At 41.4% G+C, this 144,179-nt stretch overlaps 5 protein-coding genes across 5 annotated transcripts; 2 read left to right on the plus strand and 3 right to left on the minus strand.

Moving 5' to 3' along the window:
- Window positions 1–16,719: 16,719 nt before the first annotated feature.
- Window positions 16,720–21,985, plus strand: tmdd1 (transmembrane and death domain 1; the record flags this gene model as incomplete). The annotated part of the gene is made up of 6 exons (XM_080031683.1): window positions 16,720–16,789; window positions 17,677–17,868; window positions 18,545–18,664; window positions 19,544–19,696; window positions 20,169–20,439; window positions 21,853–21,985. 6 exons carry the CDS (start codon window positions 16,720–16,722, stop codon window positions 21,983–21,985), a joined length of 939 nt encoding a protein of 312 aa, XP_079887809.1.
- Window positions 21,986–29,749: 7,764 nt separating this feature from the next.
- LOC307253713 (solute carrier family 26 member 9-like) lies at window positions 29,750–36,089 on the minus strand (the record flags this gene model as incomplete). Its single annotated transcript, XM_080031849.1, has 20 exons — window positions 29,750–29,854; window positions 29,946–30,005; window positions 30,676–30,812; window positions 31,122–31,176; window positions 31,498–31,734; window positions 32,305–32,448; window positions 32,559–32,651; window positions 32,738–32,807; window positions 32,893–32,999; window positions 33,095–33,190; window positions 33,289–33,366; window positions 33,568–33,681; window positions 33,761–33,908; window positions 34,030–34,112; window positions 34,247–34,399; window positions 34,489–34,653; window positions 34,770–34,945; window positions 35,115–35,225; window positions 35,624–35,763; window positions 35,965–36,089. The coding sequence occupies 20 exons, from the start codon at window positions 36,087–36,089 to the stop codon at window positions 29,843–29,845; spliced, it is 2,304 nt and encodes a 767-aa protein (XP_079887975.1). The 3' UTR covers window positions 29,750–29,842.
- A 1,907-nt stretch (window positions 36,090–37,996) lies between these two features.
- Window positions 37,997–44,322, minus strand: slc48a1a (solute carrier family 48 member 1a). The gene is made up of 3 exons (XM_080030345.1): window positions 43,871–44,322; window positions 40,620–40,787; window positions 37,997–39,320 (listed from the first exon to the last, which is right to left on the minus strand). The coding sequence occupies exons 1-3, from the start codon at window positions 43,998–44,000 to the stop codon at window positions 39,184–39,186; spliced, it is 435 nt and encodes a 144-aa protein (XP_079886471.1). The 5' UTR covers window positions 44,001–44,322; the 3' UTR covers window positions 37,997–39,183.
- A 7,820-nt stretch (window positions 44,323–52,142) lies between these two features.
- Window positions 52,143–76,994, plus strand: rapgef3 (Rap guanine nucleotide exchange factor (GEF) 3). The gene is made up of 27 exons (XM_080031256.1): window positions 52,143–52,277; window positions 56,324–56,368; window positions 64,980–65,086; window positions 65,187–65,308; window positions 65,954–66,131; window positions 67,839–67,923; window positions 68,351–68,411; window positions 69,035–69,111; window positions 69,267–69,413; window positions 69,869–69,975; window positions 71,181–71,269; window positions 71,394–71,509; window positions 71,693–71,836; window positions 72,012–72,091; window positions 72,188–72,218; window positions 72,372–72,447; window positions 72,670–72,807; window positions 73,017–73,114; window positions 73,741–73,866; window positions 74,632–74,813; window positions 75,666–75,756; window positions 75,871–75,921; window positions 76,062–76,149; window positions 76,254–76,318; window positions 76,429–76,483; window positions 76,593–76,664; window positions 76,774–76,994. The coding sequence occupies exons 1-27, from the start codon at window positions 52,194–52,196 to the stop codon at window positions 76,890–76,892; spliced, it is 2,634 nt and encodes an 877-aa protein (XP_079887382.1). The 5' UTR covers window positions 52,143–52,193; the 3' UTR covers window positions 76,893–76,994.
- A 642-nt stretch (window positions 76,995–77,636) lies between these two features.
- On the minus strand, window positions 77,637–115,857 carry itga5 (integrin, alpha 5 (fibronectin receptor, alpha polypeptide)). Its single transcript, XM_080030981.1, has 30 exons — window positions 115,437–115,857; window positions 105,666–105,796; window positions 99,764–99,864; window positions 99,056–99,179; window positions 98,759–98,820; window positions 98,618–98,663; window positions 98,395–98,520; window positions 98,234–98,278; window positions 97,922–97,965; window positions 97,655–97,711; window positions 97,003–97,055; window positions 96,633–96,841; window positions 95,641–95,832; window positions 95,508–95,553; window positions 94,906–95,019; window positions 93,288–93,343; window positions 92,719–92,876; window positions 92,357–92,494; window positions 89,493–89,560; window positions 87,819–87,969; window positions 87,575–87,670; window positions 86,436–86,515; window positions 86,227–86,307; window positions 86,033–86,138; window positions 85,302–85,460; window positions 84,514–84,621; window positions 82,049–82,162; window positions 81,281–81,382; window positions 81,045–81,167; window positions 77,637–80,714 (listed from the first exon to the last, which is right to left on the minus strand). The coding sequence occupies exons 1-30, from the start codon at window positions 115,646–115,648 to the stop codon at window positions 80,631–80,633; spliced, it is 3,186 nt and encodes a 1,061-aa protein (XP_079887107.1). The 5' UTR covers window positions 115,649–115,857; the 3' UTR covers window positions 77,637–80,630.
- Window positions 115,858–144,179: the final 28,322 nt, after the last annotated feature.

The following is a 144,179-nucleotide window of genomic DNA, read 5'->3' on the forward strand; positions in this document are numbered from 1 at the left end:
AGTACGGACTATTGTAAATAATAGATTTGCTAGATTTACTCCAGGGGCTCTATATTAGTAAACCAAATGAAGAATTTGCATCTTCAGATCCTTTATCTACCGTTTTCTTTTTTCTCTTACCAATCTTATCCTTGTTCATACACTTCAAGCCTCTCCATCAATTCCATGTCCAATCTGTTAAAGGCCCTCATATCCACAAATTCCATATGTCACGTTATCTGACCAATTAACGTCCTTATCGTGATCTTTGAACCCATCGATCGTTTTCTGCTGCTCTTTAAATGTAGTGCAACTCAACACCCCCCCCCCCCCCCATCACCACCATTAGCTCCTGTTTGTTTAGGAGAGTAAACATCAGGGTCCAAATATGTCATTGTCAGTCTGATGATCTCTGAATGTCCTCAATTATTTTGTTATATGTAAACATTTATGTATCAGTGTATAGGCGACTGATTGATATCAACTGAACTGTTAACAAATGTCTTTAAAATGATCTGATAAGCTAACCACAAGCTAGTTTGTATGAATTGAAGTGGGGGTGTATTAAAGGTTGAATCAGGGAATTAGAGGGATGCTTCTCAAAATTACTTTGTAAAAATCAGCGAATATCTCCTCACGATCCGCTACCTGGCCGTACTGGTGTTGACACACAGCCTAGGCTCTGTAAACTGGTATACAACTGCAAAATAATGAACAGTGTTTTGATAAGAAACAGCTTGTGTTCAGAATAAAGGTTATTCATTCAACTATTGTTTAAATCAGTACTATAAATGTAGAATGGCTGGATCATTTATCTGACTACTTTGAGAAACATGCATTTATATCCCTTTCACTTTGAACATAGGGCTTGTGGATCAGAATATATAGAATTCAGCCTAATCCATGTCCATTAGGTTATTTTGCCAGTCAAACAAGTACACACCTCGACATATTGGCAGATACATTCTAATGTCAATAGAGATCACTGGGTTGCATTTATCTCACAACATAGACCGGAGTTTGCTCATGTAGAAGGATCTTTGTACAGTAGCTCTGTGGGACATCAGAGGTAGCACAGAGGGCACGGCAGGGTCAGGACTAGCCTGTGTAGGCAGCTATGGACTGGAACAGCAAACTTGTGCCAATGTGTTTTATGTCTAAGTCCAATTCAACTAAAACTCAAGAAGCAGCTCTTGAGGATGAGGAGTTGGCACGTTGTCTGGCTTTACAGCTTACTTACAATTCAAACAAAAAAATCCTCTGCATACCTTGGCTATGGTTCAATGTTGAGCTATGTTGATTATACAACAATCTGTTTTGACATATGGTTAATTAAATTAATTATCAGGCATAAACAATATTTGAACAAATCTGTTAAGCTTCGCTCCCATTCTGCATACAAATTTACTTTATTTTTACTGTGCCTGCCACACATACTTCACAGTTAGACCTGTGCTGAAGCCACTCCAGGTGCCCTTCATTGAAGGATACGGGGGGAAATAGCTTCTCTCTTCCGCTTGCTGATAAGCACACCCGGGCACAGGCGGACCTCCTGAGACCACACTGCTTTTTCTCCACAACACACGAGCACTAGTCTGCCCTGTAGAAGGTCAATGAGAGAGAAATGTTTTCTCAGCCTGTCTGGGGGGACCGGGTTGCCTGGGAGACTCGATGACATGACACCACAGGCCACTAAACTGCACGATTCTATCAAAAATTTAAAATTAAAAAATAAATTATGCATGATCTAGTTTGAAGACAGCAAATCTTTGTTTTTGTTCGTACACTCGAGAACATAAGGTAAACAATGAAAGTAATGTGTGGACCTATGTTAAGTCAAACATACGGCAGAAGAAATTGAAGAAATTCTGCAGATTGCCTCAGGAGTTTGCAGACACTATGGCTTGCTTGCAACTACATTTCACAGGTCAATATTTGCTGGATGGTATAGTATTGGCTTCAGTAAATATAGTGCAGTCCACACACAGAGATCATTCCGGGCTGGGAATAGACCACAGCTGTACAGTATGAAATCTGTTGTGTTCCAGTAATGACACACAACACAAAGCCAGGCGGGTGGTAATAAAGATCCTCTTCCCGCAGAGATACCTCAGACCCCCACACACTCTCTCTCTCACCCTTAATTTATTCCCCGAGGTGCTATGAGTGATTTTGTCTTTTCTTTCCCTTATATTAAACATCGCACACTATTAGCTCTCAATAATCATTTGCTGCAGCCCGGGACACAATGATTTCCCATGACACATAAAAACTGCAATAACGCCAACTCGGTTTTCAGAAATAATATTGCCAACAGTCTTTTTTTATGTGCCTCCCCTCGGCTGGAGAAAATACCTCCGCTTGACTGGCCCACTCTCATATGGAGAAAAGAGATTGCACACAGCATTTGTAACTTTCAGAAGTTACAAAAAAATCTAGTTTCAACATTAAATCCATATCTGGGTTCCAAGAGCAAACAAAACATTTAGGGAGTGAAAATGGGCAACACACAAAGACTGAGATTGAATCAGTGGCTTGGAAAAAAAATACATATAGTGAATATACTATATATATTTTTGCAGAGTATTCTGCAAACAAACCAATATGCATTATGGTTTTCTGAGCTACTATATTCACATCAACATTACGTATTAAGTTTTCAAAAGGAAAATACAGCAGAAAATATTTCATATTGGAATATTGATTGTTTTTGTGTGAACGCATTACTGCTTATGTAAGGCATGTTTAAAGGATTTGAGATACCTAAGGCTGTAATCTCTCCGTTTTTATTTAAATAACAAGGAAACTCAGCTCGAGCTATGGTATGAAATCACAGAGTTGGTTCACATTTTGTTCACAGAGTGTGTCAAGTGTGTATTAGGGTGAGTTAAAGAGCAGAATTAAATTAGATGTCAAAAAAGGAAGAAATAGTTGGAAGTTATTAAACAAGGGAGATTGTTCATTTTACATTTCTCCAGACACACAGTGTGGAGAGACACCACAAATTTCCAATGGTAATCAAATGAAAGTTCGAGTGAGGACTCGGAGTCAGGTTAAAAAATGGTCTAAGCGAGTTTCTCACATTAAATTAGGGAGTAGAAGTACAAATTCCACAGAATGTGTCCAGTGCCCCATCAAGTGATGGAAAGTTATTACGTGCATTTGTTAATACTAAAGTACAATTTCGAGACAGTTTTACTTTACTTGGGAACATTTTTTGCTTATAGTCTAATTCAACTCCCCTACACTTCAGAGGGAAATGTTGTACCTTCTGCTTTACATTATCAATATGGATGTCCTACATAATCATATATAAATCAAAGTGACTGTTTTTCCTGCAGAATTAGTATTCTTTTGACTTTTTAGTACATATTGCTGATAATAGGTTTGGACTTCTTACGCTACTGGGCCTATCACAGTTCAGCATCAACACTGACATATTCCTTCACAGAATACTGCAAAAAATAAATGATATAATAATAATACAGTTGTCTTGCATGCATTAGGATTCTGTCTATTGCCTGAAAACACAGTGGCCTCTTTTGTTAAGCTTGTTCCCCATTGTGCATCCCTCTCTGCTTCAACAGATGGCGCACAAGTGCATTTTCAGCCTCAGAACAAACACTTGAAGATCTCCCTGCAGGTCATCAGTGCAGTTCTGCTGCTTTGATTGTTATTGTCCTTTTGTAACTCACTTTGCTTCATCTTCCAGTGGAACAAATTGTCTACGTCCATGGTGACTCTTCACTTGGTATTTTTCTGATTAAATGACATTGCGGTCATGCTTGCCTAATTCGGGGATCTCGCCTTATCTTTATCAGCATCTAAGCCAGATAAGGGTCAATCGTTTGCCGGTGTTAAAGCTTAACTATCTTGCCAAAATGAGGTTTGAAATCGTGCGCCATTATCGGGGGGCTCCAATCCCATTACCTCCACGGAGATGTGTTGCACTGATGCATTTTGATGGTACTCCCACATAATAGAGAGTCAAGAAGAGAGAGCCTAACTGTTATCTACGCTTGAGGCAGGCAAACCGTATTACCTTTCCATTTCAAAGGAAATCGCAACACTGGATCGGGTTTCACAGGCAGGCAGGCAAGCAAGCAGGTCCACTGACTTAACCAGAGCTGATCACAGAGGACAAGAAGCTTTACAAAGTTGCGGCTCGTGTTGCCCTGTGTCAGCATCGGTTGGGTAGAAAATAAAGGTATCCTCCACTCTTGTCAAATACCTGCAGTAACCTCAGAAGGATTCTCCATGAAGGAATACTTTCAGCATGTAAGGAATGGTGGTGGTGAAAGCAAAACATTCATTTGTGAGTCAGCCCACAGCTTTTTTCTGAGTTTGGTCAAACCAACAGTCTGCCATTTTCGTTTTCCTATTTGAAAGTGGCATGGAATGAGGCTATGTACATAATTCGTCCTCAGAAATATATCAGAGACTTGAATTAACCAATCAGTCCAGCAGCCGATGATGTCATGCGTTTAGATTTCAGTAGAATAAATGGTGTACCTGTATCCTTCCCTTTCCCGTTTATTTATACACACCTGCCCTGCATTCATGATTATTACATGGAATTTGTATAATAACAATTTACTATAATTGGTCATAACTAGGGTCCATATTCAGCTAATGTGTTAAAAAATGACTGTTTATTTTGATTCACTCCAATACATAAACTGTCAAAGTTGGTGCGCTAACGTTGAACGAGTTCATTTGGTAGAAAGTGAACTTTATCCGAGTTTGTCTTTTCTATCCGAGCAAGTTTGCACAGACACTGGGGGAAGTACTATTACTGTGTCTTCTGCAAATAATGCAGCAAGCGGAGGACATGCTCAATCCTGTCGACATTCCACTGCAAGAGACACTTCTGGAAAATTCCTTCCTTCTGAGATGGCAGAAAAGACGAGGGGGGTGGAGAATGCACAATGACACTAAGAAAGACAAAATGTATCCCTTAAATGTTTGACTAAGTATGAAATATACCTTTCATTGTTGGATTATTCCTGACCACCTCCAGTTTTATTCAGTGAAAAGTCTGCGTAGTTCCGATTTAGCTGCAGGTCACAATAGAAATGCAAAACCCCTCCCCGAATCCAAAGGCGGCTCCACACAGGAGACATCAAAATGTCATGAATCTACAAAAGCATCTTGGCGCTGACCAGATAAATTCACATTAATTCCGGCCTCCACAACGATTGAATAAAAAGGCCACGGGATGAATATTTATCACAGATTAGATGGCAGCGCTTTCAATCAAATCCTGCACCCCAGAACACTTTTCTTAGCCACATGTAAAGTAGGAAGTATTCATTCTTGGCTCGGCGTACTTCAGCAGGATAAATAGGCACTTGCGGAGCCATACATCTGCCATACTTGTTGCCCTCTCCTCATCTAAAGAGCTTGGCCTATTGAATAGGAATCAGCATTAGATGTTGATACATTATTTAGTTTCCCAACCTTTGCAACCTAATAAATATGTAAAGCCAGCGGCTGTGTCTATATTTCAAAAGTCAGAAAACTCATTCTGCTCCTCATGTTATATTCAGATAAGCAGAGGCTAGAAAATAACCAATGCCAGATTACAAACTCTCAATTTAGTGCCGGTGACTTCGAGCAATAGAATATTAGTATGACTCCTCTCTGGGCTAAATATCAGCCCTGTGTTTGTCATTCAGGACACTGTTGATGACAAAAACAATATTTTTATTTCTTGGGGATGATTCAATATCCTCACTGTAGTCACTTTAGTTTCCAATGTATCTTTCGTGTTGTGTTCTTTTCAAAGTTGGAGGATATCCACATCAATAAAATGATTGAACGTGAATGTTCTCGTATGCAGGCTAGTATTAACTTTTAGTACCTTGACATGTTACGACATTTCTGAGGAAGATTGCAGGAAGTTTAGCAGTCCAAACATGTCAAGATACTATAACTAAATTCTAGTCTGTAAACAAGAACATACACGTTCATTTATCATGTTATGCTTAATTAACCCTTTAGAAATAAAATTAAATACCACCTTTTTCAGAATTTTTTCTAAAGTAATTTATTTAAATGTTGTTCATCCAAAACCTGAAATACACACTAGCGTGCACACAATTCCCATACACAAATCGGCATGGTGTACTAGTTGCACAAACATTTCCCATCTTACTACACTTTACCATCCAACAGGGACCAAACATTCCTATCAAAATATTTTGATTGAAAACCTGATTACAACAATACGCACCCCCCCTCCCATCACCACCCCATGGGAAACAAACATTACACCCGTTAGTCATGGGGACAGATACATTATTATCACCTAGTCGCTTCTCGAAGTTTGGATCTATAAATAAGGCTTTTCCATCCCTTGTGTAATTTTGTGGTAGTACAACAAACAAACAAACAAGATGGTCCTGGGTTGGTGTGTTGTTCTATAGGAAGCTCCTTGAGAAGAGGATCTTCTTCAAAGAACAAAAACCAAAGAGATCAGTGATAGGTGTTTAAAAAAGAAATTCTAAAACTAGCATACGACTTTTGGACATAACATAAGTCAAATATTCTAAACTGTCTTTATTTTATTTTATTTTATTTTGACTTTGGCATATATTACTTTTTGAATTGTAGACTACTAGTTTACTCAAAAGAACGGTTAGCAAAAACATAAAGTCCTATTGTTCTTTCAAGGATGGACAATTCCCCCAGTAACAGAGATTGAACCTGTTCAAAACATGAGGTTGAAACGCCTTGTTCACTACTTACAATACATATGATTAAATCAATAATGATGATGGATGAATTGAAAACGGCGGTAAAAATGTTATCAAGAAAGAAATGTTCCCCCCTTTTCTAAGGTAGTTATAGAGCATTCAACGTCCACAGAGTATCCATGCTTTTTTTCCTGATGTGGGATCATCTCCTCTTAATAACTGGCTCACCACGAACAATTTGATGTCCCCACTAATGTGCTCTTTCTGGCTTAGCTCGGATAATCCTGTAACTCTGGAAACTGAAAGGTGGAGACTTTGAGGGAAACAGCTCCATAAAGGCTCGGTTCAGTCCTGACACTCTAAAGGCTCAAAGTCAAGGTCCACCACCAATCCTTTAAGAGATTATGGGTTCCATAGTTACAACAGGGGTATTTCTTCATATCATCTGACCTTTACAAAACATCTTTCTCAGGTTTTCAACAGCCTTTTTATTATTTGTTTCTTAACTATTTGGTGTCTAAAAATGTGTGCATAGGTATTTAGAAAATACTAAAATAGTAGGCTATACAAGTAGTTCGGCGCGAGAGTCTTTTTCTTGTAAATTTGTCATTTTCACACCTATGCCTACATAATCAGCCAACAAATGTGGGTTGGCATGATATTTCTCTACTGCTTTATGAGGAAGCCTGGTACCATTTACTGTCTTCTGCGTCTGTTGTGTCAAGCCAGTTGTGAAAAAATGCCTTCAAAATCTCAACTCCTACACATTCTCAGACACAATGTTTTAATTCAATTAAGAAATGAATAGCTAGCTACCACTGCACCACAGTGTCTACCACTTATTACTTAAATCTAACACATATGAGTGTGGAAGTTTGTCTAGTTAACGCACCCAACAGCCCTTGCACGTAAACAGGATTCTGATATAGGGGCCATCAAAGAAATACTGTCTAGTTTACACACACATTTAGTCGCTGATGAAAGTCTATGGATTTTCCATCTTAAAACTAACTTCACCGTGGTGGAGATACATGGAACTATTGAGCTGTATGGCATGGCACCACTCTCTGTAATTTGTTGCCTGCATCCTGCAGAATTTGACCAAATAACCTTTACAAAGAGACAAACCCGCTCAGTGTGCACCCAGTCACACCTTGCTCACTTTTTCAGATGCTTGTTTTGTCTCTGGATTAACTTTTGACTGTTGGGGCCAAGGCATCTAAATTGGCTCTCAGTGACCCCTCTCAGTCCCCATAGACAAGGTATTGACTTTCTGCACCAAGGAACCCAGGCCCTGTGCTCTGGGGTTAGCAGGAAAAAAACAAAGGAAATCAATCCATCTGTGAATTTGGAAAGAAGGATTCAGAAACCACACCTAGTATAACCCTTGCTATATTATATGGAGTGGAGTTGGAAATGCAGGTCTTGGGTTACGACTGAATTGAAGATTGTTCACATTCATGAATGTTTGGGATAAATTAATTCCATAATAGACAGCACAGTTCATTCCCTGATATAGAACATAATCATATACTTCACACTAAAAACACACAGAAGTCCAAATCCTGGCCTTGATTACCATCCAGACCTTTTGGAAGATGACATTCTGGCATTGTGATATTTGACCCAGAGGCTCCATGTCTGTTCTGTGTGTGTGACTATGGCCAGGTTAACAAATGGACTAGCTAATCAAAGGGTGTTGGTCATGTCTGCCTCACCTTTGTCAATAGACGAGTGTTGACCTCTCCACTATGCCTTCTTCCCCCGGTCCCACCTCCCCACCCACACAACACAGTCACAGAAGCCCCCCCATAAACTCCCATTCAAAACAAGCCAGGAGTAATCAGCACCTCTAGCCAGTAGGAATGTCCCCCAGTTTCTATAGAAGTAGAGGCTTTGTGGAAAACCAGAGAGGTATTCGGAACAGAAAAACAAGCCCAGACTCATTCGGCGATGAGGGTGCAGTGCACCATTATAAAAAAAAAAGGGAGTGTTTCGGGAACATTTCTGCAGTGATGGTAGGCTACACTTCTATGTCTTAAGGCAGTTTAACATGTATACAAGAAATAACATTTTGATTAAAAAAAATCTGTGAAAAGTTGTCCCACAGAGAGAACACGCTCTTAGCAGAGAAAATGCTGCAATTTCTGCAAAAATGTGACCACTTAATGCAGCCAAACATAACCAAAAACAAATGCCTCATAGTGCAACTTTATGTGTTTAATTCCCATGGCAACAGGAGTGACGTGTGTTTCTGGATGGATCGGACGCAAGAAAACTGATTGGGTGTCATTGGTGTCGCGTACTGCAGTGAAGATACTGACTAATCATTCACCCTCCAGTAATATTCAGATAAGGAACAATGTTGTGGCGTAACAGAGCGTTTTCAATGGTTCCCGCTGCGTTGCCATCCCTCCACTGTTATTACTGCACGTTTCATTACACAGCGTCAGTGAGAGAAGTACATAAACACAGGGTACTGACAGACCCCCTGTCTCACACATGAATAAGGGAATTATCCAGCTCCCTTCTGCCCCAACACAGTCATTTTGGGATGCAACTTTTGACAGAGGGCTCCATTTGAGAACTATTTCTAACGCTTTTTAAAGCATTTACAATGTGTAGGGAAGATGGCACTCGAGAGCCCATGTCCTCCATCCTAAATCTGTGTTTTAAGAAAAAAGTTTTGCGTGAGGGGAGTTCTATTTTATAGTGGTGGAGGAGACACATTTTACTTAAACTGGCTACCTTTTTATAAAGACAATCAAATGACTGTGCGTAATGTTACTGTCAAGCAATAGTTTTGCACTAATTTAATTACAAATAAACACTAAAATAGTGTTTGAATATTTGTAATATCTAAATGTGAATTTACAGGATTGACTATTCCCAAAAAACGTCACTAGCATGCATACAAATAAGTTATGAGAACACTAACAGAGCTTTTCTGTTCTCCCGGCCAAGTCCCTTCTCCAGTGACAACATAATATAAAAGTGGTTGTAAACGCGAACAGTAAAAACTGAATCCACCACAGAGCTGTCCATTTGTGGTACTGTAGCCCTAAACCCTTTGTGTGTAATCCAATGCAGTCGGCCTCAGAAGGTCAGTGCAGTCTGGGAAGATAGAATATTAAAATATATTCATGTCTTGCAAATATTCAGAGGTAGAGGTAGCCTAAAAAAAAGATTGCATGCGGGATGTTTCACAGCTTGTGTGATTTGTTCTGCTAGGCCTGTAACCAAATCAAAAGAAAAAGGATTGAACCATCCAAAATATCTACTGATTACGTTGGTGAAAGCCAAGCCATACAAGTAAAAGGAATAGAAGAGTCATTGCTAGGGCATGATATGTAAATGCTAAAGCTTCAGGCCAAAACAAAGTATTGGGATGCAAGTTGCAGTGTCAACAGATTAGGGGGAGGCTCAAACGTGTTTATACAGTGAAATAACTTAATATTTCAATCCAGTGAAGTTGACTTAACATATTCATTTACAATACCAGTATGTGTTAAGAAACACAATAACAACTATGGAAGTTCAGATGACAAAGTATTTGCTTATGAACTCTTTAAATTCATCCCTTTAAGTCAAAGAGTTCATTGAAACTGTCTAAAATGGTTACATTTCAAGCATTGTCTGGTCACTTGAATGTAGAAAGATGAAAAGAATTAAATAAAAGAATGTGCAAATATTGGACATCTGGGTATAATTACTTTTCTTGGCTGCTGCCAATAGTGGAAAGTACAAAATCTGATTATGATTTAGACGTTATTTATCATTTTTAGTTTGTTTTTTTACAGTGACAGTGATTCTCAATAAGACTCTAATCACATTGCACCATATTTGTTGAGAGCTCACACAAATCATATTCACACGGGGCCTCTGTTATTTTCCGCGGGAGACACACACTGCCCATTTGTATTCTGGGTGTGACGTCTCGAATCTGCATCCAAATGGGGAATTAAATATTTATGCTGCAAAAATGATGGTGCTCTTCATTGTCAAATAGCTCGAACATAAAAGTGCATTAGAAGGTAGGAGCATTCCTGCCCAGGCAAGTCAGAACAGAATCAGCCAATGGGGCGTCGGAGAGGGGGAGAGAGAGATAGAGAGAAGGGGAGTATCAAGTTAGAGAGAAAACCTCTGGGCGGCCCCAGGCTATGGAGCCTGCAGACCAGCAGGCCGACACCCAAGAATCTCACACAACAAAAAAAAACATTCTAATTGCAATTAATCTCAACAGCCTCTGAAGCTAACAACATAATTTAAAAAATATATATCATATGTTCTGAGTCTCATCTTGTAATGAAGCATGGGAGTATATACACTCAACAAAAATATAAACGCAACACTTTTGTTTTTGCTCCCATTTTTCACGAGATGGACTTAAAGATCTAAAATTCATTCCAGATACACAATTGTACCATTTCTCTCAAACTTTGTTCACAAATCTGTCTAAATGTGTGATAGTGAGCACTTCTGCTTTGCTGAGATAATCCATCCCACCTCACAGGTGTGCCACATCAAGATGCTGATCTGACATCATGATTAGTGCACCGGGGTGCCTTAGACTGTCCACAATAAAAGGCCACTCTGAAATGTGCAGTTTTGTGCAGTTTTGTAGTAACAATATCACTTAGATTAAAGTGTGCTCATAATGCAGCATCTTTATTCTTTACACATTAACAATAAGCAGCTGTGATATGTAACATTAAGTGTGTCATTAGTGAACACTTTTCTGACTCAGTTTTTTTATCCCAACATACTGTAATTTGCATTTTAATATAGATGCAGATTTGATGCAAATTTCTGCAGCGATGGTACACTCCTATGTCTAGCAGCAGTATAGCATTTATCCAGGAAAATACATTTGGATTAAAATAATCAGTTTTTATAGTTTTTATCAATTTGACTGAAAGGCAGGTCAGCACCCTTATACTGTTAGCCTTACCCCTCCTTTTATTTTGACATTTATTTTGTGACCGTGCTAACCCCAATTTGTTGTAATTGTTCTGGTATGCATTTAGTAGAAAGCATGACATGTTACTTGTGCATTATGTCATATATAGGACCCTTTCCCACATATTGGTAATGTTATGTTTTGATCTACTGATCACAGAAGAAATTTGATTTAAATAGAATTGTATAGTTAGTTATAAAATATTAATCTTTGGTGGATCTCAGTTATGTCCCCATTTCACACAATGTGCCATCATCATTGAGGGTTTCTACAAATGTGTTGAAGTTCACATTCCTCACAGTGACGTGTTTGAACGGAGCGCTGCGTGTGCTGCCTTCAGGGGGTGTTGTGCTGAAATGCAACACCTTCTTCTTTAAACAAATCCCTCTGTCCAAAGGGTCAGCACCCACCCAAAAACATCTCTGAATGACTGGGTTTCATAACCACTAATCTTGTCTTGTTAACTCCAGAAAAAGATGGAGGAAGCCTGTTTTTTTTAGAAACTTCAAATCTGACTACACTGTTGACCAACCCTTTCAACTTTGAGCTATGATTCCAATAGCAACCAAAGTTTACAAAACTATTAAATAGTTGTATTATCATTAGGAGATTATTTTCCAGAAAACCTTAATGGATATTAAGAGTATACAACATACACTGCAATCATACAGCCAGATATGATCTGAAGCACAGCCATAAACCAGCAGCAATCACTCCACTAAGCAGAGCTCATTTAACAGGCGAACACACTTTGCAGTCATTCGGTGCTTGATGTTAACATTTGTGCAATATTGTTTTAGTAACATCAATAACATAATGTTGTAAACACAATGGGTTTTTTAATGGATATGAGCTGCTGTTTAACACCAGGGCTTTTGATCTCATCTGAGACAGCTCCACCCAAAACACAGCACACACCTTTGTCAGGGACTTCAAGGAGGCGAGATCAGTTGATACAAACTGACACAAGCTGCCAGTATGGTTAAATCTAGCAGCGAAAAGAGAAAAAGACAATTTATTATGTACTCATTTGCATGAACATTTTAAAGTAAGTCATACTGTTAATTCAGGCAGTTCAGAGCGCGAGGCAAACATGGCCACTCGAGCTTAAAAAATTCTCTTTCACAGCGCGGTTAGTAAGCCAGACACGGGGCATGCCTTGGAGCGGAGTGCTGTTTAGAGGCTCGTTTTTCAGCCTGTCACCTTTTCCAGAGGTCCAAAAGATTACCCCCCCCCCCCACCCCCCCACCCCACCCGAAACAAGTCACACTGTCCACAGCTATCTGGCCCACACAGAAGACAGAGGTAAGGCAGTGTCTGTCTCCAGGGGAACAACAGCTCATAACTCAAAGATATTGGTGTCCTTGTCAATAAAATCACATATAAAGAAGATTGGGCTCAAATGTATGTGCTCTCCAGAGAAATATCCCTCTGTCAGGTGAGGCATGGTGCAGCTCTCTACCTCAAGAATGTATCTGTGCTGTCCCCCTCCCCTGTCCCCCCTAACCCACCCAAACCCTGCTATTGTGAGGGGAAGGAATGCTTTTCAAAAAGTTTGCTCCTTTTCAAAGTGAGGGATGTCGGGTGTCGCCCCATTTTTCATTTAAGGTTGAAAGGGGGATGTATATATATGCTACTTGCAGCTAGAGAACAGAGCTGCAAAGGTTCTTTACTGATAAATGAACGTGTTTGGGTTTTTCATTTGCCAAAAAACAGAGCAAAGTGGAGATTTTACAGTTCAGTTAACTACAATGTTATTCCAAACCATTTAAGATATAATAAAATGTAGATCATAGTGGTTTAGGGCTGAATAGTTCTCAGGAGGTATAATAAAGAGCTAGTTTACCAACTACAAAAGGCAATACTTCTTATTGCCAAAGCTGCAAATTACTATCATTGAGATATTTTTTTATGAAAATGGGTTTGAAGGGCTTCTGAAATGCTTCAGAGATGCTCAGGCCTAATGAAAAAAACAGGGTTTACTCCAGAGAGCTAGGGCAAAAACGAGCAAATTATAGCAGAGACGTGTCAAATAATGAGCACGAAGCCTTTATGAGATGAATATTACATGAAACTCCTCTATTTAATTTATAAGTTTATGCCTTCTTTGTCTTCTCTCCGAGCCTTTGAAGAGGATGAGATGTTGTTTCTGTTAATGAGAGGTTTTAAAAATGGATGATGTTACTAAAACTGTTGTATGGTCACAGTAGAGTGGGGAATTCTACCTTTACTTTCATTGCTGTTTTTAGCCAGTTTTTTTTTCTTTATTCTTGGCAATATAACCAAGCCCCATGGCAGGGTGTGGCAGCTTTTTATGTGTAAAAAAAAAATGGGTGGTCCTACTCAGGTGCTTGAATCTTATTGGACGACGAAGTCCTCTAAAACACCAATACCTGACTCAGGTAAAGAAAAAAGTCAGAGAAGATAGCTAGCACATTGTCAGAAGTACCTTCAGTCCTTCGTGAAGAAGACTACTTTGAGCATTGTTGTTGTTTAATTTGCTTTGCAGAGTCACTGGGGAACTTAAAAGAGCATATAAGGTGAGTAATGCACTTTTTAGCAAGGTAAGGCATTCATCTGTGCACGGAAAAGGCTCAGAATCTAATCTTGAAAATACTTAAGATGTAAATTTGTCTAAAGCTACAAATATAAATCTGTTACAAAACTGCATGTGGTGAATTTATTAAGATGATAAGATCACCTGCAGTAATCATATGCTTGGAAGCAGCATTTGTGTTAAGATTTAGCAGGATTAAAATAGATGTTTTGTTGGGTGAAGGAGGGATAGCAGTTGTGTGGAAAAAATAAGTGTGAGCCTAAGCCCCAAAAAAGCGGGGGAAAGTTTGTCTATTGAGTTAACTTGTGGCATTTACATAATTGTTTCTCTGTAAAAGATGATTAATAAATGTGCACTGTTTCTTTTAAAAATAAAGAATGCAAATTTGAAACAGAAAGTTCCAGGTGTGTGGAGTTAAGAATGTATAGAGTTGGTGTTGTGTTTCCCTAGGAGCGTCACTCGTGCGGTGGACAGATAGCTAGACTGGCCATAGTGGCTTGGAGAAGTGCTATATGGTGGTGGTGGTTGCATCACTAATGTCTAAACAAACTAAATGTCTATTCAGCTATGGGCCTGTAATGACCTGCCAGAACCCAGGATGCCTGAAACCCTGGAGCCACGCAACGAGGCAGGCCTGGTCTCGCTCAGGCTCGGGCTCAAACTTAAACTTTAAGAAAAAAGGGAGAGGCCAACATCCAATTCCTACTGCTGCACTCATTGCCACCCACCTCAACCTCAGAGGCCTTCCCCATAAATCACACAGTCCCACTCGCCTGCTATGTATCGTCAAGTTTAACACTGCAGGTAAAGCTTAAGCTCTCAGTGCTCTTGCTATAAAACACAATTATTATGGTGCATCACTTTGAGAAAAATTAATTTGAATCACAGAGAAAAAAAATCCCAGATAGGAAATGAACAAAGCTGTGTGTATATTTGTGTCATATTTCGGACACTTTCCGCAAGATTATTCCATGTGTTCTATCCTTCATTCCACCGGAGTCTGTATCTGTATGTAACCAGATTTCAGTGGTGTGAAGTGTAAGAGACATGGGGATACGACTTCACAAGCTAATAGTCACAAGTAACTCCATGTGTTCCGTTTCGACTGCATTTTAAAATGTTGGTAACTATATTTTCACATAATGTATACTGTTTATGTGGTATTGTAACATATTGTATGTATTTTCCTGCAACATTACAGTTAAAAAATATATTTTATGCATGGTTCATAAACAAGATACTGTACTGAGTAACTCACTCATATGAATAAATTCCCTGACCTTGTGCCCAGTGTTTTTCTTTGTGAGAACATCTCAAATCATTACAGAGGCATTATACCACCCACACCCATCTTTCCATGATGCTCAGCCCCAGAGCAAGGTTTCTTTTTTTTCCATTAGCCAACATGGCGAATTTGAGACTCAGCCCACACAAACAACCTTTACTGTTTGGCAAATGAAGCTTATTAACAATGTAAAACATGCCCTGACTGTAGCCCACACAGAAAATGCCATTAAAACATGCTTCTCCCTGCTATAGAAAGATGCATCTCAACAACTCTCTGCACTTTCTCTCCAGCAGTGCACTTCAGAGGCAAACACAAACATAGCAGACTTTGGCGTTTCACTTTTTCATAACTCAATATTACAATTTAATTTTTCTAATCCACACTACATGCATTATCCTCTTTGAAATGCCAATGATAACAGCTTCCATACGTGGGCATGGCTTTGTAGTTTTGTAAAGCTGACTGCATGTTTTTTTTTCAAACAGACCTGGTCTGGATAAAGCTTTTAAGTTCAATAGGAATATTAAAAAAACTCAGCGTTGCATCTGGAGATGTGAGGGCACGCCCCATTCACTGCTTTGGTCTGTTTGTTTTTGGCTCCTGGTAATCAATCTCTTTTGAGAGTTTTTTTAAATTATTTTTTTTCAAAGCCAAAGTCAACATTATTGTCAATTTCTGCAATATGTGCCAGACATACAGAGGTGTTGATAATATGTTTCTCTGCAACCCACTGTCGATTTTGTTAACATTTAAAGGCAAATCCAAGCAGTTTAGAGAAACAAGAATTTGAAATGTACGATGTAAAAGGACAGACTAACCATAAGTAAATTAATCTGAAAAGGCACTGATGACCTGAGTAAAGTTAATGTAGTGGAATCTGAACAATTGTCCTTAAGAACAAATAATAATAGTTACGCATGTTAGGCATACTAGTTATGCATGTGTGTAAATTCATAAATATAAACGCTTCAAGTCTCAGTAAATAGCATGAAGTGTTAGCATGGAACTTTAAAAAAAAAAAATGTAATCAATCAGTAAGAAAAATGGAATGCATCCATAAATATATTCTTAATGGCAACTTGTGCATTGTGATTGGCTGGTTCAAAACATACAAAGAATGCTTCTCAAGCAGCTGCACTGTGTACAATAGAGCACATTCTAGATCATTTGAAAGTTTTGAAAATCAACTTCAGATGTTCTTGGCAACGTGTACTGAATCTGTACTACTTCAGCTGACATGAAAGTCTGGATGTTTTGTCCCTTTTTAATCCCTCTGTTTCTGAGTTCAACACTTGGAGAGGACACAGGTGAGAGCGATGTTCCTACAGCAGGTGCAGTTATATCATCTGACAGCATGCTAAAAGGTTTCAACTAAAAGAAAAAAACTCAATAAACTCGCTGATTGCTCGGTGAAACGTTGATAATTCCATTTCTGTTCTCTGCAGCTGAGGAAGGTTAAATATGACAGTTTTCACACTAATCAAGCAGAACTTGCTAATTGCACATGCTGCAGAAATGTTGTGTTAAGTCAGCATTATGCTAATTAACTGACATTTACAGTTTACTGTGTGGCCATGCCCAGTGACGTCGCTAGGCTGTTTTTTTTCGGGGCTAAAGCCCCAGATATCATTTAATTAGCCCCGAATATAATTTTTAATTTTTTTTTTACTTTCTGACGTTCCTTGAACGGCCCTCGTTTAACGCACGAACAGTAAACAGTCAGATCCAAATAGGTAATGTAAGATGACTTGTATTAATTTTACTCTGAAATAACTTGAAAGGAACTTTAGATATCTGGGGATAAGCAGCACAGCAGTAAGGTAGCTATTTAAAGCTATAATAAACTGCCTATTTTGTTTATTTAGGTGAAGCATTATGAAAAAAATGTGCATGCGCAATAAAGTATACAAAAAAAATTGCCGCGCAGCCTTTTCCCTCTTGGGCCAGATGCTTTAGAAACCTAGAAGCGCCCCTGGCCATGCCTTTATGTGAAAGTTAGGTACAAGCTGCGAGCTGATAATAATAATAACTCTAAATTGTAGTAACTGTAACAAACCGAATTTCCCCCCTGGGGATCAGAAAAGTATTTCTGATTCTGATTCTGACAATCCCAAAAGGCTTCTGGCTGAACTGGTGTTTGTCCTGAAGTGTGTACACAACTTGTTTTGATTGAAGTGTGTTGTGTCTGTTTTAGTGGCAGAAGACATCAGCGTTCATCAGCTGGAACGTCTAACAGAGCAGCTGACATCCAGGGAGTGTGAGGAGCTTCTCTCCGCCCTGTCTCACCCTGAGGAGAACATCTTCCAGCAGCTCGATCATCTCTCAAGAGACAAGAATGAACTGGGTCTCAAGCCTCGGGCAAAGAGAGACGCCTCTTCTGCTGAGGGTTAGTTAGTTGGTTAGCACTTGGGACCCCAGAGGTCATAGATGTGTAATATATGCATTAAAATAGGCTATAGGTTGACATTCTTTCAAGTCTATATTAAAACAACACTTACAGTATGCTACTGGGGTGTAACAACCTCGATTTGTAATTTAATTGAAATGACGTCACAATCTCAAGACGCGAAAGTTCCCAAGCTCCTTCCTACCTGTAGCCAATTGTATTTAGCTGCAGTCAAAAAGACACGATGGCAACTGCTGGAACTTCAACCGAACTTGAACCCCCTCCTGCTTCTCTGAAATCACCAGCTTTGTCCATTGCTCATCGTCTCATTTATATTTTCAACACATTATTTAAAATTTGACTGTAGGGTTTTAGTGTAGTACTTTGCAAATAACGAATTATGGTGATTATATCACTCATGACACAATGAAAACTATTGAAATAAGAATACAAAATTTAAATGAGTTATCATGACAAAACCAATGATTCTAGGCTAGACTTAAGCTAAAAAAAAAATTTAAATACCGGTAGTATCAAAATCAAAACGAATCGATGTTTTGGAGAATCTTGAAAAGTCCATTCTGACACCTTTGTGTTCCTGAGCTTGGGGAGTGTGTGTCAGCAGGCTGCCTGTCAGACCCCTGTCTGTCTGACCCATATGTTGTGTGTTCACTAGATAGCGAGGCTGAGTGCAAGACGGCCCTGACGGCCTGGCTGCTGAGGTACGGAGAGCAGACCTACTACGACAGGCTGTCCCGCGCCTTGCAGCATATCGGCAGATCAGACATCGCTATTGGTGAGTGACACATGGAGACGGGAAGAACATGTGTGCCACCAGCAGTACTGAAAAAACTTTGTTTTTAAGTAGAATAATAGAAAAGAATTGTTCACTTTTTATGTAAGGTACAGTGTTGTTGATAGCAGCATATCTCTCGAGCAGACTTCACAGCATGTCCCTTGACAAAAGGAAATTGGAACAAAGCCTTATTTGGGTACACAACGGCGTATTTTCAAAATTTGGTTTATTTCGGTCATGAAGGCCTCCTCACGACTTTGACAACAGTGTGTAATTGCTTCATTACTTTGAGACTGCTTTTAATTGGAACTTTCGAGGTGGCACTTTTTGCACACTGACAGTCTCTGGCATGTGTTGCAGTCCAGTGTAGACCCACACACACACACAGCTCCACAGCCGAGTGGTGTGGGATAGAAGGAGGTGTAAATGATCTGACAGAGGACTCAGTGGAGCTGACACCAGCAATGGAACAAACCATCTGCTCCTTTCATCAGCAGCTTTAGACGAGGGGATGGGTAGAGATGAGTCATAAGGCTGTGTGTGTGTGTGTGTGTGTGTGTGTGTGTGTGTGTGTGTGTGTGTGTGTGTGTGTGTGTGTGTGTGTGTGTGTGTGTGTGTGTGTGTGTGTGTGTGTGTGTGTGTGTGTGTGTGTGTGTGTGTGTGTGTGTGTGTGTGTGTGTGTGTGTGTGTGTGTGTGTGTGTGTTTTTCTTACTCTGAAGTGAGGGACAGCAGTTGCTCTCCTGCCAGAGCTTTGTTTTTCGGGGCAGGGAAACAACAATTAAAATCAAATGTACAATCTTCGATGGGATGAAATACCTACACTTTTGGCTCTTGAGAGAACTTTTTTAGATTGGTTCTGCGCTTGTGTGTTTGTACAGAAGTGGGCAAGAACATCAATCAGGACAAAGCCTTGAGCCTGAAACGCTACGTTGAAGACTATCACAAATATGTCAACTCTTTAAAAGTCCCAGTGGTCCAAACAGGCACAAAGGAACAACAGCACGAAGGCCAGAGGGTCAGGAGAAGGAAAGGTAAAGAAAACATCTTGAGGCTAAAAAGAGTCACATTGTTTTGCTACACTTTGAAATAAAATTAAGAAATGTAGAAGTGAATTTTAGCATACGTGGCAATATTTCAGCCACTAATAGCTTCGGCTATGGATGTCAAAGAGGATATTTTTGGCTTATCCCTCTGGTGACTGTCTGAATGACAAATGATATTATGTTTTCCATGAACCCTGAATCTATTAAGTGTTTAGATGAGATGCCGGATTAGATTTGGTGGCCGTGGGCATGCTTCCAACTCATTACTTCTACTACAACATCAACACACAAACACACTGTATAAGGCGAATTTCCCAAGATGCCTAGAAAATTTCAAAATGTAATTATCACCTGTCTATTTTTTTCATTTTGAGTTATTCAAGTTCAGATTTTGACAGAAATTCTCCCACAGTCCTTTTGAGTGTAATTTTTCTCCTGTGTGTTGTGCTGTGCTGTATAGTGAGGGATCTGTCATGGTCTGACCTGGATCTGATTGTTGAGCGGGCCCCCGTCCCTGTGTACCAGAAGGGGCCGATGGCTGTGGCCCTGCCCCTCTTGTATGGCATCCTGCTGGGCTTTGGAGGAACCTTGCTGGCGGGCGTCTCTGTACTCTTGGTCATCATCCACATATCCAGTAGAAACCAGACCAGCCGTCCACCCAAGGTCACCAGTCGCTCCAGCAGTAAGCTCATGGCTGGAGATGCAATGTTGGAAGATGCAGCTTCTGGAAAGTCAGAGGCAGTTTAAAGGTTAAACTAGAAAAGGATGCCATAAAATGTAAATCAGGGCCAATTTTGAATATGAGCACAACTAGCATACACACATGAATAAAAGGCTAAATAGATTATTCTGTTCAATATTTGTGTTTTTAGATCAATGTCCTTAATGGAATATTTCAAAAGTTAAAATTTTCCAATTTCTATGTCCAAATGATCAGCACAGAAACTCACTATCGCTTCCAGCACACCCAAAGCTAATTATGGACAAATGCGACAAGAATAATTCAGATTAAGTGATTATCCATGCCGTGTACGGCTAGACTGGTATTAAGCGTTATTGTCTTGCCAGTGGGTAGATGACTACTAGTGGTGCGACAGATGCGCTGGAACCGGGCCCTCACACCAAAGGTTGTTCCGGTGTTACTGTGATAGTGGTGCCACTTTCCATTTCTCCCTCCCAGTGACGGCAATGTGCCCGTCTGGCATCGGAGAACAACTAATTATCCAGCCTGGCGCCCGCTTCCCCTGGAGCCTGCCGATACCTCCACAGGCAATCCAGAAAGACTAATAACAATGACAATGCTCGCAGACAATGGAACACTCTTGGTTGTGATGGCAGCTTCTGCCAAGTGACACAAGCCAAATAGAAAAACAGAGAGAGAGCGATATTTCTTTGAATGTGTGAAGTAGCAAGGATTGCTAACAAGCCGAGAGAGCTTCTGAAAAGTAGGTCCAGATAAAGAAACTGGCATTGGCAACAAAATATCATAAAATATTCTAAATTAATATATTGAAATGTGCAAGCTTTGATTAGGAAAAGCATTTGCTGGCAAAGAGTCTATTTCCACATACGTGAACGTTTGATAATAGCAAGCTCATGGAACCGGAGTGCATTCTAGCTTCTTCTTCCCAGGTTATTACGCTATCCATACTTTCGTCTTTGTAATTGAACTAATTACTTCATTACACAAATCTGGTCCAATGTGCTTCAGGAGGAAGACAGCTTGGATTAACAGTTGCACTAATCAGCAATTACAGACAATTACTTCATAAAATCAACAGTCAAACAAATTACTGTGCACAGCAGAACTATGAGCAACGCTATGAAAAGGCCAAAGGGGCATGGATTTGAGTTTTGACTCAGTACCTATATAATTTGCCACTTACTACATGCTCTTTAATATTGTACTATGTTATCTAATTTTTATTTATTTTTTAAATTGGGAGGGGGGGTCAGACTTTTAAAAATAATATAATGTAGAAACCAATTTATGCTATTTGATTTGAATGTGTACATATTTTACACATCAAGTAAAGCCAATACAATGATCAATGAAGAACTATGCTATGTTGTAACAGTCTGTCATTCTCACCGTGTGTCTTGAGGACGACACTGTGTTTCACCTTCATCACTAAACATCCCAGGTGGCCCAGAGCACAACTCTTACAGAACAAAACTTCCTCTGTCCTTCAGTGTTCTCCCCTGCTGGCTGTTAAGATCCTGCAGGTGCTGACTGTGACAGGCTCACCTGCTGCGGGCTCACCTGTGTCTCTGTAACCAGTGGAGAGGAAAGCCAGACGACTGTATGCCTGAATGACTCGCAGAAAACAGCCTGCGCCACATGGGGCCTGCATCATGGTGGTGGTGACACTGCTTAGCATAGCCAAGGTCCCACCAGGAAGCTGCTCTTAGCGGATAAGAAACACTATAAGCACCTCCAGACATTTTGAAGCACACTGCATATTGCTTCAGAAATACACAGACAGTAGTACAGTGCATTGCATAATTTGGTATTCGGTAAAGCAGAACGTGATCATGTGATTGTCTGCAACCCGGTCCTTTAAAATGCATTTACTTTACTTTACGGAGCCCTGGCAATGAGCAGCAGAATGGGCCAACTTTCATTCGGAGCCATTCTAATGCAAAAAGGATGAAGCAATCACAGACGACATGGATGAATAGAGAACGGATCTGACATGAAATTGACATTTACAGCCGAGGCGAAGGCAAACGTGCGAGGGCCACGGTTTCCAGGCATATCCATTCTCATGTAAAATAAGCTTCTCTCTTCTTCTTTTTTCACCCAATGGGTTTTTTTTGGGGTTGTTTAATAGTTTGCGGAGCAGCAGCTTATCAAACTGGATTCTGTCCCTTAGGAGGGCACATCTGTCTCTGCTGTCATTGGCTCAGCACAGCATAAGGTAGTGAAGTGTGTCTGGATAAAAAATGTAGATGGACGGGATGTGATGCGTGTCCCAGACAGACGGGGTGTGTGTGTGTGTGTGTGTGTGTGTGTGTGTGTGTGTGTGTGTGTGTGTGTGTGTGTGTGTGTGTGTGTGTGTGTGTGTGTGTCCTTGATGTGCAGAGGGCTGAGCGTTCTGCACTAAGGCCTCTGGGGTGTGCTTAGTGTCACTAAAGGCTTTAACTCCCCCACCCCCCTCCCCGCCATTTGCTTCATTCATCGGCCACGGAGGTGCTGCAGTCCCCAATCAACCATCACTCTCCCTATAACTCAATATGTATGGATCACGGGCAACAAGATCACAACACCAGCTCTTTTACAATCACTTTTTTTAATGTTTAAATCGCCGCCGCGGCACCAGCTTTCTCAACTTTGTCTTTCATGGTCTCCTTAGGGGAATCTGAGACTTCTTTAAAGTTTTACTGCCAATAAGACAAGAGCAGCTCCGTGGGTTTAGAAGTAAAGCCACAGTGCCATCCTGTGGCCATTGCATGTCATTACAACAGACTTTCGACATAACTTGTGAAATTACAGTTGATAGTTGAGGTTTTACCAATCAAATTATGAGCAATTTTAAATGCTTGCAATGCATCTAATGCAGGTTGTGGTAAAGAGGAACATTAATGGTTTTATCATAGTGATACACAGAGCCTTGCCCACCGCTGCTCTTACATGTAAAGCAATAAAAACAATATAAAGTTTCTGTCAGTTGGGTATTTTTGGTGTAAAAGTAGAAATCTTATTCCTTAGTATTTGGGTAATTACAGCAGGGAAATGGTTACGTACAAATTATACCCGAGCATCTGACTCCAGAATGGATTTTACTGCTTATAGACGGTCATAATGTGGCGCAGTTAGACAGCTGTTTTTAGAGAGTAAAGCACACTGAAACATTAAGCAGTGCTATTGCCACAATAACGGCAAAATGATAAAATGCCAAAGCTGTGAGAGTTATTGAGTCTTGGTTACTTGCACAGGATAAAACCCCATTGCAAATCTCCTCATCATTTTGTATTTTTATTACAGTGAGTTGTGAAAACATGTCTGGGTGTTTTTCACTGCATGTCAAAAGCATTTACCCATTTATACGATATATGTTTAATTAAATCTGATTAACTCAAAATAGAAAGGTAGTTAAAGGCTGATTGATGTGTTGTGTAATATCTGCTGGCCCTACCGTTTAATGCAAAGTCCAAGCAATAGGCTCTGTGTCAATCTTCATGATGAATTTCATTTTGGCTGTAATTTAAAAGAGTTAATAAATGACCACCTTAGTTAAATTCCCTTGAGGGCACAAGATTCATGATTGAGAGGTAAACAATAGCCGGGGAAAGGGCCTTGGATAATGGCTGCCAGGCTTGTCTATCTATTGAGATAAAAGCAGGAGCTTTCTGCTCCGAGCTTCAGACAGGTGTGATTGTTCTGCACTAGAGACAGGGGCCCCCATGGGACACCAGACAACAGGAGAGAACACATCAAACTCGGACTGAACAACGGTGTTTGTGGTGTCAAATTCAAACCCACTTGATTTCTGTATTTGTCCTTGTTTGTAAGCTTTGTGTTTTGAGGTTAATGAATATTATATGGAGAACTAAATGAAGCGCTGTCAAGTATGATGTTTTATGGAATGTTCATTTGCTAATTTTTTTGCATTAATGATTGTGATGATGCATTGTGCAGTTTAAGCATGGGGGTAATTCCACTAATGCATTTGTGGTTAATAGTCTCAGCCTGCTGTGTAAGACAGACATCTGTTGAAAACTCAAGTGTCAGCTGAGCCACATATGACAGTTCAATTCTTCAAGCCTGACATTTATATAGTTTGTCAATGTGTGAAGTTGGAATGGAAGGGAAATGGATTTGTCTTAGAACTGTCTCCTTCAAAAGCCCTGTTTACATACAAGGATGCTTTGTGTGTTGTAGAATAGTTTTAAGGCCTGGAAGTAATAAAGTAAACAAAACTGGGCGCCAGACTTAAAATGAATGTCTTTGAAAGAAAAGTCAATGGGTGAAATTTAAGAAGTTGAAGACAAGTTAAACTGTGTCACCCACGCTACAAAGTTAGTTACCTCATTAGATCGAAAATAACCCGATCAAACTTAGCTTTTTGTAGATCGTATTTCATTTTTGACCTTTTTTTAAAGTCAAAAGAAATCAATCTAATTTTAACTAAATTTGTTCTGTCAAAAACATTTCTGTACACACTTTCATGTGAAAGAAGAAAGAAGAACAATTTTCTTCAAAACTAAAAATTACCATATTTCCCATTACTTATGCAGTCCTTAGTTATTTGCAGGTCTGTTACATAAGTGTAAAGTAGTCCCATTGTACCAAGGTCATAGAGTTAACTACAAGGTATATTTTGGGCAGTTAAAGAAAGGAACAATCAAACCCACCCTTGATGTTTGCTTGGCTTGTAGTTTGGACTTACTCAAGCACTCGTTCTAAATCCGCCAATCTTCTTTGCTGTGCCACGCCCATCTCCTCACAGATGACAGCAATCCTCCGCTGTGCATTAAAGGAGCAGTCAGCTGTTTGTTTTGCCCGGCTGCTTCAGTGTCACTGCAAATCCACAGCTATAGAGGCATCCTGTCAGTGTAGATGGAGATCTTGCCAAATGGATTAAAGACTGGTGCTTTAGAGAAGAAAACAAACTAACAACATGAAACGGGCAATGCTTTTCCTGATATGATCATTAATTCAACAAATATACAACGCAATGGTACAAATCCTGAGTTCTGTTTTACCGAACAGTAGCAAAGCATTTTCCTTATTTGTGTCCTTTTTCCGCACCTGAATTTATTACACAAGATTCTCTAAATTAATGAGGTAATTGTGCACAAACTATCAAATTGTGATTGTGTAATAACGCTCACGACACCCCCGATGACATGTTGCAGAAGCATCCTGTGGCTTCCTCCCATGCTGTAGAGCTTCTAATGAGTTGCCGTGGCGTTGCACCACACTGCGTTGTTTTGAATTGTCTTGTCTAATTTCCCCACAGATCCTGAACGGCTCAGCGAGGGGCCCGCTGTGGTATCTGCAGTCATCACAACAGCACGCTTTATCTACTAAGAAGACAGGAGAGCAAACAGTACCTGCCGCGCACTTTAATGAGTTGATGGCGCGATAAAAACACCTCACTGATGACACTCATTTGCATATCTGCCCAACGAGATAGCCTCAAATCTATCTTTGTCTCGTGTCCATCACAGGGAAGGTCAAATCTGTGTATCCTTTATAAAGCTTTATCTTCTTTTACCAGCTACGGATTACAATACTGTTTATGAAATTCAAGGATGAGACACTGCAGGTAAATAGGGTAAAATGAAGGTATCAAAAATATTTTCCTTGTGAAATGATAGAACTAACTATAAGTTGCTACAGAAAAAAATGAAAAAATGGCCAGCAGGTTGAGCTGTGTTTTCCTTCAGACATAGGGTGGTGGCTTAATTTAACTGTACATGATTAACTATGCTCCAGTAAGAGAGGCAGACTCAATCATTTTATGCCTTAATTAATTACCAGAGAATGTTGCATTGTTGTTGGTGCATTAAATTGCTGTTGAACTACTGGAACGAAACAACATTAATTTTCTCCCAGCTATCAGCGGTCAGATCTGCCCTCCGCAACTCTGTAAACAAACCCTGTCCAAAGACAATTTGCTTGCATTGCACAATCCAAAATGTATGATTCCCTGCCCGCAAACTCGTTTGTTAATGAAGCAGAATAGATCACCCGACATCGGTCTATAAAATGCATATGCAAAGCGCCAATGGCTCAATGTCAAACAGCCATTAAATACATTTGTAAAAGTGGGTTTTGGTCACTCTTTGATTCTCATTCCTTCAGATATGTCTTACCAGCCCACAGCCTATAGGAGCAACAGTCTCTTTTCATAAAACCTGGCATCCTGCCCCTTTATTAACGCACTCCAAATTGAAATCTTGATTGTTTAAAGGTCACAATATGAATATTCTCTCAGGGACACGTCTTCAGGAATGACGGCGAGAGCTAAATGACAATGTCCCACGACTCAAGGAGGAGATAGCCTCTGACACCGCGCAATTAGTCTCAATAGCACCAAACCACTGGGCGTGCAAACAATTTTAATACATAAATCTCTCCGTCGCAAATTTCTAAAAGGGACCTTGTTAATTAAACCATCATGCTCAATGGATGTGCAAGGGGTGTAAAATTAATTTTTATGTGAACTTGCAATTACAGGGATTGAGAAGCTAGTCCATTATAAAACTTATCTCATTTGAAAAAAAGGGCTTAGCTAGACGCATTTCATAATTCAATGTAATCATCATTTGACCTCCGGAATGGATAGGGTTTTTTTTAACCTATAGCTTTACTGATAAGGAATAATTATAAGGAACAATATCAAGAAGGTCAATTAAAACGCAAAATAGGCCAAGGCTTATGTGATAAATTTAGAAAAATGTAAGAATAAATGCGTGATACTGAACGAGCAAGGAGATTTGATAAGACTTCTCAAATGGTTTGCAAGACTCTGCTGGGCGCCTACTCCAGATTTGTGCAGGCAACTCTTAAGCGCCCCTGAGCAAGGCATTGTTATCCAACAACAGCATAAGTGCACTACCCTGACTGACCCTGCAATCTGTGTAAGAATGGACAGAACCAGCAGTGACCCAGTCATAGACATAGGCCTACTCAGTGTGCACAGTTAGGCGTCTCAGCGATATATCTAGGTCTACCAATTCTCTTGGTAGATTGTTAGGGATTCAACATACTTTGCCATTTTTAAACGGAAACTGACAAACTACATATAGTAGGCCTATAGGCTACTGCAATGTTAATCAAAGCAATATGTTTCCAGATTTAGAGTAGGCTACTCTTATTTTGGGGATTTTCAAGATTTGAGTAGCTGCCCTACTGCTCCTCTTATACTGTGGACATTTCTTCTATAACCTCTGTTGCATTGTAGTTTGGCTAGGCTACTTAACTGTGGGGCCTACATCAACAATAACTTAAAGTATTATCATTTAAGTAAAAGTGCACATATGCCTACTTTTGTAAAAAATATGGGCCTTCTCAGATAAAATTAGATAAAGATAATTCAAATGTAGCCTTCCCCTTACTCTTACAACCTCACATGAATTAACCCGAAAAGAGGGCAAAACTCTCAGACTATTGACAATACATAAAAAGCCTTCACACTGACGTAGCCTACCTGGTAGAAAGTTAAGTTTCAGTGCGACACAGAAGCCATGGAGGAGCCTCATGGGCCGGGGGCTTGCTAACATTGTGCTACATGTTAGCCAGACTTCAGCGCACCTGTTGCTCACGCGACGTTGTGGTGGGTGTGTTTGATTTGGGTCACCTCACCTGGCGTGCCGGGCACAGCGGGTGGTGCGTCAAAACCATGGTCAAAACAGTGCATCATCATGACTCCATTTTTAATGTTTTTTTTTTTTTTTTGCCCTGTTACAGATGCTTGACTTGAAATCGTGTGAAAAAATTAGTTTTGATTTAAAAATAGAAATTAAAAAGTAGGCTTCTTAATTAAAAAAATAATTAATACAGGTAATAATAGTACACAAATAAATCTTTGTTACAGTAACAAAGCATGTAAGTCATTGTTTACACCCGTAAGCGAATAGGTCGACTATTTGTCACTTTTCCATTGAACACATTACTAGGCTATGTAGTAGGCCAATGCAGTTGGGACACAATTTATGTTCTTTATTTACCAGGACATACTGCAATGTGAAAAGACATTCAAGTCCACTTTTCTTAAACAGTCAAACATTTAAAGTCAAGAAAATCAGAGAGGCACAATGTCTCATTTACCACAACTCAACGATGGTCAAAACTAATACTGCCTTATCTGAATAATTCATTCATAATTAATTAAATCAGGCTCGAGCAAAGGGGCTTTCACAGATGGTCTGAAAACAATGAGGAGGGGGAAAAAATAGAAGGGTAAGCTGCAGGTGATGATATTAAACAAACACACACACATTAAGTGATGAGAGAATTTCCCAGGGCTTCAAATGAATGCTGATGGCCATAGAAACCTTGTAATCACTTGTGGTGCCAATATGCTGCAGAGGAGCAAGTGTGTGCCAGAATACCTTAGGATGATTTCTTAATAGCTTCATAAATCCATTCATGCATCACTAGCACACCAACACCACTGTCAGCATGCTGCTAGAGTTGACGCCACAGGCCTTTCAGCACCTGCTGCTTCACTAACATTAGATAGTTGGCCCACATTTCTCTTTGTTACAGCCAACAATTACAAGTGCTATTTTTGTTTTTAAAGGTGCAGTGTTTAGTATGTAAGGGCAATTGTATATCAAACTTGGTAGAAATGGAATATAATATGCATAAGTATGTTTATATTAGTGTATAATCGCTTGAAAATAAAAGTTGTTTTTGTTTCCTTAGAATGAGCCTTTTTCTGTCTACATAGGTGCAGGTCAACTTACACAGAGGCCGCCATGTTGCACCGCCATGTTTCTCCAGTAGCGCAGAATGGCCTTATGCATGTGTATATATATAGTTTATAGGCAATCTCAAACTTTCACTACTTGATGCAGCTACATATTCCGATATAACACACTGCCTTTATAACCTTTAACTTTTTTCTACCTTATGGAAAATGATGGAGACTGTGGTCCATAATAGAATTTGCAAAACAACAAAGAAAGGAAACTGCTGATGCAATGTGTATTCCTCCTTTCATTTATGTTTAGCTTTTTCTCAGTGTCTTCGCTCCACGGGGACTTTGCCAGACTGCTCAGCTGGGCTATACCTCACAGCTGTGGCCATGCACTCGCTCAGTTAATTACGAGAGAATACACTTCCGTATGACTGCACAGTCAGCAGGTTCACTCCATAGTGACTGAGGGGTGGGCAGACGGAGCCCCTCTCATTATCTGCTCAGTGCATACTTGTTGTTGTGGTCTTCATGTGCTGGTAAATACTACCACCTTTCAGTTGAGACAAGTACTGATAAATACTGCGGACGACCATAAAGTAAAACATTGACTTAAGATAAATGATAGTCAGCACAAAAATACAACATCAAGCACAGAATGTATTTTGTCAACATTTCAATAAATTACAGTGAAATTAAAGATTATATTTTGTATCTTCGGCATGTGTCTTTCGCTCCTCTTCATTGCAGCAAGCGGGGTTCAAAACATCGCCTGTAAAAGTCAAATTATTCTTAGTGACTTCATGGTGAGTAGTCAGTAGGCATCATTGTGTATCAGCTTGTATTGGCACACTAGTACATACCTGCTCCAGATCCTTCTCCTCATTAATGTTAAAGGCAAGTTCCTGTCTTGCTTGCTCTGCCTGCAGCCATAAAAATGAATGTACATATTTAAGATCAAAAGAGGCACACAGGCAAACACAAACATGACTTTGCTGCCAATGCAACGGTGACAGAGGTACATGAAGATGTAAGAGGCAAGACTTAACAACACTTTAAAGTGATCACACACTAGACAGTTTACATTACTATTAATATGTTGTTGTAGTCACTCAGATTTATTTATTTTTTTGGAGAGGGGAACTGCAGCATTCTGCCTCTGCAGTCTTTGTTGCCAGTTAAGGCTGCTGAGACTGGCGACACATAGAAAACATCCCCCCTTTTTGCTACTTTGTTATCCAAATTTTAAGTGTGTTTTAAATCATACCGAAGACAATGTCTTTCCTGTCAAATGCTTGCAGTAAGAGAAAACAAAATCCAGCACAGAGCATGTAATACGTATCTGGCATGACCTTGGTGTAACTTCTAACTTTGTTTGTTGTGGCACAAAAAAAAACCTTTGTGACATATCTGTGTACCCTTGTTGAACCAGATAAGGTGACAAAAGCTGTGCCAAGGACGGAATGTGATACTCATATACACATACATTCTTCTTCTCTAAATCTATCCCTAACCATAGAGTCTTTGAACAGCCTGTGTTTGTATGTGATGTTATGAAAAGGATTTAATGGTTATTTCATGAGTTTGGCATACCTCCTGGGAGGCTTGTCTCTCTCCAGACGTCTGCTGAGCAAACAGAACGGCGTCATGGACAGAAAGGAAGAGATGACTTCGGGCAATGTTGCCTTCATCGAAAGCTCCTCCGGCCTCCAGCTCCTCATACACCTGGGCTGCAGGCAGCAAGACAACCGATATCACACAAAGACATACACACAGTGAAGCAAGTGATTTAGCCTCTGTATCCATGTGGTATTAAATAAAAATAAAATGGTGGCTACTATTTACCACGTTCATTCGCTTAAAGGTAATCAATCACAATAAATGATGGATCAACTCTTTATCTCACTAGGATAGGTTGTACTCTTTTTATTACTAAAGTCATTCACAGATCTTGTGAGACTTGTAGGTGTCTGTTGCCATTCCAACTGCTCAGCAAAGCAAGCAAGTTTGAAATGTGTTTTATTAATTTAAGAATTTACCTTGAACATTAGCCAAGTAGAGTTTAATGCCCAGCGTAGCGTAGCTTAAGTTCATCTGTGTGGGATATCAAGGACAAAATAAGTTATTAAATGATGTGTTCATCTATTGGTTAATAATAACATGTAATTAAAAAATGTAATGCCTGAAATATCGTACTGTAGGCTAAATCATCGTCATTATTGTTGTTCTATAATTACGGTAAATGGAAACTTTCTCTATAGTCTAAAATAAACTTGTCAGGCTTATAAAGAACCCCAAGTTCTTCATAACGTCTTGAACCTTTTAAGAGTGACGTCACTAAAACATTGAAGTTGAAATGGTCCACTAGCCTATAGAACAACTTGAATCTAGTAGTACTGCAAACAAGCTTACAACCTTTATCAGTACTTTGATGCCCATTAGGTCAACAAAGCAGACCCCTGCCAAGTCGAGGATGAGGGTGTTGAAGGGCATAGGCTGGGACTCCAGTGTCGGTGGCTCTTGTTCAGGCGCCTGCTCACCCAGCTCAATGTCACTGCTGCTGAAGTTTACATAGCTGGTGGGAGGTTCCTGTGTGTTTGCACTGCCGTCATTCATATCAAAGTCATTTTGCAGTTCAAGTGTAGATATGGTCTGAATTTAAGAGGAAATAAGTTTGGGGAAAAAAAGGTCACAGGTTGTTTTTAATGTTTAACTGTGTGAAATACTGATATCAGAGTCACGACCCATAAAATAGCTTTGTATGTGCTAATTAAAGTTGGGGTCAGCAATTCTGGAGAACGCTGGTTGTCAAAATACATGAATATTTCCTCAGAATCAGCTACATGTCCGTACTGTGTTTGCGCTGAAAAATAATCCACTGTTAATGTACAGCCTAGGCTCTGAAAACTGGTGTATAAACAAAGGGTATGCATACAACGGGGGCCAAACATAACAAGCTACGCACTCATTTACAGAGCTTAGGCTGTGTGTTAACACTGGATTTTTCTTTCAGCGCACACACACACACACACACACACACACACACACACACACACACACACACACACACACACACACACACACACACACATTAAGGACAAGTATCAGATTGTGAGAAGATATACACAGATTTTGACAAAAGGTGATTTTGACAACAAGCATTCTCCAGAATCACTGACTCCACCTTTAAAACACAAGCGTTTCACATAAACTTGACCCCACCTGAGCCTTCATAATGGTCAATGACATGCTTTTCCTCTTTCTTGTCTCCTTGTCTTTCTTCTTCTCCTCTTTGGCCTTTTCCTTCTGTTCTTTAGCTAAGAACTTCCTCCTGGCCAGGATCAGTTTGCCAGGGTCCAGCCCTGTCTAGACACAAACGTACCAATGCAAACACCCATGAACTACAACCAACAACACAGTCATTCAAACCTGGCTGACCTTTACTGAGGGCAAAATAGGCCATTTCTTCACTGTACCTTTTTGATGACCCTCTCGCGAAATATTTCAGCATTTGCAAAATAGAGGGGTGAGCAGTAGTCCACTATTTTCACACCTGTTATCGACATGGCCTGTGGAGAACAACACACTTATTGAATATTTCCCTTACATTATGTGTAACGGCACAAAAACACAAACACGTATTTTAGTTTCATACCTTGCTGTACACCTTCGGATTCTTGTAGATATCTGTATCCATAATCTGAACCATTTCCGAGCCATTACGACTATGAGGAACATAGCATTAAAATGAGCAATAGATTAATAAACAATTATATATACAACACAGCATATTTCATGTAATTTACTCACAACTGTGTCTTGAATATCACTACCAGGATGGAAAAGCCCACTCCGACAGCAACCCCATATGGCAAGCTGAGAAAGAACGTGGCCAAGAATGTCACAACCCACACACACTGGAAGAGAAAGAAAAAAAGAATAACATAAGAATATGGAGATGATATAGACATTGCACTGTGCTGAATTATTGCATCTGGGGTTTTTTACTTACGCAGTCCAATTTGCTCTTCTTCCATAAGTAATAGGGATCAGAAAGCTGTAAGAGTGTGTTCTTCAGGTTCACTGCAATCAACGCTCCAAGCACCGACTGGGGAAACCAAAGTCTCATAAGTCACTAATCATGCCTGGATTGTTCTCTTACCTCTACTTAAATTTCTTCATAATAATGAGTTTTTGTCCACTTACTTTTGGAAGGGGATTCAGGTAGGTTCCCAGCACAAGCATTGTAATCATTACCACCAGCATCACACATAGACTGGCAAACTGAAAGGGCAGTAACAGAGCAGCAGTTAGCATTTGTGGGTATTATTTTCTTGTAGTCCATACTTTTTGGGTGGATGTGTCTCCCACAATATATATATTTTTTTTTAAAGCCTTTTTATATTGCACTTCATGAATCACACACAATACTTGGCCTAACACAAAGATACAGTGCCTTGGAGAGCAGCACAGCACAGCATTCACCTGTGATGATCCACCCGCATTATCCACAGCCAGGGTTACAGACAGGGCACAGCAGATGGCATGGATCTTGAAGAAGGAACCCAGGAAATTGCCGGAGCCAAGGGCCAACATTTCCTGTACAAGAACATACACTTACAACATGGAATGAAATATAAACTACAGAGCTAGTGAGGAATAAATAGTTTTTTTTTACCTGGTTGGGATCCACATCGTAGCCATGCTTGGCTGCCAGTGTCCTGCCCACGGCCAAGTTAATGACATACCCCACGATAGCGAGCGAGACCGCTGTGCTCAACATGTCTTCCCACTGACTCACTTTTGGCAGGATTGGTGTTGGGAATCTATATATAGACAATAATATAGACATGAAATACATCTAAGTTGAATAGTGAAAATGAGTTAGTTGCATGCAGTAATGTTAATGCATGAAGCAATTCTAACCGTGCTGTCGTATGCTTTTACCCCAAAGGAATTTCTCCCACTACGTCCATGTGATACTTCTCGGGGAGATGCAGAGGGCCGGAGATGGCTGTGGCCACTACCACCTGGAATAGGGATCAATCACAACTATTGACATTGAAACAGTTTTTTTTTTGAGCAACAGCTCCTAGAAATTAGACAAGAATGAAATAATGCAATATTCTGTCTTTAAAGACATGATAAAGTTGAATTTACTTACAACAACGATCTCTATAGGAATGGGGAAGGGCAGCTTGTGGCGGTAGCGTACGTTCAGCTCCTTCACCACAATCAGGACTATGCCACTGACCAGAGCAAAGACTAAAGACGCTATGTTGGTCTCAGGAAGGCCTTTGAAAATATCTATAAGAGTCTGTGACAAAGTATTAAAATTTCATTTTATTGCCATATAACTACCGATGTATTTTTATGTTATTTTGATCTTATGGAAAAGTCACTTACATATATAGTGGCCAGAGGACCACTGTAAGGTGGCACGTGGATGCCAAAGATGTACTTGAGCACCGAGATGAGGATCATCAATCCTGCCGCGGTCATGAAGCCTCTGATGAAGGATTCTGACAGATAGATGGCTACAAAGCCAAACTGCACCAAGCTCAGGCCAATCTACACAGACATAAGGAGTTATCAGTGTAGGCCTATCATTCAGATTGAACTGCACCTCACGTTTCATTCCAATTTCTCTTGAAAAGGCTGCAGCTTGTAGTGTTATCTATGAATACCTGTATGATTGCAGTTAAACAGGCCAGTGTTCCAGATATTCCCAGGCGAGCTTCGTTCATCGACTCTGTGTCCACCACTGTGGCATTGAGAGTGGCATTGAAATGACTGAAGTCCGACTCGGGGGCCAGCCGAAGACACACCATTCCCACCATTATGCTGAGGACAGCAAACGTTCCTGGGACATAGAAATAAGTGTGTCACATCTATTTATTTTCTTGGCCGTATATACTGCAAACTGTGCAGAGTCAGGCTGAGGAGCGCAGCTGATCTGAAACCGTGCAGCTACACGGCAACTTATCACTGTCATCATAGGCAATGGCTGCAGATAAATCACTGTGATTTACCCGGGACCATCTGGTGAACAGTGCCCATGAAGAAGTACGGGATGAGGGGGAAGAAAGAGGAATAGAGACCGTTGACAGGAGGGAGGCTTGCCAGGAGGGCGAATGCCATGCCTGGAAAGAACAAAAAACACTTCTTTATATTTAACTCTCAAATAAATCATAATAACATAACGAATAGTACAAAAATCTTCTATACTGGAGCCAATGTATATAATGTATATACTGGAGATTCATGTTTTCTTTATGATTCCTTAGACTGAAATGTAATGTGCTTTTAGTAGGTAAGACTATAATGGGCTTTTATCTGATGTACAAGTATCTGTATTGTTATGTTGTTTTCACTTAAGGATGTCTATTATATAATCCTCTATTTAAACAGGTGGTACCACAATTAACAACTATTAACAACAGCAAAGGGACTACCGATGAAAAGCTATACCTCGTTTTTATTTATAACAACTACTATCAGTCAGTGTGTATTGTACAGAGGCATGAGAGGGAGGACTAACCTTGTGGCACCTGTATAGTGCCAGCGCTGACCCCACTGATGACATCAAATAGCAGGTTTTCCTTGACTTTATACTTGGGAAGCCAGCGCAGTATAGGCAGGTGTGTGAATAACAAGCCCTTCAGCCTAGACGCAGAGCATCTGACACAAACAAACAAGACAACATCTTTGATTCTTTTAAGGTTTTCTGCTTGTTACTTTTAAAAAAACATTGTGGTGACTGAAAGCTAACAGGGGGCTTGATGACAACACAAAGAGGTGGATTTTGTGTGATAGGAAGACATGTACTGTATAGCTTATGTTGATTGATGCGGTGAATTTGTTATTTATTTTTTTTCGTACCTGAAGAGATTCTTCACTTTCTCTCCGACGGGGAATTGTCGACTCTTCTTGTCAAACTCTTTGTCAAAGTCGTGGAGGTGGTACGCCGGCCTGTCAGTCACATAACGTGGGCGGTCCGGGAGCATGGCTATAGCATGATGTAATATATTTAGACAATAGTAAATTATCTGTGATCTCAATGTGCAATTTAAGGAATTGCTATCTTATAATTCACCCCGACACAGTAATATTCATCAGTTGAGGTACATAAGTCCTGTTGTCTTGTACTCAGTTTTTATATCTTTAACATTTTCCTTCATTTAGACATTAAACAAGTCATGATAAGATCAATATTATTTTACTTCAATAGCATACTTACATGAAAACATTGATTTAGGATGTTTTCAGACCCTTGACCAGGGACTTTTTTGAAAATCTTCTTAATTATTCAAAACAATCAAATATATATATAAAAATATTTAAATACTCTAAAGGAAAAGTAGCCAATGCCCACATGTGTAAAGCTGTAATCGCGAATTGTATTTGCAAGAAAATAGACCACCAATCTGTGAACTGATTTTCATTTATAACAGAATCTTATTTCATAAACTCTATAGTGGATTAAAAATCATAATATTTATCTGTAGTGAAATAGAAAGTGGCACCAAAAGAAAAGAAGTAGTCACCTCAAATATGAATTTAAGTACATTACTTGAGTAAATGTACACTGATAGAACTGCCCTGCTGCTTGATCTACTTATTAAAAGATTAGGGCAATTTTTTTATGTCAAATTAATATGTAGTTTAGTTGGTAGCGCTAGTCTTTGTATAAACTTCTTGAGCTCCTCCCAATTTGCAATTTAATTGGAACTTAAAAAAACAAAACAAGAGTGTTGTTTGATGTGAGGGTGTGTCTGAGAACATTGGCTGGGATTATGTAAATGCATTTTGTTAATGAAAATATGTCCTTTGAATGAATGCAGATTCATTTCAGAGGTGTACTATATATATATCAACATTATATATAATGTTGATTGATCATGTTATTTGATCATCATATTCATACAGTTGTGGGAACAATGGGATCTTAAGGAATTCAAATACGTATCTTCATATGTATGTGGCATATTTGTAAATCAGGTGCCAGGCTATAATCTAACCTTGAAGGGTGAGGAACCAACCAACAGGTTTATGGGCTGCTAAAATATTTACTCAACACACAGGTATATAATAGCACAAGCAAAGTTCACTGAGTGCATCTTACAGTCTGACCGCTGTAGAATAGATTCGACAAGTCTATCATATTCCATGTTTCGTAAGAAAAGGTTTATAATGTTTGATTTAATATATATATATTTTTTTTTTAATTTAAATTGACAGTCAAACTATTGGTAAAGGCGCAGTGTCTGGAAACTAGCAACTAACTTCAAAAAGCATTAGGCAAAATGTTATTGGTTCCTTGTAAAGAGTTTAGGCAGCAGAGTTAAAGCTCAAGAACAAATACCTGGATGTAAAGGTTGCGTTGCAACAAGTATCTCAACTATTGAACAAAGAAACACCTGTCAAGTTTCATTTTGTTTTACATAATGTTCGGTGATGGTGTTTTATCATTCAGACGACAATATGCATTTGTACATTTTGTTCAGATTAATCTGTAAAAATGATATTTTCTTAATATTATGTGTCCTTATATAAAGATGTCACTGATAAAATAATTGAAAAAAAAGTCTGAAGCAAATCATGAGCTACACTACAGATTTCAATGTCAATATTATTTTTAGAAAGCTCGGATTCTGAATGACTTCCTGTAGAAGTGGGCACTGTACCTTATCGTTGAAGTGCAGCGTCTGCGGGCATTTGGCTCTGCTGTGTGCATTGGGCACCACTTATAGAGCTATGCTAAATAACCTCCTGGGTGGAGCTTACAAAACGTCACAGCTTGAAAAACGGCATTCGCAGGGTTACGGGTACCTATGACTCATGTTAATTGTAGATTAGGGTGTTGCTGCATTTATGTAATATAAAGCAAGGACATGACGAGATGGGATTACCAATAAATGCAACTTTAATGGGTTCAACTTGTATTTACATGTAGTATCCTCACATTCATTCTCTCATAAACACACACAATTGTAACATGTTGTATATGGTAAATGTTAGACATTATCGACAGCTGGAATCGAGCCACTTTAAAAGCCCAGTTTAACTTGACCTACACAATTCATACTTACTGTAAAATAAATGATACATATAGTGTGTTTCAACATTTAAAAAGGATGTGTCAAAAACGACAAGGTATAGAACATGATTTTTTTGGTTTTGTGTGCAAATCAACGGCGTCAATATCAAAGACTAAAGTGCAATTATTCATCAAATCCATTTGTGTTATCTCTCATCTTGTGGGAGGAATGTCAGAATTGTTCTAATTGACTCTTGATAGAAAATAAGCATGTCTCCCCCTGGTGGAACAAACGATAAAAAGCTAAAAATTCAACAGGAATGCTTTTGCTTCCGGTATAGTGATGAGTATGAAGGGAGAAATCGGTTTCTAAAATTGCTTCAATGAATTGAATTGCAATGAAGGGAGTGACTGTTAAAATATATGGGTATTCTTTTGTTCAAAACTGCTAACTATAAAAAACATAATTTAAGGTACAAACACTCAAAACACTCCAACACACACTATCAACCTTGCATTAGCAGTAGAATGGCTTCAGGTAGAAGGTTTTAGTTTTGGTTAGGAGTATTTCAACATTGAGTGTATTTCCACTTTTGTCTCATCAACTAACATTAGCGGTAACACAAGTAGCCTGTAATGACGGGGGATTTCCATTAATGCATTAGCTGTTTTTAAGATTACACAATGCCAAGAAGATTTTTAAAAAATACATGTGAAAAAGCCCCTTCTGCATGTCTCTCCATAAATAGCCTCGAGCAATTCATTCAAAAAGCAGTTCCAGTCTTCAGCGGTTTAGACCTATGCCTATTTATAGGAATATAGTACGTGGGTCTTTAAAAGTAGGAGAACAGGTTATAATACAAATACAGAGCTTGTAAAGTTAGTGTAACAAGTGCAACTCCTTGTGGCAAAAAGTCACATGACTTCTTAAATCTAGCCGTGTCTGTTTTTTCCTCCTCTTTGTTACAAAAGCTATTTTCTTTGACCAGCTCCTTCTGTCCTTCTGGCAGCCTTAAAACCCCTCTCAAAGTCCAACTCGCTCTGTTAAGAACCAGCGCTGGCTAGAAGTCGCTGAGAATGCTGATGTCTGCAAACTCCTGGCGATATCTATAGGAGTATAAAGCCAAGAGGAAGGACCATTTGAGAGTCATGAAGCTCCACACACAGGACAGATAGAGGCTCCGAGGGTCAGTGGGAGCTGTGGGACAGAGACAAAGTAGAATGATGAATGCGTTTATAAAGCATTGGGACAAATGAATCAACCATTTGAGTCAAAAAGCACATGAGTTCTGAAAGCCCCTGTAAACCCAAATCCACTAAATCCTCCTAACTACAGTGGAGGAAGTAAGTATTTCACCCCTCACTGATTTTGTAAGTTTGCCCACTTACAATGAAATGAACGGTCTATTATTTTAATGCTAGGTTTATTTTAACAGTGAAAGACAGAATATCAAAAAGAAAATCCAGAAAATCACATAAAAATAAAAGATATAAATTATTTTGCATTTCATTGAGTGAAATAAGTATTTGATCTCCTATCAAAACTTTGCTTAGTACTTGGTGGAGAAACCCTTGTTGGCAAGTACAGCGGTCAGACGTGTCTTGTAGTTGATGAACAGGTTTGCACACATCTCAGGAGGATATTTGGACCACTCCTCTTAGCAGATCCTCTCCTAATCTTTAAGGTGTCGAGGCTGTCGCCTGAGCTTCAGCTCCCTCCACAGATCTATTGGATTAAGGTCCGGAGACTGGCTAGGCCACTCCATGACCTTAATGTGCTTCTTCTTGAGCCACTCCTTTGTTGTCTTTGCTGTATTTTTAGGGTCATTGACATGCTGGAAGACCCACCCATGACCCATGTTTACGGACCTGGCTGAGAGAAAGAGGTTGTCACCCAGTATTTCATGGTACATCGCCCCATCCATAGTTCCCTCGATGCAGTGAAGTCCACCTGTCCCCTTAGAAGAGAAACACCCCCAAAGCATAATGCTTCAACCTCCATGCTTGACTATGGGGATGGTGTTATTGGGGTCATAGTCAGAATTCCTCTTTCTCCAAGCATGGCGAGTGACTATGATATTAGACCGTTCATTTCTTTGTAAGTGGGCAAACTTACAAAATCGGTGATCAAATACTTATTTCCTCCACTGTATGTAATTTAGGGAGTTAGTTACAAGATGGTAAGCATCTGAAAGGAGTTTATCAGTCCAAATTAAATATATTGTCATTAAAGTTTGATCAACTTCAGAGATTCAGTTTAGATGAGGCGGGCAATGCTCTGGTTCTTATGACACAGTACGAATTTTGAACCAATCACGGCAGTTCTCTACCCAAACGTTCTATACATTTTTATTAACATTTATTTTCAATCAAATGTTTGTAAAAGCTTATTGAGACACCCAACTTTGATAACATGTTGATTTTTTAAAATATTTTAGACCAGGTTTCAAGAGGCTTTCAGAATGAATGTTTTAAATAACAGCAGAGAGAGGATTACATTGATTCTGTGTGATGGCGAGAGTCAGGAAGGTGATGAAGGCGGCCACAGACAGAGCAGAGAAGAGAACACCAACAGTGATGAAGAACTTTAAGCCTTTGAGCCAGGTGCGCCAGAAGTCCTGCAGGTACATGATGTGTGTGACCAGAGCCCACAGAGCCAGCACTCCTGGGGAAAGGGACAAATAAAGACCTGTATTGAGTGCATGTGAAACTACGATTAGAAAGTATAGAGAGACTACAGCCAAATAACTGGAGCAGGGCTCTAGACTGCGACCAAATGCTCAGACAGTGCGAGTTGTTTTTAAAACTAGGGTCACGCGCGCGACCATTATTATTATTTTAGAGAGAGTCATTATTATTATTTTAGAGAGAGAGAGAGAGAGAGAGAGAGAGAGAGAGAGAGAGAGAGAGAGAGAGAGAGAGAGAATAGTCCGCGAGTGATCAGTGGAACGGTCAACAGCGCGGATCACGTGACCTCGCGACTTTTTCCGCTATATTTGACGACTTTCCGCCCAGAGACACATCTTGCGATTTTTTTTTAACCGCGCGCACGAGAGCAGAGTAGCAACGGAGCTGTCTACTCCTCACCGCTGACTGCACTGATAGAAGCCCCCGGCCACCTGCAGCAGCCAGCAGACAGACAGCACTGTGTGCCAGGTGACTTTTGTGAACACGACAATTGTTTTATATGTCCACATTCAATAGGCCACTGCATATCTATTAAACAGCTAACCTTGTAGTTATATGGTAACAAAAAAATTGTGTAAAGTGAGTTTGTAAATATGTAAATAGGCCTAACTAAACTACCTGGTCAGCATTTTTATTAATTTTGCGTCTTTCAGAATAGCATAGGCTATAATGCAAATTAGTTGATAATGTCATCTAGCTCCTACTAGTTACTTTTGGGCCAATAACTAGGCTATTTTCCTTACAGGAGTCAGCAGAGATAGAGTAGGAAAAATCAGAGGGCTTGGACGTAGAAGTGGTTGTGGTGAAAATGGGCAAAAAAAAATCCTTTTCCTAAAGGAATGTCTGAAGAATTTCACATGGTGATGCAAAATCAACAACACAATGAACTGTATCATCTGTTCAGTGTGGTCCAAAACATGCTGGCAATACAATATCAATAGGCCTAATATAGTTAAAATTGTGAAACATTTTAATAGATGCGTTGCAGGTCTATTTAATGTTTGCCCCTACATTTTCTGCTTGCGCCCCTAAAAATTCTGAGTTAGGGGCGCCAGTACTCCTAGTAAAAAAAGGTTAGTCTGGAGCCCTGTGGAGCATCACATAAAATAAAATAAAATCTACTTTCAAATACCGGTTGATACGCAAATGTATGGTGGTCCACATGTTAACATTATTCACTAAATGGTATTAAATGGCACAGTGAATGACTAAAATAAGTGGTGCAGAGGAGGGGGATAAGCTACAAATCTGGTCATATGCACAAGTGTGATCAGTATTACAATATTAAAATCAGCTGACAGAAATTAAGTCTAACAAATTATGAATGCAAATCATGTGATGTGATAATTGTCAGGGTTCCTACAACTTAAGGCACATTAGATTGAAGACTAACATAAAACCCTACATGTCTTCTTAGCATCTGTAAGACTTTTGAAAGATTGATTCAAGACATTTAATAGCAGCAATGCCTTATTTTTTAGATGAATACATTCAAAACCTCTTAGGCCTTTTTAAAGGTCTGCAGGATTCCTGTGTGCAAAAGGATTATGCAGCCTAAATTGTATGCTCCAATACGATGTGAGGAGGTAAAATCCAACACAGTGTTTCCCCTACCATTGAACAGGCCTGGCGGGGCCGCCAGGCCAACGGGACCCCCCGCCAGGCCAACAGCAGCCTAACTTTAAAAAAAATAATAATAATAAAAAAAAAATTATTATCAATTTTTCATTGATTCCGTAATAATAATATGCGAGCGCCTGCGCGGCACTGTCGGTCTACCCCTCGTGTGCGCCTGTCTTTACAACCTCTCGTTTGATCGTCCCATCAGCTGATCTGTGTGTCTGCGCGCAGCGCGATGCGTGTGTGTATTCGGTGCGGGTGCGCACTTGTTAAAACACGGAAGCCAATGAGCAGGAGCATGACTAGCAAGCAAACGTTGATCTAGTGGCGAAAATAAAACCAGCGCCTGCTCTATGGAGATATTAAGGACTCAGTAACAGGGACGTTGAACAGGAAAAAGTGCTGCGCAAAGTTTAGAAAGTTAAAATCGCTACGTCGCCGTGGCAACACAACCAATCTGTATCAACAGCTGAGACAGCGCTGAAAAAAACGGCTTGCACTCGTTTCAGTAAGTTTACAGAAGTGCCACATTGCTACTGCCTTTGACATTCTTCTCAGAAAAGCGTTCATTTATTTTCAAGGGACATATTAATTTATTTATTGTTTTAACTGTCAAGTTATCTTGAAAACAGCAGGCTGTTGTAGGCCTACACGCTTTATTTTTGAATTTTCAATGCTACTTTATTTGTATGTTTTAAATTGAGAAATAGCCTAGATGAAATATAATGGTCGGAATAGGGAATTTGCCTTATGTAGCACACATGTTGATAGGCTAATCATGATGTGTAGCCTATGTTAATTCATTTATTTTCAACAAGGCTATTTGCATTAAAAAAAATAAAGAACATTTTTCAATAGGCTAGCTTCAAGGTGAGGTGATTCAGATTATTCCAGAAATGAGTCTAAACAGGACCTGTCTATATTAGATCTCAGTGTTTATTGTTTTATTGAAATCCATGTGTTTTTCTTCAATAGTTTACGTGGCTTGTGTCTCCAAATTATTACAGAAAATAGTTATAGGCAGGACATATGACAGTTGTTTACAGAGCACAAAATTAATCAGATTTCGCCTCTCAAAGTGCACCAGATTGATGTATTTAACTTTAAAAGGATAAGGTTTTCTTCTGCAGGGGCATGCCCCCAGACCCCTCTAAAAGGTCCATTCTCACCCAGCAGGATCTAAAACTCCTGTGAGAAACACCACATGTACAAACGTACTGAATGTGAAAGTATAACCCTATGCCCTCATTTTTAACAGGCTGTCAAAAGAGGCTCATCCCAAATGGGGTTCGTTTTGGTCAATTTCTTCTAGAAATTTGGTACGCACGCGGCGCGCATACTCTTTATCAGCTCTTACCACCGGGCCTAAAAAAAATTCTAGGGGAAACACTGCAACATATATGACCATATTATAGTTAATATCTGGTGTTGTTGTCATACCTGACAGGCCTCCCATGGCCGCTGTCCATGGTTGTTTATACGCGATATTCCAGACCAAGAAAGCCGAAAATCCAACCAGGGTGCCAAAGGTAGCATAGCCTATGCTAATGTAGACTCTGCTGATTCCCATTGTAAAACACAACCAAACTGTCTGTTTACAGGGGTGAGAGATAATGGCGTATTTTTAAAAACCAGACAGGCATTAAGCTACATCAACAGCTTACCACCGACATTATGTAACTACTATCGCTGATAAAAAGCAACAAGATTAAATCCCCCCACTCGGCTAGACGACAAGTGAGGACGACGTCTGTCAATATTGGCAATCAAATCAATTTAAAAAAGTTAAATAATGGCTAGTTCGGTATGTGTCTTGTATAACACACAAACTCCGATGACATAATTCAGATATCTTGCTAACAAACAGGCAGCAGCAAAACAAGAAGTATTTATCTCCTGATGAACGCCACAAAGATGACAAGTTAAGCTCGAGACAACACACACACCACCGTGGCTCCTCGTTTCTAGCCGATACCGCAACACGTCTTTATGCACAGAAATTCTAAGGTTTTATTGGTCTGTCCGTGTATTTTACTGATATACAACACTGAAGATGTCAAATAGTTGATGTTGCTGTGTTTTAAAATAAAAGTATCTCTTTGTTTTGTTTTTAACAATTTGCCGCAGAGTCACCTATCACTTGTGCATAAAATATCTTTGCACAGAGGAAACCCCCAACTTTTCAACACACCGCCCCCAGTGGAGGAACGAGGAATAGCATCTTAATACCTCATACCAAAACTGTTGTATTGTTGTACTACTAGGTACTACTACTAGCTGTTCTGGCTGTGCGAGACTAATATTATTGTGACTTGGTTTTTGAGATGTACATTGGGTAAGAATACACATTTCTGATTACATGAAGGCCATAAGGACAGCTTACTGTGAAGGCTTTTGTCGTTCAATGTAGTCTAATTTCAGTAGGCTATCTATTGTGTAAATAGTAGCCTATCATAAAATCTACATATTTAGATAATTCTATTATTGCATTATTAATCTTATATATGTATTGTTTTGGGCTGTATATATAAGGCAAATTTAAATTTTTACATATTTATTATTTCTATATATTTCTATTCTAAAATGGGAGCAATAGTAATAAAAAAAATCCCCACAAGGATTAATCAAGTATTTCCGATTCAGGAGGGATAAACACAAATGTTGCACAAGTTCACAATGCTCGTAAGGACGGGCAAAAAATAAATAAACAAGTGTGAGGATTAAAACACACACACATAGAGAGAGAGAGAGAGAGAGAGAGAGAGAGAGAATTGCAATCTGTGCCCTGTGGCTTTCCTGTGGCTGTTATAGCTTTGCTGCCGTCAAAGATGTCACATGGAAACCACAGCGTTTACTTATTGCTGTGAATTGAAAGCAAACTAAATCAGAGACTGTGCAGTTGCTTGTATTCTTTTCTTTTTTTTATATATATACTTTATTGTAGGATCATATAGTATTCTGATGAGTTATTTTTACATTTACATCATCCTACAAACAATTTTTTAAAAGTAAATAAATAAACAAAAACAACAAAATTAATTAATGATAAATAATATATATATATACACACACACATACATATATATATATATATATATATATATATATATATATATATATATATATATATATATATATATATATATATATATATATATATATATATATATATATACATACATACATATATGTACACGTACATCCACATATATGCCTAGGCCAAAATATATTCATCAGTACACACATACTACAAATGAAAAATAAAAATAAAATAAAACACAAAAAAAGAACACAGAAAGTATATATATACACAAGTTAAAACTCTTCCAGCTCTTCACGACTATCTTCAGAATATTAATAATAATAGTTTAATTACAATCCATATATGTTAACCATGTATTCCATCGTATCGAAAACTCAGTTTCTAGGTTTCTAATTCTTTTGGTAATTATTTCCATTTCTAAAATGTTATTTACATTTGACTTCCAGTTTTTAAAAGATGGTGGACTAGGTTTTAGCCAGTTCCTTGTTATCTGTTTAAACGCTGCTATCCTAAGTATCCTAAATAAGTATTTGTCTCTTTCTGATATGAGTTCAGCCTGTGTTACACCTAAAATTAAACATTTTGGTTCAGGTACCTGGTTAATTTGGAAAATTTTCATAATAGAATTTGCAATCAGTTGCCAGAAATTTGTTTCCAATTACATAAAGTATTGTTAATCCATCTATTTTGCCCTTTCAGTTGTGTCATATCTTTTCTATCAATGAATGGTAATGTTTTTATTGAAAATGGAGTTTGTTCCTTTTCTATCGGAAGCCACTTCGCTTTAATATTATCATTAGTCCATTTCATTATGTTATTTATTTGTGTGGCATGAAAATAGGTTTGGAGGTCTGGAAGTGCTAGTCCACCATGTTATTTCGATTTTATTAATGTTTTAAATTTGACCCTTTTCCTTTTGTTATTCCATATAAACTTAGTTATTATGCCATTCCATCTTTTAAAACTTTGGGAAGGAATTGATGTTGGCAGGTTCTGAAAAAGGAAAAGGAATTGTGGGAGTATCATCATTTTAATTGTGTCTACTCTACTAAAAAGAGAGTCCGGTATAGTTTTCCACCTGTTCAGATCCTGTTTGATTTTGTTCTCTAGATTCTGATAATTAACTTTGTGAACTTTACTTAAATCTGTATGGATTATTATTCCTAAATATTTCAGTTTATCTTATCTTATCTTGTATCCTGAATGGTCACTGCATTCTTTTATTGTTTCCATTAGTTCTGGGAGTGAGTATTCAGGGGAAGTAAGATATAAAATAATGTAATCTGCATACAATGCTAATTTATGAGATTCTTGCCCTATAGTTAATCCCTTTATGTTGTCTTGTTGCCTGATTGCTTCAGCAAGAGGTTCCATACACATAGCAAAGATCAACGCTGACATTGTGTTGCTTGTATTCTGATCCTGTCCTCACACAGTTTCTCTCTCTCTCTCTCACACACAAACACACACGCACACACCACACTCAGCCCATGCCCTGGGGCGCTGCCTTCATGACCAATCAGAGTGGGAGATACAGGAAACTGTTTCAAGCAACTCTCCCCACAACTCATCATAACTGCATTGACTGAGAATCATCCTTGCACACGTGAGAAGAACCAAGGCTGAAAACCAAAAAAGCGAAGAATCTTACATGAGTGTGCCAGTGGTAAGTTACTGATCACATTTTATATCTATGGTATGGTTGTATATTTAAGTGTATTTCTTCAAAAGGAATATGGACTGTATGATGTTATGTGGTACGTCATGAAAATGAGATTGTCAGACCAATTATTATGATGCGTCTGAAGAGATTGTATGAGCATTTTTTGATGCAAATACAATGAATGGATGATTTTAAATCACTATTGTTTCAAATATTTCAAGGAAAAGCAAGTCATTATTTTGAATGTTAATAATAAATGTGTTGACATTATTTGTTGTTTGTTGTTAGAACACTTTAGAAAAACTGGGTATTTCACAATATTTAAATGCATTTACTGTAACCACCATAATGTTTTCTTCATGTCTGCTTCCCATGTCTGAGTTCAGTCCTCGTTTGGGGTCAAACGGACATAATATGTCTCACCCTGTCACTGTTAAGTGGCCGGAGAGAGGAAGGAAAAGGTGTGTGTGTGTGTGTCTGTGTGTGTGTCTGTGTGTGTGTCTGTGCGTCTGTGTCTGTGTGTGTGTGTGTGTGCGTGTATGTGTGTGTGTGTGTGTGTGTGTGTGTGTGTGTGTGTGTGTGTGTGTGCGCGTGCCGTGTATGTGTGTGTGTGTGTGTGTGTGTGTGCCACCAGACAGGCACGACAAAGACAGTTGGCAAAGTACACATTCCATGGGCGTAGATGTGTTGCAGGAAATCCCACTCCCATTCCCAAAGGACTTAAATAGAAACACACTGTCACAAAAATAAATAGAGGAGGACAAAGACAGAAACTCAGACACTGACAAAAACAACACCAAAAAAATATTAATCGTTGACTTGTTTTACGAGAAATAAGTCCATAAACGTGAATTCATCTAATCATTTATTTATGAAAAGTATGAGATTTATGAAATTAATATGATTTTAAACTTGTATTTTATAGTGATTTCTTTTGTTGTTATTCAGTGTTTGAGTCTGGAATAGAATATTGAACATCTTTGACTAAAACATTTCAATTAATGTCATATATTGTTACTATGTCATTTGTAAATTTGACTTGAGTTTTTCATGAATTCCACCTCCGCTTCATACAGATTGCAGGGCAGCAAAGTGCTCAGTAGAGGGCAGCATTTGTTATGAAAATGAAGTGAAGCTTAATGCCAGCCAAAGTCAGGTGGTCACTGATGAGTTCAAGGTGCCATTAGTCTAGATTTATTATACTATCTATGGTCTAGATCCAATCTCTCCTGTCAGATGGAGCTTTTCAATAGTCACAATTGTACAGCAGCATTATCCGAAGGGAAAACAAAGGTCACTCAACAATGTGTTAACAAGCTCTCATTTCAATCCCAGGGCCACAAAGCGATAACCCTGCTTGGATTTTAAGGCTTTACTCTTCCGGCTTTACTCGTCAGAACTCAATCCTGAGATTATCCCCATTTACTGTAAAAAGATTGGCCTTTCATTAAAGTAGTTTGCTGCTTTTTAATGTGAATGAATCATGTTGTGTTTTGTTCAAAATTAACATAAATCTTTCGCAAACAGTGGCTTTTCAAATATTGTTTACATAACTATATTATATAAATAAATAAATTTATATTTTAATTTTCAACATATAAATGTCATACATATAAAAAGCACAAAGCAACACGAGAAAAACCACCAAATAAACTAACTAACAACATAAAAACAACATCAACAACAGACAAAAACAACGTCACAGTTATTATTATTTATTCTAAGTGCACTAAAGCCAAGACGATCCCTCATATGCCTCAGATATTATCAAAGAGACGGTGGCAACAATGTGCTCTTTCTTATCGGCCCCATCTATCATGTTTACATTCCCTCGGGAGGTCATGAGAAGCAAAACAGGATTCTTTCACGTTGACATTAGCAATTCAGCGTCATAGAATCCATGTGAGGCTTTTGGAAGAGACATAGCACAGTAAAACTTACCGGCAACACTGTATAACAACTTTTTGTGTGTGTGTGTGTATGCTTTGCTCGCTTACTTTTAATACTGGCTTTTGGGACAGCTGTGACGGGGAGCATCCTTGTGACTCCACGGAATTTTAAACTTGGTAAGAAGTGGTTTTGTGTGGGGGGATTTCTGAGTTAAGTAGCTTCAAAGTACAGGGTGTGCCATATAGCCTTTGTCAGGCAATTAAAGGTGGAGTCAGTGATTCTGGAGAACACTTGTTGCCATCAAATCACTTTCTGCCAAAATCAGCGAATATCTCATCACAATTCGTAACCTGTCTGTACTTATAATCTGCATTGAAAAGAAATCTGGTACATACACAGCCTAGGTTCTGTAAACTGTTATGTAAACAAATGGAGCCCACCATAGCTAGCAATATGCCAGTTTACAGAGCCTGAGCTGTGTATTTACACTGGGTTTTTTCAGAGCACACACAGTATGGACAGGTATCGGATTGTGAGGAGATATTTACAGATTTTGACAAAAAGTGGTTTTGACAACAAGCACTCTCCAGGGAATTCTCTTGAAAGAGAGTTCAGTAGGCTTTGATTCATCATTCACTCACCATGTGCACTAATAAGATAGGGCTGCAAGAAAGAGGCAATGATGTTTAAAACAGAGGTAACATACAAAAGCAACAGGTGCTGGAATTTTAATAACATTCTTCATTAGAGGCAGAACAAAATGCAGGTTTTTCTGTGTGTGTGTGTGTGTGTGTGTGTGTGTGTGTGTGTGTGTGTGTGTGTGTGTGTGTGTGTGTGTGTGTGTGTGTGTGTGTATATGCGCTTGCGTGCGTGTCGTGGAAAGCCAAGGCAAACTGGCCCAGGCTTTTCAGGTCTGGACAGGAAGGGCAGCCCCTGCACTGGAACAATAGCTGGGTTTTAAAACAAGTCTTACGTAACGTGTCCAGCCTGCAGGACGCAGTAGACCATGTTCCACGATAATAACTATAGAGTTGCACGGAAATCAAACTAAATAGAGGGTGCCCCTGTTTGATAGTCTGAAGATTCACATCTCTACGCTTTGCTTTGAAAAATGATCAAAGATTGCACGCGATCATGCATTGCCATGTTTATTTCCTGGCTCTTAAAGATACTAATGATTGCCCTGTTTCTCCCAGTCTACAGAGACACTGTTCAAACCATCATCTCCATGGAAGACTTGGTCAAATCCCTCTGTTTTCCACCGAGGCGTCGCACAGCAGAGCTGGGGGACGTAAGTAGTTTGTTTCTTAGACTAAGTCAATAAAGTAACATTAAAGCTATAGTGCATAACTTCTGTTGCCCCCATGAGGAATTATGAGTAATTACAACAACACGGTTGGTGCATCGACCATGGATTTTATTCCTGCTGCTGTACGTTCAGGTTTTTTCTCAGAAGTAAAATCAACAACTGAAACGTTTCTTGGCCGATCTTGGATTTTTCGCTCCTGCGCAATTGTCAGGGGGTGACACCAGTTTGTAAACGCTGCCATACTGAGAAATACAGAGAGAGTTTTGTGTCAACTCGTTTGGCGATGACTTGTATGTGACCGACATTAATTTATATGAAAAGGTTACACACTATAGCTTTAAGATACTGTACATACATCAGGTCGGACACAGACGAAGTAGAGGCCGCAGCGAGATGGCAATATGCATTCACAGCTTAAACTCGTTACATTACAAGGCGGTTTGGGTTTTGTCCCCAAACTTGGGGTGTGTTTGTAACAGTTTAACGCCTCTGCAAGGGACACACACCCGTGGTCAAACTGAGAAGGGGAACTGAACAAAACCACCAATGAGAGACATAGAGTGCTGTTCTAACAACATTAAGGTCTCTCTGCCCTTGAAGCATGTTTATCTGAACGCCCATGTGCCCACAGACCTGGTCAAGCCAGACAGCTGGACAGCCTGATAAGTGTGTATGCAGAGTTCTGCAGCTCATGTTGGCTGCTCTGAACTATAACTGCACTGAACAAACTAGAACACACAGTACCTGCATCATGGAACCCTGGACCTCCTTTTATTAACCTTGACCTAGGCTTAGTGTCAGGTGCACAGCTCAGCAGGTAGTTTACCAGTCTGTTTTTCATGGTTTTATTGAGATTTTCCAGTGCACAATGTTCTTCAGGTTACGCCAACCTGATGACTTGAATGAATAACATAGTGACTCTAATAACCGTCTGAATGGGGCGTGGAATGATTATGGAAGTTAAGTTCACGTAAACTTGCTTTAGAAGTTGAGTATGATTCAGAGTATAGGAAAAAGAAAAATGTTGAGATAATGGCCATTACAGTAAAGATGGTTGTATGGGGAAAATATACAGACAATGTTTGGTAAATTAAACACTGCATGTACATTTTGGACGGTTTAAAAAAATACATGGCAAGGAAGCAAAATAGACAAAAATCTATACATTGACCACATGTTTCTGCCTGCAGTGTCTTAAACTAAATAAGGAGAAGCTGTGCTTATTTATTTTGATCGTCTATCTATCCTTAAGTTACAGGTCTAGGTTTCGTCACCCTTATAGGCCTACTGCATCCGTCCCATTAGTGAAATCTGTGTTGTTTGAGCATTACATATTCTGTTTACTGAAGCGTTTGAAGGTACAGAACAAAATGTAACCTACACCTGTCCACATACAAAGTGCACCGACGTAAAGTTAGATTAATCATGTAGCCTAGGTCATTAATTAAGCGATAAAAAAATCCCAGTGAAAGAGGAGGCCGTCTGTCTGATGATGACTCCGCATACAGTAGTTCCGTGCCAAAGAGCGCACACACGCACCTCAAGCAGCAGTGCGCGCGCGTGTGTGTGTGTGCTGCGAGGGATGGCTGAGCATTACGCACTTCGTCCTCACTGAGGCATACACGTCCAGCGAGGTAACCCGCCTGGTTTTTTGGATGCGGGGAAATACCTACTCCTGACAGGAATTTCGTGGTCAAAATGTGAGCCGAAACTTTCGCTCTGTTGTGTCGCGGCTGTTGTATTGATGAGCGAGTCGATCTTCTGACTGTGGATAATGTCTGGAGGGGAAGCTGCGGAGTCCGTGTGCAGATTGTTTTCTGACCGGGAAAGTTATCGAGTCGTTTTGATGTGAGACAAGATGCATCTGTTTCGGAGTCACAATTACCAAGTGTTCCCGGACCGCTTCTCAGTGGAAACCCCGACCATACGAGGCGTCAGCTGGGTACGATCACTTTACTGTTTCACTTCAGAGAAATAACTGCATGTACTGTAGTGGTATAGCTCACACAGGAGAGAAGATGAGAGTGATGATGATGATGATGATGACGATACTCACTACTGATCATTATTTTTTGATCAGTATTGTAAGAAGTAATCAGACATTTTACTTCAGTAGCAATGGCAATTATGTTAAAATAAGTAACATAAGTGGAAATGTATTTATGTATTGTATAATAATCGAAATAGTCTTTCAAATGCCACAAGTAAATGTATATAATGTAGAATGAACAATTTCAGAATAATAGATATTCTGACTGTCACTATAATAAGTGATACATGAGTTATACTCAAGTAGAGTTCAAGTATCTAAAAATTGTGCTTACGTACAGTCTCCCAGAGTAAATGTAAACTCAGTTACTTTCTTTTACCGAATCTGATCATCATCCTATGTTCCATAAGCACCACTGTCTTGTATTGACTTGTGCCATCTTAATCTAATAATAAGATTATTTATTTTGTTTATAGCCTAGTGACTTTGCCTTTTCACAATGTAACAATTCTAAGATGTCACTTGCTTTCTGTGAAGGTCTTGAATAAGTCTGAAATCACTGCTAGGGAAGCTGAGAGCTGCTGAAAAGCTGGTATAATCATAATTTGCTCTGTAAATGGCCTTTGATTGAATGTCTTGAGTAATGGTGGCTTACTGTAATAGCCCTAAGAGCCCTAGTTTCTGTTAAAGCGACAGCCACCCTGCAGCGTACAAGGAACATCTTTCTAATACATACTGTGCTCAAACTCAGCAAAACATGACAAAAATGCCAGGAACACCGTTTGTCAAAGGGCAGGTGAAATGTGTCTTATGTAACACTGAGGTTTAGTTGACCTCACTTCCTCTCATCTCCACGACACAGTCTGGGACCCCACAACAGGAATGTGGTATTTCTAGAAAGATTCCACAGTATTTAGCATTTTTCTCTATTGTTTTGGCAGCTCGGGTGTGACACACACACACACACACACACACACACACACACACACACACACACACACACACACGCGCACACACACACACACACACACACACACACACACACACACACACACACACACACACACACACACACACACACACACACACACACACACACACACACACACACACACACACACACACACACACACACACACACACATTTAACAATGCACAAAGTTCTTTTTAAATCTTCCAACTCAGGCTATTAATAGTGTATTGTTTATTGTTCACCGCAGCACTCCTCCAGTTTACAGAAGAGCTTTTAGAAGAATGAACAAAGGTTCGGCGTTTGTCTCCAGGTCACAGGAAGACACTGAAGGCTCTTGGGTTCTAATTTTACTTGACTTTTGAGCATCCAAAGGGTCAAAGACGACTGTAAATCTCCGGAGACTGAGTTCGGAACTTCCTGCTGTTACCAGCTAAACATCAATGTCATACGTTGCACAAAGCAGTGGACAATTATGCCTTTGATCCATGCATGCCAGTTTGACACCTGACAACCCGAGCTAAGTTAGCACGCAACAGAACATATCCTCACTTGTGACAGCAGTAGTTAAAGTCATTGTCACTGCCACGAGGGACCTTGTGTTTACTCTAGGTTATCTATCCCTAACCCATAAATTACATTAGAACACTTATACAGAGATGCCCTCGTCAGGCCAAAAACAAGATTTACACAAAAGTGTAAAGTTCAAGTTGACAGCCTACTAAAAGCACCCAGATCATAAAATGAACAAATGCATTGACGTAACATTACACACATGATTATCTTTTTCTTTGGGACAGTGTTTGTACTAGCAGCACAAGAGCAGCGGAATCTGCCTCAATAACAAGATTAATTGTATACCTGCATACGTCATTTGATTCTTGGTATTAAAGGGGGAGTCAGGGATTCTGGTGAACTATTGATGTCTATATAACTTTTTGACAATAACCTGTCCGAAATGTTTGTGCGCTGAAAAGAAATGCGGTGTTTATACTTAGCCTTGCCTCTGTAAACTGACATGTTGCTTGCTACGGTGGGCCCCTTTGTTTACATAACCTTTGTTTACATACCCGTTTACAATGCCAAGGCTTTGTATTAACCATAGATAGTATATACAACCATTAGTATTAGAATATTATTATTATTATTATTATTATTATTATTATTATTATTATTATTATTATTATTATTATTATTATTATTATTATTATTATTATTATTATTATTATTATTAACACTGGATTCTTTTACCATACACACAGTTTGGACAGGTAGCAGATCCTTAGGAAATATTAAATGATTTTTACAAAAATGTAATTTGACAACAAGCATTTTCCCGACTCAAGTTCAATTCTTTCTCAAAATGTAACGCAGTATCTAATCAGCAAGGTATGAAAGCAGCAGTGAGCACGATTTTGTTAGCACATAGGCATTTGCTAATTCTTTTCCTGAAGGGCATGCGGCCAGATATCTCTTTCAGGGACACAACAGAGCTCAGTTTGCTGTCATCATTAGAAGATGCCGTGGCATCGTCTCCCTGTCCTTGTTGCTCTTGCATAGCAGTGCTCAGACATGAAGACATAGGAGGAACAAAATACTTCACATTCATAAAGGGTTCTTCATTGTGTCAGCCTGTCTAAAGACCTCTGGTTTTTCCAATTTATTTTTTTGTTTACTCTGGGGGCACGTGTCATTTTGATTGAGCCATAGCTGACATGATTTATATTTGTGTATATATAAAAGTATAAAATATCCATATTATATTCGGTCGAAAAATACCTCGGATCCGAAATCCCATTGAGTGGAGTATTCATAAATGTTTTCTCCATCTCCTCACCTACCGTAACAGACTGAGTGTGGGATCTAATGAGTTTTGTTACATAAATCATTTGGCAGTATTCCCCTCAGGCCTTGATCATGTGACGTAGCCGGCTGCACAGCAAGTCAGACAAAAACATGCCACAAAGTCTGTGAGTCACTCAACAGATGTATATCAGTGATGTGCGGACAGCTTCCTGATCGATGCAGACAGTAAACACCATGTGATTACTTGCCAATTCATTTGCAATGCATCATCGCAGCACAAATTCATTTATTCGGTACGTGGGACCAATTCCCATTTAGTTACTGTCTGCAGCATGAGCAATCTAATGCAGAGATAAAGTGAAATGCAGTGGCCATAAATCAGTTTTTCCTTTTATTTTCGTGAGGGGGCCAGACGCAGCACAATGTACCCACAATCTACCCGACCGCAAGAGAAATATTACATCTTATTAATTGCCTCAACAAAAAGCCTTCATGCGTCTCTGTATTCAATTCTCTGAAAGCGATTGCCTCTGGGGATTCACATCGGTAGCTACCAGGGGGGATCATAAAAACATAAAACCCCAGCCAGAAAGAGGAAATACAGCCTGGGCTAAAGTACAGACTTGGGAATGTTGAATATTTGTTCATGGCAGCAGTTTAAAGTAAGGCCTGATATGACTTTTGTAAGGGCAGAGAGTCTCCACAAATGAGATATTATTAAAAGTATGTATCTGTGGCAATGGTGGTAGTGCATTTCAGCTTCTAATGGCTAAGATTTTCAAAAGCCTTTTCATATGAAAGGATAATCTGTATTTAAAAACACCCATTTCACTTATCAAAGCGCGTGGCAGCAGGCTCTGTACTTTCCTTTGCAGATTTCCCTGTATTCTCTTCCTCCCACTACTTTACACTCACACTTGACACCCGCCCGCCCACATAACGGTGGAGACAATGATAACACAGCACAGGTTGAGATCATGTGTTTGTGTTGATCTTCATCCCAATGAAAAAGAAAATACTTATTCGTTCTATCTGTCGGTGCCAGCTTGGCCGGAGCTGTTTATTTGGTGCAACCGAGAGCGAGATTATCATCAAGCGACCAGTCCAGCTAGTTCCTGTGGAATGCCGTTCCACAGAGAGTTATCTGCTTTATTTCAGAGGCTTTCAGATGCAGAAATGGGTCAGTGGTGCTAACGTCACTCTTTTCTTTTTTCCTTTTCAGACTCCGCTGCCCGAGGCCCTGAATTCAAAGGACACTATGAAGCAGGTGTGTATAATGCCAGAGATTGGTGAGCTGGGCTTCGGCTCATCACCTCCACACAATGTCTGTACTGGTGTTTTGACACTCCTGTTGAACATACTGAGACACAATGTCAGAGGGGGAGTTTGATTCAAAACTGTGGGTACGACCCTAAAAAGTTGACTATTCGATTCGAAGGAGCCCAATTTGACTGCCAATCTCACAGTCAAATAGTCGCAAAATGTATTCATGAAACAAGGATGGTTCTATTAAGCCTATATGGAGGTGCAGAATTCTGATTCAACATAGAATAGCTTGGCTTCTCCCAATGAATCATGATACATCGTTTACTGTGGTATAAATATCAGCCCATTAACAACACTGTTTATAAAAATGTGACAATAACTCATGAGCTTTTTATCAAAAATCTCCCGGGTTACTCAGGCCCTGCCGCCCTCTCCATAGTAAAAACAATGGGACAGCCATCAGAAAGCAGTAGTATGGCTGATCATGTGAAGAGTAGAGACCTTCAGTGTGCATTAATAAAACACCATGGTAGTCTTGCAAATGAAAATATGGATCAAAGAGCAGATTTGACAATCAGTCGCTTATAGGCAAGTCTTGACCAATCACGTTCAAGTATATACATTTTAATCTGAGACAGGCCTAGAAAACTGACATTTTCAATACACAACTTTTTTTTTTTTTTTGCTAATTTTTCAGTCATGTGATAGCCCTCGTATTTTTTTTTTTTTAAACCTCCATAAAAATTTCATGATCAGTTTTGTATGCACATGTCGGGATTCTCTACCTTTCTCTATCTCTGTCTAATTAGCTGACCACAACATAAACCCTGGTTGGCATAGCCCTTGAACGTCACTCATTAAACTATCACCAGCCTTGATTTCTCTCTCTCGCTCTCTTTTACTGACCGACCTCTGCTATCATCAGGACTTGCAGTGTTTGCATCCTCTCAAACTGCTGAACTTGTCCTTTTGTTGTTATTATATCCTGCATTGCTGCCCAAGCGGGTCTTAAACAACACATTCCTAGCTAGGCTGTGCAGTCACAAGGAGTCTAAAGGGCACTCCAGGTTCCACAGTTCCTACCCTCCAGGGGCCTCATTTATCAAACTTTGCGTAGGATTTGCGTTAGAAGGTTGCTTTCGTAGGATTTAGGGCAGTGCGTGCGAAAGATATTTTCCGATTTATGAAGCAGTGCGCACTCACGTCCTACGCCTATTTCCCTTTATAAATCACAATCAACTCTAAATGTGGCGCAGCCTTTGCGGGCTTCACGTACCGCCCATATTTACCCATACATAGTCATCGACACGCCCGAATGAATATCATTTACTGAGTGCATGAAGGCGGTAGTGGCAATCGCCGACTGAAAGGGAAATGGAAAAATAAACTCCACACGGTGTGGATCACTGCGGTCACCCCGAAGTAGCCGTTGGAGAAGTGGCGAACAGGGAAAATATAGTTTGGTGGCAGTGTGAGCGTAAAGGCGATAGAGTGCAGCCTGTGGCGATCTCTGTGAACGCTGTGGCCGAAATAAAAAGAAGTGATCCGACATAAAAGTGGACGCAAACAAGTGCATATCCTCACTCACACAACAGTGTTTGTGCCACGAGCGGGGGGCACTGAGACCCCCCATGAGATACAGATTCGGAGAATTCATCCAGGGGCAGTGACGGGCGGCGGAGGGTTAATAATAAACTTCACAGTCCCTTTCAAAACACAATTGCGACGTGCTTAAACACAAAGAAAAACACATAAATAAAACGGACTAAAAGCCGTGAAAAAAATCACAGTAGCCTATGTGATGTACAGTAGGCTTATCATTAGTGTATGAAAAGGTGCACTCCTGTCTGCCTGACTGAGGCATCGAGAACAGCGTCAGTGTAAAAGTAATAGGCTGTATTCCACCTCAATATTATCAGAATTAATTCCACAACATGCAGATAGGTTATTCTTTAATAACTGCAGAGTTTATTCGAACGTTGCTATTTTGTTTTTATTTGCACTCATATGTCTCCGTTTGTAGGCTATTTAAGATCCTAATTCGTTTTGTTTTTGTTGGTATCACTCCATGGAAAAATCGGTCGAGGCATATTAATTGTAAGAATGGCTTTATCCGTTTTGCAAAGGAACTCCCGATGTATGACATGCATGCATGGCTTAATACGATTAATTTTACACAGACACATTCGTTCTCGTACTTCATTCATCTGCCGACTGGAGTCGCCAGTTCTCCTTTCTCCACTTTTTGTCCGTACGCATGGGTTATATTGTGCGTGGAACACCGCACTTCTTCCCGTCAAGTATACTTTTGATAAATCGCAAATGTTGCTTAGTGAGCCACGTACGCACTCTATTGTGCGTACGCACCGTTGATAAATGAGGCCCCAGGTTCCTACCCTGCCAATGCCCTATACCTCACCCAGCCAAGGCCAGTGAGAGAACCTTTAAGTGTGTGACATGTGACCAAAGTGAATCCTGTTTGCATTGAGTTGTTCAGTAGATATTGAGAGAGATCATCTTTCAACCTCAAAAAGAAACTAGAACTGCAAGCAGTTGTGAACGGGGGCCAAGCCTCCCACGCGACTCGGGATCGGGCGTTGTCGTCCGCGGCGCCGGCCCCTCGCTTCACGGAATCCGGAGATGTAAAGTTTTTTAATGTGCGATGTTCGGTGTGGGAGTTATAGCCCCAAACGCGTTTTCTTTGCTTTTTGTGGTTTTGGCGCCCCCTATGGATGACATTCGCAAAACTACGTTAGATAGAAAGATGCAGCTCAATGTACCAAACAAGTGGATGTCAAGTTTTTGAATGTGCGATGTTCGGTTGGGGAGTTATAGCAAAATCAAATTGTCATCCTCTCCATTGTAAAGACACTTTTTTGAATTTTCCCATTTTCCCGCCTAAAGACTTAGAAAATGGCGAAAACAGGCAAAAAAATTGAAAAACTCTTTTTTTTAATAAGTCCGGCCCACATAGAAATTTCTAGCCCATATTTTTTCCATAGGCTCAGGTATGCCCCATGATAGTCTCCCTTCAGTTTCAAGAAAATCCCCCTTTTTTTTTTTTTTAAGGAATTTTCGCGAATCTTTCAAGCGCTACTGTTTGGTCTTCCGATGGTCGTAGAAAAACTATTTGACCCACTTTTGCTCGTGGGAGTCAGGAGAGCGTAATGCTTTTGGTTTCGTCCAAATCGGGCGAAAACTGTAGGAGGAGTATGTTTTGGTGACTGACACAGTTTTTGCGACGTAGAAAAATATCTATCCTATCGCAAATGGGCGTGGCCTATCTCAAAAGATGCAGCTGACTTGTGGGCATCTGTGGATATAAAGGTTTTGACTGTCGGCCTTTCGGTGCGGAAGTTATAGCCCAAAACGCCTTTTCCTTTGTTGTAGCGCCACCTAGTGGCCGGCATGTCTGAATTTTTTTGTATGCTGAGAGACCGGGGGTCTGAACTAGTGATGCAAGTGGCATGTCCCAACCCTTTACGGTTTGGGCTGCAGCACCACTTGTACGTAAGGAATAGGAATAATAATAATAACTAGAACTGCAAGCAGTTGTGAACGGGGGCCAAGCCTCCCACGCGACTCGGGATCGGGCGTCGTCGTCCGCGGCGCCGGCCCCTCGCTTCACGGAATCCGGGGATGTAAAGTTTTTGAATGTGGGATGTTTGGTTTGGGAGTTATAGACCAAAAGGCAAAAGTAATGGCAGAGACAGATGCTCAAGTGTGTTTTTGGCGCCCCCTTTTGGAGCAATTTAAGGAAAAAGTAGAACCAGCCTGAGAACCATAGGACAAACACATGTGTGAAGTTTGGTGTTAATAGGATAAATCGTTTTGGATTTAGGAGCAGTTTGGTTAAAGGTAGCTAATGTGCAAATCTTTAAAGCGCTACCGTTTGGTCTTCCGATGGTCGTAGAAAAATTCTTTACACAACATTTGCTCGTGGGAGTCGGTAGAGCATAATGCTTTTGGTTTCGTCGAAATCGGACAAAAACTGTAGGAGGAGTGTGTTTTGGTGACTGACACAGTTTTTGCGATGTAGCGAAAGAAAATCCCATATGCAAATGGGCGTGGCCTATCTCAAAAGATGCAGCTGACTTGTGGGCATCTGTGGATATAAAGTGTTTGACTGTGGGATGTTCGGTGTGGAAGTTATAGCCCCAAACGCGTTTTCTTTGCTTTTTGTGGTTTTGGCGCCCCCTATGGATGACATTCGCAAAATTACATGAGATAGAAATATGCGGCTCAATGTACCAAAGAAGTGGATGTCAAGTTTGTGAATGTGCGATGTTTGGTTGGGGAGTTATGAGTAAAATCAAATTGTCAACCTCTCCACGTTTTTGAATTTTCCCGCCAAATAGTTCGAAACAGGAAGTGAAAGTGCAAAACTAATTTGTTTAATAAATCCGGCATACATAGGAATTTCTTGCCCATATTTTTTGTATAGACTCAGGTACGCCCCATGATAGTGTCCCTTGAGTTTCAAGAAAATCCCTTTATTTTATTTTTTTAAGGAATTTTCGCAAATCTTTAAAGCGCTACCGTTTGGTCTTCCGATGGTCGTAGAAAAATTATTTGACTTACTTTTGCTCGTGGGAGTCGGTAGAGCATAATGCTTTTGGTTTCGTCCAAATCGGGCGAAAACTGTAGGAGGAGTATGTTTTGGTGACTGACACAGTTTTCGCGATGTAGCGAAAAATGTATATATACGCAAATGGGCGTGGCCTATCTCAAAAGATGCAGCTGACTTGTGGGCATCTGTGGATATAAAGTTTTTGACTGTCGGACTTTCGGTGTGGGAGTTATAGCCCCAAACATGTTTTTTTATTGTTGTAGCGCCACCTAGTGGCTGGCATGTCTGAATTTTTTTGTCTGCGTACCAGGCACGGACCTGGATAAGCCCTGCAAGTGGCATGTCCCAACCCTTTACGGTTTGGGCTGCAGCACCACTTTTACGTAAGGAAAAATAATAATAATAATCCCTACAAGAACAATAGGGTTCCCTGCCCCGCAGGGCTTGGGAACCGCGTTGCTCTGCAAAACGCGGTCCCAGCCCTACTCGGGCTTGGCCCCCTAATAATAATCCCTACAAGATCAATAGGGTTCCCTGCCCCGCAGGGCTTGGGAACCGCGTTGCTCTGCAAAACGCGGTCCCAGCCCTACTCGGGCTTGGCCCCCTAACAATGACTGCAATTTATTTTGTGCTGGCAATAGAAGCACAAAAGAGGATAGAGTAATAGTGTCTGCGGGAGGCAGGTGTTTACAAGCTTCTTTGAGATTTGTTTGGTTGCTTAGTAGCAAGTGTTGGCTCCAGTTTCTAAGAGTCATTAATGAGAATTATACATTCCCATAGCACAGTGTCAAAGACACATTGTTTTTAATAACCTGTGTTTGATTGTGCTCTAACTTTAATAAGCAGAATAAGTAGTTTTCTCCTTTATACATGAACACACTGAAGTTGAATCGACCACACTTAAAGGTGCAGTGTGTGGGAATTGGCATTTTTCAGAACAGACTTGGTAGAAAATGGAATATAATATAGCTGTATATATTTTTCAATACCTTAGAATGAGCGTTTTATATCAACATATGAGAGGGGTAAAGCCGCCGTTTTGCATCGCCATGTTTGTAAAGCACAGAACAGATGAATGTAAAGGCCCTCTGCACCTGTTAGAAGACAAAAAATAAATACTATAGAATAAATAACTAAATACATGTTCACCTCATTACCACATCAAGACTTGAGGCAGCGGTGGATGATGCTATCTTTAGTAACTAGCTTCTTGTCCTTGAAGGCCACGTAGATTTTTAGAAGTTCTCTGAATGTGCAGGGTAGAGGTGGAGCGTTGCTATCTCAAACGTTAAACAATAGATGAAGCCAAAATAACCCTATATTACACTGTACACTGTACCTTTAAACACCCAATTAATAGCTACTGATATTTAATCAAATAAGTTTTTAAGAAATGCACATAGATGAACAACCTGATCAAAGGCCTGGAGAAAAATTTAACCCATATACATTCAATATTGCAGGATGAAAATGGTGCCTTCAGGAGTGTGGTCTTGTGTTTTCTCACACATTAGATAGAAGGGAAAACATCAGTGTTCCATCTGCAGCTGCTTCTCTCACAACACAGCCCACCGAGGTCACAGACAGAGAGAGAGAGAGAGGAACAGAGAAATGTCTCGCCTACATAGGAGACATACAGTGGATAACTGTGCTCATCCTCATTCCACCCCACACCACAAATGCATCGAACCAAAACACAGGCTAACATAACTATAAAAGGCTTATGACCAACGCTTTCAGCCAAGACTAAATTGACGTTAGGAAATGTTTCACGAAATAGATTATGTGTGATTGTGTTGTGATAAAGACAATTACAACCTTTTTCCAACTACATGACTGCATTCACCCCAGTCTGTTGGTTAGTGCATGCCCTGCCAAAGAGTCTTTGAGCAAACTGCATAGGGCTGTAGCACAGCTGTTTTTTAGCTAGCTCTGCAAGAAGTGTTATCTTTAAAGATCATATAAATGAGGCTATTATACTTTACATCAGCAGTCTTTACGCACTATTTAAATACAGCACCTTGCCTGTTAAATGGCCTTAACAGCACAATGGACTCCAGTCATAAAATGGGTTATGACTGCCTGTCCAAACCTTACAGGTGGCCCATACGTCAGTGTCTGTGACTACACAATAGCTAAGTGTGAGCACTGCACTTGGGAAAGGTGTTTGCTCTGTAATTCGACTCGAGTTGGAACAATCATGTGCGGGCAATAGTTCCTAGATAACTGCATTAGATAAACAACGCACAGTCAGCCAAAGACAGACAGCACTTAAAAGAATTACAGAAATAGAAAATGCTTTAATAATTGTCCTGCATGTTTTTACATCATGGGCAAGTTTAGCAGCGAGGGCCCAAGTGAAAAAAATGGCTTTTGATTTGTTTTCCTAAGGACTGGGTTAGGTCATGGAAAAAAAAAATCCTCAAATCAAGTAAATACGTTTTGGAGCTGAAATGCCCTGAGAATGTCCCACGGGAAAAAATAGGCCCCTGGGAAAATGGGTTGACCTCCAGACAACATACCTCCAAGCGGGGCACAGCAGACGCCTCAGGGCACATTTACTCTGGTGACGTGAGGGTCTTGGGAACTGGCTGATTTGGGGATGATAGGTTGAAGTGTGTAGTGCAGTCCGTTCTAGTTTTTGCATCATAGTTTAAACCACTGTGTGAACTTGGACCTAACAAGCAGGTGTCATGGCCCCCAGTCAAGGTGAAAGAGCAAAGGGGCCGGTGGTGTCATGGCCGGTGGGGCCATTGGGTCAGTGAAGGCCAGAAGGCGTTTTCTATCTTCTATAGGAGTTGTAAAAGACTGATAGACAATGGGGGGGAGGCAGTTTCTGACAGTGGCTTCCTCATATCAACACTAAGCTGATTTGCTCATTGTTCAGTTCTTAGTGAATCTCAAGACCACTACCTTATGCACACAGCTTTGCCTTGAGAGGCAATCGAAAGAACAAACAAGCAAGTGTCTAGGTTACTCGTGGAGTCACAAGACTGACCGCAGGAGATGTGAGGGAGTGAGTCAAACAGGGAGGAGCCAAATAAAAAGGTTTACTCATGTCATTCATTCAGATAATAAGTTTGGTTGGGTGGAAGCCTGGTTTGATTTGTTATTTTTTTAATAGAAGTAGAGCGTACTGTAAAGCATGAAAAGGCCTCAAACAAAGCACAGTGTTGGTGTTACATAAGCCTTGCTTCTGCATCAGTGGCTGACAGGTTTTTTTTTGCACCCCCCTCTCTGTAGTCTTTTGGGGTTTCCGACCTGACCTAAATGAGTTGTGTGTATGCGTGTCTGGGGGAGGGGGGGGGAGAAAACAAATGACGTTCAAAGGAAATACATAGAGGGTGGTCGGAAAGTGAAAGTTTGTAGACTAGGGGCTGGGAACTTTCGAGTGAGGTGTGGGAGAGTTTAACACAGCCATTCTTTACACATTCTCACCTCCTTGCGACCCCCCCTCCCCACACACACACACACACACACACACACAAACAAACATTCACACACCACATTACACTCCAACGCCCGCAGAAATCTCCACTCACGCTGCTGCTGTGTGTGGCGTCAAACATGATCTACTTACTGAGTGGAAATAAAATGTACTCCCTCTCTTTTACACACACACACACACACACACACACACACACACACACACACACACACACACACACACACACACACACACACACACACACACACACACACACACACACACACACACACACACACACACACACACACACACACACTTATTTTGCTAACTTCTGTCTTCAGTCAACACACAAGTCGGCTGTTACAGTAAATATGAGAGCCTGTGTAACATATCCTCCTCCTTTATGTACACAGCTCTCTCTCACCCTGTTCCATAACTCCAATTTAAAGGAAGACAAACCACATTAATATTTACGAAAGAAAGTTTAGTTTAGTTTATTTATTTAGCACACATTAACAATTAATGGTGCAAGGAGGGAACGAAGCCCAATGGGCTTGTACAGAGTTCCACCCCTATTAAGACACTAATCTTTTTTTTTTCATATGTTTTAAGTTCCTTTCAGAGCGTGTGGTGAAGGCAGCGAGATCAGTGTACATCTTCATGATCGAGAAAAGCCCTGGTCTGATCCGAGACAGAAAGTACTACCTCAAAACATACAGGTACCCACACTCGTAACATGGAATTCATCCATGTTAGAACATGTAACAATCGCTGCTAATGACATGCTAACTCACATGTTAAATGTCTTCTATTCCACAGACAGTGTTGTTCTGGTAAGGAACTCGTTGATTGGCTGATGAAACAAAACGAGTGTCTGCAATCAAGGAGCCAGGCAGTTGGGATGTGGCAGGTCTTGGTGGACGAAGGGATCCTTGTTCATGGTAAGAGCTAAAGAGCTGGAGTTTGCCCAATTGTGTCGGCTGAAAATGTACAAATTAATCTTTGCATCACACCAGATAGTTAAATATACCAACATCAGTCCTGCAGCCAAAATCAAGGACACATTAACATAGCATTTGGTATTTCTAGGGTGAGGTCACATCATATTTTGGTATTTTCTAATATATTCAGATAATGTTTCGGCTGGAATCGAGAATCTTGAGCAGATAAGTGTTCGAGGGGCATACAATCTGGTGATAGGGCTGCCTGGGGAGGGGGGAGGGGGCATATGCTTTACGATGTGTTTTCATGCAATCAAGTGTGTTCACAAAATGCTTATATACTGGGCTATGCCTTCCTGGAAGAGACCACTTCAATCAGGATATAAATGCTTCCTCATCAAATGAAGGGGCTCACTCAGAATAGATTTGCACGTATTTCCATGTATCTGGTCATTTAGGCATTCAGTAAAGTCACTACACAACAACCACATTCTCCTTAAGGTCATTGTATTTGTTTACTTTTATTATCGGCACCTTCTATTTAACCATCTTATTCTAATGCAATCACAGTTTCTCCAAAAGTCTACACTCTTACTTACAAATGTGTCTTAATTTACGTTTTTCCCCCTCTCTGCCACAATCAAGTGAAACACGAGTTAAACTTCCTGGACAAGGACACCCAGTTCTACCGCTTCCAGGACGCTGAGTGCGGCCTTAACAACACACCCAATGACAGGGACTCGGAGGATGAGCTGCAGGAGGGTCTGTCACTGCTGTCTCAGCTGGGTCCCGATGCTCTGCTCACTATGATTCTACGCAAATGGTCAGTATGTCGGGCCTATATATACACAGTGGAGGAAATAAGTATTTGATCCCTCGCTGATTTTGTAAGTTTGTCCACTTACAATAAAATGAACGGTCTATGATTTTAATGCTAGGTTTATTTTAACAGTGATAGACAGAATATCAAAAAGAAAATCCAGAAAATCACATAAAAAAAAGATAGAAATTATTTTGCATTTCATTGAGTGAAATAAGTATTTGATCCCCTATCAAAACATTGCTTAGTACTTGGTGGAGAAACCCTTGTTGGCAAGTACAGAGGTCAGACGTGTCTTGTAGTTGATGAACAGGTTTGCACACATCTCAGGAGGATATTTGGACCACTCCTCTTTGCAGATCCTCTCCTAATCTTTAAGGTTTCGAGGCTGTCGCTTGGGCTTCAGCTCCCTCCACATATCTATTAGATTAAGGTCCGGAGACTGGCTAGGCCACTCTATGACCTTAATGTGCTTCTTCTTGAGCCACTCCTTTGTTGCCTTTGCTGTATTTTTAGGGTCATCCACAACCCATTTTTACGGATCTGGCTGAGAGAAAGAGGTTGTCACCTAGTATTTCATGGCCCCATCCATATTTACTTTGATGCAGTGAAGTCCACCTGTCCCCTTAGCAGAGAAACACCCCCAAAGCATAATGCTTAAACCTCCATGCTTGACTGTTGGGATGGTGTTCTTGGGGTCATAGTCAGAATTCCTCTTCCTCCAAGCACGGCGAGTGACTCCAAAGAACTTGATTTTGTTCTAATCTGACCACATCACCTTCTCCTAAGCATTCTCTGAGTCGTTCAGGTGCTCATTGGCAAACTTCAGACGGTTCTGTACATGTCCCTTCTTGAGCAGGGGGACCTTACGGGCTGCCAATACAGGATTTCAATCCATTACGGCATAGTGTGTTACCAATGGTTTTCTTGGTGACTGTGGTCCCAGCTGCCTTGGGATCATAAACAAGCTCCACCTGTGTAGATCTGGGCTGATCCCTCACCTTTCTCATGAACATTGATACCCCACGAGGTGAGATCTTGCATGGAGCCTCAGACCGAGGGAGATTGAGGGTCATTTTGTGTTTCTTTCATTTTCGAAAAACAGTTGTCTCCTTCTCACCCACCTTCTCCCAATGGTCTTGTAGTCTATTCCGGCCTTGCGCAGGTCTACAATCTTGTCCCTGATGTCCTTAGACAGCTCTTTGGTCTTGCCTATGATGGAGATGTTGGAGTTTGATTTATTGACTCTGTGGACAGGTGTCTTTTATACAGGTAACAAGTTGAGACAGGTGTGTTTTATACAGGAAACTAGTTGAGATTAAGATTTTTAAAGCACAAGGAATAATCTGTGGGAGCCAGAATTCTTTATGGTTGGTAGGGGATCAAATAATTATTTCACTCAATGAAATGCAAAATTATTTTTATCGTTTTTTTTATGTGATTTTCTGGATTTTCTTTTTGATATTCTGTCTTTCACTGTTAAAATACACCTAGCTTTAAAATTATAAACCGCTCATTTTTTTGTAAGTGGGCAAACTTACAAAATCGGTGAGGGATCAAATACTTATTTCCTCCACTGTAACAATCACGCATTTTTAACCTGTTGTATATCGTAGCATTGTCGGGCTGGTATTTTTCCATTAAGCTTTAGCAACAATTATGTGCATGTGTGGTTGTTAACAACACTTTCCTCAACTTCCCTGTGTTTAGCCCCAGTCAGAGGAGTGATGAGGACCTAGAAGTCATCTACGAGGAACTGCTCCACGTCAAGGCTGCAGCTCATCTCTCCACCTCAGTCAGTCAATATTACTGCTATCTCTCCATATCAATTTCCTGATTATTAAAGCCACTATATGAAGATATAATGTAATATCTCTTTGTTTATAGCTAAGTAAGAGATTCAAAACATTTAGTATTTTAATTGTATTTGCTAGAAGAGCTCCATTTGTATCAATGTTCAAGACTACTGCTCTTTTTGCATGAACAGTATCCACAATGAAGCTATTGACAGTGTACACTAGATAAAGGGAAAATGTGCCGCACTTTTAACGAAAGTTGCCCAATAATATTTCCACCATTTTTGTTCATGTAGTATAATGATAGTAGTTGTTTATAACCAGAAAATCAACCAAACAATGTATCACTGTCCCTTGATACTGTAACTACTCTGGCCAAATGCATTAAAGTCTCATATTTCCTTCCTTGTTCCTTTTCACCCGTAGGTGCGTAAGGAGTTGGCATCGGTGCTGGTCTTTGAATCGCATGACAAGGCCGGAACAGTCTGTAAGAGTGACAACTTTGCAAACGTTTGGGCTTGAGTGCAAGGGAATGGGCTCCATACACAGTTATATCTTGCAGTGGAACCACAATGCTGTACATTGAAACAAAACAACCCCAAAAAAATCCTCCCTTTGAAGCTACAATGCATAATGTTTTCACACAAATGAATGTCGGTCACATTCATGCCATCGGCAAACGAGATGACGTAAAGTTGATTAAGCTTATCAGCTCCACAAAACTCACACTGTATTTCTCAGTATGACACCCTAAATGCGCCTCAAATGTTGTTGTAATTACTCACAATTCCTTTAGGGGGCAACATAAGTTACACACTATAGCTGTAACATCGTTTACCGATCAACACTCCTTTAAGTTATATTATCCCCAATGACCATGTCAACATCCTCATCATCATGATGGATTCACTACTTCAGTGGATGAAATCGGGTCAATGTGTGTCTCTCACTCTGCCCATCTGGTCATTAATAAGGACATCACACATACAGTACATACATAGTAAAGCTCATTGTATAGAGGATCCCTGTAAATGTGATCTTCATGCAAGTCTGATGGTTATTCATGCAGACGTGTTGCCAGTGCTGACTGTGTTTTTCTTTGTTGTGTAGTGTTCAGTCAGGGGGACAAAGGCACTTCCTGGTACATCATCTGGAAGGGCTCTGTCAATGTGATCACACATGGAAAGGTAAACACATTCAGTTGTTGCAGAATTTATAATGATGATAATAAATAATGGTTAATGATAAATCTCAGAATTGACACTCGTGAAATGCATTGTTGCCTTGATGTTGGATGCTAGTATTATATAATGCTGAGAGTACTGTGTCTGTGTGCATAAAGGGCCTGGTAACTACACTGCACGAGGGTGAGGACTTTGGGCAGCTAGCTTTGCTGAACGATGCACCTCGCGCTGCAACTATCATCCTGAGAGAGGACAACTGCCATTTCCTCCGTGTCGATAAACAGGATTTCATACGCATCCTCAAGGTATGACCCATTACTATATGTGCAGCATTACGACTGGAGATGTTTGCCATGCATTCAATGGTGCAGTGTTTAAAGGGAAGTGGCCTTTTTCTGAACATATTTGGTAGAAATGGAATACGATATTCATAAATATGTTAAAAATAAGTTAATAATCACTTTAAATAAAAGTTGTTGTTTATTTTATTACCTCCGTTGAGGCTGACATGTTCACTGCAATGTTTCTACAGTAGCACAGAACTAGCTTGTTGTCATGGAAGGCCACTGTAGCGCCTGTAAATTCTCATTACAGGAGGGGGAGCAACTGAGCGTTAAAGCCTAAATTGATATATGTACCTTTAAGGCAATTTCTGTGACAGCTGCAGGGTTATTTGTCCATTTGCACCACCAATACTGATCCACTAAAATATATGTATTTGACTGGGTTGTCATCCACGCCTGTTTTTCTCCTCATTTAGGATGTTGAAGCTAACACAGTGCGACTTCAAGAGCACGGGAAAACTGTGCTGGTGTTGGAGAAGAGCACGGAGCGGGCAGAGCAGGGAGGAGCAGGGAACACCAGCAAGTGAGAAACTGTGACGCACTCACCTCTCAGACACAAAACCACAGGGGCATCACATGCAGCTTTACAATCATTGACACAATTCACACGGGTGTGGCCAGATACTGTGTCAAGCCAAAAGCTCAAACACTGCCATTGGTCATCATAACAACTGTGACAGAAAGATCCGTATTTAGATCTTTTAGCCAAACGTGGTAAATATCTTATTAATGGGCTGTTATCTGACAGTCAGAAAAGAAATGGACTTCAACCCTGCCTTGTTCAATGACTGGCTATCAGCCTTGAAGGGTTTTAGCAAACATAAAATGGAATTCACATGACGTTGACCTACCCTTTAGCTCACACTTAAGCTGTTTTTACTTTGTTTCTCTCTTTACCTGCACACCTACACATTATACAACTATCTTTCCTCTTATTCTCTCCATTCTACAAAACAACAAAGATTTATTATCTGCAGCCACCAACCAATATTACATTTGGACCGGATGCCAGAGGCTTTCAAATTGAGTGATAAAGGAGTTATGATGTAGATACGGTGTGTGCTGGAAGGCAGCGGATTTCATAGTTCAACAATAAACTTATGATTTGTAATTCAGCCAACAACCTTGTCCACTTATGATTCATGGTATTGCCAACTGGTTTGGTAAACAACAGGACAGGAGTCTGCAGGATACACACAATGATTACGTCAAAGCTTTTTTCTGGTTCTTCTTTTTGGGGGGTTATCAGTCAGCGACTCAGCGTACACACAAACTAATGACACTGTATATGTAAGATTGTTCTCCTATTTTATTTTGTATTGGTTTATTTAACAAACACGCCGCAAGTTATCTATAGTTTGTGTTCAAAGCTAACTAGCAAATGTTAGCCTTTTAACACACACAATTAGCTCAAACAGTTGTAGTGCAGTCTTATAGAGTCACCAGCTCGGCTCTAGACTCTTGTTCCTCGTAGTTCCTGAACTGATGTTATGTAAACCACTTGAAAAGGAATGTAAATTAGCAGTTATTAAAATAGTCGGCTATGTAAGCATGCGGAACACTTATAATAATAGTAACATTATCCCACATTATCTGGGACTAACTGAAACATCAAACAAGAAGCACAATGCTTGACTGCAGAGCAATACAAATATAAATGTTGAGACAAATATTCTGTTCTTTTTTCCCCTCTCTTTCTCTCTCTCTCTTCTGTTGTGCTCGGTGCAGGTACACAGTTATGTCAGGAACACCTGAGAAAATCCTGGAACACCTATTGGAAACAGTCAAGTTGGACTCTAACGGAAATGACGCTATAGGTGGGAGCCTGCAAGCACCTTTTTGCTTTTTTCTTACCCTGTTTTAATGACTAATTGAAAGTGATCTAACTCTGTCAGCTAGATAGTAAAATATTTCTCTTTTTTGATGTTTGTCTGTCTGCAGCACCCTGTGTCAGTGACTTTCTGCTCACCCACAAAGTCTTCATGCCTTCCAGCCAGCTGTGTGCGGCACTACAGCACCAATATCCTTTATACAGTGATGATGATTATGATTATGATGTGGATAATGGGAACGGCTTATGAGAATAGGACTTATGATGTTTGTAGTTTATATAAACAGACCATTTGATTGCTACAAGGACGATATTTTCCACTGAAGGAAAATAACTAGTAATTGTTTCAGATTTATTTGTATTTAAAGTGTTGTATGCTATGGCCCTTAACCGCCATTGCACTTACCAGGCCGAGCTCTCTGAGGGTTCAGATCAGGAGAAGTCTTCCTACATCCTCAACACCAAGCAGAAGGTAGTGAAGCTGATCGGACAGTCGGTGGCGCTGTTCGGCCTTCTGCTGAAAGAAGACCCCAACGCTATGGACTTCATGGAGGTGAGATTTACATTCATGACATACATTTTCACATTCATGATTACTTCTCTGTGTGTTCTGTGTAGTGGGATATTCCAATTGCATTTCAAGAATGAATGGATGAATGAATGAACAAATTAATCACGCAATCAATAATTAGGTTCCCGCCTTTTCGATTCCCATGTCGTTGAAACAGAGTTTGAAGAAGGAGGTGGCAGGGGATTTTCGCCTCCTCAGCGTGCTGAAAGAATTTAGGGAAAGGAGGAGAACAAAAGTGTAAATTGTCTATATTTTCTTACAACATTTAGCTATTTATACAGAAATGAATAAAGCAATCTAACACTTTTTTCAATATTTTGATATCATTTACAGATTGGAGAACGGATTTCAGTCCCTGAGCAGGGTAAGCGTCCGCACGTAGATTATTACGTTTGCAGATGACAGCTGAATATAAATATCAGAGAAACATTTGAATGGGAACACAGTTTTAAATGTCAATGCTGCTGCCATTTGTCAGTTTAATGTCACTGACTTGCTGAGTCACTCTGAAACACAGACCCAGCATTTTGATTGGTTTTCAAACTGTGAGGAGCCAGCAGGGAGGTTACAGCCAATCAGAGCACAGGATAAAGGTGAGGAAGACTTATGCAATCAAATCATTGATACTATATATGTGCATCTATAAACTTAAATAGTTCAATACATTTTTCCCTGCAATATTTTGCAACATAGACGAGTAACTTCACATTAGCTAATGTACAGTATCTGTGGGTGTTGTTTCTAAGTAACATCCATCACCACATTTCATCAATTATTAAATCAGCATATCTTAACATTGTCTCTCCTGTTTGCAGTGCTGTATGAGATCTACAGACCGGACAACAAACCTCTCAATCTGATGCTCCCGGTCAACACATCTGTACAGGACATCATGTCAGCAATAGTCAAACCAGGCGGAGACCACGTCCTGGTCAAAATGAACTCTACAGGAGGTGAGACTTAGATAGTGATGACAAATCTTCTTTCTTTTTTTAGGATAGATATTTTTCATTTAAATTGCAGTTTCCTGTTTAATTGTTAGAACAAAGCACTTTTCTGCAGAGTTGCATATGAATGCTTTTCCCAGTCCAGCCTGAGTCATGGTCACTGATTTTCTATCTTTCATGCTTAAATGACTTTTTGATGTATTAAATGCCCACAGAGAGAGCTCAGTTGAAGCTGGATGCTACTGCGGTCTACACAGCCTTGGGACTCAACGAGAGACTGTTCATCTGCACAAGCAGCCAAGTGGAACAACTGGTGAGGAATAATCGCCCTCCATACCATCTTTTTTTTTGTGAAATAAAGAGGATTTGTCATCACATATAATTATATAATCCATCTCTTGTAAAATTACTATGAAAAACTGGAGACCCCCAGGTAGAATAGCTACTGTTTATTACTATTAAAAAACTAAACCTAACCACTTCAGACATATTTTATATTATGTGCGGTACTTATTATTATTACTGTTAAGGTTCGCGATGGCAGGCAGGCAGGATAATTTATTGTCCTCAAAAAACAGGACTCACCAACAACGACAATAAAGACAGGGAATAAAGAAACACGGACTCAAATACAAGACAGGGTAGGAAACGGGGAACAGCTGAAACACATTAGGAAGGGACCAGTAATCACACAGGAAGGGAAAGTTGACAGGACATGGGGAGAAACAAGACAGACATACCAAAATAAAACAGGAAACACAGGGAACCCACCAAAACAAGACAAGACACAGACAGACCATGACAATTACCCATACAGTTGAGTTGGACGTGGTGGTTTCGTTCAAAGCAATAAACCTGCCCAGAAAGCAATCAAAGCCACACCCCAACACATTTTCTATCGGTTCATTTTCTTTCTTTCACTCTGTTACTCTCTCATAGATTCCCCTGAAGGAGCAGCAAGGTCCAGAGCGAGGAACCAATGACATCCTTGAACAGATGGGCTCTAAAGACATCGCCTATGAACTCACAAATTATGACTGGGAACTGTTCACTGCCATGCATGAGGTACAAACACTTCTGATCAATTTTAGATTGCTACCACGACATATAAACTGAGTGATACTTAATAAAGAGGAAACTGCTCTTCTGGGCAAAGCTCCACTTATCTATAACACAAGTAAAGCCAAAGCCGAAACCCACATTCAAAAACACTTCCTCATTTCAAAGCGTCGGGTATCATCTCTGGGTATCTCTTTTTTGATTAAAAAAGTAATCTATCTGACTGGTCACACTCCTACACACTCACAATCTGACAGCCATTCGATCATTGGTTCTTCCCTTACAACACTTCCTGAAATGATTCACGAGTTTCTGTGGAATATCATGTTAAAGTAAGTGATATGGTCCTTTTAGCCAAAATTCCTGTCAGTGACTGCAGATAGCAGTCCCCTCCCTTGTCCCACCATCACCACCAGATGGATGCGCATCCGTCTTCCGTCTTTGTCAGATAGTGCCGCGATGGAGAGCAGCGTGTCATCGTTCACGGGCACAGAGACCCCGCCTCTTTATAGCGCTCTGTCTCCTGATTGGGTAAAACTAGAGAGATACTCAACATTTTAACTGGCAATTACCGTAAAGCTGAATGACTGGAAGACCTTTGTTATGAACTGTGCATACTGTTTAAGTGATTGCTGTATGAATATAGAGAGATCTAACACTTATATTAACCAAAAATGATCACTTACTTCTCCTTTAATTTAGGCTCTGGTAAGATTTCTGGTTTTCGTTTTACAGTCAGTGGTTGTGACTCATGCGTCCCTGTCTCTCCAGGTTGAACTTGTCTACTACATATTCGGCCGTCACAAATTCCCCGGCTCCATCACGGCTAACCTGGAGCGGCTAGTGCGTCGCTTCAATGAGATGCAGTACTGGGTGGTGACGGAGCTGTGCCTCTGTGAAGACCTGGTCAAACGAGCCGTACTGCTGAAGAAGTTCATAAAGATTGCTGCTGTGTAAGAAGAGTTCGCTATATACAGTAAAACCACGTTAGGCCTATATCGGACGGTCAAGTCCAGATATTACTAAAATATCTCAACAACTATTGGATGGACTGCCATGAAAGGATGTAGCCTTTGTCTCCAGGATGAAGCTTACCAAGGTCATGTGTTAATCCCATAGATAGTAAAATCCCCTAACTTTTCTACCAACACGAAGTTCACATCTTGTTGTTTTTGAGTGTTTGACTGTTTCAACGAGAATTGGATAGTTTGCAATGAAATTTGATTCAGACATTCCAGTTCCGAACAGAAGGAATTGTTATCCCGTTGTGTGGATCCTCTGAGTTTCATTGTAACATCAGTTTTTGATCATAATTTACATTTTATTCAACAGTTTAGTTCACGATCAAACTCCTAGAAAAGGGGGCGCCCTTAGCTCAGTTGGTAGGGCCCCCTCCCCCCCCCCATGGGCCTCGGCCAGCAGCGTACCCGGGTTCGATTCCAGCCCGCGGTCGTCCTCTGCATGTCACTCCCCTCTCTGCCCCATTTCAACTCTGTCTCTACACTATCAATAAAGCATAAAAATGCCAAAAAATATCTTAAAAAAATAAATAATAACTCCTGGAAATGTAACTAAAAATATTCCCATCAACCTCGGCTGTAGGCTTATTTTTCTTAGTAACATGCTAATATGCTTAGTCAACATGTTAGCGTTGTCACTTTGACTATGTTACCATGCTGGTGTCAGCATTTAGCTCGAAGCACTGCCGCTCAAAGTACAGCCTCGCAGAACTGCTAGCGTGGCAACATTCACAGCCCTGTCAGTCAAAAACAGACTATTATGACCTAGTCTCCTCTCTGTCACAGGTTAAAGGAGCAGAAGAATCTCAATTCGTTCTTTGCCGTGATGTTCGGCTTGAGCAACAGCGCAGTGCAGAGGCTGTACAAGACCTGGGAGGTGAGAAACCCCTGGATGTTATGATGATATTTAATGTGTCACCATTTACCAAACAATAACCCTGGTAATGATTCATGTTCATGTTATCAATTTGATTGTTATTGTCTTTCACAGAGAATACCCAGCAAGACAAAACGAATCTACTGTGCATATGAGAGGTTGATGGTAAGTAACTTTGAATGTGCTGTTCTCTCATTAGTTTTCCTACTTCTTAACCTTCAAATGCAGCTTACATTGCTGTATCCCCTGTTCATTTAAACATAAAGTCTTATAATAGTGTTTTGTTTATTATTTTCACCTCTTAGGATCCCTCACGCAACCACAGAGCCTACAGACTGGCTGTGGCTAAACTCAGTCCTCCCTACATCCCCTTCATGCCTCTGCTGCTCAAAGGTAACACACATCAGCAGTGTTGCCTATTACAGCATTGGATGTGAATATCATGTAGAATAGCTCACTAATCAATGATGTGTTTTTCTGTTCCCGTCTATCTCCAGACATGACATTCATCAATGATGGAAATCCGAGCTATGTAGACAAATTGGTCAATTTTGAGAAAATGGTAAGACAAAAAAAATTGTTGTAAACTTGATTGGCGCTATTATTTTTGGCACAAATCTTGTCCACACTGTAACACTGATTTAAAAAAATCTTTTTTCACCATTCTTACAGCGCATGATTGCCAAGACAGTGAACATTGTACGTGGATGCAGAAGTCAGCCCTTTGGTAAGTGCCCAGCAGACTCACAGCAGTTACAAGAGTATGTACCTTGATTCTGGTGATTAATGTAGAATACAGTATAGGGTATAGGTTAACTTCTATTTCTCCTCTGCAGTGCCGTCATCTCCACAGAGAGGCCTGGCAGATCGGATGTTTCTGGAAGGGCCTGCAACTCGCTTATCCACATGTAAGCTACATCCATCTGGCACATTGTAAAGTGTTGTATCCACTTGTAAGATTTACCAAAGTTGATAAATGAGTCGTCCAAAGTTAATTTTTTTAAATTTCTCATCCAGACTCAGACAACCTTCACCCTCTGCGCAACCCCATCAACATCCGCCACTACATTCAGAACCTGAAGGTCATCGACAGCCAGCGCAAGCTAACACAGCTCTCAAGAACATTTGAGAGCTAGGACCTGGACATGTGCACCGCACAGACTTTTAAAAGTGAAGCACAAATATGAACCAGAAAAAAGACTGGCACGGGGTGAACAAACTCCCACAATTGCCCGGATAATAAGGACCTCTGGATATTCACTTTCACTCGAGGATCTTGGACATTTGTTGATATCCTTCCTGCACAGAACAGCATCAAGAGTGAACATGTGCGGTGTGCACAGCAATGACCTCTACTGCTCAACCAGAGAATCCAATTCTCTATCCACGGGACTTGTTGGACGTTTTAAATCCAAAAGGCCTTATAGCACACCACTGTATACACCTTGGTGTGTGTGCCACAGTAGAAACAGATCCGCTTCACAAAAAGAAATGTTACAACATGTACAGTCGAACAATGTATGCCCATATTTGGCGTCATAATTCATTTGTGACATTTTGTATGCTGCTGTTAGTGGAAGGTGGTTCCCACATAAGGGCCATAGGAACACACACACACTATTTGCCATAGCTAATCACTTCAGATTTTTGTGCACTGGTATTTTCACATATAAGTCTCTAATATATTTTTATCACATCACATGTTTGGCAACGAGGCCATTAAACTGACATGCTTATGATTTCATACAATGCTGTTTTATAAATAAATTATTTTCTCAATTATGTCCATTCAATGAAGCCACAATCATGTTGTAAAAAGGGAAATATTTTATTTAAAGTACAAACCATAACAGGTACAAATTGACCTCCAAAGATCCCACCGTCCTCCCCCCCTGACAAAAAAAAAAGTTCTCCCCAATATGGGGTGAGAAAAATTCACAAAAAATCAGTTATCCTTTGTATTCAAAAATCCTCTCATTGTCATAAATATGTACAACTTCTTCGTGGAAGTCCTGGAGAGTGAAAATGGGCTATGAAAAAAAAAGAAAGAAAAGAAAAAAAACACAGTTTCTTCTCCTGATGTAACCGAGAGGAAGTAGTAAAACGATCCACACAATGTCATTATAAATAATGGGTTGAGAATTTTCATACAGACAATGTTAAACGTTTTAAATCAAATACCGAATAGGGATGTGAAGCATTTCACAAACATTAAATCTCTATCCTATTGGAGGGGGCGTGTATGACAAGAGTCTGAAGAGGAAAACAAATGTAAAACATATGGTTAGTGTATTATGGTGTTTGGACAGGTGCAACAGCAGAGCACATAAATTATCAAACTATGTCAACACACCCGAGTTCAACTCAGATACTGAATGTTTCTGGTGTTGGTGTGGCTGTGTGGTATAAAAACTCAGTGAGATCAGAGAAAAAGTGGTCCAGCGATGAAGTGGTGAATGCATCTTAAGTGGAAAAATTGGATTTCAAACTAAATAAAAAGAGTAAAGGTTTCACACATAGTGAGAAGTGAATGTGACAAAAACCTCACAACAAAAAGGATTGACGCAAAGCATTCAGCTTGATCACAAATAGAATATAAAACAAAAGAAAGCACTGTAATATTAAAAAGAGTGAATATAAATATTGCACTTCCAAACAACATTTAGTTCCCAGTGCCTAGTATTTTATCCCTTTGTTAGAGGTACAAGACATCCTGTAGGACGCTGACATCTGGACGGCAGCCTTATACAGCCTTTTTTTTTTTTTTCCACTGAGGGTGTAATTATTTCAAAGGTGCTCCGAGGAACTTTCAGTTGTTGTTCATTCTTGCAACCCCTTTGGACAAAAGAGGTAGAATTTTTACTATACCAATAGTTCCAGGGTCAGGGAACCATGACAAAGGCATTAAAAAAAATAGATAAAAATACCATTCTTTGCATTGATGGTCTCATTCGCTGTTACGTATAATTTATGATCATCAGAGGAACAACGAGACTGTTTAAGAAATATTAAAAAGTTCCTCGTAACACCTTTAATTACTGCAAATTTGACTGTATTGTTTGCTGTAATGGCTAATAATAATGGCTTAACCTCAACGATCTCAAGCTACGGAGGTGTACAGGAAAAATGGGACTAAGCAGTGGGAAAGGTAACCAATACATACACATAACAAACATTCATAAATATACCATTCGCACAAATGCACGTATGCATTAAGTCACACACGCAAGCAAGCACACGCAACCCTAAACCCCTAACCCACAGACATGAAATATTTACATTTAAGGCACATAATCTATGTACATGACATTTAAAAGAAACCAAGACAAAGCATTTTAAACGTTCAGTCCCTGTAGCCTTTTGGTAGTGGGTGTTGACGTCAGCTACTTCTCTCTCCAAACGTGGGCAGCTTTTACCCAAAAGACAATCAAGAATACAGTATCTCACAGTAACACACGCACTGCAAGCTGAAAAACGGATCCTTTACACTCAAGTAGAGTGATGATCCTGCCTGCTGTCAGTCAGACTAAAACTCTCTGTCAAGGCTACAACATTGCTGATTGTCCAGTCTTTGGTTCAAGACATCATCGAGGCCACGGCCATTAACGCTGCGGTCTCCCCTATGAGCGTCATTTGCTAACACACTCTCCAAGGTAACGCTGTATGCTCCCCTTAGCATTGTTTACAAGTACACGGTCTCCATGCTAAGTGAGCTTGACCCCAAACCTAGCATGAGTAGCAACTGCAAAATATTATTCAGGAGAAAGCCACTTTTTTTGTCAGACAGAAGCGCCACACTTGGTTCAAGCCTAACGTGAGGTTCCACAGGTCTACTAGTATGGTGGTTCCAGTCCCATCCCGGCGGACTATACGCAACAATGACGAACGCTAGCATTGGTTAACTCTGAACACAAACAAACAAAGCGATCAGTAGGAGTCAAAAGTAATCACTCAAAGGAAGGTCAGTCAGTCTTGTAGGTGTCTTTGGAATATTATCAGTAGATTTCCTTTGAGTGCAATAAACACAACTCAACCCAGCGCTGTCCACCAACCTGAGGCAGAGAGACATCTTCTTTTTTTTTTATGAACACTAGATAAAACATCCATCCATGCATTTTTTTTGTGCCCGCTTATACTCCTTAGGGTGCTGCTGGGTTAACCTATCCCAGCATGCACTAGGGCAAGAATCTGGGGAACACACTCGACATTCATTAATGAAATTAATTCATGTAAAACTTGAAATGTTGTGATAGAATCTAAGCTACAAAACAGATAACGTTTCAACATTTAGAAATGTAATAATTCCTTTGCCAAGTAAATGTATTCGCCCTAAACCTGTTCATGGATTTTCTGTCAATAAACCCATGTGTTCAGGAGATACCAGGAGAATACTTTCAGCGTAGTTCACAGCTCCTGGCTGCAACAAGCTACATGTGGCCTAATCCTGTCAGAGGCAGTGAACGCATCAGATGATTAGCACCAAAATACACCACAGTTAAAGGGGTAACACAGAACTCTCCATCACAGGCATCCCACTGCATCTACAGGCTAACGGTAGCCTGTTCTCCTTTTGCAGTCACCTTCACGTTACTCAGTCTCATTGTGGCCTTGATGCATTGAGAGGAAAAAAAAAACTGCCAACGTGACAAGAAGATATAAGTTAAAAAAAATTAAAAATAAAACATTCATTTGGCTTGGAGATCTTTGGATTTTTGTCTTCATCTAGTGCAGCACAGTGGAGTTCCAGTGGTCTCTCTTTCTTTCGCTTCAACTCTTCAACTGCTTTTTCTAATCCACTTCTATTTGTTCCATCGTCTTTCTCCGTTTGCAATCATATGGCCAGGTACTGTGGTATTCTGGTAGGTCTGGTAGGTCTAGGCCTCTGAGGCAGCCTGTGGTTTGAGTTGAGCCTTCTCCATGGCCGTGCCGTAAGGTAGGGATCGCTTGAAGAAGCCAAGCTACCAGAAAAAGTAAGACATTAGAAATGAGTATAGATCTAATCAGTTTAATTGCACTTACGTTCCAATTCAAAGCTATAGTGCGTAACTTTTTCATATAAATGAATGTCGATTTTATTCAAGCCATCGCCAAATAAATTGACACAAAGTGGATTAAGCCTATCAGCTCCACACAACTCTCTCTCTGTATGTTTCAGAATGACAGAGTTAGAAAAGTGGTATCCACAGACAGTGTTGTTGTAATGATTCAGAATTCCTCATGGGGGCGACACAAATTACGCACTATAGCTTTAAGTACACACAGTCGTGAAACATTTTTAAAGCACTGACCTTGTATAGGACATAGATGAGTAGAGCCAGAAGCAGTAAACCAGCCAGAATGGCCAAGATTATGATCCACAGAGGAACTGAGTTTTCAATATCAGGCTTGTTCCATATCACCGGGGTCACCACCTGAGCACAAAAGCAAACGTTCATCAGTTTAAGTCAACGAAGACATTTAAATGATCCCTTTTGTATGAAGTAAACCCTCTGGAATGAATGGATGAATTAAAGATCTTCTATACCTTTTTGTGTCCACTGGGAGCATATCTTGGTAGGATGGCGTAAGGCATCTTCAGCACACTGTATCTAGCCAGGCACTCCAGCACATACTGCTTGTAGGATCTCTGAAGGAAGTAACAACATAAGTAAAAAATCAGTTTCAAAATGCATGCAATTCGCCAGTTATACACTAGGTGGCGACAGAGACCGTGCACTTTTTCCAAAAGGAAATCCCTTCAGCATTCCTGTCCTATGAGAAGCTGTGATACCAGATAATGCATTTTCAATGCATTCACATATATGACCCGTGCATCTTGTGAAACAGCATGAAGGAGGCAGTAAACAATCTGTCAGTAGCTCAGACACAGCAGGCACGGGAACCAAAAAATGTTAGCGAGTAGTAACTGGCTGCAATTTAGATTCTTGGTTAGCAGCATGTCACATTTGTTGAGGCAAATATGTGAGAGCAAGCATACTGGCAGCCTTAAGAACTGATTCAGAACCAGTGCTGAATCCTAGTCAACACAAACAAATATGGGAGAGCGACTACTGCAGCTACAGTGTGTGTCTTTGCCAGCTGCACATTTGGGGTTTGATGCTTTGATGAAAAATGGCTTCTTACTTCCTGCCAAAGCCTGACATGAGAAAATACACAGGCACCGGTGGGAAAAGGCTAATCTATAGTGCACAGGCTTTTCCTCTGCTGGGCCGTAGTCAACTGGTGGGAACACGTGTTCATGCACAGTACATAGTATAGTGAGTGTGTAAGACAACGGGTCATCCATACAAACCTCCATGAAGGTCTCGGCCCAGACGCGGGATCGAACTTTGAGGATGGCGGTGGTGCCCTTCTCCAGCAGACCCACGTTGCACTGGACCGCCCAGCAGTCCGCATTAGAACAGGACTACAGGGACAGAGAAGAAGGAAATAAGATGATGTTAATTTAATGCTAATTACGTTTGTCATTGTTGTGCATAGATAGAATCTAAAAATTATATCATTCCAAATCTAACTAACTGTTAGAACAGAAATGTGAAGGACAAATGAGAACCATGTAAATGCTGCGAGACTTAATAACTAAAACAAAGAGCCCAATGTTATGATCTCTCTTCCACGCCTGCTTCAAATTAGATTGAAAGAATGTCATGAGACTGTAAAAATGCAGCATGCGCCACTCTCCATATTATTGCCCAACCACTAAAACCGAGCCCATTTTTTCTCAAGGGTGTAGAATACACAGTCTTAATTGGAACCCCATAACGCAGCTTGGCATGTTTAACATTTTTAAAAACATGCACACACTGTCCTAGAGCTATAAGTTCTGCTGCTAGACCACCAACTACACCGAGAGCATTCGGCGGGGGCTTCCTACGGGAGCATATTAGTTTTATCACACAGAGTACAGGGCAAATACAGCAGGAGGAAAGACAGTATAACCGCCTCTTCGTTCCTTTAGGGTTAGACAATCTTAATGAGCACATTCAGACAGACAGGAGGGAGCAAATCAGTCCACTTCCTCTTGGTAGACCTCCATGATGCCCCAGAGCACCAGGGCCACGAAAATCACACAAACGTGGACCGATGCCAAAGATGCCTCACACCACAGTCCCACATATCCTCCCTGGTGGGATTATAAAATACAGTCTGGCCCTCACTACACAGCTGCTGTATACACAAAGCATAAGCATAAGGTAGATGCTAGCTTCTAGAAAAGTGCTGAGATGATTGGACTGCAAATATGCGGGAATTTGACGTATCGAGCACAAATGTTAAACAACCGTCCCAATCATATGGCCAGATGTTAAACAACTGCTGGGCTAAGCCTCTAAGAATCTGAGGATTATTCTGCTGTAAATCTTCCGTACATGCATTCCCTCTGGGTTCTGTATTATTGGCGGACAGAAGGGCATGGATGGTTAATAAATATTTTACTAATGGTTCATAGTAAGCCATTAATTATACCAAATGTTTGGCTTGCTAGGTTGTTGAAAAATCCCTTTCGCTGGTGTTGTTTGTACATGACAATGATGCACTTTCAATGTCAGTCATTCATTTACTAAGTAAATATTTGGTTGCACACTTTCTCAAGTCTAGAGTTACGCATGTTAATAAGTTCTTCTATCACAACCTGACAATCCCAACGTATCTTTAACGCTTACAGCAGATCAATAAAGCATAAGTCAATTGTTTATCAACCACTAATAAAGCCAAATTAGATTGTATAATAGTTTTGCTTGTAAAACCGCCAATACATACTAATACAAAATGACAGTACGACAATAGAAAGTATCCAAGTAATGATGAAATGCCTTTTGATTATTAGCGCAATTAAAGGCAGCCCTTTGTTGTTCATGCACAGCTCAGCTCTTCAAAGCCTAAGGGAGGTCATTTCAAAATTCTCAGCCTATGACCTAAGCCGACGGCTTCGTCCGAGCGTGGCTAAACCCCAAACACACCGTGATCAAGGGACACTTTGAACAGAGCTGACTGTCCTCCCGAGCGTTAAAAAACAAAAGTGCAGACGCAGGAGAAACGGTAGAATGGGCTCCTTCATGCTAATGTTGTCATCGGGCATGCTTGATGAACGAGCACAGTTAGGAGCGACGGGCGCGCGGACAAAGAGCTTCTTTGCTGGAGGCAGGTAAACACGGACGGGAGGCTAGAAAGGGAAGCTATACCTTCAGCTGGGTGGATCAATAGGGCCAGTGTGTGTTTGGGGAGGTGTGGGGGGGTATCACAACACCCACACACCAAAATGATGGAGCAGTCTGTGAAGGAACTAGTGCATCACTGACAAAAAGCCACCCGTGTGTGCTTTGTCATATCAGCCTCTCCACCCGTTTTAATGTTAATCACCTCAACGGGACAGGCCCGCGCCCTCTGACCCCTCCCTTTTAACGACATCATAACCTAATTACCCAATCCCAGGAGGCTCATATAAGATCAGGGCCAGTGTCACCTAAAATAGACCCAGACCCGCACACTTAACTGCAGGGCAGCAAAATGAATTGTTCAAACCTTGGGTCATTCTGTTTACAGTTTCCTGACTTGCAGCTGTGCGAGTGAAACAAAAAGGGGTCTTAACTACATAACCACATTTACCCTAAACTGTAGACTCAAGCTCCTCATTCACTCGCTTTCAAGTGGCCTATTGCATTACAGACCTCACCTTTTGGCCCGATGATGTTGATGTTGATGCATGCATACAACGTTGTGTATCTACAGAAAGCGACAATTGGTGTTTAAGCGACTTACCAAGTTAGTGAGATGAGCCAGTTGATTCTTGTGGACGTCCCTCCTTTCGACATGGTGCTCATGTGCCTTCAGTGCAAGAATAGGTGGATCTGACGGCAGGCGCTGGAGCTAAAGGAGAGAGGAACATAAATACACACACACATTAGGACAATATAGACAGTGAATTCCCCAGGCAGAGGAGCACGCCACCCTTTCTGGTCAATATAACCCTAATGTTAGCATGACCTCGAGGCTTTTTCCTCATTAATCACAAAGCATGTGATCGCTTCTCAACATGGATTCTCATGGAAATGGACCGTATACTTAGCAATACACCAAGGGGGGGGGGGGGGGGGGGGCAAAAAAAACAACATTAGCTCACACAGCTAAGATGGATGACTATTCACGACCCCGCTCAACATCTGTCATGCTTCATATGTAAACACAAACAAGTGCGCCGAGATGCTCTAGCCCACAAAATCCCAAAGCTGCAACTTCTTGGAATAAAGGGGGGGAGCGTGTACTGTACTCTCTGTATGTCGAAGATAAGTGAGTGTGTATTGCTGGCCTAGGGTGAGGTGTGGCTTCATCAAACTGTGCTGAGCAAAGGGAAGAGCTCAAAACTTCAAAGCGCTGGTTGGGGTAAGTGTCCTGGGTGGGGCTGAGAAGCAGGGAGGGAGGAGGTGGGTGTGGGCTCCAACCGACCAACGGGATGTTACACATGTTAATCATACATGGGAATCGGCGGGAGATGTTGGTCTGGACTTGGCCTCATTTGACCCCCCTATACAGGACAGTTACACACTTACTTTGAGGTCTCTGTGGTTCATGTGTTTGTCGGCGGTGCAGTTTATGGGGCCTTCCGTGGAGAACTCCAACGGGTAGAGGAGAGTCTGACCCTGGACACTGAAGGGGCAGCGCAGCTCAAGAAGGGTGTGGCTGATCCGACTGGGCCCGTTGTTCACCAGCTGGAGAGAGAAGGGGAAATTAAATGGGGGGAACGTTAGTATGAGAAGAATTCAGAAAACTTCAAAACCCAGCCTGGATCTTTCCCTGAAAACTCCAAGAGCGGCTTGATTGTTTCATATTTTAGTTGGAGCTGGGAGGTTGCAAAATATTTTTTTCCCCAGGCTGAATCTTTCCTATTTTAATATGTTTCCTTAATCTGCTTAATCTACAAATAGGTCACCTAGAGTACAGCACTGTTAAATCAGAGTCTAGTGAAAGTAGATATGCACGGATTGAGAAATGGAGTTCTTCAGTTTTCCTTGTCGAGTTGACCTGCTTTAAAGGTCACATGATTTTATACACATTTTCAGGTTCGAGAATGTAGTAGGAGTAAGAAGATAAGAACTGTGTCAGAAAGATGGAAAAAAAGAGAGAGGGTTGTCTTTTCGCATACTTTGGGATTCTCCAGACACACCAGAGACCCATATTAATGTTGAAAAACCATTAAAAAAAAACAGTAGGATCTGCATTCCAACCCAATCTGCTCAGGCAACAATGAGTCTGCATAGCTAAGAAGAACATGGCTGGTTACCTCATAGACGTGTTCCACTGAAGGCCCAACATCCTGCTCATCCTCGTAGACTTTGGTCACCTTCCAGTTGGCCGGTGGGAAGAAGACCTTATCTGGTCGGGACACACTTTAAAAACACAAGCGAGGATATGAGACCATGCAACCGGAGAAATTCCAAAAGTTTAAACAGGGGTAAATCCTAACACTTGACTCACCCTTGCAGAATGACATCAGCCTGAACAACCACCTCCAGCTTGTAGGGTACGACCTCACTGTGGGAATTATTCTCGTTTTTACTGTGAGAGAAAAGGAAAAAGATTGTGATAAGATGGTGTCGTTTTAGAGCTGTGGAGATCAGTATCAGAATCCATACATATTCTATTGATAGTTTGTTTCTCAGTTGTATGTTGACATCAAGGTTTACCTGCGAATCTGAATCTCAAACTGAACCGTTTTGTGCGTGTCCTTCAGCCGTGGCACCGTGAAGCGCAGTCCTGCCCACAGCTGCAAAGTGGAAATTCCAACATATTAATTATATGATTATCAATGTGTTAAAAAAAAATACATATTTCCCATACAAGCAACTAACGAGTAAAAGGCACAAAAGAAGTTTGTTACAAACATCGCATTAACTAAAACTATAGAATGTTTGTCTGTTCTGTGCGACTGTAGAAACATGGCAGTGCAACATGGTGGCCTCCTCCTCTCCTATGTAGATATAAAAGGCTCTTTCTAAGGTAATAAAAAAAACTATTATATTCAAGGGATTACACTAACTTAAACAAACTGATGAATACTTAATTCCATTTCTACCAAGTCTGTTCCGAAAAACGCCAATTCCCGTTACACCCTGTGCCAGTAAGTACCTCTGCATCTATCTATTTATAAACTGAAATGGAGTCTGTCTTTCTTTTCCAGTTAACATGTAGTAGACGGGCTTCCCCTGTAGACCTATTAAAATCTTGCCAGCTTGTGACTCCATCATTAAAAAGGGGAACTCTCCCCAGCAGGGAGCTGAGGGCACAGATGGAGCCTGTACTTCCTGTCACAACATTTCCTAACACACAGCACCTTTTCCTGCGCTGTCCCCACCCAACCTGAGGACGACACACAACCCTTTTGTTTTTTCCTACAAAGAACAGGAAATCATGATGTAGGAATCAACTGTTTACCACTATTAAAAAGCTAGAGTTGGGTATTCTGGAGACAGCTAGTTGTCAAAATCACTTTTGTCAAATTCAGTGAATATCTCCTTACAATCCACTATAGGTTTGTACTGTGTGTGTGTGTCCTGAAGAAAAAATCCAGTGTTAATATACAGCATAGGCTCTGTAAATGGGCATGTTGCTAGCTACAATTGGTCCCCTTTGTTCACATACCCTTTGTTTACATACCAGTTTATAATGCCTAGACTGTGTATTATCACCAGATTTCCTTTCAGTGCACACACAGCAACAAGCGTTCTCCAGAATCGCTGACTCCATCTTTAAAAACACTTCAGATGCAGTGCCATTTCCTATAATCCTTGTATCCATAAGTCATGTAGCTAAAAAGGGTGCTTACATTAGTGCCAGACTTCATGGGGTTGCCCAGATCACAGCTGAGGTAGCGGGTCTGGTTCTGGTCCGTCTCATAGCTGCAGGTCAGCTGGGTCAGGCTCTGAGAAACAAGAGGACAAATTGGTCAAACCACATTAAAAAGACCATCACCACAAAAGAGGCCAGCATGTGTAGCCAATGTCCCAAGAGACTCATTAGATTTCTGGAAGTTATGGGTTTTTTGGTGGGTTTTTCACATTTCTAGTCACCTCATTATTGCGGGAGATACCGCTGTAGTCGGCTTCGGGGGGCAACACCACATACAGCTCTGCCTCGTACGCCCCTCCCTCACCCTCATTCCGCGCATTGAAAGTCAAGGTCAGCGAGTTGTCATCACCCAGGTAGACTTCCTTCCTGTTCCTGAGAACCCAACCAAAGAGAGAGAGGGGGGGGGGGAGAGAAATGATCACTAAAAGGGTCAACGGTCAAGTTAGATGGTGTCAGGACTCCGTAGACAAATAAATATGGAAAGAGTTGTGTTACACTGTTATGAGTAAACAATGAAATTCTTTGTTTGTGTCCGCTGGCACTGGCAGAAGTTTGGGCAACAAATTGCTGTTGCTTTAATGAGGCTTGTAAATTATCAGCCTCTGTGCTTGCCATATACATTTTTTCACTTAAGTGCCCAGTGACATAAAAACATAAATTTGACTTATCTCACAAACCCCACCCAATTAAATTAAATGTTTTCCGATGTGTTGATAAAGTCAAACACGTTATACAACACTGGTGTGGTACTATAAAACAACTCCCCCTTCCTTGTTCTCTCTCACTCCTCCCCACCTCCGAACACAGCCGAGAACAATGAGAAAATTCCATATGGGAAGGCCACACAGACGTTTTTAATTACAGCGCGCTCTCATAAAGCAAGGGGTAGCATAGCAAGAGAGAGAGAGAGAGAGAGGATTTTCTGAGGCTGATCCTCTGCCGGCCTTGCGAGTCAACCGTGGTCTGATTCAAACTGGCATGGCACTTTTTAAACCAAACAAGGGCTCAAAATTTGAAAACGCTTAAAGCTTCCCTGAGGGACTCTTGGTCAAACAGGTTATGTGCTTTGGCAGCGCAACAGAAGAAACAACATGGCAGCAGTGACGGATTTTTTTCTTCTTTGAAAATTCCGTTCAATCACGGCCATCCCCACGTCAACCCCTCAAAACTGCTATTAGGCTTTTTCTTAATTTACTGCAGACCAGACAAAAACACCAAGCTATTATCGTAATTGCACCAATAATACTTTCTACGGCTACGATTTCTGCAGTTGCACTTTTGGATGGAGCGCGTTTGGCGGCGGCAAAACACGCGCTCACAGCAGGTTGTTCCACGTGTGATGGATCAGCCATACGTTTAGGAAGAAATGGAGGCAGATGTTAGATAAATATAGGAAAGTCAAATCAAAATGACAGAGCAGAGGAAGGGAGTATCAGGGAGGCTTGTTATTTTTGAGGAAAATGCTAACAGATTTCTCCAATCAAAGTGTGGCAGGCAGGGTGCTGGGGCTCCCCATCCCCTCAAAACAGATCATCCCTCTCTTCTCATCCTGTCTTTCCTCCTTAAACTGTCCTGTCATAGTACCTATACAGAAGGGTTGCTTCCTGTTTTCAGAGGGATGCTGTACCCATACTGTACTGCAACACAGTGGCTATTAACAGTTCCCCCTCTGGTATGCTAAACTAAACAAGGCAGCGGAACAACACAAACAGCTGTATTTACGCTTTAGCGCTCAAATCCAAGTTCCTACCTTAGGAGTGGAGGTGAAGAGTTCAGCGTCTGTGACCCCCGTTCACAGTTTAGCCTGTCCTATCCGCTGCATTCTAATGTATTTTCTGTGAATTTCATATGCTATGGGATTCTTCAGAAGCGTATAAGGAAATGAAGGGACTCACCCTTGGACTGCCAGCTTTAAGTCGGGAACGCAGATGTTGTCCTCTCCACAGTCCAGCAGAATCTGAGTCTGAAAGATGCACAGAGAAGATGATAAAAGTGTTTAATAGGGTGTGCAGATCACGTACAGTACAGTAGGTTCTGACTGAAAGCACATTTCTTTTGACACGTGTAAAGAATTAGACGCGCGAGATAAATCAGATAACTGTGTAAGGAAGACAACAGGATGAGTGTAGCAAGATGCAACATGTGGTATGACTAATACATTCTCCCCCCTCCACCGCCTCCCAACCACAGTCCAACACACACACACACACACACCTGCACTGCAGTCCCCCTTTATCTATAAGACATCATCACTTCACTTCAGACAGTTAAAAACAATGCTGTGGCACGGGAGGGACGATGACTGACTCGGTGAGGTCATGACGGGCACAGACGCTCTCCCCTTAAGCAGCTGTGCCAACACACACACACACACACACACACATGCTTTCAGTTTGCGACGTAAGAGAAGGAAATGATGAAGAGAGCCCAGCAAAGAGACCCGTGCCAGAGGAGATACTCCTGTGGACAGCCTACTCAGAGCACAAAGCTGCCAGCTCCCCACCAGCTCTCCACCAGTGTCCCACATCTGAGCGCTATGTGGCAAACCACATGGGCTTTCACCACACGCTACGCCACCGAGCCAACCGCAGCAGTATGGGATCATATGGAGAGAGAGAGGGAGTGAGGAACTATACAGCCTAGAGGGGAGAACTCATTGAGACACAGGATATCTCTGTTGACCTGAAAGGCAGAAGCGGGGGCACGCAGATTACAGTGGAGGCAAAGACAACAAAGGAACAAGAAACACTGGCGGATAAGTGGATAACCGCTGGACGTGTGGCAGGGGGAAAGCTCCGCAGGGACCGCCAAATTGCATCCCGCTGCGGCTCTGACAGTGCGATGATGCTCATGACGATCAGGATAATAAATAGAAATGGAGGAGGAGATTAGAGGGAGCTAAGCCGCCGCCCCCTTGTCATTACACAAGCCTGGGGTTCTAATTATGGACACCATGGTAACCGCCATGCTATCTCAGCCACATGTGCACCCATGGTCTATACATCTGTGCAGAGTAGGAATACCATGTTTGTAGGACACTGTATATAAACAACAACAACGCTGAACTCAGCATGTGACTTAATGATGGCAAGCGTCATGTGGAAAAATAAAAACCCTAATTAGGCAAAATGAGTGGAGTATATCAAAGGTGCACTATGCAGTTTCTGAGGAGGGGGATTTGTTTACATTTGCAGAGCTTGCAGTTAGTTCATAAAACATAACAAAATAATGTTGAGGCACCAAACGTAAGACTAGAATATGTTTGTAAACAAAACTGTGGGCCCTGCTGCTGTTAACTACAACCGTGACACACTAACTTTTCAAAAAGTGTTCCCAGGGATCCAATTTTCCTGTGAGGAAAGTTTACTTATTCACTTATAAGAATATACCTAGGAAAATGTTCACTTCTCTCACACACACCCACAGTTACATAGTGCACCTTTAATCAAATTCAGGCTCATTTGTCCGGATGTTATTATTTCACAAACGTGGCTTTGATGAACAATTTTAGCCATTTTCCAGTTCTTAAAACTGGAATCCTTTCTGCTTTGCCTTTCCCACACGATCTAAGAACCTGACTGCAATTAATAGATCCATCAAAACGCCATATCTTCTTATAGAAACATGTGGAAGATGTTAAGAGTATAAAGTGAATCTGTGCCGAAAAGACATCAACCATCTCTCGTTCTCATTCCAGCTCGGGGAGAGTAAGCGCTTGGCACAGTCAATGAAATGTTACATGGGCCCGCCACGCATTCTCAAAGCATATGTGGAAATCAATAGGGCATCGTGTGTCTGATCAAGGCTGAGGCTGCGGTACAGCGTTCACCATTCGCTGTTTATACGCCGTTACATTTACACAGTCTAACGCAAGATTAATGAAATATGTTGGCAGGCTGACACAACTCCCACTCCCCTTTTACACACACACACACACACACAGATCAGGTTTGCCCTTTGTGGGCATTTGTGTTTAAGGATGACGTTGTAGCTATAGGGCTTGTCTCAAGGTCCTGGTTGGAGGCCCGACAACTTTGATATCTAGGAAGGACATCAATGACAAGGTCCAGTCCTGATCCAAGATGACTGAGATAGAAACACTTCAGGAGAAAGAAGTGGGAGAAAAGGAGGAGATGAAATTACGCTGTTTGCTGTTCCACAAACGCTCCAATCCTGTGGCTGTTGCCGTGTGCCACAGCTGAAAGGATGCCCACATGTTGAGCCAACCCTACTCACTGCCAGAGGGAAAACTGGGAAAAATGCCAAGTGATTTCAACCAGATGGGCAAATACCTTGACTGTTGTGCCCCACCCTGGAATATCTACCAAATCTCGTGCGTGTGCAGCTCTGGAACCAGTCACCTACAGTATGTACTGTTAGGCAGCCAAGCAGATTGAGAGCAATTCCTGCTGGGAAGGGAAATACTGCACTGTACATATGCCTCACATTTTCATTTTTGAAAAACAGGCTTTATTTCCAGACACTCTGGACCCTTTCCCAGCAGAGTGCTTCAGAATTTACATGATAAAGGACAGACTCCATCTTTTATCAGGGAGAAGGACAGAGTTGGGGAGTAGCTGGCCAGAGATACGGGGAATGATTAGTCATTTTTTTGTGAATATTCTTATCGTTAGCTCAGAGAGAATTGGTTTTCGCAATCAAGGAGAAAATGCACTTTACTAGGGAATTCAACCATGCATGCAGTTCACTCTAGGGTTAGTTAAAGCATATTGAAGAAGTGTAGCGCATGTCACAGTACCTTCTGCTCGATCAGGTTGGTGGCCTGATAGTTGAGGATGGGCCTCAGGCCGTGGGAGTCTGCTGCTGCTGTTGGATCCAAACTGAAGTTCAAGGCCACGTAAATGGAGGAAAGTTTATCCCTGAAGTCTTTCTCATCCTGCAGTGAGGGAAAAACATTCCAGGTTTTTTCGTCAGATGCAATTTGTACAAAAAGGGAGGATGTGTTGTTTGCATCATACTTCTAAGAAAACCACTGCTACTGCTTTTTAGAAAACCTTTTGGCCTGTAGCTTTTTTTTTTACTAAGTGCACACACTTAAATCACAGGATGAATAATCAATGTCATATAGAGGTTTCTTAATAGTGAGAAAAATAGACATACTCTGAGGTAGATCTTTGTGTGGTTGCACACACGCTCCCCATGGCGCAGCCTCACACTCCTCTGGAGCAGGGGCTGCTGGGTATCCAGGAACAAAGCCCTCTTCACTGCACTTTTCTGCTTGTGCTTGTGACTGTCCAGCTTCACCTCCACCTGGAAATCTGGAACAAGTAACGCACACACAAATGGGCATTCATGGCATGATGAATGTTCTTGAGTCACATAATGACAGGTTTGAAAGAAAAAAGAAAGAGACCTCCATAAATACTCCGGAGCACACACAATGTAGTCCAATGTTACTGAAAGTTAATGGCACAGGGGGAACATTTGTATATAAAGGAAGGAGTCATTTGAGATAATAACTAGGGGGGTTGATAGGAGATGGGGGGACTGAGCGGTGGATCACAGAAGATGTTCGGCCCTTTTTTTTGTCATAACAGAATCCAAACAGCTACATCACATGCCAAAACACTATAACCTACAGAGGGTTATGGAATCAAAACATTTCCGTCGGTGGCTGTTTGACAATTCCTTTAGTTGTAATAAATTGCAGATGTGGAAAATTGGCTCACCTAGTGCGTCTGGTAGGTGCTTCCCATCTGCGGTTATGCAGAAACTCAGGTTGACACTGTTTTGGAGAGGATAAGGGACAAGGACACAGTGAGCGACTCGTGTTGCTTTATGGCAGAGATTCAGCATAAACACACTGTACGTACAAGACACCTCAGTTGCCCTCGCTTGTTCTCTCTCCACTTTCCCTCATGGCCTCACTTTCTCTTGTGTCAGCTCCTTACATGGTTCACATTACCAGGCGACGCGTAATGGGGATACGATGAATAATATGACAAAAATGCTGAGAGACATACTGTACTCGCATCTGACCGCTTTGGCCAGCCAAGCTGATAAATCAGTGTGTCTCCGCTTCCACCAACAAGCCACACACACACACACACACACACACACACACACACACACACACACACACACACACACACACACACACACACACACACACACACACACACACACACACACACACACACACACACACACACACACACACACACACACACACACACACACACACACACACACACACACACACACACACACACACACACACACACACACACACACACACACACACACACACACACAACGAAATAGCAGAGTTAAGAAGGGTGAAATTGGGCAACGACTCAAGTTTCAGCGCTGACCATTCAGTGACTGTCTATATAAGCCTACAGCTCTCTCCCATGACATCAGCTGCACAACACGCTGCTGCTGTTGTCCAATAGTCTGCAACCCCCCAAAACCCCCAATCCTCTTAATAGTTAACCCTAGGCAAAAACTGGAAGAAGTGAGAAAGGATAAAGAGAGAGTCTGTTGATGAAAAATACACAGGAAAGGGAAGCGAGGTGACAAATGAGACAGCAAGACAAAGCGGGTACACCATGGGCTTCTTTGGAGGAGTTATAACTTCATGTGTATGCTCCTGTGTCCGCCTGTGTGCGCGCGCTCGCGGGAGTCTACGTGTCCTGATGTTTCCCAGCTGTGCTCCCACCACCAAACAATATCTCATTCAGAGCAACAGCAAGAAAAAAAACCTCCCAGCCCCTCCCCTCCCGCACTCCCTCCCATTATCCCTTGTGCTCTGCCTTCACCCCCACCGAAAAGAAAACTCCTCATCACCCAGGCAACGTAGTGTAATCAAGACACATGTGTATACAAGAGTTTCCTTTATGGATCGAGATCTGGAAAAGGGGGGGAAAAAGCTAGACACGTGAGCAACAGTGTCAACCATGTCGAGCGGGGAGCAACCGTCGTCTGTTTCCTCTCCCCCCTTTTTTCATGAACACATTTTGGAGGAGGCCAAAAAAACAGCTAACAATGCAGCTATTCAGCATGTTATTCCTCTGCTACTCGACAGAAAACAGCGTGATGTGAAGACATTTTGAAAATAAAGGGCAGATAAGAGTAGCTCTCTGTATAAATTAATACCGTGACTTCGGATGTAAAGGTTACTCCTTATCAGAAGCTTCCTGTCAGGATATGAGTGTTTATGCATTGGGGGGATAAATGGGGAAGCCCATCTTTTTTGCAGTTGTCTCAAATAAAAAGCCAACAGAGCAGCACTGAAGCCTGTCTGAGTCACAGGAAGTTGAGCAGTAGGCTACAAGCTATACTCACCAGGAAACAGGAGTGCTGCTGTTTCCATTGGTGAGTATGCAGTTCTTCTCCTCGGGGTTGATCATGGTGGGGTAAACGGTCAGAGATGCACTGGTGTCAACTATAGGCCGGGATCTGTGGGAAAACAAGAAGGATGAAGATAAGAGACTCAATTGTGAGAGATTGAATTTCAACTTTTACTACCTTTGCAGTAAAATTTGCTTATTCACTTGTCAAGAGTCAAATGAAAAGATACCACTGTCAAACAACTTCGCTTCGGGATACAGTTAGCTTAGTTTAGATTAGCGAAACGACTTGTGGGAAGCAGCTAGCTAGCTCTGTCCAAGGGTCAAAAACTGCCTGCCAGCAATTTAAGCAGCATTTTATGTTTTTAACCCTTTTAACAGATTACCAACACATTATTATGTGTAAGTTAAAGTGAGCTGTGGAGGTGTATATTTATACTTTTGGACGGAGTGAGCTTCTTCTCTCAGTTTCCAGTCTTGTTGCTAAACTAAGCTAACTGTCTTCATATCAAGTGTATACATAAGTATGGATTTTCTCCCCAGGAAAGCAAAAAAAAGTATATTTCCCAAATGTAAAGCATATGATTCAGAACATACCTATAGAGAAGTGCCTTATCAACTCCAAATGCACCAACAATGAGATCTGCGGAAATAAAGGAACAGAATCAGAAAACATATTAAAAATATAGAAAGCTGGTTATGTTCAATGCCTACTTTCAGCCTCACTCACCTGGGTATCCATTCATGTCCAGGTCCTTAGCTCCTCTGAGGGCAAATCCAAAGCTGGAAGGAATAGTGCCAGCAGCCCACTGGCCAGTGATCACCTGAGAAGGCTTTTCCCTGAGACCTTCTGAGTATCCATTATAGATGTAAACCAGTCCCTGCTGCTCCTCACCTCCAAACGGACAGCTAATAGCCACGTCTGCCAAGAGTCAGGAAAAACATTAGGCTTTAGTCACAGTAGCTCCGCCGTAGTAAAAGAAAAAAGGTTAACAAAGAAAGCTGCCAATATTATGGGCAAAAGCTCCCTTTTAGTAACACTTAAGGTCTACACACCAATGGCACTGTGCGGCTATTCTTAGGCATCGAATTAACACAAATTACAGCTGAGCTGAGGGAAATCATGTCATTAGTTTAGTTGGTATTTGGTCATAAATCAAATGTGAGCTAGTGGAAAAGTCAGGGGATCATCAAAGTCATTAGGTGTAATCCTTTTGAGGCCACAAAATTATATGTACAGAATTACATGGCGATACAGCCAATAGTCTGGACCGCCCAACCAACATTGAGACTGGAGCCGTGTCACTAGTGTGACAAACAAAAGGTTTGCCTGGGTTTGACAGTGGACCAAACTGAACCTACAATTGTCAAATGATTTATACTTATCAAAATTGCAGCTGTCCAATAGAATGGAATAGAAAACATAACCTATTTTCAACAATTAATAATCAAAAATTACTTTGTATACTGTAATTGTTTCCGTTTTGAATTTAATCAGATGATTTCTTTGCCTTTATTTTATGAATTCTTACTATTATGATGGTATTATTATGCACTTTTCTAACTCCAATTTCTATTCTTTTCTATTCTTTAAACAGTTGAAGTCTAATATCCATTAAGCCAAGATGTAGAAACCAAAACAATAGTGACTACTATTAAGTAAATAAAAGCAATTTAAAAAAAAAAATCCATCAGTGCTTCAACTAAATTCTCCAATCTTACCATTGAAACCGTCCTGGTTTAAGTCTCCCAATGCTGCAATGGTGCTGCCAAATCTCCCATACACCTGAGTACCGGTAAAGTGAGGCAGGCGAGGCTCCAGGTCAACAGGGCCACGCTGTAGGTAAACATAGACCCGGCCCATCTCTTCCAGACGGCCATCGGAACCACGGACCATAAACATTGGAGCTCCCACAAGCAGGTCAGCCATCCTGCAGACGAGAAAGGGAAAAAAATCACACAAACAAATTTAAGCTCAGACACATTGACGCCTAGATAATGAGTTGCTGGTGGCATACCATGTAAGATCTGCCAGCTAACTATCTAGCAAGAAAGAGAAAAAACAGACATTGACAAGACTACTACTACTCACCCATCACCGTTGATGTCAGTCGTTGCCACTGCGTAGCCGAAATAGGATCCCATCTGGAAAAGGAAAAGTGTTTCCATGACTTTGGCTGATGTAAATCTCATCATGAAAAAGCAGTAACATCCTCAGGATTTGGTTTGAACTTAAACAATACAGGCACAAACAGTCGTGCTACTGCAAACTTCTGACTGTATCACTAGGAGAAAAAAAATCTTGATTCTTGAAAGGAAACATGAAGGGCTTGATGGGTTTTACAGGTTTGGAATCATTTTCTGAATTATCTGCCATGAACTTGAAGTCTTAAAACGCACAGAGATTGCAGTGGCAGTCTGGAGTGTACGCAAATTCACTGGTGATTATATTTATTCAGCTGAGTCAATCATCACTGTTTCAACGAGCTCGGGGCTTTTCCTATTCCCAGAACCATTTTACACAAATTGCCACTGCACTTTCCCCCTTCAATAATTGAGCTTTTTACGGCAAACCACGAAAGAGAACAAACTCTAGTTAAGAGAATGCTGTAAAGGAAATTATTTTCGCTTACTCAAAAAAAATACAAAATAATCAAGAGCTCTCTTGAGAAACAAAGTTTTGAAAACACAAAGGAAGTGGAGCACGGAAGAGTTTTCTGAAGATAAGGGCTCTTCTGACTCACCTGCTCACCAGTGTAGTTAATCATGGTCTTCAGATCCGTACCATTCAGAATAGACACCTGCCAACAAAACAGCCACATATGTTGAATGTCTTTTTATATGGTCTAATTCAACCACAGCATCTGGTATGGAATTCACTGCACAAATAAGTCCCACTGTGACAATCACCCCCAAAGGCTGTTTTACTTTATTGCATCAGTCCCAAGTCTAAAGCCCGGGCCTGTCGTTCTAAAAGCACCAAAATGGGAGTGATGATTAAGCCTTCTTACCGAACCGTAAAGCATGAGTCCTTTGGGAAGGCCAGCCACAAAATCTGCGAAAGTACACGGAGAGAGACGAAGCACAGATTGAATAAAAGGGGGAAAATATACAGGTCATACCCAGCAGGAGTACAAGAGAATTCCAGTGATGGCGACCTTTTCCAGCTCAATAATCATATAAAATATTGCAGCTGACTTCAGTTTTATTTCCACTTCAGATTTGACATTTGAAGGTGACTTTATAATGTGTTTTACTTTCTGCATTCCTAACCTAACATTGGCCATGTGGGTAGTGCTACAGAGTCTGTTTTATTGACTTACCTTCCACCTGATCACCACTGAATTCGCCAGCAGCAACAGAGTAGCCTGTGGTCAGAAGAACAGACATAAGCCTCAGCTTGCATGGCAAAAACAAAAATTAAGGATACGTGTGAATGTGCAGTAATCATGAAAAGCACCAAGATTATATTAGCCCCTGTTACCTTGGTAGCTGTCATCATTTTGAGCATGGATCTGTTTGGTCTGGATCTGGCTCTCCACATACTGTATATGGTAGCCTGGGTAGTATGATTTGATAATGTCCTCCTTAGCTGCAGAGATCACCTGACCTAAAGTACGACAAGAGAGAAGCAAAAATGAACTTAAGACATTGTGAAGAGTTGTTTTATTGATTATGAGATCAAATAGTGGATTGGTGTGTCATACCTTGCCAGAAGTAGCTGCCCGGCCCTCCTAATACCACTTTGCCATCCTAAAAGATAAAAGTTGATCACATAACTACAGTGAAAAATGAAATGATTATTCCAGAGTCCTCTGGTGGTTCACTAACAGGAAAATAGTTATTACCGTTGTAAAGTCGGCGCTGAATCCTCCCTGACAGTAGCCTTGTCCCACCGCGTCACTGATCTCTGGAAGACACAGGAGAGGAACATTCTTTAACTTATATATATATATCATCATGAAACTTTGCCAGTTGATTATTTACATTAAAACAAGTTTTATTTTTGTAATAGAACATTTTCCGAAATGTTTTAATTTCTACACATTAAGGACAGCAGTGGTATCTAGATAAGCTTTGTTTATGAGAAAAAAAAACATACAACACTAATGTCATTGTCAGATTAAAAGTGAGACGATAGTTACCTGTGCGACACGGAGCGTACTCAACAAATTTGGTGAAATTATGAGCTGAGAGGTAGCAGGTTCCTGTGGCGTCGGAGCGGGGGGTATCCTTTTCAGTCCTCCAGGAGTAGAGAGGTGCACAAGCCTGGTGTAGAAAGGAGGTGGAGAGAGAGAGAGAGAGAGAGAGAGAGAGAGAGAGAGAGAGAGAGGTGGGGAGGTAAAAAGGGAGGGAGGAGATGTAGTGATGGGGTGAGCTTTTTACGTGGGAGATGTTTTTCCAGTTGCAACAACACCCTGTTGAACTCAGGAGGAGACCCGGGCTGAGGTCAGTGTGTGGTACATCTGGAGCATGGTAACCAATGTAACTTAACCCAGGTCACAACCCCTACTATCAGACCAAACAAGGGGTGGCTCAACTTTGATGGTACAGGGGGAGGCAGAAAAACATTTCTTTAACAGTGTGTTGAGAGAAAAGGTGACAATTGGACCTGAATGGCAACAACTTAATGGACGGTAGTCTGGGGGACACATTTCTAACCAACATACACACTCCTCCACCTGACGTCACTGGAAGTAGGGGCTTTCTCTGCAGCCATATGGCCAGAGCAGCCTTCGCTAAAAGCCCCAGTCATAACAGCAGGGTGAGCGCCAGTGGCATGGTGTGAAGCTGAAACTCTAGTCCCACCCTGCCCCAACCCCCCAAAATCATCTCGGAGAGGTTCACCTTACCAGAATTGTGTCACCATGAGAACGCACAGTGGCGCCGAACCATTGGTGGGACTTGAAATCGACCTGATGTTCCGTGTTGTTGATCAACATGTGGCGATCCCCTGGGAAGAAAAGAAAAATAACACGGGAAAGTGAAATTGAGAAATTGCAGAGTGACAAAACATGCATTCATTCCGTTGGACCTTGGGTGTCCAAAATACTGCCTCTGTTCACTGGACCTTGGAAACATCTGGCCAGTTGGCAGAAAGCCCTCTCCAAGACTCCAGTTACACTATTTTTCACGAAAAGGCAATCAGGAGGAACATTTGAGAAAAAAAGGTGGAAAAAAAGTATTTATTTTGCTGCTCGGCCACTGTTCAGGAGTTAGCAGTTCTCTTGGACAGGCCTAGCTTAAGCCCAATGACCCTTTGCCCTGTTTGAACACCTGGCCACTAAAACGCGGATCTCCCACTCCAACACTTTGACAGCTGCAGGTGACATGACAGATGGTCTCAGGAGTCAGGTTTTCAAAAACAGCTTTATTGGAAGACAGATGCTAAAAGACAGATGCTAGAATGCAAACAAATTGATTAGGCAAGGAAGTCACATCCCCAACGTATAGCTCATGGTATTGCAATTTAGCATATGAGCTGACATCAACAAGGAAAGTGCCAATGCGAGGTCAAGAGCAAACCTAAGCAGTTTGGAGGAACAACTTGACCCTGAGCCTTCGCAGTCTTCAGAATCATCTCCCGAGTAAACTTTGTACGAACGCAGGCGTGTTGCAAAAGACCAGAGGAACATCTCTCGGGGACAGATCGTTGATAAATACTGAAAAAGATCACGACCCGTGTGGATGTGAAGAAAGCAGGCTGTGCATTAGGGCCTCTCTATCCATTCCTGTCCGCCCCTAGTCTTTCACACCAGCCAACAAGGCAGCCTCCGTGTCTTTGTGGAAACAGCGAAAGGGGGCTGCGGTCCAAGTAAAACATACATACTCTGGCCCGGCTTCCTCATAGCAACCTCCCAGTCATCTCTGTTTATAGTCACATACACACACACACACTTCTGTCTCCTTTTCACTGTTTTCGTTTTGAATATTATCTCCATCTTCCTATCCATTTTTCATACGTTATCTTGCCCAAGTCTCCAGAACCTTTCTCCCCTTTCGCTTCCAGGGAGAGCTGCTTCTCCTCAGCCTAAGACCGTTAAGTACAGAGATTATAGTTTCTTTTAATAACCTAACTGTATTTCTGCTTAATCTCCATCCCTGGGCTTTCCTGCTAACGTTATTCATCATCGGCCCACAGCAGTCAGCCCTCCCCGCGGTGTGTTAAATGGTCAGAAGTCTATGTGAAAAATAGGCGATTCAGTCATACCGGCATTAACATGAACAGCACTTCAAAGGGCTTCCTTATAAACTTGCTGTTACTCTAACTAATCCGCCTTATAGCTGAATGGTACTTTTTCTTTAAGTATACATTCCTGATATTTTCATAACTCAGGGGGTCTTTGTTTGGATAAGAGCGATAAAACGCCACCAGGGAAAGGTAGGGGGCTCAATAAGGACTGTGTTGGTTCAAGTCATGTTACGGCAACCAGAAGTAGCGGCAGAAAAGTCTACCGATCCGTACTGCATAACTGTGATCTCTGGTTATCTATTTATCAGTTATCTGGCCATGTGTAAGATATACGGTCCATTTGGAAAATTCAGAGACTTCAGAAACTGTTTTACAAGCTTTCATCTCCTCGCGTCTTGACTACCGCAACAGCTTTTTCACTTGCCTGAATCGAAATACATTGAAACGACTAAAGATTGGTGAAAACTCAGCCACCAGGCTTTTAACAATATCAGAAAGATGCAATCATATCTTAGCTTCATATTCATATTTAACTTCTTTACTTTGTTTTAGGATTGTTTTTTTTTTAATAAATTTTAATGCTCTTCATGGCCTGACTCCAGCTTATATTCTGGACGTTTTAGTCCCATATGTGCCATCAGGTAGTCTGGGATCCTCAGGAAGCAGACTTTTGATCCTTGCAGTGTCCAGGCTGAAATCAAAAGGGCACCGAACCTTTTCTATCAGGCCCCGGAGGCCTGAGGGAATAAGGCTGGTTGACTCATTGTCCATGTTTAAACCTCTCCTCCAAACCCACTTTTATCTGAGAGCTTTTCCATATCTTGCTTGAGCCTGCCTTTTGATGTACATGTATTTGATGTCCTTTGCTTTAAATTGTGCTTTTTATCTGTTCAGCACTTTGTAACTGTGTTTTGCAAAGTGCTACTGTATATAAATAAAGTGTGTTATCATTATGTAAAAGTGAGGACGTGCATGAACTTAACCGCATAAAGAAGCTAAAGAAAAAGTTCTCACATTGCAGTTATTGCATTAGTTCTGTCACAGTAATGGGTGGTGAAAAGGTCTGTTTGTCATCGTCTATTCGAGGGCGAGTGAAGGAAGCCAGCTGGAGTCATGTGAAATGCTTTCAGAGGAGATTCAGAGCGGCGATACAGGGAAACCCAGAGACGGGACAACAACAAAATGTCATATGACATCAGTGACCAAAGTTCTCCCTTGAGACGTAGCTTAGCGCACTGTGCTGATGATGTGACATGGTGCCGGGCCCAGTCTCTCCCCCGGGACCAGCAGAGGAGTGTGGGGGTCTGGAGTGCATCCATAGGCCTCACTCTCGCCTTTGAACTGTGTGTGAAAGGACTTGCCATTAGTGAGGTTAGAGACTCTCTTAAATATTGTGTGTGTGTGTGTGTGTGTGTGTGTGTGTGTGTGTGTGTGTGTGTGTGTGTGTGTGTGTGTGTGTGTGTGTGTGTGTGTGTGTGTGTGTGTGTGTGTGTGTGTGTGTGTGTGTGTGTGTGTGTGTGTTGCGTGTTCGTGTGTCCGTGGGGTCGAAGACAAATGGCCAAATTCACTCATCACATCAGCCGCCCCCTGTGGGACCACCGACAGCAGGAGAGTGAGTGGAGGGACAGGGCTCTGGTTTCTCCCTCTCTTTCCTCCTTCCCCTCTGGCCTTCCTCCCATCCTGTATTTGCCCCTCTCCCAACGGCCCTCGCACCCCTCTCTTAAGATCCATAGAAAGGCTCTTATCTCGATGGAAGAGGAAGTGGATGGGAGTGGGGCCAGTGACCACTTTGACCCAATTAGTTAGGCTAATTAAGAGGGTCTGAGGCCCGTGGGTCAGAGCTCAAACACACCAAAAGACAGGGAGGACCTATGACATCACTTCAACTGGATAGCAAAAAGTGTGTGGAATATACAATATGATGTGATAGGGCTGCAAGATTCTTGCTCAAATGGGAATCTTTTTTCCTTAAGAATTGAGATCACAATTCTCTCATATGATTCTAGGGTAACACTTTACAATAAGGTACACAAAATTGTAGTAGCTACTACATAGATATGTGTTACCTACTACATAGGTTTTTTTGTGTTACCTACTACATAGGGTTTTTTTTTTGTGCTACCTAACACATAGGGTTTTTTTTGTGCTACCTAACACATAGGTTTTTTTTGTGCTATCTAACACATAGGGGTTTTTTTGTGTTACCTACTACATAGGGTTTTTTTTGTGTTACCTACTACATAGGTTTTTTTTTGTGCATATCTATGTAGTAGGTATTTAGTAGCTACTACAATTTTGTGTACCTTATTGTAAAGTGTTACCGATTCTAGTGTATTCAACAACAACCCTCTTAGACACTTAGCTTTAGACTAGATTATTTAGAAATAAAACCTAGCACCTAGTCCATTCTGGACAACCACAAGCCTACAGGGTCAACATTTTGTGGCTTCACGGAGAAAACACAGGCAAGTTACAATATCTAGTGAGCATGCAGCATGACATTAATGCATTGGGGAATATGAGCTAGTGAATCGCCCCCTTCATTTATAAATGAGATTTCATAGATACTGTATATGAATCAAGATCGTGATTATTTGCGATTATGTGCAACCCTATGATGTAGCAGCATTCCTTTTCCTCAAGTATTCCGGAGAAATCCTTGTGACTGTCAGCACTATCAGCCCTCACTATCAGGATTGGCAAAGGAAACAGTCACAGATACAGTAAATGAATTACAGCAGTAAATGTCAGCCATGTAGCAGCTGTCTGGCATAGCAACATTAGCTAGCAGATGTCCATACATTGATCAATCCTCCACTGTACAATGGTTCTGCCATGATCCAGATGTCGGAACCGGCTCTGGCACTCAGCTCCGTTCCTTCAAAGCCCCCTTTAAAAAATATGAAGGACATTCTCTGACAGCCCGGGGGACTAACCTCCGCTGTGAGGCCTCGCTGTTTGCGCATGACATCACTCGCTATGGCCTCCAGCCAGCAACCCGTGGATGTGCAAGGCATTTTATGTCGAAAGAGAAACCCGTACAAAAATAGTGGAGCAAAGGGGTACCAAGCAGCGGCCTCCAATAAAAAGAATGTTGTTAAACCAGGCTTGTGAAACACACAGTGGAATATTTCTCCCTATTGTGCATTGTGGACAGTACATTTAAGTTGGCTCACAATATGCTAAGCTTTGATTTTGTCAGGAAAGAAGCCAAAAGTGTGGCAAGAACTGTCCATCTCTATGTGTGATTCAGACTGTGTGTTTGTGTGTGTTCTCAGGGCTTGTTCAGTCTATGGGCCAGTAACATTGTTTTTTACTTTAAAGGTGGAGTCAGCTATTCTGAAGAACGTTTTTTATCAAAATCAGTTTGTCAAAATCAATGAATATCTCCTCTGGCTCATCCACCATAGCTAGCAGCATGCCCGTCTACAGAGCAAAGGCTGTGTAATAACAATGGATCTTTTCCAGCGCACACATAATACGGACAGGTAGCGGATCTTGAGGAGATATTCACTGATTTTGAAAAACAGTGATTTTGACCACAAGTATTCTCCATGATAGCTTACTCCACCTTTAAATGTCCCTTTTCCTCACTTTGCTATGGCTCCATTGTGCCAAAGGCTAAGGGGTACTGTCCACATACTGAAACATGAGTCCTTTCATTAAACAACCTCATGGACTTCCTCCTCTTCTCCCAAACCACTTTACCTAATTCTGACCCAACTGGAGCCTTATTGTCAGTAACCGGCGGTGTCTTGCTTCACCTGTCATATAAACAAGACCCTTCTTTGTCCGACCTATTTGTTTATTGTCTGGCTTATCTCCTTATAGCTTCAGGGGCAAGGCAACACAAACACGACCTAAAGGAAGGGAGGAGTATCCTACCAACAAAAAAAAACTTTTCAACACCCCATTATCATTTTCATCCCCAAAGAGAGAGGACACAAACAGGAAAAAAGGATCATCCCTAGTCCGGGAACTAACGTAGCCGACAACAAGTTCGGTGGAGTGGAAAAAAACGGACGCCTGATCCTGGATTGCTGCTGACAACAGGAGCAAAAAGGAAACGCTCTGATGGCTTCAGAAGTGTACGGAGCAGCAGAAAACAGAGCAGCAGCTTAAACACCATCTCGAGTTTCCTCAGCCTCTCCGACGAACCTCTTAGTCACAGATATATTGCCTGATTAGAAAATCCTTAAGTAAGCCTTTCCCTGCGTTCCACATCGCATACTTTTTATTATACTACATACTGCAGCTGTCTATAAAAAAGTTCATAGTTTGCATGCAGTGGGCATACAATTGGGCCTAGCTTATATATCCATCTGGTTGTTTTCATTATGAGGCTCAGTGGATGTCATTTAACTTCTGTTACGTAGTGTATTGCGGGTCAGAATTGCCAAAAAAGCATTCTGATTTCCACACTAAAAATAGCGACCTGATGTAGTAAGACATCTGGGTATTTTTCAGCATACTGCGTTTGACATCATGATTTGGGACAACCTAAATCTTTTTCTGTCATACTACATAGCAGAGAAGAATGAGTACAGTCAGATAATGCTTACCTGAAGTATCAAACTCGATGGGGTGACAATCCGACTGGCTAAGGCTCCACGGACAGTAGAAGACAGATCCTCCCTCCGTGATTTTAACTTGCGTTGTATTGGCCTTGGGAGCTCCGATCACCACACTCTTGCTGCAAATGAGAGACAGAGAAAGAGAGACAACTTAGCCGTAAATCTAAAGTAACAAGTTTTACCAAACCACAGGATCCTTATAAACCTGATGCGAAGGTCTGTAGCTCTTATCCTGCATGGCCTCAATTAAACAAAATCACATTCCAGACCTCCCACCCGACAGCTTTCAACATGATGCAGTGTGCACATTTTACCACTTAGCGGGCCGTATTGTGAGTCAGAAGCAAAACATTTTAACAGGTCGCAACGATGTTATACATGATCCTATACAAGCAGGGGGAAACTGCTGCGGCTGCTATATGACATGGCGCCCATGACAGGACATGATGCTGACAGACACATTCACTACACCTGTGCAGTCAGACACACACACACACGGTGAATCACTCAAGGCCAACGGTGTATCCCTGGGGGGCAGATTCAATTGGGAAAACAAGAAAGCAGACAGGCTAAGTGGAGTCACCATCTTTGTTTCTTCAGCTGTGACCCTATACCGTAAACCTCCACGTCCTTGGAACTATACTGTACAACTACAGGATGGGCAGCAGACCACTTCAAATGACATTAAAGAAGATCAGTGAGGTTACAGGTGAGCCCGCGGACTAATAACAGGTAGAACAGATTTCAGAGATGAAAGAGGAGAAGAAAAGGCAGAGAGTTATGATACGCTAATGGAGAAAACCAAGATTAGGGGGAATGGTAAAGTTGGAAAATATAGGCCCCAGTAGATAATGTCTTTCAAGTGGGTGGTTTAGCCATTACCTCATTCTGGACCCACTTGACCCTGACAAGCATCACAGACACAGTCGCTGGCATTGATGTGTGTGTGTGTAAAGTAGGCAAGGGACCACTGAGACCAGACGGTGTCTAGGGGGCTCCGAAGCAGGAAAGAGCACACCCTTTTCCTGGCCCATATCTTCCAATAGTGCATGAACGTTTACATGTTGGCTAAACTTAGCATCCTGCCCCCAGGGGCTAACTTACTCTGCAGGGTCCAGCGGAAGACGAGGGGAGCCGACATGAGTCAAGAAGCAGTTAAACTGTGCAATATTCTGAGGCCTTGTGATGCACCATAATGAATCCCACTGAACCTATTCTATTACAGTCGCTGAAAAGCTATGAGATGGCTTATGGAAACCATCAGAAAGAAGTGGGCCGGGGTGTTTCTGGTGCTCAGCGCAAATCTTTTCAAATCATTTCAGCGTCTACGGTTTTGGAAAACACACAACTGCGGGAGAACAAAGGTAAGGTCACAGAGCATGAGGCATGAGGTTTAGTATCACACCGTTACTGTGGTTTTAATACCTCAGAAGAGATAGAGTACGATGCCAAGTCCAAATGGGGAGCAGAAAACTCCCGGTTTGTGTTGGAAGAGAGAAACAGAAACAAACCGTTTGGACTTGGAGAGCCAGAAAGAGTTCCTGACCGCACATGCAGATGCAGGAATATCCCAGCAGAGCAGCAGAGCTCCACCTGTACGATAATCTAAATCACAGAGAGGCTTCCTGGTCAAGGATTCTCACGATGAGGGATCTCCCTCTCGCTGTCTGAAACCTCTAACACGGAGATGAATAGAATTCAATAGAACTTTATTTGCCACACAGCCAGGGTGTTTGGTATTTCTTTTCAGTACAACATAGGACCCTGCACAAGTCACATTACATTGCTCCTAAATAACACATAATCATAGTAATAAAGTCTATCCATACCATACCACATCTCATATAGAGGACACCAACAGCACAAAGTGCAAAAATAAATAATCAAGACCATTGACAAGATGCTTGCAGAACTACTAAAGTAGGCCACATCAAAAGTCCTTAATATTTGTGAATGGAGGGAATTGAGTGTTCAAATTGAAGCAGTGTTTAAAGCTGTTGGATGTGCGGCCTCTGAGAATGGAGAGACTGAAAAAGGTGGTTTGCCCAATTGGAGAGGTCTGAAATGATAGTTTTTGCCCATATTGAAACATGTTGATTGTAAATTGATTGGATTCAGTGGAGTGGGAAGCTGATGGTCTTTTGAGCCCTTGTAGAAAAGGTGCTAACATCTATTTAGTGAGTGACTGTTGGGGTCAGTGTTTCCGTATCAGACTGTACAAACGGTCAGTAAATATTTAACACTCGCAGACCAAACTCTGTCAATCTGTTCTGAACAAGTACAGAAGGTACCTATCTACAAGTCAGCATGCACGTCACCTGCAAACCCCAGGTGTCCGTTGGAAAATAATACACTTTAGAAGATTAACTGTAAAAATTATTAACAGCGTTAAACAACAATGCTGTAAAAGTTCCACTAAGGATTATATGGCAAAAACATAGAAATGCATGCACATGTATACAGTAAACAACACCGCTGGACTAAAATGTACACTCTAACAAGACCAAGGAAATTGGAAGCCGCAGCATCTTTTGTTGGATCACATCTGAACACAGGCCAGCCACAGTTGGCCGTGGCAGCTCTTCAAAGGGAAAAAATACAGGAAATAACAAAACAAGCAGATCATGCTTTAATCAGCAGTTTGGCAGCTGAGGCGAGTTTTCACTCTTTTGCACAGATACACGCAGATGTGCAGACACACATTCACACACACACACACACACACACACACACACACACATTAGCGGTGAACTTCAAGTACTATAAATGAGGACGAATTAGCATGTAATGGGCCTTTATCTGGCGAGGATCAGTCTAGGTCTAATCTGGCATTTCCCTGCCCTACACCTTATCTGGCTAGCTGTGTCTTAAAGCCAAGGGTTAAAGCTTTTGTATCAATAGCATTTAATGAAGCTCTTACTGCAGGCTTCATTTCAAATTCCTTTGTGAAAGTAGGTGGAGTGTAGGACCGGCTCTTGGGATGGGTATGCAAATATATGTAACTGGCAGGGGGTGACCCGGGCCAGCTATCCTCAGCTGTTCTGTTGAAGGACAGACTCATCAGGTCGGTTGTGTCCAAGCCACTGTGGCTAAAGTGAGTCTAGACCAAGAGTCTGTTCACATAGGGATTTGAATGCAGCATTATCACAGGACTGATGGGGATCACAGCAGGAAAGGCTCGGGATACATGTAAGAAGCTGTGACTGCCGTTCTTGAGTGATGCTCACTGAAATGTTTTGGCTACTTGAGAATTGAACCACTCTTCACTTGGGCTATTAGTCAGCATTATCTAAGCTAAGGACAAATAGCAAACCCATTTCAGAAGAGTGAGACATGAGCAAATTCCCAGGCGGATGAAAAGCATTAGCGGCTTCACCACGTCTACCATACTCTACCACGCCAGCTTCCATACAGCAACCACTAATGACCATCCTCCACTACTCAGCTGACAATTAAGCATTAATTAAACTACTGACATTTGGCCTGAAAGTGAGAAATGCGTCAACAACAGCGTCACTTTAGGAAAGGACTGGGTTTGTCTCATTTGGAGCGCGACCAATCAGAGGACTTTCTACAAAAAATTCTCTCACCACACCACACCATAATTGCCAGACTGCGACCACTATTTTTTGTGGGGTTGCAAAATAAGTGGTAATGCAGAGTGCTGGAACTTGCTGATGTGACACTATTGTGCATAGCCATCGCTAAAATGGCCCATAATGAGGTTACCAAAGGGAGGTGGTCAGAGGGCAAATTCCTCTTCCACCCCCCACCACTTTAGCCCAAACAATTTTTTCCCCCCATTCCACATTTAATTGTCTTCCACCCCAGCTGCAAGAGCTGATGTCACTAGAACACTACACTAAATACTTTAGGCAAGAATGAGAGGGGAAAAAATCAAAATCACATTTGTAAAAGCCATCCAGTGCCAGCTGTAGTCGCCATCTGCAGTCGTAAACACGATTCCAACCAACGCTGTGGCACAGACGCAGAGGAAGCGAGTGGGGTGCAAAAAAAAAAAAAGGGCAATGGCCTTGAAACCTCAGCAACACCTAGGTAAAACATGTACAGTGACCCATAGAGTTTACACTTAGCTATCAACACATGCTTGAACACTGGAGTGGTTCCATATCAGTAAATTAACTCAGATGCAGCGACCTGATCCCAGCCTGAGGCAGCACTTGACCTTCACTGCTCTCACTCCAGCGGTGAAGAAACGGGGCATGCCAAAACACAACAAACATCTCTTCTACCTCTAACACTCTGGAGAATCCCTTCACCAGCATAACTAAACAACATCTTGATCAATGAGGGAGGCGTTATGGAGCTGGACAGTTCGTTGACACGTTCGTCAAATTAATGAAGAGTTGCATGATGTCATACTGAAGCAATATTGACTTTTTCAAGGCCTGAGTGGGCACTTGGAGTGAGATCAGCTGAACGTCTGAGAAGACGCCTGTCGAGTAGTGTGTGTGTGATGGCTTATTCTAGACCACATGGAGCCACATGAATAGTCTCACGTCCTCTCAGAGCCAAGGCCAGACAGAAGCTGCTTGGAGAGCCTTACGTCTGCCATATGGATGCTCCTCTATTCACACACACACACCACACACACACACACACATGTTCTCAGTGCCGCTGTCCAGGAGCATGACGAGGATGATGAGAGAAGCAGTGCCTGCTGGGATGGCGTGTGCTGACTACAGAGAGTCTACTGTGCAGTGCTGAAGCCACAATTCTTTATTAAACGGTCAGATGGTATACTGTAAGACGCAAAAGCAGATTAAAGATCTGCTTGTTGCTCTTCAGGCCTGGAGCAAATCATGTTTTTTTTACAGTTGAGAGAGATATTTCCACATCGCAGGACAAACTTGAAAAGGGTCCATTGAGAATGCTGAACCCGCAACTACCAGCGTTAATCAGATAAACAGTCCAGTCCGTCCAAGAGGATCTGATACCACTATCGCCCACAAAAAGCGCTTCCTAAGTATCCTCAAAAGGATAATAGTGCTGGACAACAGGTGGCTTGCAAATCACAAATGCTGTTGGCAGAGGTAGCCCAATACAATGTTGTTCATTGAAACAAATTGAAATCTAGTTTAGACTTGATGATTTTACGCTCCTCTGTAGATGGGTGGGAGTTACCAGGCTGTTAACTGAATTAGCAAGTCGACACCAGGCTGATTTAGAGATCGTTGTTTTTTTTATTCCGACCTCTCAGCAAGTAGCAATCATTTTGTGGCTCTAATATTCCATCACTATGGTCGCTTTGTCAGTTAATGTGTGTAAACCGGCAGCTGTTTTGTCAAAACCACAAACCATGCATAAAGCATTCGAAAAGTGGCAAGTGAGAAATGTGAAACATCCTGCTACTCAAGAAGAAAAAAATAACTTGCTCAAGCCTATGCATTTACTCATGCTAAACTGTTGCCCACCCCCACACCTAAATGCAACCCCTCCCTCCCCCTTTCACAGGCCAACTGCCCTAAAATCCTCCTGCGGGGAGTTTAACTACTGTGGTTCACACCTCTCCACAATGCCCACTTCAGGGGGTCCAGTTCTCTCACCTCAGGATAGAGAGGCTGTTGTATTAAACATGCGGGGGGAGACAAAGCAGCTGTTGAAACACTTTATCTGTGCACCCCCAACCCAAATTGCACCCACACATGCATGCATGTATGCATACAAACGCACGCACACAACGGGAGAGAGTAATGGCCAGAGGTTACGTCTCATTTCCATCTCAAATATGAGATCTGATGCTAATTTGAGTTCCAGCCAGTAGAATTGTATAGTGCACAAGAAAATGATGGCGTCATTTGCTTCTTTGCTGTAAAGAGGGATAGCCTTTATCCAGTTACCAAAGATGTGAGTCATTTATTGACCTGGGGGTTAAAACAAACCAGGCCTGCAGGCAGTTAGAGATTAAATCTTGCAAGGTATTGAGTCAGGACGACCCTGACCAATGGTTAACTCCCTTCCAAAGTAGACATGGAGTCCTGTGGGCATTCCTGAACCAGCGAAGCAGACGTGAAAGCGCGGTCCATGGGCCCTTTAAACACATCATCACCATCCACATTAACATCTTTTTCCAGTGAAACACACACAGGCTCATTATTTAAAGCCCCTTTTCTTTTACCAACAGACCAGTAAAAGCTAGACAGGCACTTTATGTTTGAGACAGACTGCAGTGTAGCCGAGCTAAGTATATCCCTATTGACCTTTACAACAGCAGACAGACACTAATGTTTCCAACCTACTGCGCTGAATATCATAGGTGCATACAAGGTTTGACAATAGAAATTTAAGATGGCTTTTCAGAAGGCCAATAAATTAAGAAAGAAACTAGTCATAGCAAAAACCTCTCCAATGGAAAACAGTAAACAATTTCAGCCGTGAGACAAAGGGCCCCATTGTCTGCACGCAACGACAAGAACCTGGATGAAGAAAAAAGTTTGGCAGCCCAAATATACAAGCTGTGCTCCTGCAGCTCCAACACTTAATGGTTTGATTTAGAAACAAAGCCACTGAGAGGGATGCTAGTGAAAACAATAATAACAGAGAAATATGACGGATCATATATGACTGAGTGGGACCTCGCTTGTAGAGAGAAAACGTTGCCTGATTGGTGGACCAAAAGAGACCCCCAGTCCAATGTAAACATTAGTTAAACTCTAACCCCGTTTGAGAGGGTGAACTCCAGAAGAATGACCTACATGGACCGACTGACCTCGGCCTGGGTTCATTATGGTCAAACCATCTGTGAGCTAAAGAACTTCAACCAAGACGTCATTGAAACAAATGCATTTGGACTGGAACACATTACTACTATCTCCATGAGAGGGTCTTCCATCATCGGACATGGCTTCTTAATTACATTTGGATGTCCCACAGTGCAGTTAGAAGAGTCCAAAAAGGTGTTTAAAGTTATGTGTTATCTCAAGGGCTTATGGCTTTTATCCGCTTATGGACAGCTACCAGAAGAAGTCTTGTCCCTTCATACACACCAGGTCGGGTCTGTTATTATTTACAGCCCTTGACCTATGACTTCTTCCATCTCTGTGTCATCCACTCCCATATCTCTGCCTGGCACCGGAGAAAGTCAAAGAGGAGTCAGGTACCGTTGCTTGAATGTGAAGTGTTTGTGGAGGGAGGGAGCCCTCGCCAGTCTTTCCCATGATGTAGGGCAGGGTGGTGTGCGTGGGGACTGGCCTACAAGCAAGGAGTCTATCTTAACTCAACATAAAACAACACACACACAGCAGTGCACCATATATCCTCTCTCACCCTTCCTGTGTGTATCTGACAAGAGCTGCCACACACAGTTTATAGGCACTAGTATCCTCAGGCGATCTCCCATGGTGGGCTTACTGCCAGTGTCCAAACTTAATTGTGTTACGCCAGGCCGAAGGGCATGACAGACCCAAATATATATAAACTCTTTGTCATGGATGAGTAAGGCCTTTGTGGTTGTACGCCTGACAGAGACATTTATGGACCTATCTAGAACTATCTTCCTCCCCTTGACACTGTGTCTATACACATCTGCCGTCAGTGTCGTTTGGCTAATGTAATGCCACAGTCTAAAACCAGTGATGAACACAAGTCTTTCAGAAAGCAACTTCACTCACAAGGGTGGGAGCCTGGCTAACACAGCAGCTTATACTGAGAAGAAGAAAAACTCCCGGAGCAACCCTCAGCTGACCTCACCCCCAGATTCCAGCTACTCCCCCCACCCTACTCCCCAATGTCTCCACAGCCTGGGCGGTGGTGGTGATGATGTGACGGCGAAAAAGCAAGAGATAACAGCCCCTCTTTCCATGACTCTACCGATACGTTGAATGTGTGACTTCTAAGACTCCGTGAATGAAAAGTAGCAGATACATGTGGTTTGCAGATAAAGCAATTACTCACGGTCTTAAACCTGCTCCTCTTGTACTTTGCCTGGTTTGACATTTGACTTCTGCATGCATATCATCCACAGGGGGAAGAAATGACAGGGTACCGGATTGTAGGAATCTACACTTTTATTACATTTTTCCTGCTCGAGGCATATAAACCATTGTCTCACCTCCTCCTCCTCCACAAGCATGGCATCTCGACTGGAGAAAAGTTCAGGTTAAGTCATCAGTGAAGTATGACGTCTACTCTGTCTCATACTTTAATGAGACGAGGAGAGGTGATGGCTAGACAGTGGGGGGAAGGTCTTCTAGGGGACGAATGAATAAGTGAAAAAACCCCGCAGAATGACATCAGCATAGGAGGAGGTAAGGAGAGAGGGGGGGGGTGTTGGAGAAAGAGAAGAGAGCTCTCTCCATACATTCAAGCTTCACTAAATCATATCGCTCTCCTGCTTCCCAGGCAGAGAAACGAGGACCAAAAGCAATAGGCTTTTAAAGAGACAGTGAGGCTCCGGCCGGGGAAAGAGTGGGGGCGAAATCTCCCCCAAGTCTGAATGTCTACAGTGCCGTCCCAGGGAAGTGGGGAGGAGAAAACAGGGGAAACTGGAGCTGCTGCTGCTGCTGCTGCTGCTGGCGGCCCACTCGGCACAAAGCCCTCTCTCTCAAATCCACAGCATGTTGGCTGGTCCAACAGTATAGGAACGAGACAGCCAGGAAGTCTGATTATGTCTGAATGAAACCTTGACTGCGGCTGCAATAACCTTTGGTTAATGACCATCGCGATTATAGGGGTTTGGTCCAAGGTTCTCCAAAATGTACAGAATGGGCAGCAAAACAAATACAGATCTGTCAGCAGCTGGTTTAACCCATGCCATGCTGGTATCCATGCTGATAGAAAAGGCAACATTCAACATGGTGTATTTGTCATATTCACAACAATTACTGCAGTGGTAGTTGGCAATGGAATTCTTGAGTCTCAGACTCCCCTTCAACAATGCAATATAAAAACATGCTCCGACTAGGACACTTAGGATGTCTCCCTTTATTATTTCCACCTCAAACTGTTGGGGTATCATCAGACACGACCACAGGAATGTTAGCATGTCCCTCAAGAAGACTGATGCCAAAACCTCTTCAGGAAGAATGCCTAGACACTCACAGCATGCTGGGTGTCACAGGGATCACAATCCCACTGAGCCATGAAGCATCTCAAGAAGAAGCAGCAGCATTTCAGACCAATAAGAAGTGATTGCTAAAGGTTGCAGTTAATAGGTTTTTTCTGGCTTAAAGGGTCAGCATCAAATGTCATTTAAGATGTCAATAATAAGATTGGAATTTGAGGGTGACTCCAAAAAGCGTTTCTATTTTTCTTTTTTAATTATGAAAAAGCCACTCTTTTATATTAAGAGTTGTGCTATTTGGGCTTAAATGTAGTAGGTCGTTCACTACACAAATTCAATTAGCTGGATATATTCAATCACAGTGAGTTGGGTGCACACTGAAGGCGTGAGCGCCGTGCGTAAAGCATGTGTCCGGAGACCACAGTATGTACACAAAAACCCTGATTTAATGTCAGAGCCACAACAACAAGCCACAAATGGATTCCGTGTTTCCTATTGGAAACGTGCACTGTAACGTTGCCAGGGGAGTTGAAAATGTTGTCAAGTTCCAATGGAAAGTTTGCACGCAACATATCTGTGTACAACTCGGTCTCGTGAAGTTCCCAGATAAAGTTATAAACAAATGTCTCAGACTTTTCTGCCAGGTTTTCATGTTAAAGCCCCCTTATCTATTTAAACATTAAACAGTTTTTACAAGAAATAAACTTTACATTTCTTCTATTTTTAAAGAAACTCACCTGGAAGAATCAGCCAAATAAAAGTCAACGGAATATCCGAAGTAGCTCCCGTTAGGTCCGCTGTAAACAGCTGGGTTCTCCACGTCCAAGTTGAACGCCTCGCAGAGAGGCTGAGAAAAAGTGAGTAATAGCCCGATGATACAAAGGAGTGAGCCGGCGAGATGGTCCGCTATCCCCGGCGTCTTTACGCGAAGTCGTCGTTCCAAGCCCATTGTTTCAGAATAAATTAATCCACTTAAGTTTTGTTTTTCTGATGGCAAAAAAAAAATTGTCCCAGTTTGTTGGTGCGTTCAAGTCCGCCCCAGATCAAGTCTGAAAATCAGTGGTGGAATACGTCTAAAACTGCATCCCTGTAACTCAAACCAGCCAGTATGTCATTAATGCTCCGTCAGCTCCTCTCAGCGTCCTCGCTCCTCGCTCTCTCCAGGCCCACGCCTTCTCTGCTCACCTACTCATGCTACATGGATACAGGGAGTTCCCACAGCCGTGACAAAGTTTGGTAGGGGAGGAGCCAGCTGTGATTCCCTAAAAAAAAATCTCGAAGGGGCTCTTCTCTACCTCTTACCTATCTCAGAGTTTGTGTTTAACAATGTGTTATAAAAAATAAATGTTGTTACCTTTTCGCTCTTTCTGATCATTGAAGCTAAGATTATTAACCAAAAGGAACAATGGGTTAAGATATCCTCCTTTTGAGTTTATCTCTCAGTTATCTTGAGCTTTAGAGACTTAAATTGCTGCCTGATAGGTGATAGAAGGGTCAGTAAAACTTCACATGTCAAACCCTTAATATATGACCGCCTATAAAATGCCTCTGCTGTCTATGACATGTTAATCTTGTGCTTCTTTTTATCTCTTCAGGTTTTGATTTATAAGTCAGGGAATTCAAACTGTCATGAAGCAGCTGGTTTTTATTTTTTCTCTTCGTTATGAGCGTTGATAACCTTAACCCCAACTTTTTCATTAATAAAAGGGTTGCTCTGTATTATTTTTATGCTTTTTTTCACCTTTTTTTCTTTAGCAAAAACCATGAATATAAACAGCCACTACTCCACTTGACAGATAAACTTCCCCAATATACAACTCTCGTGATAAATCAAAGACTTATTTGCACAACTCCACACTAATTATACCTTCATCACACACCCCATTGCAACTCAATGTGCGATCCATATGTATTTCTAGCTAATTACAGCGTTGATCTGATTTGGGAATAAAGATGTTGTCTGATGCTCCTGTGTGTGTGTGTGTGTGTGTGTGTGTGTGTGTGTGTGTGTGTGTGTGTGTGTGTGTGTGTGTGTGGAGAGAGGAGGGGGGGATAAGTGTGGGAAGATTCTGTATTCCTATTTCTGTGTCACACAAGAGCATAAAGGGAAAGTGGTTAGGCTGCGAAGAGCAACTACTCACAGAAATGAGCCCTTTTAATAAAGCTATCCTGGGCCAGGCTTGAATTAGTGACTGTTGGTTTAGCTGATTCACTGGAGGCCGCCGGGATTGAACACAGGGGCCAAATTTGGCTTGTGTGGCAGTAGCAACATGAACTCTCCGACGAGTGCTGCTGCTCGTATTTATAACCGGTCCGAAGTCGCCTCAACATGCACAGAAAGCAAAGATCTTGATGGTAGACTGATGGGAGTAATCCAGAGTGTCTAGGGAGGCCACTCCACAGCTGTTGGGGGCACTTGATGGTTCAAAGCCCTAATCCTCGAGGGGGTCTCTCATTCTCTCTCACTCTGTTTTTAGGATGAGATCGCAGATGAAGGAGAAAGCCAAGAGTTCAAGACGTGGTTGACAGAAAGACGGATTATATGTATAGCCATCAAAACTATTTTGGAGTCCAAACTTTCCCCTTTTGAAGTCATGGTTTGGTGTTTAAAGAAAATCCCAGTCAATTGCCAAAGCTGAAATGAGAAGGTGTCTGTGCATTTGCCACAAACACGCTGGTGATTTCAAATGATAGGTATGCCATGTCAACTCATGACACGTTGATTTATGTAAGTCTGAAGCCTGGACTGGAAGATGTTGTAGTCATCTTCACACAGACCCATGACCTCATGTGTGAGGTGAGTCAGAGGGGGGCCAAGCAAACACACTGGAAATAGATAATACTGCTATCAGCTCTTAGCTCATTGTCTTCTTTGGGGTCTGATCGAATACACTTCACAGCCCTTACAGTATGTTATATATCCACCCCACAATTATCTATTTGACTACTTAACGGATAAGGAGATAGGGGGACTATTTCTTTGAAGTGTTGTGCCTCCTCTCTTTCTCTTCACACATGTGTCATCTAGCAGCAACTCTACTTACAAACAAATGTGTGATCTGTTGAGCATATTTACTGCGTGAAGCCATGGACCCGTTCCGCTTTCGCTGATGCATGATTGCGTCTGCCTATAATGAACAGGACTTTCCATCACGTACCAACTGTGATTTCTGTTGGAAAAAAAGTGGGTGTGGTTTTTATATTCCATTGCCACTGCTGAGTGTTTTGACATCATCACTTGGCCGCTGTATGGCAGCAGATCTGAAGTGCAGCAAAACACTTTAAGAACATATCACAGGGCTCTGCACAGCTGGCCAGCTATTTTAAATATAGACCTGACACATTGGCACTTTTGAAAAAGCCAGACATATATATAACATGAACAGCACATGCCCACACACATACATCGGCTGTCTTCCTCCCCTGTAACTGAGCATATGTTTTCCGATATATATTGAGGCCAATTATTAATAGCGTTACCAGAAGGCCACTTAGTGCCATTATCACAGTTTTAAAAGAAGATATGAAGGTGTGAGCTCAGTGTTCTCATGCAACCGCTTCTCATTTGCTTTACACATTACACTTCTTTATGAGGTAGTTAAACTGATTTAGCTACACTTTAAACTTCACTATCACCGCCTGCCATCTCCAATACAATTTAAAGGAATAGTTCAGCATTTTTGGGAAATAGGCTATCCTTATCCGCTATCTTGCAAAGTTGAATATGAAGAACTGTCAACAATAGGTAATTAGTGAGCTTCAGAGGAGCTAATAGACATATTTTGTTAGCACTGGACAGAGCCCTACCAGCTTTTTATTCTGTTTCAAGTGTTTGTGATAAGCTAAGCTAATGATCAAACTCAGGTGTACACAGGTTGCATAGTCAGACAAACAAACAAAACGTGACTGATGCACCTTCTGTGTATAGATAAGCCAATGTGTATGTACAGTATGTCCATGCCAATGTCTCTATACAAATGTCTAACTATTCTTCTAAAACTATGAGCTCAAAATCAAAGTAGGCTTTGTGTATAATTCAGCAAATGATAACCCTATCTACCACTTTTCAAATGGTCTTTCTTCCCCGAGGCACCATGGGGGGGAGGGCAAGGGGACACCATGAAGGCTATTAAGGCAACTGTTAGTGTTTTAAGTCCCAGAACAAACACACTTTTACCGCTTGGGAACCGGCAGCAAATAAAGGCCACAACAGGCAGCTTGATAGTTTGTACACACACGTCAACAGTCACAACAATGAGGAGGAGGATTCAGCTTCTGTGTGTTCCTTTAAGCGGCTTGACCATTGCTGTCAGATGTATCAGGTTTGTGATTCATTTAGCTGTGGTCGTTTAGCTACCCTTCAAGTAGACCGTACCCTCTTAACCTTGCCAAGCTCTGGCTTAATGCAGAAAAAAGGCACAAATTGGTGCTTTAAATGTCAGCCAAATGCAGGAAATTTAGTGTTGGAACAAAACCTACGCCCTTGCTGTCAATCATGTAAGTATTTGAGAAGAATGGGCTACTGTGGCTTGGATTCAAACCTGCTCTTGATCTAAACATTAAGCCCGGAACCTGTTGTGAAATGACTTTCAAACAGAGTAGACCTTCCTTCCTCCTCTCTCCTTAACTGTAGAAACGCAGTGATACGCATCTTACTGGCAGGAAATTCCTCCAATGTAAAAGCCTTCCTGTTTCAGCCACTACCTACTCTATGCTCAACACACACACACACACACACACACTTCACACACTTCACATTCATTCACACTTGATTTTCTATCCGCCTTGCTTTCCCCTCATCTCTGAAACATTCCCCATGTACAGGGAGGAAGGGTGGTGAAGTGTTGCTGATTGCTCCAGCCAGCATTCTGAGACATTGCATACTGGATGACAGATTTGTCATGAAGGGGTGGAAGTCCTGAGCCGGCCCGTGTTGCCGAGTGGACCGTCCATTGTTTTCCAACACAAGCTCTATGGCAACGTGATGGCCGAGTGAATCATATGATTGTTTTAGGCAGAGGAATCATCCCGAAAGGCTTCTCACAAGGCACAAAGTTCAACAACCGCCCGACTGCATTATACTTTCCTCCTGTGAGCTTTTTACTGTCAATCCAGACAAATGGACACAACGTGTGTGGTGAGCAAGATGATCCAAACAGTGTCCATTGTTTTTAGTTGCCTTGTTAAAAGCCGCCACAAAACACCTGGAAATGAGCAGTTGTGTTTTTTATGTACATCTGCTAATCAGTGCAAAGGAGCAGAGCAGTAAAGCAGTAACATACAAGCTGCTGGGGGGCGGAAAACGATCTTGAAACCAGCTCCAGTAGCCTTGTTCTACAGTCCATAACACACACACACAAGTGTCCCAAAAAAGCAACTCTCGCCCCCCCTGCATTTACAGCCAGCACGGAGCTTCATGCAGTGTTTAGTTTCTGTCCTACCTCACTGAACTTCTTTACCTAAAAACACATTTTAGGAGTCGGCATGACACGCTTGACATCATTTTATGAGAGGTCACCAAGGTAGAGTGGCCAGGCTGACAAACCAAGACAAGATGCAAGCAGTCGGCTACAAAGAATGATGCAAGGTAGGCTTATAAGAAAGCAACTTTGAAGGTCGAGTCAGCAATTCTGGAGAAAGCTTGTTGTCAAAATCAATTTTTGAAAGCGTATAGGCTCTGTAAACGGGCATGTTGCTATGGCAGGACCCCTCTGTTTAGATACCCTTTGTTTACATACCCGTTTACAGAGCCGAGGCTTTGTATTAACACCAGGTTTCATTTCAATGTGCACACCCAGTACAGACAGGCTGCGGATCATTTTGGAGATATTCAATGAGTTTGACAAAAAAGTGAAGCAGAATTGCTGACACCACCTTTAAATACCAGAATAAAGAGTGAAACATAAAACTGCTAACGCTCTAAACTGGGTGGTTGCAAGACATTTTTTGCAGATCATCATAACGAAAGAACAACAAATAAACCACAGCGGGTACGATTCCAAAAAGCTGGTCAGAAAATCTTTTATTGTGAAAAAGTGTTGAGAGTTGAAAGATAACACTGAACAGCCAGCCGTCCCGCTTTGCATTCGGGTCCAGTGTTAGGGGTGTCATGTTATATTTGGATGTCCTATTTGTCTCCTAGAGTAATGGTGTGCCCCATGACCTCCTCCTGTGTTTTGCTATTGGGGCGGGCGTGCTGCGGGGCCGCCGCCAGCTCCTCGCAGGAAAGGAATGCGGGCGGCTGTAAAGTGTGTGTGTGTTTCTGGGGGTACAGCAGGAGAGAGCAGTGAATCAGTGTGATCATTGGGGAGCCTCGGGGTATTGTTTCACACACAAACACACACACACACACACACACACACACACACACACACACACACAACATACTCATATAACCATTAACACATTCCCTCCAATTTGTGCTGCTGTTGCTTTCCCACACCCACTCCCTCAACCAAACTTGTTTGACACAATACATATGGAAACATGGTCGCGCCCGGCTTCCCATGACAAAAACAAATTGCACTTGGGAGTAGAAATAGTTAAATATAGATACTGCTTCTTCTTATATTCATAGACATAAACATAAACGTTTTCATTATTTTATTTTTACAGCGTCATGTGCAGACTCAGCCGCTGCCTTTTTTAAGCACCTACAAATTTGTACTAGATGAATGATTGAAGAGGGCACGCCAACCCTAAACTGGTATTCGGCGTTTCCACTTTTGGCTGTGACTTGGGAACTCTCACGCTAATGAAGAGTGGATGGCACCAGTAGACACAACACAATGGCAATGGCTTTCAACAGCCCATCAGCTGAATGGGGGCATGTACTTCCTCCACTGACAGAGGCATTTCTAGATGAGATAGATGGACCAACAATGGTGGCTGATGGCAGTAACAAAGGTTCCTCATAATGTCTCCTCTATGTGTTTGCAATGGGACAGGTGGACAATAGAACAAGAGTTATTTGTAGGGAGGGAATCATGATGTATCATTTACACTGACATTATGGGTGTAGCACGTTACTATGGCTTCCTGAATGTTGCTGGTTAATGTGTTAAAGTTGTGACTTCCTTCCTGTGGTGGAAGTTTACATTTATCACTGTTTTCACAGTCATGGTGTTCAGGATCACTCAACACAGCACAGCGAATGTTTGCATATCTTTATACTGTTTTCTTTTTCATTCGGCGTCCATTAGCAGCTCCGTGAGGCTGGCCCTCGACACAGCGGTGCTTTGGGCCTTGGCCACAATGACAACATTGACATGCTGATGTGTAGCAGGCTAAATGTTTATGGTAAACATTCACCATTTTAGTTTAGGGTGTTGGCAATGGTAGCACCTGTTACCCCCCACAAAGTACAGCAAAAACAGATGGGAATGTCATTCGTTTTGCAAGTATTCGGTTATAAACCAAAGCATTGAATACATTTAAAGTCTGACCTAATATGGAGCTATGTAGAAATTGAAGGTCATCAAAGTAGTTACAATTCATCCTGAGGGGGTCAGTACATGTCTGAACTAAATTTCTTGACAATTCATTCCAATCCAGATATTTCACTCCCAAATGTCGATCTGCCCCATTACCTAACTTAGCACCAACTCCATCGGTGATAAGCACACACAGGTAAGCTTGTATCTAACTGAAAGTTAGATTCAAACTGGCAGCTGGATCGCTATCAGAGCAAACTGGACATTTTGGAAGGCGAGGTTTGAAGAGACAGGCTCTGAAACAGACCGTTTCAGACAGAGGCGAGAGAAGAGATTCAGCAATGGCACTGTGCAAAACATAATGGGTTTTTTTGGACACTACACCAGGAAAAGAGTTTCTAGTAGAAACCCATACTACAATTTTAAACCTGAAAATGTGCATAATATGTGACCGTTAAAAGTTTCAGTCTGGATCAAAGTGGTGGAGTAACCACCATCCCTAGAGCCATGGTTGGCAAAAAACATCTCTAAAAACCCCACACTTAAAAAAAGTCCCCATTATATCTCTCTCATCTGACTACTTCCTGACGTATTGTGTGCTATTTCCTGTCCAGACTGCTTGGCCCAGTATGATGAAGAACAACATAGTTGGTCTTGTACCAAGGTCTCCAAAGAATGTACCATGCTTCAGCCGTGTCACCTTCTGTAAACATTCAAAACAATGTTTGGGGATGGTGAGTCACAATTGCCCGTTAAAATGTTGCACCTACCCTCCCACCCTGCTCCCTTCAATATGTCCCCTTCTCCTCCTTATAAGCCAATGTTGATGTTAATACTATCCAGACCACCACGGTGTCACGCGCACTTGCCCAGCCTTATATAGAAGCCATCAAGAGGGTTTATGATGGTGCATTAGTCCTATCAGCCTCGTGTGGACCAACATGCAAAGGGTGTACTGTCAACTCGCTAATGTACAAGTCATAGGGAGGTCAAATCCCGAGTTAGCCTGGTGAAGTAGCTCATACCATTCGCCTATATGAGTGAGGGTCCCACTAGGCACGGGATGAGCGGTCCTGGGAAATGATTGGCATGCTAATATCAGTCTCTGTCGGTGGGGGGTGGAGATGGATGAAGCCGTCAGGGGAAGACTTGGCACGTAGCATGTCCTCTGCCCCGGATAGGGTTACATCCAAAACAAACCAGAGCATGCACACAAGCAAACAGCCGAGAAGGGAAGTGGAGTGTCTCCTTCTACCGAAACGTTGCGAGGTCAGCACTATTGTTATGGTTCAACGGCAGGTTTTTTCCTCCATTTGAAATATGACACACACAGCGCAGGTCCCCCCCAAAAAAAAATCTCCACCTGTTCTCTGAATTTATTTGTTGGATGATATCTGAACCCTTAAACATATAAGCAGATGTTTTAGGCAGCAGAATAATTGTACGACAAGAACATGGAGTTTAAAATCATCTTTGAGATTCAAATAATAACCAATACAGCGGGGGAAAAATATCCAGGCAGGTATTTTGATTGCTGCCGCAGCTAAAGCTTTGGGACATCTCCATGGAAAAATCATTTTTAGTAGGTCTTTTCCACTTTTGGGACAGTCGTTAATACTGAATCTGTTACAGCTTGTGTGACTACTCTGCAGTCTGTAAGGAATCCATAATTCAAACAGCCTGCTCTCGACTAAAAATAGCTTTTCCATCTTGCTTTTTTATTTTTGCTCAGTATAGGTAGGTTTATCCAAACCCACATCCCAAAGTACAAAGCAGAATGCGTTTTTCCAAGTCTGAATAACCCCTCATTGTGTGGATATCACATTGATTGGGTGATCTTGGCGGGTTTTATCTGAGAACACATGTATTATTAGGAGAGCGCCATGTTGCCACAGCTTAGTACTGTGGTCAAACAATCCCATGTCTTCCTGCGTTTGTGTTGAGGAATGTTGTGTTTTGGTGCTGTTGATGTTAAACCTATTCTCTTCAAAGGAAAGGAGAGTTATTTTACAACTTTACCGTGTTGTTGTGCTGAGTGTGTTGACGTGCACATGTAATTGCTCCACCGTAAGGAATGCAACATTATTTCCTTTCTTTGGAAAAACATGACGATCGCGGCCACTTTAATTTAATTGGGCATCAATATAATACTGCTGTTATTTTAACAAGTGTATTTACTTATAGCAATGAGAAATTCATTGTCCTGGTCACACATAACAGGCCTAACCAGTAATGTAATATAACACAGCTTAAGGGTTAGCGAAGGACCACCTACACGGTGGAGCGGCAGCAGGGTCTTCCCTGTGGGAAAAATGACAAAATATTATAATGCTTTTCTTTAAACAACAAATCTTCACGTCTTATTTCACTAAAAACAAATTTAAAAGCATGGAACACCCAAGTGGAAAACAACAGGAAGACATTATCTTGCAAGTAGCTAACTTCCCATAAATCTACCACAGGACATGTAGCACACATATACAACCAAAAAAATGAAAGGCAGATGAGCCAAAGAAAAGAATCAAGGCTCTTCATTACAAATTTGTATTTATTAAAACCTCAGGACTTTTAAATGTTTATGAAACAGTCTTGTTTTTCCTCTGATGATCATAAATGACCTGTGAAAGCAAACAAGACCATCAGTGAAAACAACGCTATTTCTATATAGTTATTAGTATTGCCTTTAACAAAATCCTTCCGATTTCCCAGGATTATAGACAAAGCGATTTAATGCAGGCAGACCTGGAACATCATGTGATAATTCTCTGTTGGTTCATCAGTAACCCCTTTAACATGGTCACATCATAATATCTCATGTTACAGTCAATTAAAACTTATTTTTGGTAGCTTGACACAATCTTTCCTGGCAGTCAGAACAATTTTTAAATTAAGTTTGAAATTAATTAAGTTTCTTAATCAAATCAATAAAGGATCTAAATGTGCAGCAAATTAGATGTTTCTGACTAGTTTAACTGGCACACTAAAGCCTTACAGTAATGACAAGCTCAAGCACATGTAGTTTGCTTTATCCATCACCTGCACTATTTTATTTAAACCATCAACTACTTTACAAGCTAAATAAAAAAATGACCATTTTCTAAGAGTCCTTCAGGATGTGACGGAGCTGTTCTGACTGCTGCTGAATCATCCCCACCACCTGGAGACTAAATGTCTCACTTCAGGGAGAAATTGACCATTCATGGTAATAACTATCTTGTGCGCGGCATAAACACCAACACTTCAATGTTTGTGCTAAAACTCTGATTCATTGTCTCTGATTAAATCCCCTGGGAAAGAGACCGGGAAGCTGGAGCCTCGTGACTCAAACTGGCTTCCAGTTCCAACTGAATGATTCTAAATAAGGCAGTGTACTTCAGTGTACTTCAGTGTACTTGAATGTTTATCAGCGCGTTCCTCTCTCACCAGCACTCACTGTCCCTGCTTGTGACCTGACACACTGTACGAGCTGGCAGTAAAAAGACTGAAGTGGGGCCTCTGTTTTTACTCGCCGTCGGATGTCTTACACATGACCTGCACGGAGCTTCTCTAGGCAAAGAGGAGGGGAAGATAGAGGAAAATGGCAGGATTCATACAAAACTAAGGCTGTGCTCCAATACTCATACTTCCCTATGGTAGAAAAAATATTTAGGATGTCCCAATATATGTGGTCAAATGCAGCATACTTAAAAATACCAACATGCCCGACAACATCCGGTCGTGATTTTTAGTGTGAACATCAGAATGCTTTTTGGACAATTCTGACCAACAAGCCACTGCGCAGCGGAAGTTATGTCACATCGACTAAGCCTGAGAGTGAGAACTAGGCAATGTGATGGATATACAGTATAAGCAAGAGGCAAGTTCAAGGCATGATGTTAAACGTGAAAGTCTGTCCCAATTGTATGCCTACTGCATGCCAACTACATATAATCAGCTGTATATGTAAAAAAGTGAAAAGAAACAGTATGCCATTTGGAAGGCAGGGTAAGAGGAGAGGAGGCGTGAGGACAGCAGAGGAGTTGAAGGGACAGGAAAGGCAGCTGTGAAGAGGTTAAAAGGTCTGGTGGTCCTTAAGAAAACATCTGATTCACAAAACGATGACGATATGAATCATCTGACTGAGTCCCAATGTCCCAAATTACACAAGTGCTCCAATCCCTCCCCCTCTTTTCCCATTTAAGACATTCAGTTTCTCATCCAGTACGTCTTATAAAAAGAAGGAAAAAACAACAGTATTACACCATCCTCCACTTTTCACATTTTCTGTTTCCATGTTTATCTAAGTTCTAACACACTGCTGGCTGCATTTCAGTAAGCTTTCACACGCAAGCTCTGATTTCAAAGTTCTGTGTGTGTGTGTGTGTGTGTTTTTGTGCGTGCGTGTGCATGTGCATGTGTGTGTGTTTACTTTGTGCATGTGGTTGCTACTATAAAGGCACTTTCTCCATAAGGCCAACTCAATGAGATGTCAAGTAAGTAGAGTGTTTTCCCACATATGCAGTATACAGCAGGCTCGGGTTTGAGGAATTATCTTAGTTAAGTGCTATGCTGCCTTGCCCCTTATCAGTCAGCAGTGCTCATCCCGCAAGAGAAGATGGAGAAATTTCAGATAAAAATAGGGAGGTAAAACTCCCGTCTCAGAGGGCAAATAACGGCTAAAAGTTTCTTATCTCGTCAATTCACTTTCTTTCTTCTGCCTACTTGACTGAAACCTCCCTACCTCCTCTCCTACGTCACTCCTCTAGTGGTTCCCTCTGGAGCTGTGCAGTGTAAGCCTCACTCCTCATGCGTCTGGTTTCTATTAGTGAGTTGGAACAGGCCTCTGCGTGCGTTCTGCCTAGGTACGGGAGCTGTTAAGGCAGAAATCTCCCTTTTTTTACTTATTTTTTTTACTTTTTACAACTCAGCCCACTTCGCACAGTCTGTCTCGCTCCCTTTGACTCACACACTTAAGCACGTATACAGGATATATAATGCATGAATCCACAGCTGCCCCCCCCCCCCCTCCACCATTGTAGGGGACATGCACAACCCGGAACATATGAGTAAACTTTGCGTGTGTTAATATGTGGTTTTCCATTGGTAATAGGGGAGGAGCGGACTCCCCAAGGAGTTGCTGTCATGGGCGTGACCAGCTTTTTTGGACGGGCCCATCTCGGCTCGTCAGGCTTTGGCCCGAACTTCAGCCACTGAGGGTTTGGGTTACAATAGGAAGAAATACCTTGTTGTCTTGTAATGCCCCATGTGATGTGAACGATAATAACCTCGGCCTGTGTTGAAGGCCAGAGGAATATGAAAAAAAATATTTTAAAAAGTTCTGGTGTGATGGGAGGATCAGAGGGAACGTCAGATGAGCCTGTGAAAAGTAAGTGGTGAGAAAACTTTTTGGATATAATTGCATGGATCTTGTGAGAATCAAAGCCGCTGGTGCAGATCCAGAAACGCAAAGAGATTTCAGGGAATATTCAACATTTCATTTTTTGGCCCATGAACTGAGTATATTTCATATTACTGTTCACCATCTTCAAAGTATACCATAGGGTTTCAAATTGATATGCTTTTTCTACATGCAGCTTTTGGGCCTGCTTTGGAAATTCATTATAGAATCAGCTGCTGGAAATCATTTTAAATCTTATATTTGTAACTTAACCACAATTTATTTATTTTTATTCCAATGATATTGTAGCCTCGTAGTAGTTTCAGATATACTTTGTTCATACCATGACTCGTCTTACTGTATAGTACATATGTGTACCAGATTGTTGTTTTAAGAGAGATTTGAATAATGGGATAGAAAATCCAAAAATAAAACATGCATACTGCTTCTATAGGGGCAATCAATTTTAGGTTTTGACTTCAGTAAAATTTTGGAAGACTTGCAAGAAATGGATTTAAATAAATATGGTCAAAATCAATGCAGCAGAGTCTTGACATTTAGTCTGTCGGGCTGTCTAGTCTAGCTCCAAAAATATGGATCTGAACTTCCCATAATCCCACTTGATAGCATCTCTCGTTAGATCCTCCCTGCCCCGGTAAACACCCATGTCTTTCAAGATCTCCGTTAACAGCTTGTAATGCAGACTTTACGTTGAAGCTTTGATCACTCCCAGCTGACCCTCATGATATCATCATTGTTATTTTTTTTTAAATCATACTTTTACAAAGCTTCTCCGGAGCCACAGAGGACGCTATACAGCTGTTTTCACGGACCGAGTAAAGCTCCACATAACAAGTAACATATATCCTTAATGTGTAAAATCAAGGCAATCGGTAATCTTTAACCAACACATGTTCAAATCCCCCTTTACTTTCCGGTACAAGACATTCTTAACGCCACTCTTCCTGAATCAAAGATCAGTAACGGGGCTCTGCTAACACAAAACGCAGTGCTCTGACTTTCTTAGCTCGCTCAGATTTGACTTCACCCTCTGTGCTGCTATAATTACTTCCATCATGTCTGTTTCAGTTGTGGTGCAGGGCCCATGCTGATGATGTTAGTGAGAGGTGGAGAGCAGGAGGTTTTGGGATGAGGACAGCAGGGACCAGCCAGCTGGGCGGGGTCACTTAACTGTCTGCGGAGGGCCCATTCTCTCAGCTGAGTGGATGACACAGCTACGTGTGCGCTGTATGAGTAAGGCTTTCCCTTTAGCCCATAACGTGCTATTTCCATAGCAGTCATGTAGGGCGTCCTTATACGTCTTGAACCAAAGCCGATTAAAGTCACCACACGCTTAGTATAAAAAAGGAACGAGTTAAATTCACCGCGTGTAATCCTCTTGGAACTCTTTGAACTGTGAAAGAGCCCTCAGATATGAAATTGATATATGTATATCGATTTGAAACACATTGAAAATAATCTATAAGGCATCATGCTTCCAGTTAAAGAGATATCTTTTGATGCGTGGCTCTGCTTGAAGTCTGTTTCAAGAAGCTTCAGAAGATGGGGATTTTGATTTATCACATATCAGCACATGTCAGTCTGATAAAGCCCTCAGACAAGACAGACAGACAGACAAAGACAGATATTTTTAGGGAAACAAAGAGAACTTTAGTGTCCAGACCATATCCAGGTGTTTGGAAGCTCCATACCCCGGCAGCAGGTGAGGTGGGCTGAATTCCACAGGTGGTTCCTCTAAACCAGGTGTCCCATCCCTCTGAAGATACCTTATTGATAGCAGCAGATTGGGGGGGTTATACCAGGACAAACATATGCGTCTTGTGTGTATGCGAAAATGAACTGACAACTGAATTGATTAACTGATTCCAACCTCTTTCTCAACCCCACATCACAGAGGAACTTGTGCAAGATGAGCTGGAACTGTAACTTTGTGAGAACAACAACCAATTGTTCCCCACAAGTGTGAACTGGAGTATCTTTTTTCACCACATTACCACCAATCAGGGTGGCCTGCACTTTCTATGCTGATAGTCACTCACCACATCTTCACACTCATATCATGTTGTGTTGATAACACAATTGTTAAATGGGTTTTGGTCGCAAACACATTCTGACATATGATGAATGGTTGTAGTATACAGATTCAAAAACTTCATCTGTGTCTTCAGTCTGTGACTCGACTCCTATTCACTTCCAGTGTCTGAGTGCCAAGACCAAGAGACGTCTGTTCTCCAAGGAGACTGTGCTGAGTCGCACACATGAGTGATGCAACACGAGAAAAGTTGTGGTTTTTACAGGCAGTTAGGCTTTCTGTAACTGTATCTTGACCAGGCGCAGTGACTTCATAGAGTCTTGTCATCAGTGTGAGGTTACTGACGCTTTCTGTGGTCGCCGTTTGAACATACTTAACAGAATAAGTAGGCCTTTAAACTCTCATTTGCTTGCTCATAAAAAAACGGAACAACTAGCACATAGACTATACTTACATGAACAGTTCAGCACAACACGGGAAATACATATATTTGCTTTCTTGCCTAGATTTCATGAGAAGATCGAAACCTCATGTAAGAGCCAGATTGCATATCATATTTGTGGAAGTAATATGTGTTTTTTATAATTCATAATAATTTACAGTTCATGTTATTTGCTTTTTATAAGTGTATTTTCAGCTAAAGTAATTTTGTAATATTTGATATGTTTAGGCCAAATGCTTTATTTTTGTGACGTAATGACTTGCGCCATTTTAGTTTGGAAGACAGCTGCCCATAGGCACGGGAGCATAATATTTCTTTACCGTGTGACTTGTGACTTTGTATATTTTTTGACCTTTTTTCAGTAAATCTTTTGAACCAGAAACAATGTCTCATGTCATTCGCGTCAGACTAAGTTACTGTGCCTACAGCTGGATTGTGGTATCGAAATTTGAAGTATACAGACGGAATGCCACTACACCTCACCACACCTGTACTGAATCTCCTGATTCAGTACAGGCAATATGATGCTGAATTATGGCACCTATCTTAGCTTAGCATAAAGACTGGAAACATAGGGAAGCCGCTAGCTTTGCTCTGTTCAAACATTCTCACACATGATATATTATAATAATGACTGAGTTTTTAGGTCTAATCTTCTCATAAAATCCAAGCGAGAAAGCAAATATTGGTACTTTCCAAAATGTTGAAATTGACCAATTATGAGGGCAGGGAATGAAGAAAGCAAAAGCATTCTCTATTGTAAAAAAAAAGTAAACAAAACAAAACATTCAATGTGTTTTATTGTGCAATCATTGCAAAATGATTCAGTTCCCACAGTTCGTGGGAAATGACATTAGGACTATTTGTACATCACATTGGAAAATTTGAGCACCAAAAAAAAGATTTATTTTGCCAGCACATTTATTTGTAGTGTCACTATTGTTCGAAGCAAACAAAAGTATTTGTTCTCAATTCATTAATTTGCTATTGTCCAAAATAAGCACACAATAACTGCTTTCAGGCCTCAAACGCCCACTTGATAAAAGTACTGGACTAAAAGCCAAGGAGAAATGTGTTGAAACTCTGTGACTGTGGTTTGAAGTAAGAGCAAAGCCAAGCTAAAGATCAGGGTGTGTTTCTTCCTGTGTTTCATTAACACATCTGTGAGAGGAAGTCACTTTGAGGTTACATCTTCTTCTCATGTAGTTTTGCCCGGTGACTAATGTCGAGGTTAATACAGGAGCCTTTTGCTGTCATTTCTCTGGTAACTGCAACCACACCCTAATCATAACACGCAAGACCCACTTTCTATTGAGACACAATTTAGAATAATACATTGTAATGAAAAAAGCAATAAAGCTACCTGGGAGAACTATTTTACAAACAAAGACTAATATATGATGCCAGTTTTCTACAGCTCTTCTAACAAATGTAATCTATTCTTTAGAGGTGCTAATGGGCCCATTTGGACTTTTGGAGCCACAATAACTTTTCCCTGACATTTCCAGTCTGTGTCATAGCAAAAGCTTTCTGGCTGCTGGTAGCTTCATATAGCTTCCGGACTACACAGTAACCAAATAAGCATAAAGAATCAAGTATATAATGCACATACACACAGTTTGATGACTCAGCCGCCTAGATTCAATGTCAGGACTTCCCTGGAATCCAACCCAAGGTTTCACTTTCAGCTAACTTTTCTTTTAAATTTTCTCAGCGCTTCTGGTGAGAAAATTTAAATAAAATAAAACAATTGATAATCATGTCCTGTGGACCTCCCGTCTGCAGCTCAGTTTTCTCGCAACCTTCTCTCCATGCAGGAGCACCCATGCTGTGCTAACGAGGGCGCTCCCGGTGCCTTAGCACAGCATGGGGCTTTACCTTCCTCTAATAGGGACACACACTGTGATTTAATGCCTAGCGTAAACAGTGAGGGCTCCTGAAACTCCCACATTCATACTATGTCACCTGGTACATTCCTAAACTCATCCTTTTCCTTCCTCCCTCTGCATTCCTCCTCTCGTTATCCGTCTCTCTTACGGTAAATGTGATTTGATTAAGTATTTTGACAGCTATTGCTCAATAAACTATAAACAATTTGCAAGGCATAACTTCTGGATTGCACCAACAGAGAGGATTCAGATTCAAATTCTGATAACTGAATTGTCTTAATGACAGAAAATCTTCTGTCTCAACAAACAACAAACAGTGCAAAACAAACTCGGACAATAAACATACTGCATGTGTTCTTAAAAACAAAATGAAATACCTAATAAAAATAATTTAAACTAAATAAAATTACAATATAGCCTATTTGTGCAAAGTGGCATAGTGTTTATGTGATTATGTGTATCATTACCTTTTGGCTAAGATGTTTATGTCAGTGGAAATGAAGAAGTTTTTCTCCTTGATGGTAGTATAGTTGGAAAAACTGCAGGATTGTTTGTTCTGGTTCTGAACATGAACACCACCACATCAATACAAGACTGTGCCTCACAAGAGTCCGCCATGATGACAAATACAGGAAGTAATGAACGAGGAGCAGCTGTACATTCAAACCCAGCAAAGGTACGTCTGTGACTCACTGGCTTTTTACCCCGTAATCAGCAACATCAACAAAAAAAACTCAGGGGGAGTAAAACGGACCTTCAGGTGATCTGACAAAGGGTGCGTTGATTCACCTGCCAGCTGCTAGTGACGGGGGTCTGGGCCGCTCTGTAAAGGGAAGGCTGTGATCATAGAAGGTTTGGAGATGACCTCGCCTCCGTGGGTGAGTGGCCACACTCTGCAGGAGCCTAATGAAGGAGCCTGAACGCAAAGCAAGGTGCACAGGGTCAGAGGCTGAAGGCAGTGAGAAACCGCAGAACCCTCTAATCTACTGACACCCAACACAAGGGCACAGAGAACCGTATACTGTGTGTGTGTGTGTGTGTGTGTGTGTGTGTGTGTTTTTATTAAGCTAAAGCACATGAGAGTACACTAGTCCCCAGGTTTCCTTCTAATTGTGAGGGCGAATCTTTTGGAAGTTAGCAAAAAATAAGTTGTCGGAAGATGGCAATGCACCGTAATATGGCAGCAATAATAGAAATGAGAATAAGTAGGCCTAGATATAACAAAGCGGAAACAAAACAAACTTGGAGAGATGTCTGTGGAAAATGGTTTACATTGGGCAAGTTGTTAATGTCCTTTCAGTCAAGTTTGGGCGTTTCGTTTTCTAATGCGATACTTCAAAATGTGCATAAAAGCAAAGTGATGCTGCTGACCCAGCTACTGTTTAGGGAGAGGAATGTTGTTTTTGATTTTTTCTTCCATGACGTTTTTAATATAGTCAAAATGGAGTGTGCTCAGTCAATATGCCGGTTTTAGCAGCCCGACCTTTTTTAAATAGAACTTTGGCTTAAACAGAAGTCCAACCAGCCCTGTAAAAAGGAAAAGCATTTTATTAGTGGAACAGCAAAAGGAAAAACCTCTTTCGGCCAAGGGTATGAAATATGGGGATTACCCATCAGTCACTGGGATGCTGGCCACGGCCTCCGCTCAGAAAAGAGTTGGCTTGAAGTAAGTGTATACACTCTCGCACATAACATCCCTAAAAAGTCTCTACCCACCTCCTAAACACTCAAGTCTTCCAACACCAAATATATACAGGCAGAAGATCTAATTTAAAGGTTTCATTAGGCATGGAAGAGCATCTGCTTTAAGCCAAACAATGACTTTAACAGAGCTACACCACCCTGGAGGGAAAAAAGAATTGGTGGCCCGTGGGAACCAGCACTAGAGGGGTGAAATGAGGCGGATCGGGACATATTCTAATCATTAACCATCTAAAGCTGCTCTCCAATTCACTCTACTTTGCCAATAATTTATGGCAGCTTGAATTCCTCATCTCCTCTCTCTCTTTCTCTCTCTCTCTCTCTCGGTCTCTCTCTCTCCTGGAGCTTAATCTCTCCGGGAGGGCGTTTTGGGTTTCTATTGAAATATTTTATCGGCTCCCCGGATGCTATCTGACATGGGGAGTAAAATGAGTCAAGATCACAGCGAAAGCCCTCTGATGTTTTTCAGGAACTCCTCATCTGTCTCAGTTAACCCTTCTCAAACCCAGAAAATTGAAGATCTCCGCAGACCAGATATCTTTTCTGAATGGAGGTGGGGGAGCCATCAAATATCACTGAGGTGCAGAACCGTAACATTTTGTCTGGGAGCAACCGGGAGTGTCTGGTCATTAAAAGGAGGAAGACAGGGATCAAATTGACATTGAGCCCCGTCGTGGCCTTCGAACTCTGCTGCATAATCTCTTCACTTTACCATTTTACAACGCTCAGGTGACTTTGCGTGCTAGTACTGATATATGTCATATATCTACTGACTTCTGCATACACAATGGACAGCAACATCCTCCAGAGTTTATTTTAAACTAATCACAACGCATAAAAGAGAAATACATTTCCTTCTGTTCCGTCTGATCCGATCCCTCTTTTAGGGATTTACCTGAGACATAACCGTAAAGAATGACCCAGAAGGAAGGTTTAATTCGGCTTTCGAACAAATCCTTCTGTAATAAAACTTCACAATAGTACTAAGAATGATTATGTAAAGTTTAGTTTAGACTATTGCAAAAAACTAATGTTGAGATTATGTTCAAAATGGTCATATAGAAGAAATATGCAGATGCAAACAGACAACGTTTAGTAAAATAAACACCTATATGTTTTTGTAAAAAGAAGACATGTTATGGACGCAAAATAGAAAAAATCTCGAAATTTACCAGAGCTTGACAAAACAATGTTTTTGCCTGCGGTGTCTCCCCTGAACCTCATGTCCATTTGTTTGAACTGGTCTGTTATCTGTTACTGATCACAAACACTTATATTTGACATCAGAGATGAGATGCAGAGCAGATCCTTTAAAAAACAGACTCTGAATGACCTCACGTTACTTTGTTTAAACCAGAAGACAGAAGGATATGTAGCTTAGTGTCCAGACGAGTGGGTTATTCTCAGAGAAAGGCCTCTGATACCTCCACTCTCTCCAAGGGGGATCCCCTTTCCACTAAAACCCCGGAGAGAGGGCTATAAATAATCTCCTGGACTCTTCCCTGGTGCGTAATTAATTTTTCAGCAGTAGTTCCCTGGTGGTGCCGAGCTCCAGTGTTATGACAAGCCCCTCCATCACGACCGTCACCTGTTGGACTCACGCTACGCCTGTAACCCGACCGGGCTCTGACTCCCCAGCACACACTGGCACCAATGAGACATCAAGTAATAAATAGTTTGTATATAAACAGAAAACATCCCTAACATTTAGGAGAGGAAAAATATTTTAACTGCACACAGAACAGACAAACTTAATGACCGTACTTGTTTTTGTAAAGTGGGTGTCCTGGGAAAATGCACCTGGTAGACTTGGAAGACGAAGAAGAAGTACTATAGAATGAAGAACTAAATGAATCTTCCCTCAGTCCCTTGATATTGTGGAAAGACTTGAGGCACTGGTGGATGATGCCATCTTTCGTAACTAGCTTCTTGTCCCTGAAGGCCACCGTATCTTATGCAAATTCTCCCAAAGGGAGGGGTTAGCAAGGGAGCGTTGTAATCTAGAACTTTCACCACTAGATGCCTCTACATACTCCAATATTACACACTCCTTTAAACACAGATGGGACTCGTTCGAAAGTCAGAGCTGTATGGCAACAAGCTACAAAAGTCAAATTGTCCTCAAATTGAACCTATGTGAAAAGGGTAAAAAAAAGAATCTGGAATAAAAGATTTTTTTAATCTCTGCAATTTAATCACTGCAATCAAGAAGCAATTCACCAAAGTACAAGATTTCTTATCGGCATCAGACTTAACTGCACCTGTAACCTTTAGGGGCCTGTTTCCTGACTGCACTCCACCCTTTTTTAGATTATTCCACAAATGGAAAGCGCCCACCAACCTCTGTAATTCCCTGCCACACACACACACACACACACACACACACACACACACACACACACACACACACACACACACACACACACTTCTGCATACATGTTTCCATGACACCAAGGAGCGTTGAGAGTGGGAGAAAGTAGCAGCCCAGCGAACACAGAATGGAAACTCCTGCCCACAGAGACGACAGGGCTGAGCATTGTTTTCACAGGTAGAGCAGTGAAACCCCTTTTGTTACAGGAAATGAGGTCATTCCGATAAAACAATCAAAATACAAGACCGGGCTACTGAAAAACTGGCCTCCTATAAATGTCAGCACAGCCTGGCCCCTGCTGGGTATGAAAATCACTGCCAGTTTTTGTGCAGGCAAAGAGAGAGAAGCACAAACAGTACTGTAGGAATATGGTATTAATTAGGGAGTTGTGGAGCGAATTGCCTGCCATGATGGGGGTTAGACATTTGCCACAAGGAGGGAACTTTCACATGATTCACTTAATTGTCCAACAGGGAATAGGGCAAACGGACAGGAAGCGATTTTACATCCTTTCCCAAGATTTCCTAAAACACACTACCACTCTGATTCCCACCACTTTGTACAACACAAGGTCCGACCTCCCACAAACATGCTATTGATCATGTGAGCCCGAGGCCACGGCAGCTACAGGATCAAGAGAAGGAACAAGTTGAAAGAGCATCTTTAGACACAAAGACACAATACAATTTAAACACTTTGATTTCATTCTTTCCTTTGAGTCTCAGAGTTTCACACGGTTAGGAAAGATGCCAGCATGCTCACGTGAACACAGAGAAAATAGTGTCATCCTGATGTTATGGAGGTTACATTTGCTGTGTTCAACGTCCTAGCAATTGCTAATCAGAACTTTAGGCAGCTATTATTGATGTTTTTATGACTAATTAATAAAAATAAAGTACTTTTATTTGTGTAAACATATATGCCCCGTTCCTCTGGAACTATCACCCCTAACACATTTGAGACTGCAAGACTTCCCGAATTACAAGTCACTTCTCAAAAGCCTTTTTAGATCCTCTTTTAAGGTGTGATAAAAAAGATCTGCTTTTAACATGCGGTTAATGTTGTGTTATATGCTTTTATGTGCTGCTTATGTAGAGTGAATTCGAGTTTATTTAAACAAATAAAATACATCAATGTTATTACTATTAGAAATGGAATTGTGCACTTGTTTCCGCTGACCCCAAATGGCCATACAAAAATCTGCTATTGCAGGTATAATACAAAGTACAGCTGTTACCATATTTTAAAAAGGGGACTTGGACATGAACCAAAAAATTGGACAATGAGACGTCAAGGGATCACCAAAGTCCTCACTGTCACGAATGGGGAATTTCAGGCAACAGAGGGAGGAGAAATCATGACAGAGCAAATACACAAAGAAAGCCGGAAGGATGAAGGAAAAATTTACCAGAGTTAATGGTCAGGAACAAGCTCCCAAGATGGTACCAGGATGGCAGTCAAATAAATCCACAAGGGCGTGACTGGAACACCTCAAGAGCTGGCAACAGGTGGAAAGGTAGAGGAAGAGGTCAAAGTGGTTGCCCACAAAGGCTATAAGCAGCAGCAACATTTAAGACCTGGCCACTAGAGGAGGCCATTAAATACTGACAGATAATTGTGGGAATAAACAGGTGTGACAGTGCCTGTATCCCCTCTCAAAAGCATATGATAGTGTGTAAACATATTGACTCTTTGTAAATTATTTTCTTTTTCCTTCTTTTAGACTTTCTGTTGGTAACTCTTACCAGCTCTAAGGGGTTTATTTAGTCCCACCTGTACATTTATGTTTATGTATGTGTATTTTGCACAAATTCCTAAATAAATGAAAAGTCAGGTTACTTTGCTGGTGTGCATCCTGCCGACAATGCCACTTGTCAGCTGACTAGCAACCAGAAGTCTTTGAGATTCATCTGGTGGACAGACAGAGAATTGAGATGGCACTGAAGAGCTCTAAGCAAGTGGGTATGCAGCTCAAGAACAGGGACAGATGGGCACATTGAGTAAAATAAGAACAACTGAGGCAGACGTTGTGGTTATTACAATTCATCCGGAGGGAAACAGAAATGTCTGTACTAAATTTGATGCCAATCCCTCCAGTAGTTGTTGAGTGTCTTCTGTTAAAACCCCAGACGTCTAGCTAGAGGAATCACTGACGTTATTGTGATACATTGTGTTGGAATCATGTATGTTTGCTACACTTTTTCAGGCACATTCTCTTTGCCTTTTTTCCACACAGTAAATGATGATGATGAGGTAATATTTTTCATGAAAAGAGAAAAATTTGACCCGTTCCAAATGTCAATCCAACAAAAATCTATTAAGACATTTCAGTTTCGGACCAAAACAATGGACCGACATTGCCAACCCAAGGGCCTCGTTGCTAAAATGTGGTTTGGGGAGTGAGAGCACGAACCGCTATGTCACGTAATATTGCAACAATATTATTTTAATGACATAATATTAACAGACCAAAAGGGATGTTGTCATTCATCCATCATCGGTCCGTGACCCTTGCCATCCTTTTTCCGTTCACGTCATCCAATGTAACTATTCTGTTGCCTTTAAAACTTTAAATAAAGAGGAAAACCTCATACAAGTAAAGGCAATCACAAAGCAGAATGACCTACCGCTTTCACCACATGAACGTTACAAGCTTGATAGTAAAGTGTGTCTTTGTGTTAACCTAAATGGAAAATATCCTCAAAGCTTCAAGGCACGAGATACAGATTCCTCATTTCCCCTCAGATACTTTGGATGTGAAGTCACCTCTTTTTCTCTCCATGGGCGACCTAGAAAACATTCACATGAGGTTACCCGCTGGTTGTTGTTGAGAGGCTATGTAAGCATATAGATATTTAAACTTCCACCTCCAGGAAAGCTGGGCACGCTGCCAGATGCTTAGCTAATGGGATGGTTTTTATTACAGGACTGACAGCAAACAATGTACAGTAAAATACAGTATAAAATATAGCCACAAAGAAACACCAAGTAACAGAAAGTGAATGTAGATTTTTGTCCAGTAACTTCCAGAGTGTATTGTTTTCTTAAGGTTTGTTGTTAGGGAACTTGGATGTAGCCATGACGAACAAGTCCTTGGGGACGAGCACACAGGGCAGGACACACCATATTTCACACAGCTGTGTGTCCACAGCTGTTTTTCTGGTTCTGCTAGGAGTCACTCTGCAGTGCTGCCCCGCTTTGCTTACGTTTGGTTTCCTCATCTGCTTGTTCTGGCAGTGCCATCTCATACCCACACAGCTCCATGACATAATAGAAAATCTTCTGGTTTTAGTTGTGGATTGGATGCGCTGGTCTTCAGTGTTTTCTTGTGATTCAAACCTATTTCAAACCTGAGCTACATTCAGTTTCACAAATGAATGATATGCAATGTTTTTTTATACATAGACAAAACAAGATTTGAGTGATGATAATGAGTTATCATTTATATCTTCCAGTAATACCGTGGTCTGATCAGTTTTCCGTGAAACACCTTTTCCACTGAGGAAAGACTGTCTGGAATATGGAGGACCAAATGTGTCAATCATATTGTGTTGAAGCATCTTTTAAGTGATATCTAATTAGACAATAGAACAGGATTTCATAAAATGTTTTGCAGAATAAACCATGTACTGTAATCCACATGGATGGCATCAGCATTATCACTCTTCAATGCAATGGGATAATTAAACATGCTGTTTTGTACTGGCTGCATATATTTCAAATATGCCTTTCACATGAATTTAATTTTTTCTCGTTTCATTCTTAAGCTTTTCATCCATTTTTTTCAGAGTATTCTCACTTTCATTAAAGGGCTCAACATTTGCATTGTAAAAACAATAGTTTATATAATCACTCAGTGGGCAGTTTATTGGGTAGACTTAGCTAAGACTAACGCAGCCTGATACAATAAACAGCTCTGCAATAAATCCTAACTTTATACAGTTCAAATGTTCTGTGGTGCCAATTAAGGGAGATGTTTAGTCAACTTTATGGTTAGTATGGAGGCGGTAGGTTGTGGTGCTGTTAAGTTATGTTGCATAATATTTCAGTTATTGCAAATTTTATTATGTCCAAGCCATTTATATACAGTAAATGAAGGTAGAGTAAATCATAGAAACATTTCAAAATCCCCACAAACTGCAGTCTCCAACATGAGCATATACAGTTGAATAAGGATTTAGACATTTAACATAAGTAACCAACCTTATAAGGCAATGGTTCCCGCTGGGGTCATAAGGGGTCACAAGGCAACATCTGAGTAATACTGTAACAGTGATCAAGAGGATTGAACTAAAGGAAATATGGTTCTTCAAAAAAAAATCTTGAGTTTTACATTTGAAATACTAGTTTATCTATTATCGTCGCTTATTACATTACAGTATAATAAAAACGTACCCTTGACCACATTTTTTAAAAGTATATAGAGAACACTAGACTATAGACTAGAACAAATATTTGTATTTATTTTGTCCATTTAAGCACCAACTATGTGGACAAACTAAAGCAGATATATTGCCATATCGCTGATAGGCCAAAAGAAAAAGCTTGAGCAGCTTCACTTTGGTGTTGACCTTTACTGCCCTCATTGTTTCCTCCTTCCTGCTTTCAGAGGGATATACGGACCCTTTCTCCTGAGCAACAGAATGAACTTTGTGTCCGAGGGTCTGTGTTTCCCTCCTCAGTTCAGCCAGCCTGTGAGGAGCAGGGCAGACTAGTGATGAAAAAAAAAATACTGTGAGCCACTTTTATGAATAGTGCTATTTAAAAAGGGATTGGTTTCGGTGAGGGCCTAATGATGCCATAGGCCTGGCGTCACAGAGAGAGAGAGAGAGAGAGAGAGAGAGAGAGAGAGAGAGAGAGAGAGAGGCAGAGAGGGCGCATTTTTTCCAGGCGCTGGAGCACTGCTTTCAGACTGGTAGACTGGAATGAGTGAGGTGGTGTGGCAACTTTCCATTTCACATACGTCACCCCCTAATGCCCAGTTGCTCTCCACCGCTCTCTGTCCGGTCACAATTCAATTCCGTTTATTCAAAAAAGGGGACAGTGGAGGGTCACGTGATGGCAAGCTAGAGAGCAGACGCAGAAAGGACTGCTCCGTAATTATAGATTAAATAACTGATTTGTACGTACTGAAAGTTTGAAATAATAGCATAAACTGCATTTTAAGAGCAACGGGAACGGAACCTTATCCTCCATACATGTCACCTAGGAGGAAATCACCAAAGAAACGGCATTGTGATTCCACGTCTGTAGCTGCTAGCCAAAAACCTGCAATACCGGACATGGCTAACCAACAAGAAAGGGCTGAACGGGAATACAGCTCCGCCGAACTGATGGCAGCTATCAATGAAGGAAACAAAATGATAACCAGCAAGATTGAAGATCTAAATTCCACTCTGAAAACTTTGCAACAGAAAACAGCACTCATCGAAAAGAAACAAGACGACTTAGAAGGCGGCCTGAACAAAATTGATAACGACGTGGATAACTTGTCAAGGCGCCTTTCTCAGGCCGAGCAGACGGTGAGCGATCTCAAATTAAAAGTGGACGACATGGAAAATCGCTCCCGGCGATGCAATCTCCGTCTGACCAGAGGGATTGGAAGGAAACAGCCCCACCAAATTTGTGGGGAATCTTCTGCTTGACACTCTGGGGCCCGACAACTTTCCCAATGGGATTGAGCTCCAGCGCGCCCATCGCACTCTCGCAGCAAGACCAAAGCCAGGTCAACCGCCCCGAGCCATAATAATGCAATTCCTTCGCTACCAGGATAAGGAACGGGCTTTGACTCGGGCTCGTCAGTTGGGCACCCTGCGACATGATAACAACATCATCCGGCTCTATCCCGACTACTCATTTGATCTTCAACAGAAGAGACGGAGGTTTGATGACACAAAAAAAATTCTACGGGAGAAGAAAGTGGACTACCGGCTGGTATATCCTGCTCGCCTACTTCTGAAACATGCCGGTAAAGAAATGAGCTACACAGACCCAGATGAAGCCCATACCTTCGCCGAAAACCTCCCCGTGACAAATTGAAGAAAGACGTCGGGGGATTTGCTATAAGATGACTGTTTGGAGACCGACATTTTGTGCCCGACACCGGAATCTCGTTGGGATGTGGATTTATTCAGCAGCCGGGGCAACGTTAGGGCTGCATGCGGACACACCCACCTGTTTTTGCCCTTGTGTATGGAGACCGAAAGTTTATTATTTGGACTTGTTTCGATAATGGATGAAGCTATGATGACCAGACATTATGACTCTCCTTTCCCCTCGCGTGAAGGAGAACACCTTGTAGGCCTACATGCTTCTCTATTATTATTGTTAGCCTACTTTATTCATTATACGGTTTCCTTCCTCCCTTTTTCTACATCTGATACCAGCAGCATGTGGTGGGTAAGTTACATGTGTGTTGAATTTATTTAAAATGATCATGTAGGCTATAAATGACAAGACATAGGCCCATGCACGAATACTTTAATTTAAAAATAGCCTATTTGAACCCGATTTATTTTCTGTTTCTTTAAACTTGCTGAATGCCGCCTACGTCTAAACTATTGGCATCTTTTTTTTTTTTTGTATTTATTTATTTTTGGAAGAAGGGCTTTCGGTGTCGCGGTTTTTCCTAATTACAATATGTTCCTGTGTGCCATATACTTCTGTTCCTTATTCAGTACTCACAAAATAGGGGTTACTGTCACGTTACTACCTATCGATGCGCTCAATTTGTACCGCAAAGTGCAAGCTCGCGCACGTTGTGTTCTATAGGGGTTTTTCCTGCTCCCACGGTTCGGGAAAGGGGGCTGGGAGGGGTGGGAGGGGAGGGCGGGTGGGATGAGGGCTGTTTTTCTTATCTTTTAGTCTTTTTTTTGTGTTTGTTAAGATTTTCTTTATTGAGATTTTGTTTTGGTGCAGTGCAATCGAACCCAAATTCAAGGCTGGTGACACTCTATGCCAGTCCAAGTTGTCTTTACTCCACTATTCCTGTGGAGGAGATTGTGACTTGACTTAATACCGCACTGTCTATGAATACCTGTCGCTTCATATCATGGAACATAAATGGCATGCATAGCCCAGTGAAGAGGAAACAAATACTAACTTACCCTCTGAGACCCACTGTTGTAAATTTGCAACATCTATTGGAAGCTGTTTTGTAGTCATTTTCCAGGACTAAATGTACACAAATACTACATGTCAAATTCAAACAACATGGATGACTCCCACTGAGCTCCCAGCTCTCTCTGTTGGATACATTTTAACAATTTTCCAAGTAAGTACTTGACCTTTAATATTTTTTTCCTGTATTGTAAAGTTGTTATGTAACATATTACTTCAATAACCAAACTTAAAAATGTAAATGTACATGATTTTCAGTGATTTATTTTAATGTTGCAAAAACGCAACACTGGGCTTCAATGGGAGTAATTTTTCAAAACAAAAGTCCCAATCACTTATCATGAGTAAATTGTGTATTATTTGTGTTTTAAGCTAAAGTTCACTAAAGTTTAAGGTTTAAAGTCATTTAGTTTTATATAAAACTAAATGACCTTAAACTTTAGCCTAAAACTATAACACGAATACAAAACTTTTGTTTTGAAAAATTACTCCCATTGAATCCCAGTGTTGCTTTATAGTATAATAATTTACAGTATATACATGTGTGAGATCTGCAAAAGATAAAAAGGGTAACCCTAACCCTAACCACTAACCCCTAAACCCTAACCCTACCCCTACCCCTACCCCTAACCCTCTAACCCTAACCCTCTAACCCTAACCCTAACCCTCTAACCCTAACCCTACCCCTAACCCTCTAACCCTAACCCAAACCTAACCCTAACCCTAACCCTAACCCTAACCCAACCCTAACCCCTAACCCTAACCCTACTCCTACCCCTAACCCTAACCCTAACCCTAACCCTCTAACCCTAACCCCAACCCCAACCCTAACCCTAACCCCAACCCCAACCCTAACCCTAACCCTAACCCTCTAACCCTAACCCCAACCCCAACCCCACCCCTAACCCTAACCCTAACCCTAACCTTCTAACCCTAACCCCAACCCCAACCCCAACCCTAACCCCAACCCCAACCCCAACCCCAACCCTAACCCCAACCCTAACCCTAACCCCAACCCTAACCCTAACCATAACCCTAACCCTAACCCTAACCCTAACCCCCTAACCCTAACCCTAACCCTCATTACATTAACTC

The sequence above is a fragment of the Ammodytes marinus genome (genome assembly GCF_949987685.1).
Source record: "Ammodytes marinus genome assembly, chromosome: 7".
NCBI lineage: Eukaryota > Metazoa > Chordata > Actinopteri > Uranoscopiformes > Ammodytidae > Ammodytes > Ammodytes marinus.

What these genes read in the sequence shown, in the direction of transcription:
- slc48a1a (XM_080030345.1), bottom strand. Translation starts at nt 44,000, where the DNA reads ATGGGAATCAGCAGAGTCTACATTAGCATAGGCTATGCTACCTTTGGC. An exon ending in GGCCATGGGAGGCCTGTCAG is followed by an intron (nt 40,788 to 43,870) that starts GTATGACAACAA and finishes CCCTTTCCCCAG; the next exon opens with GAGTGCTGGCTCTGTGGGCT. An exon ending in CGCCATCACACAGAATCAAT is followed by an intron (nt 39,321 to 40,619) that starts GTAATCCTCTCT and finishes TCTGTCCCACAG; the next exon opens with CTCCCACTGACCCTCGGAGC.
- rapgef3 (XM_080031256.1), top strand. Translation starts at nt 52,194, where the DNA reads ATGCATCTGTTTCGGAGTCACAATTACCAAGTGTTCCCGGACCGCTTC. An exon ending in CAAAGGACACTATGAAGCAG is followed by an intron (nt 56,369 to 64,979) that starts GTGTGTATAATG and finishes ATATGTTTTAAG; the next exon opens with TTCCTTTCAGAGCGTGTGGT. An exon ending in TGGTCAATTTTGAGAAAATG is followed by an intron (nt 76,319 to 76,428) that starts GTAAGACAAAAA and finishes CCATTCTTACAG; the next exon opens with CGCATGATTGCCAAGACAGT.
- itga5 (XM_080030981.1), bottom strand. Translation starts at nt 115,648, where the DNA reads ATGGGCTTGGAACGACGACTTCGCGTAAAGACGCCGGGGATAGCGGAC. An exon ending in CATCGAGTTTGATACTTCAG is followed by an intron (nt 99,865 to 105,665) that starts GTAAGCATTATC and finishes TTTTCTTCCCAG; the next exon opens with GGGATCGCCACATGTTGATC. An exon ending in GCACCTACCAGACGCACTAG is followed by an intron (nt 92,877 to 93,287) that starts GTGAGCCAATTT and finishes TACTTGTTCCAG; the next exon opens with ATTTCCAGGTGGAGGTGAAG.